Source organism: Epinephelus fuscoguttatus, linkage group LG5 (assembly GCF_011397635.1).
Source record: "Epinephelus fuscoguttatus linkage group LG5, E.fuscoguttatus.final_Chr_v1".
Taxonomy (NCBI): Eukaryota; Metazoa; Chordata; class Actinopteri; order Perciformes; family Serranidae; genus Epinephelus; species Epinephelus fuscoguttatus.
In genome coordinates this window covers 29,230,705-29,331,947 of record NC_064756.1, presented here as the reverse complement: position 1 = coordinate 29,331,947, position 101,243 = coordinate 29,230,705, and the positions used below count along the sequence as shown (strand labels likewise).

At 40.2% G+C, this 101,243-nt stretch overlaps 3 protein-coding genes across 11 annotated transcripts; 2 read left to right on the top strand and 1 right to left on the bottom strand.

Moving 5' to 3' along the window:
- Positions 1-2,174: 2,174 nt before the first annotated feature.
- tada2a (transcriptional adaptor 2A) lies at positions 2,175-17,968 on the top strand. Its single transcript, XM_049575716.1, has 15 exons — positions 2,175-2,294; positions 2,781-2,887; positions 2,973-3,032; positions 3,143-3,234; positions 5,592-5,749; positions 6,256-6,344; positions 6,527-6,599; positions 6,706-6,769; positions 8,851-8,894; positions 12,451-12,561; positions 14,099-14,170; positions 14,691-14,823; positions 15,264-15,307; positions 16,644-16,723; positions 17,337-17,968. The coding sequence occupies exons 1-15, from the start codon at positions 2,270-2,272 to the stop codon at positions 17,520-17,522; spliced, it is 1,338 nt and encodes a 445-aa protein (XP_049431673.1). The 5' UTR covers positions 2,175-2,269; the 3' UTR covers positions 17,523-17,968.
- Positions 17,969-21,395: 3,427 nt separating this feature from the next.
- dusp14 (dual specificity phosphatase 14) lies at positions 21,396-40,923 on the top strand. Of its 2 annotated transcripts, none has more exons than XM_049575732.1 (2): positions 21,396-21,473; positions 38,003-40,923. In XM_049575732.1, the coding sequence occupies exon 2, from the start codon at positions 38,102-38,104 to the stop codon at positions 38,732-38,734; it is 633 nt and encodes a 210-aa protein (XP_049431689.1). In that variant the 5' UTR covers positions 21,396-21,473; positions 38,003-38,101; the 3' UTR covers positions 38,735-40,923. The 2 variants fall into 2 exon arrangements, with proteins under 2 accessions (XP_049431689.1, XP_049431688.1); XM_049575731.1 differs by lacking the exon at positions 21,396-21,473 and adding an exon at positions 32,368-32,611.
- A 10,336-nt stretch (positions 40,924-51,259) lies between these two features.
- synrg (synergin, gamma) lies at positions 51,260-100,857 on the bottom strand. 8 transcript variants are annotated; one of them, XM_049575693.1, is made up of 23 exons: positions 100,800-100,857; positions 93,773-93,813; positions 92,566-92,699; positions 92,115-92,242; positions 89,295-89,400; positions 89,078-89,189; positions 86,057-86,491; positions 83,946-84,224; positions 82,587-82,667; positions 82,275-82,471; positions 79,134-79,379; positions 78,910-79,049; positions 76,160-76,284; positions 74,082-74,144; positions 71,454-72,419; positions 64,985-65,536; positions 63,236-63,399; positions 63,018-63,071; positions 62,234-62,330; positions 61,738-61,886; positions 60,772-60,882; positions 60,613-60,651; positions 51,260-52,368 (listed from the first exon to the last, which is right to left on the bottom strand). In XM_049575693.1, the coding sequence occupies exons 1-23, from the start codon at positions 100,832-100,834 to the stop codon at positions 52,237-52,239; spliced, it is 4,386 nt and encodes a 1,461-aa protein (XP_049431650.1). In that variant the 5' UTR covers positions 100,835-100,857; the 3' UTR covers positions 51,260-52,236. The 8 variants fall into 8 exon arrangements, with proteins under 8 accessions (XP_049431650.1, XP_049431651.1, XP_049431652.1 ...); XM_049575694.1 differs by having other exon boundaries at positions 82,587-82,664; positions 100,800-100,856; XM_049575695.1 differs by lacking the exon at positions 60,613-60,651 and having other exon boundaries at positions 100,800-100,856.
- Between the last annotated feature and the right edge of the window lie 386 nt (positions 100,858-101,243).

Genomic DNA, 101,243 nt, shown 5'->3' with positions numbered 1-101,243 from the left:
AAGCCCAGAGGGTCAGGAGACGGGACGCAGGGTACGCTGCATCTGAACGCACTTGTCACTGTGGATCGTCCTCACAGAGATGGCTCAGGGTAAAAAGAGGAAAGGAGAACACTCAGATTTAACCCAGTGTGCAGTTTAGTAGCCACACTATGACCCCTTTATGGACTCTTACTAAGTTTGCTAAAATTATGGGTGTATTACACAGTTTTGGCATCAGTTATAAAGAAATATGACTGTCAGAGAGATATAATTCCCCCCTATATGTCACAAGTTGCACTTTTACGTGATGGGCCTAGTTTAACTTTACTCTGTCATGTGATATGGATTACAGCTCACTGCTGGATGTCACATCTGTACTGAATCAAAGGGTCATTTCACCCAAATTACGCAAGTAAAAGCACACTTTGCTGCTTATTTTTTGGTGGGTTTGAGGCAGAAAGCGTTGCAGTTTTATGTCTCTAGGTTTTCAGATATTTGTATTGCCAGGTCCCCTAGTGTGCAGTCACCAGGACTGTCCTTGAGTAGCAGAGTTGTATTTAATTCAGGGGCCAAAGCTGGACACAGGCACTGGAAAATATCAGGAGTCATAGATATTTATTGCATCAGAGTGAGCTGCACTCCTGAAAGTCATTCTGTACTGGGTGTGTTTAAGGAGGAAAAAAACAATCTGACTATTATCCAACCTAATACATACTGGCCTGGAGAAGGCTCAGGTGGTAGTGTGTGCTCAGAGAAAGACAAAGAGAGACTTGCAAGGCGTTCATTGTTTTGTCAACAGACATGGTACAATAGCAACACCTTGTGGTAGAATGCAGAATGACAGCCTTCACCTAATTTATTGAAGTATGATGGAAATAATAAAGGTCACACAATTCAATGTCTTTTTGTCTTTATGTCTTTTGTCTTAAGTTATTGCAACATTTTTTTCTAAATTTAGCAAAGCACCGAACAGAAGAATTTGATGAAGCACACATCAGCTTCATACCGGGACCGAGGTGATGTCAACAACTGTTCTACTGTTCTGTTCTTGATAGCCTGCAAAATCAAGTCTTGGCTGGACAGGAGATGCAGCAGCAGGAGACTATGGTGCAGCTTTGATTTTGTTTATAAAGCCTGTGCAGTTACTAATAACTCTTTGTGGTTTGGGAGTTACTTCAAATTAACACAAGAAATAGGCTGAAAGTGCAGATTCAGTGAGTGAGATTTATAACACAGGGAGTTAATATACGGACTGTGTTCAGGATTTTACTGATGGATAGAAAGAGGCATTATCAGATTACTAGAGCTGAAATATACAGACTTTAAATGTCTTAGCTGTGTGTAGCAGCTGTTGAGTTGTTCATCATTTTGATGCTTTTAAAATGGATTGAACAGACCAAACAATGTTCTAGTCTGTAGTGACTCAGTCTCAGCTCTTTTCAGTATTAAGTCACATGCATCCAGTAATGAGGTAGGACATTTTTATTCACCCTGCATTAATGTTTACATTACACTTTGTTTATTTTGCAATTACTGTACACATGTTCAATGTACTATTTTGTATTATTCCTAATTTCTGCACAAACTGATTTTATGTCCTGGTCAGTGGTTCCCAACCTAGGGGTCCTGACTCCCACTGCAAGTCACCAACGCATCATGGGGCAAGACAACAAAACAAAACAAACAAATGAACAAACAAAAACAGATACAGTAGGCCTATATCTCAGCATGTCATTAATTTCTGTGAAGAAAAATAAACCAAAGTTTAGATTATCATTTAGAATAAGATTTTAAGATTTTAACTTTAAAAGAAATCTTGTATCAACCTTGTTCGAGGGAGTCTGAGAAATAAACATTTTATAGCCAAGCACTGCTTCTCTTCTTATTGTGTTTATTGTGACAATAGAAAAACTTGAGAACTTGATTTACTTCTCGAAACAATGGCAACAAACAATAAAGAGTGCCAGCACAGCATTTGGGGGAATCAGGAGATAAAGGGAAATATTGCATTCCTTTTATTTTTATCATTTTTATCATTATCATCTTCATCATCATTGTTACTATTATTATTATTATTATTTAGAGAATATACTGTGAGGAGCAAACAGAAAATATGAGTTAATAAAGACCAGAATAAGAAGAGGACGCATGAATCTGAGCGGCACTCTCCATCTCCTCCAGCAGATGGCAGTAATGTAACACAAAGTGATGCCTGCTGCTCTTAAACCTCACAGAAGAAGAGGAAGAAGACATTCATTCTGGTTTTAGTTTTGTTAATAAAATTACAATAATGGACCGCCTGGCATCTTTTGGAAGTAAGTATCAGTAGTGTTATTGATACGTAACCGCTGGAGCGTTACATTAAACATGTCGCTCCTTTCTCAAGTAATCTGTGGTTAGCCGCATTAACTACACTGCAGCTAGCATTGCTATGCTAGCGTTAGCATGTAGCTATAGTTACATTTCTGCGTATTTGTCAGCCTTTGAAATATTATCTTGTTGCTGAATATCGTGTAGTTTCTTGTTGGATAACACCCAGATACGTTACGCGATAAAACCTAGATAAAACAAAGTTGAACATAATGTTAGTTGGCTTTTAGAGTAGCGTTAGCATAGCTAGCATTGGGGCTAGCGGTGGTTTGTTTACAGCCCAGCATGCAGCATTTTAACTGCAGGTTGCTTTGAAAGACCACTGTGTCAATAGCTTATCTAGTATGTAAACGACATCTAATGTTACCCTAATAATGTGTCTTGTCATTTGGATGAAGCTAACCATGAGTTTACTAACATGTCCATTTCAGATGATCCTTTTGATAAACCACCATGCAGAGGATGCTCATCTTATCTCACTGAGCCTTACATCAAGTGTGCAGAATGTGGACCATCACCTTTCTTACTCTGCCTCCAGGTGAGCACGTGACAGGTTTTCTACACAAAACAGATATATGAGCTCTTGATTATAGTCAGGTTAAAAGGAAATGTTTTTATTTCAGTGTTTCACCCGAGGATTTGAATACAAGAAGCACGAGAGTGATCACAAATATGAAATTATGGTAAGTAAAATATAAACTTGTCTCACACACACATACACCCAACACACACACACACACACACACACACACACACACACACCATTCATCACCACTCTTTACTGTTAATACAGACATCAGACTTCCCTGTGCTGGAGCCTGGGTGGACGGCACAGGAAGAGATGGCCCTGTTGGAGGCAGTCATGGACTGTGGCTTTGGAAACTGGTGAGTGTGAGCTTGTAAGCCAGTCTGTTGGTCAGATGGTTGTAAAAACTAAAATTATTGCCATCAAAGTGTTGATGGTGCCCCAATGATGGCCTGCTGGGGTTAAAATATATTTTCACTCAGCAATCCACTTGTTTGTTTGTCCCTTCTTCACTTTTTTCCACCAATTCTTCATGTAATTACTCTCCAATTTGCAGACACACTGTGGACATCTTTTGCATTGTTTTGAATGCAGACAGAATTTTTGAAGACTGATGTGCATATTACCGTTTTTCACAGTTGCATAAACTCAATAACTGAGCCTATGAATGAAACATGCCAAACTGTAACACTGTCTACAAAAAGGAAAGACACATTTACCAAAACTTTAAACACTATTTACCTGTTTCCAAACATGTTTCAATATTCAAAACTATTTCTGCAAAACCTTACACAAAAGCAGACAAAGAAGTTATTCACTGGACTGTGTATTCATTCAGTAAACACATGCTCTCAGTATAGTTAACTGAAGTTAGCACAACTTAAACACAAATACCAGACCTTTCTCCAGGTGCAGAACTGCACAGGTTTATAAAGAGGACTTCGAGGCATGTCCCAAGACAGTCCACAGGACACAATGATATGCAGAATGTAAACAGATATGCAATGCAGAATTTGCAAGACAACAGAAAGGAAAAGGAAGACAACAACAATAAAGACAAGCTGACAACTTTGTGCCTGGCTAGTTCATCATGCACTCATAGATAGAAGGATATTAGAGAAGCTGGACAGCCAGTGCAACCTAACCTAAACTGTTACACGGTTGCATCCATTGTCCATTCTTTCAGAAGGGAAAACAGGTCATTTGCTTCGTTGTTACTTTGATGCATGTAATGCTGTAGCACATGTAGACTGAATCTCTTCTCTCAATGTAGTTTTTACAACGATGATGGATGATGAAAAGGCAGAAATGTTTGGCTTCTGAGCAGGAGACTGCTCTGGTGAATATATGGATTACAGTAACAGTGATACAGTCCATTTGAGGGGAATTCAAACATGAATAGTTGAAGACCAGATAGTCTTGCAATGAATTGAAAGCATCAGTATTTCCACTGATGGTGGTAGCCTGTGGTAATGTGTCTGTGGAGTCTATCCAGAGTTGGATAAGGCACACAAGGGTATTATCCCACACTGTCTGGCAAGAGCAAAGATAATGTGTGATGTTTATGAGACATAATGGCCTGAGCCACACCTGTGGAGAGATGATGAGAATGCTGATGCTGAGTAATCTGTACGTTAGCTGCATTTGGAATTAAAGCGTCTGGAGTTCTGGTATTTTACTGTGCATGAGCTCTTCCTCACATGTTCTGTCAGTGTGACAATGCAAAGATCAGCAGCATACAGTGCTATTCCCTCTATCCACTGTAAGTGGTATACAGTATATCACAGTACTGTTTTGAATTTCTCTCACTGGGCTGTTCTTGAAAGGTTTATCTGGTTAGTCAGTGCAGTGATATTACAGAGTTCTCTGAAAACCTTCTGAACATTTTAGAAGTGTGATTAGTGTTTTTAATTGATCCCCACAGTGTGTAACAAACAGTCATGTAATTTGTGTTTTTGATAGGGTGTGTGTGCTGTGTGAGGCCAAAGATTGATTAAGATGTAAGGTTATTCTGTTAGGAGTGGACAGTTTTGTTCTGATGTTGAAGTTTTAAGTTTGTAAGTATGAGTGTGCAGTTATGGGAGTGTGTTTTGGGTTTTGAAATGAAGCCTTATTTCAAGCAATATGTCTTTGCAATGGAGAAAAAAAGTATTTGTTACAAGTATTGTTGATAAGAAACATAATTGAAATATTTAATCATATCAAAACAACTACTTGTATGACATTACGTGACTTGATGAACGGCTGCTGTTTGCTGACACAAGATGTTTAATTTTTACCCTATAGCCCTTAATGTGGGTTTTTAAAAACCTAGTTATTGTGCTGCTCCTGGCTGAAAATTAATTACTGATTATGTTTTGGGAAATGAAGATATTGGAAATTAATAAATTTGTTAAAACTGGCCCAACTGGTTGAAGTTTATCACGATTTATGATTAAGTCTGTGCTTTTTTTTTTTATCATGAAATTGGTCTTTGAACAAAAGCCATTTAAGTGCTGTGAGTCAGCAGAGCGAAACATGCTTTTCATTAAAACAAGGATTTAGTGGCTTAATTTCTTGTAATCTTGAGTTAAAGGCCTTTCCAATTACTAATTTGAGGACTGAAGCATGTTAATTTAAACTGTGCTGTACTACTTGATAGTATAAACTTGGCAAACTTTCTTTGAGGTGTCATTGTACACTAAGAATTTTTATTTGTACAATTTTTCTCCCGCAGGCAGGATGTGGCATATCAGATGCGCACTAAAACCAAAGAGGAATGCGAGAGCCACTATATGAAGAATTTCATCAATAACCCGCTCTTCTCCTCCACCTTGCTCAGCCTCCGCAAAACAAAAGACTCTCGCTTTGCAGAGGGCGCCATTCCTTTCAAACGTCAGTATCCACATTATCTGCCTTCTTCATTTTGTTTTTACTAATGTGACACGAAGAATAAGACACAACGGAATCAGTGAAGTTATTCCGTACTCACATCTCCACTCATGTTCAGCAAGAGACATTTGATATTAGTTGGTTTAGTTATGTGTTGCCACCTCCCATCTATGGGCCTGTCTGCTTAAATATTAAACAGTATTCATATAAAGTTTTGCCACTGACCAGTTGGACAGAAGCAGCTGGTGCGTCAGGAACTTTTCGCAGTTTCCAGAGAGCTTTAGGTCTCCATCTGTCGCAGCGTTTGAGACCTTGACAAACATTTCGCTGTCATGCTCACGCAGCAGTTGGCAAACTTGAGGCAGAGCAAGGATTTTTTTTACATTTCTGATATTTCTTAATGACTGCTGAAAGACCTTTGCAGGTGGCTCGTTTTTTGTTTTTAAGCACAACACAAAGAATATGCTCAACTTTCAGTGTGCATATACTGTATCTCTCTGATATTACAGCCAGCGATGATCCTCCTCGGCCCACATTTGACTCGGTTCTGTCTCGAGATATGGCTGGATACATGCCTGCCAGAGCAGACTTCATGGAGGTGAGGAGATACATGTGTCCTGCAGTTTATCATCTGTGTGCCAATATAGCCTGTCAACATAAATAAACAAACGAAATGTCCGCAAACTACGTGTCTAATTAATAAATGTTACTGAAGCAGTGAGTCATGAGGTCATGTGAATAAAATCAAACTTGAATCAAACTTTTTTGCTGTCCTGCTAGGAGTTCGACAACTATGCAGAATGGGATTTGAAGGACATCGACTTTGTGGATGATGATTCAGACATTCTTCGTGGTGAGTAGAATTGTAATAGACTTTTTTTTTAATTGTTTTTCATTGATAAAATGGAACATAGCAGTGTGAACTTCAACATTTACTTATGTGTATTGTTCTATTTCAGCACTCAAGCTTTCAGTTGTCGATATATATCATTCAAGACTAAAGGAGAGACAACGGAGGAAAAAGTAGGTCCTTCTTTCCCCATTAAATGAGTAATAAAAGGTGTTGATGTATTTGGCATCATGTAATGACCCCTGTCTGTCAGTAGATGGCACTATAAGCTTCTGTAGTGACCTTTTAGAGCCTTATTTCCCTCAGATACTTGTTATGCTCTCAGGCTGAATAAATGCATTTCATACTAAATTAAAAATAACAAGGCAAACAATTTTAAAACCTCTCTCTGTATCTTCCTAAATATTAATGAATTCAAATTCGAATGCTAATATATTTCTAATTTCTAATCAAAACTGCATTATTATTTTGTTATAAGCACTCTAAAGACACAAGTCCTAGGAGACTAGGGTTGTTTCAGAGTCAGCAGAGTGATTATAATTGCATATTCAAGCCTTTTTTCAGGCTCTCATTACAGACCACAGGGAGTCATTCAGGTGCCACTTACAAGCTGCGGGAACCTCTATTCAAGCTTCGAATATTTTTGGAAATGTGGAAAATGTGTCTGTCTCCTGGTGAACGTTCTTCATATCACACTGTGACATTGCATTGTGACCTGGTTTCAGGTCATCATCCTCACTATAGGAGAGTTTGGAAAATGTTTTAAAGCCTATAGAATATGTATGTTGGAGAATTTTTGCATTTAGATTTCACACAAAAAATGTCTGGCTATAAGACATTTCAAGTTTAAAGGCATACTGTGCAGGATTTTCTAAAATCTCATACAAAAGTAATTTCTCTCAGTCATCACTTATGACCTACTAGAAGTGTGTGGCAGTGTATTTATCTGCAAAGACTCTGCCCTCTGCCTGTATTTTCTTTCTTTCTTTCTTTCTTTCTTTCTTCTTATTTAACTTATTTACTCGGACACTCCTGGGCAAGACGTGCAGGTGAGGTCAGGACTTAATAGAAAGGTAGCGACAAGGTGCTAGGTTGTAAGCAGCATGCATCCAAGAGGAAGCTATGAAAATCACGGACACAGCCCAAAAAAAACACAAATATAGGGAGGTGAAACGCCAAGTAGACAAAGCTCTTTCCAAAATGAGAGTATATGTGGGGCTTAAGCTTTCACTGGCAATACATTTACAAGCGGTAACAGACAATTCCTGCATAGTGTATCTTTAAAGTTCAGATCATCAAAACAAAAATAGTCCGAAAACTTCTAGATCATCAGCTAAATGTCCATCCCATATATGTCAATGATGGTAGACTAAATAATAGAACCCCTGTGAGTAAAACGCATTCCAAATCAACATCTCTCTCAAAAACTGAACATTATAGCCTTCATTAGGAGAGGATCATACTGAGGGACAGTTGTATTAGATTGCAATAGTTTTGGCTAAGTGTACCTACTACAGTTTACTTAGTTAGCATAGTTTTGGACTGTTGGTCAAACAAAAAAAGCAGTTTGAAGAGGAGACATGAAAATAATGGGTAGTTGCTACGCTATTTGCCTCGTTTATTTTCTAGAAAATAAATTGTTGTCATGTGGTACTCCTCCTAGAGAATCTCCTCCACCTTCAGACTGTGAGCTGTCATACGTAGACATCCACATCTAGTCAGTGCTGTAATAAATCCATCACTAAATCAACTTAATGAGTTTGTGTTCTCCGAGCATGTTGGAATGGCATTTCAGGCTGGGTAGGCATGTGTCACTGTTTCCTAGTCCCCTCCTCTTTCTGTAATCCACAGTGTATCTCTTATACCTTGTAGCTTGTCTGTGAGGCTTCCAAACTATTTACACAGGCCAAGACCCTGAACGCTGACCCTGAACTTAGAGTGCACTTTGAAAAGAAGCCCACTACAAAACCTTTGAAGCAATTTGACTTTGGTTCCAAACCCAGTAATTGCACAATATTTACCAAGCTGCAGGGTACATGACATACATACATATATATATATATATATATATATATATATATATATATGTGTATATATGTATGTATATGTATATGTTGGGTTTTAAATGCCATGATGATGTTATAGACTGTAGCAGCTGAGATAATTGCATATGGGTTAATGCCAGGTTTCATTTTGCAGAGACATGGCAATCAGAATATTAATTTGCATATTAATAAATCTTCACTTCTTCCAGGGTAATCCGAGACCACGGACTGATCAACCTGCGCAAATTCCAGAGTGAGTCCCCTCATGAAACTTACACGGGCTCGGCTGCGACAGCATTCATAGCAAATCAGGGAGGCATCTGATATCTAGCAGCCAAATCAATGCTGAGCGTTTCTATGGGCGCATGCAAACAACTCCGATGTAATAACCACCGTTAACCTCTGTGGCCCCTCGGGTAGCTGAAGTGTGGCAACTGACGGGGCTCGTATTTACGATCAAGGCTGGGAATAGTCTGTGTGCCGGAGTGTGCCATAGCATAATTGCTTCGCTGTGAATAGATCCTGGTGTGATGAGCACTGCTGCCATAATGACTGAAATGCTCGGGGGCTTCGTTTATTGATCCACCTGTCACAGGTTGGATTTCAACGAGCTCTGTAATGTAATTCGTTGCATCTCTTGGGTTTTTGCGTTAGAGGTCAGACAAACGGCAATGGGGCTATCTTTAAAAAAAAAAAAAACACACACACTACGTCCGACCACCCAGCCCATCGTTATATGTCCACGTGTTGTGTGAAATTGGCTGTGGTTTGGGAGTTGAAGAGTTCTCCCCTCATGTTTTATTTATGTATCCTCCAGCCTCCAGTTAGCCCTCCTACCTTTTTCCCTCCATTCTCTTATCTCCCCAGTCTTTCAAGACAAAAGGGAACTCAGTAACTGTAGAGCTGCAGACTGGTTGTCATGGAGACTGTCAAAGACTGTTTCTGCAGTGTGTGTGTGTGTGTGTGTGTGTGTGTGTGTATGTATGTATGTTCATGTGTGTGTCACACGCAATAATGGAGGCAGTATCTCAGCCTGCGAGGCTCACAGTATCATGTCTCGGTGAGTGCTGGAGGCAGATTGACCAGCATTGTTGTTTTAGGGCAGCAGTCTGTCTGAAGTCCTGTAAGGGCTTGTTACATTAAACAAATCCGGCCTGTGTTGTTTTGTTTGCAGCCAGTGTTTGTGTGCAACCACACAAACGTCCAGTGTTGATGTCTCCTTAGAGACGACATTGTTCTGTGCGTCCACAGTTTTGTTTAAGAGCATGATTTCATGTGTTTGGCCTGACACGGCAGCTGCTCATTAGCGCTCACATGCAGGAGCCTGATGAAGGAACTTGACCGACACACACAACCGCTCCTCTCGCACCCACACGACAGCTTTCCTCCCTGGCTTTGACACTTGTCTGTTACTCAGCAACACGGGCGCTGCTTTGAGATGAACACAACAAGCTCTTCAGAGTGTGTATGCTTGTAGAGTGAGTTAAGTGGTGGTGAATACGAGTCTGCGGAGTGAATCTCGGGAGGGGGGGTGTTGCTTTTTGATGCAGAAATGTTGCTCTATCTGATGTTTTATCACATTTTCCATGTGCTTTTCAAACAGGCTCTGAATTAGTAAAAGATGCAAAAAACAAAACTAAATTTAGAACACTTGGCTCTGATTAACACTTACTAAAATGTCTGCAATTTGCAGCGAAACTAGAATCTCTGGGCTCTTTTTGGATGTTGTATAACTTGTAAAATACCAATAATTAGAAGCCAGGGTAAACCATTACCATTCAGTACCAGTGTTCAGTAATTGTTAGACAGAGATCTGATTTTTAGGATTATTTACCAAGTACAGTAAACCAGGGCTATTCAGTTACAAATTCAATCAGGCCAGATTTTAAAACCAGGATATGTAGATGAGTCAGACATTTTCAGCAGCCTGTTCAAAGCCTTTTTTAGCTTTTGGTAATGACTCATTTTAAACAAATGCAAATAAATGTAAAAAAAAAAAAAAAAAATAGCAATGTTTATTATTTCACTTTTGAAATAAATGTATGTTTTTGGTCACATATCTGACCCTGGTACACCGCAAAGCGCAGAAACAGAAAAAAAAGAGCTATCAGTGCAAGTTGCATTGACAGTGATCAACAGCGCACTATCTCTACCAGTATCTCCTTACCTCTCTGTCCTACACACACACACACACACACACACACACACACACATGCACACACACCTCACCTCATGACCATAGACTGTAAAAATATTGGACATAGCTACCGTTACATCAACTATTGGTTTGCGGACTCCTGTTTTGAAGCCTTGTGTTTGGCATTTCAGCCGTCGCCATCTTGGTTCTTTGGAACCAGACATGCAAATATTTGGGTGAGAGGTTGGAGCTGTTGAGGAGCGAAGGGCGGATCTGACTGAGAGGTCGAGGACACTATTAGGGGACAGCCTGTAACTGGAAGAGGCTCGCTGTTAATTAAGAGTAACCTTGAGCCTTGATTAAATGTAACATTAGTATTATATGAAAATTCACCCCACGTGCAGTTGTCATGAAGGGGGAAATTAGCTATAGTAACCAAAACCTTTTTACATCAGGCTGTAAAGTTGGGGGTCTATGAGGACTGACTGGCCTCTGGAGCCAGCCTCATGTGGCTGTTCAAAGAACTACAGTTTTGGCACTTCTGTGTTGGCTTCAGTTTTCATTCGCAGAGGTTGCTGCTTGCTCATGATGTTTTCCACTGAGGTCAAAGAAAAGTGTTTAGGAAAAGACATATGATGAATTTTTTTGATGATCTGACTGCAGCCAAGAATGTTTTGAAAAACATTTAAGTGTGGCTGGACCGCATCACATGATAAAATGTTGATTTGTTTAAGCTATGATTGGCAGTGTTGCTCTACTGATCTGTAGCATGCTGCCCAATCGGTACTGCTCGTGTGTAACTCAATATTGACAAGACGGAGGCAAGATGGCTCACTTGTTTTCTACTTCAGATACTATATATAGAGTACATGTATAGTCACATCGATATATCAGATTTATGTAGGCTCAGCCACCCTGAGGTTGCTTCTGGGCCCGATGTGACCCACAGGCTCCCAATTAAATAGGCCTGACGTGTTTACAGAAAAAAAGGAATTATGAGAAAATAAGAATCTTTAGCCTAGAAATTAAGTGTGTAATAGAAAAAAATGTATGTGTTTGTTCTGTATGTTCTTAATATATATAGATAAACAGGATCTGGGCCTGGTTGGTTGCTTAGCATCAGCATGTTAGCATGTTGACATTTGGCTCAAAGCACAGCTTGGCTTAAGTACAGCCTTTCAGAGACGCTAGCAAACAATCTTGTGTTAAACACTGCAAAAACAATATACACAACTGAGTTTATAGAGGGAGTAAGGTTCTATTTAATTTGTCAAATGTACAGTCAGTGCATAGTGTGCCAAGATACCAGGAGTAAAATAAAACGTACAGGTCTATACATTACGTTCTGGAACTCCCAGACTGCAGCCTCAGGAGATCGTAAAGTAGTGCACAGAATGACTGTGAAAACAGATACTAGAAATATTTACATGAATATAAATCCAGTGTTGATTCAGAGCTGCTGGTGAAGTAGACAGTGCACTTTGTGGGAAATCAGGTAAACAGACAGAAACTAAATTACTGCCCTTCTTCCTCAAATGCAATAAAAATCACATCAACTATTGATGTGTAAAAGTATCTAAGGGGGTGGATTTTTCTTTCATATTTCTGTGTTATATTTGTTTGTATCTGCTGCCCACTCACTTCTCTCCTCTCCTCTCTCTCTCTCTGTCAGTGCTGGAGCGATGCTACCCAAAGGAGGTGCAGGAGCTTTATGACGTCATGAGACGATTTGCCAGAGTGGTTGGACCGATTGAACATGACAAATTCATCGAAAGTCATGCACGTTAGTATCTGGCTGAGTACACATGGATAGGCTCTGAGAGTCAGTCACACAAACACGGAGAATTAATTTAACCAGTTCCTGCCAGAGTGCCTGGACATAACTGGATGACTGTGGTTTCAGACAAAGTTATTTTTTATTTATTCTTTTAGGAGATTGTGTGTTTACGAATGGTTGTGTACAAATGGGGCAGCTATCTGAAATTCATTTTTATAAAAGATATTCTCTCATTTTGAGTTTTGATGATTTTGAGAAGCACAGCTCTGTGTTATTACTTTACTCATTTCTTTGGGTTTTTTCCTAAAAGTAAAGGTTCCCCATTCTGGGAAATTCACTCATTTGTATTCTGGTGGAGTTAGATGAGAAGATTGAAACCACTCTTATGCTGCTTTCAAATATTTGCTGACACCTTCAGAAATGACAGAGGCCATGGAAGTTCACTTTTTTATGGATGGTAAATTGATATATTGTAATTTCAGTCATATAGAGTTTTTCCTCCGTGTTCTATATGTCTGAGGAAAATGTTTATTTACCAACAGCCTCATCTTTTTCTTCTGTTATCATGTCTTTGCATTTCTTGCATTAACCTCCTGAGACCCGCACTTTTGTTTGGCATGCATTTTTAATTTCTCCTTGCTATTTGGGATCAATAGGACTCGATAAGTATAATAAACTAAGCATTGTCAACAAAAATTAAGTCCCAATGACCTTAAACAAGATGATATTAAAGTCCCAATGTCTTCAAATGAGTACTTCCTAATTAACAGTGTATTGCCATATCAAACCACTAACATTATTAATCATAAATAAACAAGTTTCAGCTATAAAATGTAATCAGGTTTTAGACCTTGTCCACTTTTGTGTCGGGATCTGTTGCAGACTAACTCCAGAGATGGCTGTCATCTTGTTTTTACATGGATTAGTGTGTCGTGGTCTTACTACCACTTGATGGCACAAAAAAGTGTCCAAGAATGAGGACAACAGGCCTAAGTTAAGTAGAATGAAGTATCAAGTCAAGTAAACTCAAAATGTGATGTCCTCATTTGAGGACATGAGGCCTCAGGAGGTTAAAACAGCTTGCTAAATTGTTAGCCTCAGTGGATTCTAGACCCTGACAGCAGCCTCCATGTTGCTGTTGCCAATCAGTGCTGTTCTTATGACATTACCACATGAACGGCAAGTAAGTACGGCAAGCTCATGAGTTCCTTTTGAAGACAGCATTTTATCCTGAGAGTGGTTTCAATCATCTCATCTAACTCTCCAACAGGAAGCAGATAGTCATGTTTCCCATAATGTCAATATATTCCTTTAAATTTACCTATATCGGTCAACAACATACACACTGTGTAAACCAACGTACACACGTATAAACAGACATCGATGGCTTGAAATTTGCATCTTCTTTTGAGACTAAGGGGTGCCAAATGCTTATTCATTGTGTTGAGACTGGTGAGACTGCTGTGGCAGTGAGAGACAGAGTTCAGGTTGACATCTTTGTAACCATTTGTTGAGATTTGCCTTCATCTCCTTGTCTTTGCAGTGGAGTTTGAGCTGAGGAGAGAGATCCGCAGGCTGCAGGAGTACAGAAAAGCAGGGATCAAGTCTTTCTGCAGTGAGTCTGGTTTGACCTTTTCACTCCTCTGTTTAACACAACTCCATTTTAAAAGTTGCATGCCTAAGCAGGGAGGATGTATTTATATTCAGATTTGAGCTGAAGTCTTTATTCTGCGTTTGGCTTTAGACCGGTTTAATTATTGTTATGTGCAGCAGCACATTGTATCAGGTCTTTGGATCATTTTTGGGAATTATAATGTTTGGCTAATTTGTTGATGCATGGCACTCAGAGGTACTGAATATTTTCTTTAGTTGCTGTATCAGCTACTGTTGGAATGATATCAGGGAGCTGCTGCCAGAATAATTAAAAGACTTGAATATTCCCTTTTACATAATGAATTATTTCAGTAAATTAAGCCTTATTAATTCATTCAAAACAAAGTTGTCTCACCTGGACGCTGCCCATCATCACTTTCAGAATATTAGTCACGACTCTGAACCCATGTGACACAACATACTTTTAAAAAAATCCTTTTCCATGATGTCTCCGCTGACCTCTCTGTGTAACCACCTCTCAGGTGCCAAGGTGTACGAGCGGGTGAAGCGGATGCGGGAGGAGGAGCGGAGGAAGCGGACCATGTTGTGTGACGTGCTGCAGTACATCCAGGATGGCAGAGCCTGCCAGCAGTGGCTCAGCAAACAGGCTGCAATGTGAGACCTCCTGCTTGTTATCCGGGGTGTAATAGAAGGGCTGGTGGAGTCGTGCTCCCTTGAGACACTGACCTCCCTCACTGCACTCAGCACCAGCCGTGCTGAGACCAACAGAGCAGACGTTTATGTTACTGTGCATCCCACTTCAACTCCAGTCTCCTTGGTATTTTTAGTCTTTTTAATGTGCCGCTGCTCTTGGTTTTTTTTTTTTTTTAATTTTTTTTTTTTTTTTTCATCCAAGGCAATTTCTCTGGGTGGTATCCAAGCTCCTCTAATTATTCCACCTTTTAAAAAATCTTGAATGCAGTGATTCATCTTTTTTGGATGACGATCCTAGAGTGAGAATAGTGAACAAAGCCCAGAAATGCTGTGTGTAAGTGGGACGTGTGTGTATATAAATAAGCTTGTAGAGTCGCTAACACTTTTCTTTCTGATTACAGAGATGCTGGCATCACTCCAGCTGTCACAACAATCACGGTGTCAGGTACGAGGCTTCTCTCCACCTTTCCCTCTGTACTCGCTCCTCTCTGTAGTTCTGGCATGGCCCCAGGCACAGTCACATTAATGCAGATGCTCCTCCATAAATACACTCGAAAAATAGGCCCCTACATGCATATTTATCTTGCTGTTTTTCCCTTTCAAATTAGTTGCCGTTCTTTAACCTCCAGAGCACAAATGGGACGCACACTCCCACACGGCTATATTTACACAGTTTGCACACCGTAAATATTTGTTCCCCTGTCTCCTCCAAGCAAAGGAATTAACTGCATGTTGTCAGCCTGCTTGTTACAAAGTGGGTGAGAAAACGCCATTTGTCCCCGTTTTCACCATAACGGCTGTATTGCTCACTAATTTAGCAATGATTGTTAATTGTTTGTTTTAGTCACAGTTCCACCATTGATCTGTAACATGCAGTCACACACTATCCCGCGTTTCTTTCTGTTTTGATTCATGTTTGGTTGCAGGTATGTTTAGGTTTTGTTTGTTTGGACGTCAGTGTGTGGCTGTGTGCACATGATTTTAAGCCAGTATACGTTGCATGACTCTGAGTTGAGTTTGTTCAGTTGTTCCGAGTTAACAGTAGCCGTGGCCGGAGGCATTATGTTTTAAGGTTGTCCGTCTGCATGTCTGTCCCATTCTCATGAACACGATACCTCAAGAACACCTTGAGGGAATTTCTTCAAATTTGACACAAACGTCCACTTTGAGTCAAGGATGTTTAGAGTTTGATGGTCAGAGGTCAAAGGTCAAGGTCACTGTGACCTCACAAAACATGTTTACAGCCATAAAACAAGAAATTGTTGCGCTGATTTTGACGACATTTCACACAAATGTCTAAATGGATAAAATGTCTAAGTGATGACATTTTATATCCAAAAGGTCAAAGGTCAGCTTCACTGTGACATCATAATATTTTTCATTAAACACTTTTCTGGCTATTATTCAGCATCATAACTCAGGAACAGAAGGGGAGGCATTTGTTTAGACATTGAATTGGTGACACTCGTCTTGCGTGTCAACCTGGAAACTGCTGATTGTTTAGATCATCTGTTTTGCTGGGGGGAAGATGTGTGTGAAGCAGCCATGTTTTCACAGACATAAAGTAAAGTAACTGCAACTTGACCGGTTCGTGGAGGCATACTATCACAAGGCATGTTATGATTAAAACATGTTTTGTTATACCATCTGCATCTGCCTCCTACCACCTTCCTTCACCCTTTGGTCAGGCTTCCCTTTACTGCTGTTTTCTTATTTGTAGTGCAGACAGACGCTGGGGTGCTGGACATGTGTTTAACTGTTGTTTCATTTCTTCTCCACAGCAACAGGTAGGCGAAGCGCCCCTCCTCTCAACCTGACTGGGCTGCCAGGGACGGAGAAACTTAACGAGCGGGAGAAAGAGGTGAAGAAGCTCTCTTTTATCTGTCCCCCCCCAAAAAAACCTCAGTATGCTTCAAATGAAATAAGTTGTGTTGAGCTGTTGCAAAAGCAGAACACTTTATACCCTCTATACTTTAAGGGAGGATCATGCAAATAGTAGGCGGAGACAGGTCGACAGTTTATTATGTATTGCACAGGTTTTATTAAGGTCACAGTCAGTTAAGGACAGAAAACTCTCGCCTCTTAAAAGCAGGTGTAAAAATAGAGCAGCTGAGATTGTGTCAGGTATCCAACATGACTAGCAGTCTGCAGCCTTGCTATGGTGCTTTGAGCTAAATGCTAACATCGCTATGCTGACATGCTCACAGTCACAAAGTTAACATGCTGATATGTAGCAGGTATGATTTTTACCATGCTCACCATCTAAGTTTAGCATGTTAGCCTTTCTAATTAGCAGGTATGACCAAAGTATGGGACATATTAAGATTTTGATCCGATAATGGCACCGAATTAAAAAGTCAGAGGATCACAGTTGGTAGGTTTCTTTCTCTGGGGACTATGAATATCAATAAAAAAATTCCATTAATGTTTTTAAATGTTTCTTACTAACCCTTGTATTTCTTTTGTGCTTGCAGTTATGCCAGGTGGTGCGGCTGGTGCCAGGAGCCTACCTGGAATACAAGCAGGCCTTGCTGAATGAGTGCAGACGGCAGGGCGGGCTGCGGCTGGCACAGGCCCGTGCGCTGATCAAGATCGACGTCAACAAGACGCGCAAAATCTATGATTTCCTCATCAAGGAGGGCTACATCACTAAGGCCTAGGAGCATTTGATTTGACCACAGAAGAGATTGACTTGTGGTCAGTGGTTCTTTTTTTCCCCCTTATCTTGTAACATCGTAAGCCTGTGTTTCGTAATAGGTTCAGTTTGTTGCTGCTCCTTTGAAATTTTGTAACATTTGGACGGTCTGTTTGTGTTATTGAGTTTGACATGTATTAAAATGGTTTGTTTAATTCTCTGTCAGAAGAACAGGTGCTCAAACTGAAATGAGGATGTATTTATTTCTCCTGTTATAAAATGTTTATGAAAAAAATTTTTTATGTGTATGTTGATATTTTATCTTGATCTGAATTAGCCCTACTGTTATGAAAATGTTTGGTAACCCTTTATCTTACAGGTCCTGTAGTTTAGTTGTAGTTAATTGATATGTATTGTAAATTCCTAAGACATTTTTAAGGGGGAAAACACACTGTAATTTTGCACTAATTATAAGACAAACAGAGACTGTGTTGTCATTCATCAATTCCAGTCAAATAGTAGTCTAACTGGAGAGTCTGTTAGTCAGTGCTAAACTGAACAAGCAAAAATCTGAAATATGTCTTCAGGCATACAATCCAATATATATGGAGAATAAAGATTCAAATTATAAATTAAAGGTGAAGTATGTAAGATTTAGGGGGATTTAGTGAAGACTAGCAGTGAACTGCAGATAGAGTTCCTTCAGTGTTTATTGTTCAGGATGTTTTTACTGTTAACTGAATCACCTGCAGACGTGGCTTCCTCTCACAAACAAACAGACCAGAAGATTAAAACTGGTAGAGCAGTTTCATGTTATAAATCAATGTAACTCCTACGCTGTTTAGCATGTTGGTGCAGGTGACTCATCCACCACCTGCTAATGTGTGCTCACTTCTTTTGTCACGTAACTTAAGATCCAGATGTTGAGGAGATTTTCAACAAACAGACCCAGTGTGACTCAGTTACTGCTTGTTGCAGAGGGGCCTCTAACTATGGGGCGGAGGTGAAAGCTCTAATGGCCCTGTCTAGAGCCAATGTTTGGTTTGTCCATTCTGAGCTACTGTAGAAACATGGCAGTTCAATGTGGCAATCACTGTAGACGAACTTAACAAATCATGCTTACTTACTTTAGTTTAAATTGAGCAGTTCTTTCAAGACAATTTCTATTGGAATCACAAATTGGTCTTAAACTTTACTAATTACATTTTAATAACCAAAGCGCCCTTCTCTGTATTTTCCCCATAATTGGTGACAAAACAAATCGTTCTTTTAAGAAACTTCCAAGGAAATGATTAGGAAATTACAGACATGCAAAATTGTGTGTTATCAAATGTTAGACGGCAGACTTGGTTTACAAAACCGCACACATTATCTCAACAATGCTGATATGAACAAGCATGACACCAGACAAACAGCTTCAATATATTGATCATCTGTTGCTCTTTCAGCAGCTTTAAAATACACTAACAAGATGTATAAAGTAAATGATCATGGATTCCCATTTATGAATGAGCACTACATGTTTGCAGATGATAGATCTGGAGGTCTGAGTGTAGATTCATGAGATTCAGTGTTGAGCTGATTGTTTTGTCAGCATTTTTGAATGATGCTCCACAGTGACACAGACAGTTAGTAGCATCAGTGAATCGATCCTTTCTGTCTCCATCTGTGGACGTGTTTGCCCGGTGTGACGTGGGAGAACTGTGATGAATCTAACACCTGCAGGAGGCCACCAGCCTCCGACAGGCTTATCTGAGCAGAGAGCAGCCGCCACATCAACCTCAGCTAACGGCCTGATTATAACAGCAGATTCAACCTTTGATGATAAGGGCGAGACGACCGTGGAGGAGCGTCTGGGCTGAAATACTGAAATGCAGGGATTGGATCTGGATTTAAGAGAATGTGAAGGAGAAGAAATTCTGATTTTTTTTTTTTTTTTCTCACACACCTCCATGTGTCTTATCAAATCAAGGCTGCACAACAAACGAGAAGCAGCAGAGTTAAATTACTCCTTTCACTTCTGCTCATTTCACAGGATACAGTTTTCCTCGTGTCACACTTGACATCTTTACCCGAGAATCAGCTCCAGCCAGCCTAAACAACCCAGCCTTTGATCTATCCTCTCCTCCTTTTTACGTGCTGTTTAAAGCTTCAGCTCTTACGGCTGCAAATAGTGGCAGTTGGCGTTCAGTCTGCGGTGAAAGCAGATGAACAAATGTGACCTGAATTTTTCTGGATTCAGAAGTGAGGCACTACAATCAGAACAAACAGACTGAGAAGTCGTACATATCACTGACGATGAAGCCACAGGACCACTGAATATATAATAATATAGAATACAAAAGCTGAATCTTGCGTTATTATGTGCTGCAGCCCATTCATATTAGAGTGGGGGTTTCTGGCACTTAACTGCAAAGTGCATGGAAAAGAGAACAGTTTTAAAGGGTCAAACTCCAGCAGTACTTCAGCTATTAAGTACAACTTCATGATGAGACCATTTTGATTTCTGGTTATGGCCTTCATATTCACAAAAAACATTAGATTTTTTTTTTTTCAAAGGAATTCAACCTTATAAATACTGCACAGACACAGCAGTCATTCAATAGTGACGTCATAGTATCAACAGTGTTTGTTTACAGTCACTTCTGGGTAGAAATCCCCTGCATCATGTACATAAAATCAAACATCTCTGAGCAAATGCCCGCCCCAAAAAGGGTCACCTAAAAAGATCAACATCAGTTTAAGTGTGCGCTATACTTAGAATATTTTTAACACTTTATGTTGCCGTTTGTCAGCCTTTTCTGACAGGGAGTTAAAGCTGTTATCTCAAAGCCGCCAGACTTCATTGACAAAAACAATTGGCAGAACATTGAAGTTGCTGGTCTAACGCTGCTTCGATTGGTTAGCCTGTAAAATATTCTAAATACAGCGTACACTTTTGTGATATTGATGTTTTAGGTTGCTAAACTATGGTTTGCTGCAACCCCCATCTACAGTGGAACATTGCTTGGCTTCAGTGTCACTGTGGATTGAGCACACATGTGGCTATAGATCAGGTTTTTTTACATAGTCATTTTGCATTTAACCAATCACATCCCTCATTTAATCAGAGGTGATTAATTCAATTTGATTAATCAGAGGTGATTTAGCCCAGCGTTGGTCTGCAATGCAATTGCTCATAATACTTTGAGTGTTGCTGGAGTTTTAACTCTTGCAGCCAACTGATTAAAGCCTCAAAATCCCTCTAACTGATCTAAATCTCTTTATTGTAGGATTTGAAATTAGGATAATTGCTTTTTACCCAGATCCAGCCCCTTATTGTGCTGAGTAATTTATTTATTTTTAAGTTCAGGTTGCATATGTGTCAATAAATACTGCATTATATGTTTGTACAAGCTCTTGTTTGAGATTTTTTTTCTGTGCAGAATTTAGCTTCTTCAGCTCTGGAGGCCACGTTGAGCTGAGTGCTATATTGTTCTCGACAGCTTTATTTCTTTTTTCAAGGACGCGTGTGTCTCAGTCTGTGACTTGCTTTGTGCCTCGGCTGACTCAAGAAGAGGGATGTGAATGAAGACGACGCTCGCAGATGACAGGAGGTGTTTTCGAGACATTCATCAAGTGCAGTGAAATAAAATATGATGGAGTCATGAGTTAATTAGCCTTTTTTTTTTTTTTATTTTACGCTGCACTGATCACATGTTTATTCACCGTGCACAATGCATCTAATATTGGCAGTCAAGCAGAGCAGACTCCTCACCTGTGTTACCCGGCACATGTTGTGGCATGGCCCTCTCTCCATCACTGTAGAGTCTGTGCTGTAGTGGCAGGGGCAGCAGATGGAGCAGATGTTAGTGTCAATGCTCTGCATGTGTGCAGAGATGCAACATTTTTCAGCCCTCCCACACACTCTTCTTCTCAGATGGCGTCTTCTCTATTTGCCTCCTGCTCTTGGCTGGTCTCAGAGTCCCCTGCAAAGGTAAATTGATGCTGACTTCCTTTAAGAGGAAACTCGTGTATCAGTGTTGATCTTACAAACATCAACATCAGCATCAGCAATGGAGAGAAAGGCTCCAACACACAACAAACCTGTATCCTTGGCATGATATAAAATTTCTAACACATTTAACAGGAAAGCCAGATAATCAGGATCATGTGAATTAACAACAATCTGCATCAGGATTAATTATTTTACATTATTTAATTATTTGATTATCAGGAGTCTATTTTCAATTCATCATTTTAAACAAGACAAAGCTTTTCAGACGGGGGTTAGAACATGCTTGTTTGGTTTTGTCCTATGGTCTTGTGGTTTGAATCAATACAGTTTATGGGTGATTGAAGAACAGGAAGCCCTCCTGTCTTAAAGGTCCAGTGTGTAGGACTTAGGGATGAAATATATTTTCTTTAGTGTGTAATCATCGGACAATAAGAACTGTTGTGTTTTCGTCACCTTAGAGTGAGTCCTCTATATCTACATAGGGAGCAGGTCTTTGTCCGCGGAGTCTGCCATGTTGCTCCACCATGTTTTTACAGTAGCCTAGAACAGACGAACTAAACACTGACTCTAGACATGGCCATTCGCAGTTCCACTTTGGTCACCATAGTGAGCAGCCCCTCCGTATCGAACCTAACAGCATCTGAAAATAACAGATTTTTTATGTGAAACTCCTTCAGTTCAATGTTTTTTTCCCAGTTTAAATCTGCTTGTTTTGGAGAGGAGGAGACATCTGTGGATAATTTCGCAGATTACACAATAGACCTTTAAATACTCTTCTGCTAATGGCTGAAAAATCATTTTTGATGTGAAGGCAAAAGAAAGTTTGACTTTTATGGCTTTTCATTTGTTGCAAATAGGCAGGGGGAGCTTAATTATTTTAAGAATAAATCAATAAGCTCGAGTCTTTGTTCATTATTTGTTTTGTTACTGTTTGTTTTTTAGTAGTAGTATTTTTCATGTGTGTCCTCTTTGTTCTTATGTTCTTGGGTGTGCAGACTGAAGTTAAAGAAGTGTTGTCTATCGTCTTTGTTATAATTTTTCTATCTATATTTAATTAAAAAAAACACATTTCACAACAAAGATAATCAGGATCACAAGTTAATCAGGATTAATTATTTTGCATCAGTTTATTAGTTGTTGTTTTTATCCCACAGAACACAGTGAGGAAGGATAGCAAACAAGATCCAGAGGAAATGATGTGATCTCCATTAAGATATGTTAATTTGCTGTCAGTTATATCTCTATCAAATGATTTGCATGGTTACAGTATTAAAATAGACATTTTCTGTCATAGTCAGGGAGCTGTGTTGTTTTTATTAGAGCAGGGAAAATAGGCTGCCGTGCATGTTTTTGTGAAATTAAAAAGAAAACACAACATCTCCTGAGAAAAATTGATCCATCGGTTTCAGAGCTTCTCCTCTGCTGGTGTCTTATTGATTTTTAACTTTGCTGCTATTCAGGGCAAATGGAAAAAGATGTCTCCCACATCTTTGCTCTGTGTAACCCTCTTTTCAAAGGACAGGCTCTATACAAGTCAGCAGCCCTGCTTTAGCCATTATTGTTAGGTAGTGATTAACACAGAGGTGAACCCATCAACACAAGAGGTTACCTTGGCAACCAGGTTTGTGGCATGCTGAAGTCCAGGAGAAGGAGCGGCGGTGGAGAAGGAGGGAGGCAGGGGGCAGACATTCGCCCTGTTGCTCATGCTCATTTGCTGGGCAGAGGAGTCGTGACTAACCAGAGGCTCCCCTCGCCTCCCCCCCAACCCATCTGCGTACGTGCTCTCTCTCACTGACTCACTATCACGGGAGAAAGGGAGCAAATAAATGTGAGCCCATCAGCACTCAATAAGACATTATATTGGGGAAAGATGTCGCCTCTGTGTTATTTCTTCTTCTTCATGGATAGATGGTAACATGATGTGTGTGTGTGTGTGTGTGGGGGGGGGGGGGGGGGGGGGGCTCCTCAGGTCTCGTTCCTTCTGCACAGCAGCAAAATGTGTTTGTTTGATGTCAGAGCAGCACTGATCAGAGCGACAGGGAGGCACCACGCTGCGCTCAGCCACCTCGCTCCTCTCACATGTTGCCACAGCAAACATTTAGATCCCATGTCTATTTACCGCCGCCACAGCTGGAGCCGTGGGGGCACCTGTGGGATCAGCAGAGACTTTATTTAGATCCCCATCCTGCCTTGCCCCCCCTTCTCCCTCCTCCCTCCTGCACGCCTGCTCTAGCATCTCCATCACTGCTGACCACAAAATGCTTTCTCCTCATCTTACCACCCCTCAGCCCGTCAGTCACACACATCAGCGCAGACTGAAATAAACATCTCTAGTGTTACAAGCCAGCTGGAGATTTACACTGTATCTTTGGTTTACTTTCTCAAGGATAATCATTCATCAACTTCTTAGCAGACGACACTCTAATAATGTGCTGAGGCTTGGACTCTCTGCTTGTGCCAATATTTCCAGAAAACACTTGTGTTTTTCTCTTCAACACTCTCCTTGAATAATTTCTTTTAGCAGCATGAATGGGTGCTCATAATTTACTGTATGTGGATTGACAGATCTCTGCTGCCTCTCAGAAAGTAGCCCTAACTGAACAGCACAGGTTATTGAGTGTCTGTACGTTTGAAAGATGTGCAAAGGATTTTTACGGTTAAATCACCGTGGCACCCTCTGTGCTGTCGAGCCCATCAGTTATCTTGTGTTACAGGCGGTCAGGGTTAATCAATGTCACTAACCGCTTCATTCAGAGCAGACAGCTCCTTCAGAACGTCGCTGGAGGTGCTTGTTATTACGGTGATGGTGTCATTGTAAATTTTCAGCTTCCATGGCAGCCATATTAAATAGGAGCGTCTTCCCAGAATGCCTCTGACTCATCTGACATTTCAGTCTGAACCCCAGTCTTTGTCTCTCCAGCCTGCAGCTCTGTCTTTCTCCCCATTATCTCTCTATCCATCTTTCTCTTGCATTTCACTGTTCAAATTCAAGGTTACCACTTTTTTTCCCCTTTTTACGTCCTGCTCATTTTGTCCACAGACGTTTCATGTCGCCATTTCTTCGTCTCTTTAAACATTCATCAGGTGAATTTCAATCAACATGAGCTCTTATCTCTGATGCATGGCATTTCAAGTTATAAATGAAAAGGGTTAAAAATCAGTGTCAACGTCTCTCTCCTTTTTTCCCCTCATAGTGCAGAAATGGTCACCCTTGCACCAGTTTGCACCGCCTGGTACTGCTGCTGCTGTTTGTTTCCAGTTGATTGAATTTGCAATGTAATTAGGAGTGACTCTGAGGCAGGGGCCATGGGTTTATGGATAGCGTAATATCTCCCCCAGGAGCCCTTTGAAATAGGATTGACTTTGGAAGGCATGTCTAATTATGGTTTTGTACACGGATATACTCACGACGGGCTGCACAGAGAGCTATGCTGCAGTCTTGAAGGTCTCAGAGTTGCGGCCATGTAGATGGTCATACCGTTCACAAGTCTCAGACTCGGCGAGGATATCAAGCTGTTTCCTCCGGGGCAGGGCATAATGAGATTTGAAATAGCAGACCTAAAGAACAGACACTATATTTGTTTTCCATTTCCGCCTGTAGCCCACCATGCCAGGGCAACATTTAAATTGGTAATGTGTGCATTTGTGTCTGTGTTAAACAATTAGATTACTACTGAAATGGAAACATATTGCCTGAGCCACTATGGAGTGTGAGCCTACATTGTTTATTGCATCTCTGACTCTCAGTTTGCTCTCTGGGATTTATAAGTTCAGGACCTGCAACATGATCACACAGGTCTCTGCAAGCATTCAAATAAACAGCTATATGTGACAGCGCTGTGTCGGGTCACTTCTAAGGTACAGCTGTCTGTGCACTAGAAGGTGACAGGCTCAAGAAAACACCTTTAGGTCTAAGTAGCAAATATAACACATGAATGTCAGTGCGAGGTTTGGGGTTTTAACACTAAAAAGCAAAGCCAGGATGTTGAACTGATGCACGCTGCAGCCTGTGGTGCCCCATGAGAAGCATCTAGACTTATTTTACACACCAGAGATCATGTTTCCATTTACGGTAGATCTGCATCACAAAATAGAGCTTTTTGAACTTGATTCTGTCTGTATTGATTGATCTATCACGGTTAATTTATCTCTCAAAAAATACATGCAGAGTGCATTTTTTTCAAGAAAAGAATCTGATAAGCAGGGCTGTATCATTTAAGGAGGACTTCACCCCCAAAATGACAATTTTTAGTTAGTTCAGTATTTTTAACCCTAATAGCACAAACTAACAGGGACTATACGTTGTTCTGTTAGCCCTGTTAGTCTAAAAAATGTCCTATTAGACCAGAAGCTCATCTCTCCTACAGTCGATTAACCCAAAAACAAATGGCCATTACCCAGAAGTCCTGTTTTTTTTTTTTTTTTTAAATTTACACTCCCTGCAGTTTGACCTTCCAAACGCCAAAAAAAAAAAAAAAAAAAAAAAAAAAGAGAAAAGTTTGCATTGTACGTTGCTGTAAACCATGGATACATTATATTTGTACATTATTTTGTAGCAGATACATTGAAACTTTATGTTTATCATCAACACTATGGGGAATGTGTGGTTAGGTTCAGGTACAAAAAAACTTGGGTTATGGTTGAAATCACGTTTCCGCTCAAAACACCCACGTTATGTAACACATACAGTAAGTTGCTGACAACTCTGGGATGGGTCAGTTAACACTTGGGATCAGGGGCTCAAACACAGCTGAGAAATGCTGCCAACTGTCTGTAAAGACACCCGGCATAGGTGGCTTAAACGCTGCTGCGAAACTAAAACTAACTGCAGAGAGTGTTTTTTCAAAAAACGGGACTTCAGACCGATTTTTTTTTTTTTTTTTTTTTTTTTTAGGAGTGCGGGCTGTTGAAGAAATGGACTTTTGGTCCAGTGGAATATTTTTTGGACTAATGGGGCTTTGGAATTTTTGGAACAATGGCATGGCACCAAACTAACTACTGATTGAGATCATAGTTAACCAGAAGCTCCCGTATTCATCGAGGTACAATCACTGTTTTTGTCAATTGCTTTAAAGAGAGCATACATAAGTTTCTTTTTGTTTTTCTTTTTTTATTTTAAGTTCAGTTCCCCATCAGAAAGGGCTGTCTGTTTGGAAAGTACTGGGCATATGATTGGAGATGAATGAGACTTGGATTATACTGCAAGAGATTTGCTGTTGTTCAATATGGACCCCTACAACTTTAATTCATCAAGAATTTTCTCAGATTTGGATTTTTCATTTACCAAAGGCATACAGGAAAAACTGAGTTTTCTTTATAAATTCAGCATAATACAAGGTGAGTAATTGATAAATGATCAGTTGGGGGTGAAGTATTCCTTTAAGGCCATCAAGTTCATTGTCTCAGAAATATTTCTGGGACATTGGGGATCTCTTGAAATGACATTGCATATTTTGATTTTTTTTAAGGCTGGTTTGGCTGTCCTCTAAATTGTTTTAGGTTAGAAAAAATGAAAGGGATTTGGCATCCTCCAACAGAATTACAGACCTATCATTGTAAAGAAGGCTTTGAAACATTACAGTAGACCATAATGTTAAATATAACTGTGAATGAATAAATGTGAATTTTTGTGTTTTTCTAAATGACTCTATTTTGTTTTTTTGTTTTTTTTTACAGAGTTTGGTAGCGAGTCAAAAGTTATTTAGATGGGTAGGTTTTGGAAAAAACAATTTGGACTTGTGATCATGATGTTTCTAAAATAATGGCTACAGCCCTGCTGACGTGCTGACTTTTAGAGTTTACACTCCACTAACTTCTGAGAAAAAACATCAGGAACATTTTGAGGAAAACAAATGGTCTTTTGTTTAGAAAGAGCCAAAATTGCGAAAGCCATCAAAATTGCATTTCAGTCAGGCTTTGATGATTCTTCTCTGAGACAAGAGGTTTGTTTGTTCTGTAGTTGCATCTCACCAATAGTTTTCAGCATTGTGCTCTGGGAGGTGCTTGATCCCCCCCACTGCCTCTGTATGAGGAGTAATTGGTGCCAGTGAGAGAAAGGAGGAGCAGAGTGGCCTACAGATTTTCTGTGAAAAGAAAACTGACATCTCAAATATGCTTTCATTCATTTTTTTTCTCCTCTTTCTTGCTTTCTTTTTTGCCTTTTTGAGTTTGTGAGCTGTGTTCCAAAGTTATGGTCATATTGATGTCCTTTAGCACATCTGGAATATTTTTTTATCTTGTAGAAAACAAAGTACAATCAGTTCTCATATTCTTGTATAAAAGCATACTGTATGCATTAGTTTATAGTCCATGCTGAATAGAATCTGTAAATCATATGGAATTGGGACACAGCCTGCTGCCTTGTGTTTCAGCAGCACTGGAACAAATTGTGCTTTACTGAGATGAGATTTCATCATCACCATGCAATACGTCACACTAAAGAGGTGTTCAGGTATGATCACATCTGCCCTCCATTCAATGAAATTGCCCCACACATAGCGCCCAAATAGGTGAAAACGGTGTATGAGAGTGATGCTGCAGTTTGTGGTCTGGCAGGGGTGATTATATTCAATGTATTAAGAATAATGTGTCCGAATCCCTGGCTCACATAATGCTGTAAACATGTTGCAGCCCTGTTTCAATGCTTCCCAGTTGTGGAAGAAGTATATCTCTCGTTAAAGTAAAAGTAATATTGCATGTCGAAAATATTCTTTTACATAACAAATTCTACATGTAAGATTTCACTTAAAGTGCACAAGTATAAACAGCAAAATGCATGTAAAGAATCAAAGTAAAAATACTTAATGGACAGCATTGTCCATATGTTATTGTATCATTACTGATGCTTTAAAGGTCCAATGTGTGGGATGCAGGGGGATATATTGGCAGAAATGGATGAAAGTATAATGAGTATGTTTTCTTTAGTGTATAATCACTTGAAACTAAGATTCGTCGTGTTTTCATGGTGTTGAAAAAACACTGATTTTTAATGTGACACTGCTTTATGCTGTGTTTTTACCAGTTTAAATCACCACATCTGTTTCTTTTGGACAGGAAGAGACCTTAGTGGACAATTTGTCTCCTGGTAAAAACCTCCTGAGCATCTGGATCTTAAAGGGAAATTTCGGTTTATTTCAACCTGTATCCTGTCGTCATAAATTTGTTTCAAGTGACTAGTGACATAAAATTACTGTAATAGTTAGCATGTTAGCCGTTAGCCTAGATACAGCCGGGGCGCATAGTAGCGTCAGACCTGTTAAAACGTAATTGAACGGGCATACTTCAAGTGCAAAGTTAGTCCACTAAACAAGCTTTTTTTCCACAAAGACCGCCTCATATCGTTAGGATAAATGTCACAGAACATATAGAAAATGACATGTAAACGTGTTGTCTTACCTTACCGGTGTGGTGCCATATTTGTTTACATTTAGCTCTGCTTTCCAGAGTGTGGCCGAAATATATCTTGCGAGAACAATCAGCAACAGCTGGAAGGCAGAACCAGACAGTAGCCTGAAAGGTTCATTCATTTATTTTGTGAAAGATTTATAGAATAATGGCTGACTTTTTGCCAGACTTCGACTTTGTGGAGGAGGAATTTGATTTTGCAGAGTTTTATGGCTGCCCTTATTTATTTGAGCCAGAATACACTGACGAAGAGCTTTGTGAAATTGAAGAACGGAGGAGGAGAGAGAGAGAGGTGCAACAGGTAGAGGACGACAGAGGAGGAATGGCTGCTGCAAGGCTGCGTAGCTCTGGAGAATGGTGGTGTAACGTTACCTGTGAATGCTGTGCCCCAGTGACCACAGAAAAGGAATGCCTCTGTTGCAAGGAATGGGACCGGTTGCAGCCTTATTTTCAAGGTCTGGATGTGACCGAGGACGAGACACCTCCACCTGGAGTAGTATCCAGCTGGGCTTTATCTAGAGCTTGCCAGATATATTTCGGCCACGCTTTGGAAAGCAGAGCTAGATGGTGAAAAACATGGCAGCACACCAGTAAGGTAAGACAACACGTTTACATGTCGTTTTCTATATGTTCTCTGACATTTATCCTAACGATATGAGGCGGTCTTTGTGGAAAAAAAGCTCGTTCACTTACGTTTTAACAGGTCTGATGCTTTTTATGTGTTTATTTTTATGTCACTAGTCACTTGAAACAAATTTAGGACAATAGGAGACAGGTTGAAATGAACCGAAATTTCCCTTTAAGTTATCAGATAAAAGAGGTGACACATATTAGCAGGTGCTAGGCTCGTGGCCTGTCTACGACGAACTGTAACATGAAATTGCTTTATTCAGTGTTTGTACCAGTTTAAATCATCTGGGGTCTAATATATAAACATTGTGTACATACAAAACGAGGTGTAAAGAAAGTGTACGCCACTTCCCCCGCAACAGTTGTGATCCATAAAAACAGACTTGATGGGAAAAACTTTGACCAATGCTTATGAACATTTTGGAGACAGGAAAGTGGCGACGCAGATGATGAGGTGGATGCCTGATTGTAGAAACAGTCAAATATTTTTTGGCACATGCCATTTTTGGCTTTTGTCCTTGCATACATTTTTAGTATGGATCTTACGCATTGTTTTATAAATAAGAAACAGGTCTTCCTGTTTTGGAGAGAAGAGACCCTAATTCAGCTCCAGTAAAACCAATAAACACTGAAGGAATACAACCTGGGAGTTCACGCTTGGCACATGGGAGAAGTTTCAACTGGTTGCAATCTGCAATTCTCACCACTAGATGTCACTAAACCCTACATACTGCTTTCTTTAACTTTTAAGCAGCATTTTATTGCTGGAGCAAATTTGAACTGCAGTACTCAGGCTAGTGATAGTTTAATCTATAGCAGAGTCTAATATTTTATCAAGTGACCATATGTTTGTAAAATGTTAATCTTTGAAGTAGTTACTCCAGCTGTTAGATAAATGAAGTGGGGTAAAAAGTAGATACAATATTTCCGTTTGAAATGAAGCATTAAGTAGCATAAAATTAAAATACTCAAGTAAAGTAAAGTATAGGCTATCAAAGTTGTACTGAAGCTACTTGAGTAAATTCCACTGCTTGCGTGCGACCTCATGTGCTTTATAGGCACAGATGGAAAGTAACTAATTACATGTACTCACGTTACTGTAATTGAGTAGTTTTTTTGTGTAATTTGAAATTTTTTCAGCAGTTTTTGAAATCTGTAATTTTACTTTTACTTAAGTAAATTTTGACTTAAGTATTGTACTTCACTACATTGGAGAACACACAAAAAAAAGTAAATGGAAACCAAAGGGGTGAATCTTGGAAATCTCGCCTGGAATTGACCCGGAACAAGCGGCCGGTGCCGGCGAGTTACTGGAGAGAGAGATGGAGGAGGGTGGAGAAAGAACGAAGAAACGAAAGAAAACCCCGTTTGTACAGTGCCGTTTATAATTGTCCAAAAAAATGTGGCCTGAGCCACGCTCACCTGTGTGTGTGTGTGTGTGTGTGTGTGTGTGTGCGTGTGTGTGTGTGTGTGTGTGCGTGCGCATGTACCTTTGTGTGTGGGCACGCATCGGGACCAAACTCTGCTGTGTGCGATACAGAGAGCAGAGGAGGATTGTAAAGGTGCGACCATGTAGAAACAGAAATGACATGCTGTCATGTAAACAATATAAGTCATCACGTTAAAACGTGAAACGTTTCACCATATAACACTATAGTATATTGTTATGTTATTATATGAAGCGTCTGTCGCTCAAATAATATAACTTTAGTTTATGAAGAGATAAGACAGAGCCCTCTCCTCTTATATGCTTTACTCACAAGTGTGTGAATTGACCTGGATACGAAGCGTCCATAGCGCCAAATAATATAACGATAGTTTCTAATGAGCTAAGACAAAAAAAGAAAAAGAAATCAGCAGCGGCGGTCATATTTCAGCGGCGGAGCACCACCACTACTAGTTGCATATAGGGGAAATACTGTTGCTCAATGGATTTGTTCTGTTTTGGAATACACAGTATTCTTCCAGAGTAGTGTTAGTGTGTTACTATTGAGAATTTCGCTTCGACAAGCTCTCTCTTTTTTGACCATACACCTGTTTGCATCCCTGAGAATAATGCCCTACAACATTGCTCAAAAAGTTGCTGTGTATCATCAGTCTAACAGTTGTGTTGGTGAGTCAAAATGAATGAGGGCTGTGTAATATTAGACAAAACTGACAATGCGACGATTTTGTATACTGCCATATGTATTGCAATATATAGTGTATTGCAATAACTTGAATAGCTTTATTTGGAAAGAAGTCATCATTTGGGATTTGGAAAGGATGTATTTGTGTGAAATATACATTTTACAATCAAACTGTCATGGAAATTGAGAACTTCACAACCTAAAGTATTAACCAGCAAAATAAGTATGGCATATTGCCTTTGACTAATATTATATTGATATGATGAACTTATACTGCGAGTCTCACAATGTGACTATTGCACAATAACACATTGCGCTGGTGATGCTCTCATGATATTGTGCAGCCCTAAATTGAATTGAATTCTATGGTTCATCATAGAAAAATAACCAGTTTTTGGACTGGATTTATGACCTCTGGACCATTTTTGCACTGCATAGATGTGACCCCCATCAAGTTGTTGGAAGTAACTAAGTAACTTCTACTTTACATACATTTTAAACAAACTACTTTTTACTTTTACTTGAGTAGAATTTCATCAAATTAAAGGTACTTTTACTTGAGTAGAATTTTTCAGTACTTTTCCCACCTCTGTTTATAGGCTTATACAGACTGGTAACATCCTCCTCCTCCTCCTCCTCCTCCACCTCATCCTCCGCTCCTGTGTGGCACTTATCGCTCCTCATACACAGCAGGCTGCCCTGTGCACGCCGTTCCAGTCAGCGTAGAAGCAGGCGGATGCACTGATGGCTCGTATTTCTCTTGACTTTCACATTATGTTGTTGTGTGTCGCGGTTGGTCTCCCTCCACCTGGCCCCTCGCCATCCCTCTGGACGTCTGTGAGAGCGGACTGACTGAAGGTAAATGTCCGGAGTGAGAGAGTAGCCCGCCGGATTGCTGCAGGCGATGAAGGCGCTTTGAAAAACCTCCATCGCTGCCCGACTGAGAGTCGACTGGTAAGTTGAGTTTTGCATCTGATGGAGGCAGTTTATCGGCGTCATTATGAGCCAGAATAAGATGGTTTCAACTTAAATTCAATAAAGCATAAATATATTTCAAAAAGAGGCATTTATTTTGAGGTTTGATCATGATCAATTTTCTGATGTAAGAGGGGTGAAATTGTAGAAACGAGCGCACCTGCCTCACTTCTCTTTAAAGAAGACACGTCGTTTTATTTTGTGGTGTTGTTCAAACTAGGCAACATATAATATATTAAAGTGCTTTTATATGCAACACTCATAGCCTTATGATCTATTTGTGACACCTGAACTTGTGAACGCACGCGCACAAGGACGAGCGGCGCGTGCGCAGAGGAGCAGTCCTCATTCACGGCTCGGATCATAAATTATTAAACTCGTGGAGTCATTCACTTAAAGCTCCACATTTTCACACACGGCTGTGTCACCCTCTGTTTGCATGAAGGAACAGACTGAAATATTTTAAGTTTCAAGAATTACAACAGCTTGTATTTTCCTGAATGATTTATAAGACTAAGAAGGTGTAGTAATGGCTGTACCATCACATGATACTTATTTATAAAAGGCAATATTTGATAATAGGACAGCAACTAACATTATTTTTATGACTGAATTATCTTCCTGTTAGCCTATGTTCTCAATTGAAAGTCCATTTGAATGTCTTTAGGCCCATGTGTCATCTTCAAATTGCTTCTCTTATCCAACCAAGATTTGAAAAGTTTAAAATATTCAGTTTCATATCAGAAATGTCAAACAAAAGGACCAAATTTAACATTTAAGATTCACATCTTTTGGCTTTTTTGCTTGAATAGTGACCGAAACGATCAATCACTTTCCAGAATAATTGCAGATTAATTATCAAACTGAAATTGGTTTCAGCTCCATTTGATATTCACTGCTGCTAGCACCAATAATAGGTAATGATAAGTCTGTCTCATTAAAGTGAGAGCAGCGTGTCATTGTCTAAAAGTAGAGCCACTCCATTTATGTCTCATCTGTCTGCTGCAACAATACTTGTTCCTATAATTGAATTCTACGATGTGCAATAGGCTTCTTTATGCAATATTTATGAAAAACTGCATTTGTATGTGCACTGTCAGCCACAATCTGTTTAGCAGTGAATTTGTACACTCAACATTTCTGACGACAGACTCATTGGCCTCGTTTCTCAGGCTCATGTTTGTGTCTGAGGTGTAACATTGTGGACGGAGTGAGCGGCACCCAGCTGCTGCTGTTTGCAGGAAGGTGCCAAAGCCGATCCCCGTCCTGGAGAAGAATGTGTCCCTAAACTCATGTTGACTCTCGTTTGAACCCTTCGCAGTCGACTTTGTTTTGCAGCAGCATCGTTTGGGGGATGTGAAGTTGCACCCAGTTGTGTCTGGGTGAATTTGAGGAGCTGTGTCATTGCTGCTCATTTTCTCCTGATTGGTATCCAGACTGTTGGCAGCAGAGTCACTTTCAGAGATCACTTAGACTGAATAAGTGGATTGACTTTAATTGAGAGACACTGCTCAGAGCTGTGTGTCCGCTTGTGCACCTTTTCCAGCTATTCTACTGGTTTCATTCATCTTATTCTGTGGTGTGAGGGAGCGACAGTCAGTAATCTCGTGCCAAGTTCAGCTCAGATCCCGTTTTCGTAGAGGTTTCCATCATGAGGGTGAGGGTGAGGTTTGCCACTCTAGTTTTCCTGCAGGTGGGTCACGTTTCCAATTTGTGTTAGCGGAGGTGGAACCGGACCCCTGAGGAATCTCCCCCCACAGAGCGTGCGAGGGAGATGTGTGAGAGAAGATTAGTGGGGTGGGACCACCTGTTGACAGATCCACCCTGCATGATTGAGAGGGGGTTGCTTTTTGGAATATGAAGAGGATGAAATGAGGGGTTGATTTGTGAAAAGGTGCTCTGATCTCAGTTGTCCCGTGAATGCCACTGACCTTCCTCAGTGTTTTCTTTTTTCTTTTTTTAATGAGAATTAATCCTCACTGTAAATTTGATTGACAGTGAGCTGCAGCATCCCCACTATCTCCAACATTAGAGTAGATTTTTCTCTCTGCATAATTCTCCCTCCTCCGCTCTCTGCAGCCTCACTCCTGCCCTGCCCGGGGTATAAATAACCATGTAGATGGAGCAAATCTCAGCAAAGACCAGCGCTGTGGTACATCAGCACTTTGGAGAGGGTCGGGGATTATTTGGTTCTCTTATCTTCTTCATCTCTCAATTGGCCGTCTTACACTGTGGTCAGTAGGTTGCCGCAGCAACAGAGTTCGTACTTCAGCTGATGGTATACATGCTATCTGTCCTCATGAAATAATGCAGTGACTGTGCCTCCCACTGAAACAGAAAGTGTCTTGCAAGAAGGACATCTGTTCATGGTTCACTTTTTCAGTTTAAGCAAGATGTCCCCGTTATTGTAGATGGGTACCAGACTCTGAATCACTGCCCACGTCCCAGATTCAGATCAGTCTGTTCTCATTGATTTCTCTGAGTTGCAAAAACAGCCGAGCTGATCAGACTTGTGTAGAGGAGCTACACTCAGCTGTATAGGCTGTTGTACGTCGACTTACAGATATATCAACTTCTAGATAGACTGATTTTTCGATCCAACATTACATTAAACCTGCATCTATACTTTGGCCACTAGGGAGAGCACAACATGATGTAAATCCACTGTTGTGAGCACCGTTTATTTTGTCTCTTCTCCAAGAACAAGACACAAGAGTGATATGACTGAACCAAGACAGAAGAGCTGTGGGCCATAGACCCAAAACAAGGAGCTGAAAGTAGGGTAGGGCAATGTGGAGAAAATCAAATATCACAACATTTTTCACCAGATAGCTTGACATTGACATTGTGATGATATTGTAGTGCTTTCACAAAATATTTACACAGTCATAAATAATCATCAGTAAGGAGGATAATAAATAAATAGGTAATAGAACAGCTAGAACATTCTGTTAAGCTATTAAATCTGCCTCACTTTACTGTAATGTAGCCTTTAAAACCAGCAAAAGACAACACTTACGATAGTATGATATACAAAATCTAAGATGATATCTTGTCTCATATCAGGATACTGATATAATATAGACGTCCTGCCCAGCTCTAGCCAAAAGATGCTAAAATTTGAGGCTCTGTGTGTTTATCACTACAAGCTTCACTTTCACATCACACACAATTTTTGTTTGTAGTGCAGCTCCAGGAAACCTAATCTCTATAAACAGATATAAAAAAAATTGGTACTGAAACTGTTCGGGTTTCCGTTTGTAGTCCAAGTAGTACTGAACAGTTAGGTTTAAGTGACAGGTGTACGGGCTTTTTGAAGAGCAAAATAGATGGAAAGCATCAGCCAAAATGCAATCTCGGAATCCATCAGCTATCGTCTGACGATGATTTAGCATTTTATTACTTTTCGTTTTTTAAAATCTGCATTCATATGCAAATATCTGTTTGTTTATAGAGATTAGCCAGAAGAGGAAGTTTCGGCTCAGATACCTGCTAGCTACTGCTGAAATATTGGCCCTCACCCCCAGAGGCTCTGCTGTTGTCAGACTGATTGCCGATGGGTTCCAATATGGCTAGAAAACACTACTGCATCCATGTCTGTGAACAAAGATATAACATTTACTATGGATTGATTAGAGCAAGATAAACTCTTTTACCAAGCATGGAAATGTCTAATATAAACACAGTGTTAAACTTAGTAATGAAGTGAAACAGAAAATGAAGTTCAGTTTGATTTTTAGGCAACGGTTGCCTCAACAGTTGAGACAAAAGCGTGCGCAGGTTTTGCTGTGCTCTAATAACAACTAGTAGTGCTAACTAATGGAGGACTTTGACTCTGACTGACCACCTGCTGATGTGGTTTGTTTGTAGCACTCATTTCCTTGGCCATTTGTTGTCTCATCACCAGTGGCGACGGTGTGTAGAGAGGTGGATCAAGGCAACCATTTCAGAAGCAGTCCATGGTGATCAGAGCAAGCCAGAAAAACTCTGCCTGAATGAGGAAGGACAAGGGCGAGGGTGTTGTTATAGCCTCTGATCCTTTTTTTTCTTTTGGAAAGAGAAGCAGACCATGCTGAGGTGGCAAAGCTGAGATCGATAGGTGTAGAGGGTGCTGAGGAAGGTGACTATGAGGCAAGGAAGCTTCTGGAGATGAAGATTAACATGAAATAACAGTATTTCTGTGTTCTGGATCCCTGCTTTTCTGTTTTCATGCAAACTTTAGGCAATAAACATGAAACTAAGGTTAAATTCATGTCTTTTTGCTGTTTTTTTTGCTTCTGATTCAATTAAGAAGACTTAGAAGAATCCCGATCTGTCTCTGCAGACTCTTTGCAGGTAACGGTAGGTGGTTGTTGTTGGTTTTTTTGCAGGTTGAGTTCCAGTTTAAAGCAGTTGACCCGTGTGTCTTGTTAACCAGACTGTAGCAGAAAATGAAAGAAAAAGACCTGCCGGCCAGACTGGTGCACAAGGTGTGGATGACGCACGACAAGTGCAACAGCGTGTGAAGTAGCGCCCGCAGCTGTGGGCTCTCTGCTGATAGCTTAAGTATTAAAACAGGAGGCTGTTTCCCTCATATACAGTGTCGCTAGAAATTTCATGTTGAGGCGACTATAATATCTTTTCGTGGTGCATCTTCATGATACTTTACAGCTTGTGAACATAAAGTGAAAGAATATTTTGTTTATCCAGTTTTGGAAAAAGAAAATGGAATTAGCTTATAAAATTTTAGAAATATTTCATGCTTAAGTTAAGTATTTATCAGCATACGTTGGTGCAATCATAACGTATATGATTACTTTCCACCTTTGATGCCTTCTAAAATGGCATTAAAAACAGCGATTGCCAGAGAGACGAAAGATGTAATCTGTATGTGCAGGCTGTGGATGGATGAACATGAGATGAGGTGAGTGCACGCCTCCAGGGGCTCTGTGCTCACATGGCAGAGGGAGGCACGTTTCAGAGTGCAGCATCAAGGCCATTGGACCTGAATGTAGAGAGACATACAGCAGAAATAGACGGGCCTCTCAAGCTGGGATAGAAACACTTTTCATCGGTCCATGGATCCATGAAAACCCTTTGATGTAATTATAAAGTGAAGACTCTGGATCAGTGGGTCACAGCAGCAAGTTTTTGAATTAGTCATCTATTGTGTCTGTCTGTTTTTTAAAGACAGACTGCAGAATAACATTTACTGGAAGCCACCGTCTTCCAAAACAAAAAAAGACGGATTTTAGCACTTTTGTTTTGGAGTCTTTGCAAACAGTGGTGACGCTACTCGTCCTTTTGTTTGTCAGCCTGAGCGCTCGGTCTACAGTGAAGTGGAAAAATGTTTAATTTAGATTGAAAGTGAAATCTGTTTGTGTGTTACAGGAGCTGTCTGGCTGGCTGCACTACTATGACTCTGAGCTCCTGAAGATTTGCTTTAAAAAACAAAATTGCCGTCCTTCCTGAAGCCCACTTAATTCCTCGATGGGTTCCCGCAGCCAAGGGTTCTTCCACCATCACCACAACCATCATCGTAGCTCCATGGTGCCCACTGTTGTGCCCAGGCTGCTGCCTGAGAATGGCAGCCTGCTAGGGGGCATCGCGCAAATCACCCCCAACCTCTTCCTCAGCAGAGGGAATGTGGCATCCAACCGCAGCCTGCTGCTGTCCAAAGGCATCACCTGTGTGGTCAATGCCACTATCGAGCTCCCCAACTTCAACTGGCCACACATGGAGTATGTAAAGGTCCCTCTGGCCGATATGCCCCACTCCCCCATCTCCTTGTACTTCGACAGTGTGGCTGATAAGATCCACAGCGTGGGACGAAAGCGAGGGGCTGTGCTGGTGCACTGTGCAGCAGGTGTGAGCCGCTCAGCCTCTCTCTGCCTGGCATACCTCATGAAGTATCATCGTGTGTCTCTGGCTGAGGCCCACGCCTGGGTAAAAGCCCGCCGGCCTGTCATCAGGCCCAACGGTGGTTTCTGGCGCCAGCTCATCGAGTACGAGAGAAAGCTGTTTGGTAGAAACTCTGTTAAGATGGTTCAGACTCCATACGGGGTCATACCTGATGTTTATGAGAGGGACCGCAGGAGCCTGGCTCCGTACTGGGGCCTGTAAAATTCGCAGTGAGGAGATTGAGGAGGAAGTGAGGATGAGCCCTTTTGCCCCCCTGGACTGCAGCTTCATGCGTGTTCAGGACCGGCGAAGTGAGACGCGTGTGAGTGTACATCTGTGTGAGGCTTATTTTATGACTACTGGTGTGTTTGGACAGAGGGAGCCTTAACCAAACACTGGTTGTTGATGCTGTTCGTCCAACCAGTGGCCTCCATTTAGTCTTTGAGCGGGAGCAAGGCGACTTCAAGCCCAGAATCCTTTTGGACCAAAGGATCGATTGGGACCACGATGATGTCAGACACCAAAACAAGATGAAGTGATCAGAGCGTGGATGTCGGTGCCATCTATCTCCCAGTCTGTCTTTCCAGTTCCAGTGGAAGATGGTGAAGATGTTGGCTGTGCTCGAGACTCTGGAGCTCTGACAGCGATGTGACTGAAGTCCTTTCCTGACGTGATGATGTCATGTGGTGGTATTGTGCCAGTTTTGCAGTAATCTTTGGTGTGAAGGGCAGCAGCATGCTCTCAATTTATGGTAGCATTTAAGATAAGTGTACAGAAAAAAAAAATATATATATATAGGCAAATTATTTTATTGGGATGTGCTGGTAGTGAGGAGAAAAAATGGCACACTTTAACTGAACATTTAAAGATGTTATTATATCTACCTTTTTTAAGGTGAAAATCTAGAAGATGCAAGCTAAAAGTCAAGGTTTAGGGAAAGCTCCTGTGTACCACAGGGTTGTTTGTTCCATCCTGTGACCACACTATGTTATTGTAGTGCTATTTGATGCTGTATTTGAAGAAGAAAAAAAAAGCTGCAGCTTCAAGGGAACTGGTAGCTCTATGATAGATGCTTGAAAGAGTATTTTCTATCCCACTGTTTTGCCTTGTGTCCATAGGTTGGAGGGAGATCAGAGCAGTACAAAAAAGACATTTTATTTCTTTATGTAAACCAACTTAAAAGAGCGATATCACACTGGCTGAAGATTCTTCTGATGTCATCTGCTGGTTGAAATTTTAGCTTGCTGCACTTGCTGTCCACACTCCACAAGTGATGTTGAGTAGAGTTGGGTTGATTTCCGGTTTATCCGGTCTGGTGTACGAACTTAAACCGGTTTGATTTTATGCAAAGTGGCTGAACCGCCATGTGACATTATGACATGCTATGGCAAATTAAAAAGTAGCCTACATCATCAACCTTTGCTGATGGCATCATGGCACTAAGTCCAACTTGTATTGCATTGGTAATAAGCAATGTGACAACGGGATCAACATAATATGTTTTTAAATGGACTAAAGGAGCCACTACAGTAGTGTCTGACAGGCCGTGAACAATTTACTGCAGAACCTAGCACTGGCAATCAAATTTCAGCAGAGGTGGGAGAGGGGGGTGCATGTTGTGTTTGTTTTCTAGAAACGTCATGTGTTTTTGGGGTGATACGATGAGACATAGCAGAGTCTTTCAAGAAAACTGCATCAGTATGGCAACATTTCGGATTTGAAGCAAGCAAAAGAGGTGTGTAACTGGCTGCGAGCCATGTGGTGCGCCTTTTTGAGCTGAAATTGTGTTGTACACCCTGTTTCTATTTATTCCTGTAGCACACATTGAAAACTCAGCGTAGAAGGAGAATGACTGATTGATGAAGTTGAAATGAGGAATTATCTATATGATACCTCCACATTTCTCTACATAAACTAAAATAATTTGGCAACTGGCTGGAGTGAGATCGCCAGGGAGCTGAAAGTTTCTGGTAAGGTATATATTATAACGAAGTGCATATTTAATAGATTTAGTGTGGACAGAGAGCTCCAGTGTTACACAATACAACATGATAGTCAGAAGTATGTTAGCTGTTAGTGAACGGTGTCATTATGTTCCATTCCAGAGCGGCTTTTGAGTGCAGTGCGACACCTAGTGGTAAAATTCAGTATACCAGTCTGGTCCAGTGTTTGGCTTAATATCAAACCGGTTTAAAAAACTTTACACCGGCCCAACGCTGCTGTTCAGCTCTTAAGTCGTAGGGGTGAGATTAAAAAAAGATATCACAGTAAATACACACAACCATCAAGTTTGCCACCAATATTACCTTATAAAAGTAGTTTGTTTATGCAGCAAAATGCATCATGTCTATCCTTAATGTCAACACGTATTAACACGTATTATGGTATTTTTTTTTTTTTTTTTTTTTTTTCTTTTTGCATTTTATTTTACTGAAAAAAAAATGTGCTTTTTGCTGGTGTCTAAACCAAACAAGCACCAAACATTCACTTACATCTGGAATATGATTTGAAGGCCCAGGAATCTGCCACCAATGTGCTTCATTTACAATGATATATTATTACACATTTATCTTTATCTTTATCAAAAAATCGCAGTTCCAGCAATTTGGATATTACACTTGGCCCTGTTGCGATTTCAATTATATTTTAATTTATTGTGCAGCACTACCACTAGAGATCAAAACCTCCCCGGGTTACTTGATACTTGATTATATACATGATTCTTTAAAACATTAGAAAATGGTGAAAAATGGCCATCAAACAAAAACTGGCAGCATCTGACATTCATCAAAACACCTGCACCCATTGTTTTCAATGTAAACCTGTACACCGCAATGACGTGTGTCCAAAAGATATCAAGAGAAAATGCAGCAAATTCTCACATTTTAGAAGATTAACCTGAGATAAATGATAATTAAATCTGTGAACAATTATCATTTCATTTTCTTTCTATCAGCTAATCTGAACTAATTGTTTCAGCAATAGATGTACCAGATAACTCATGTTACAGACTGTGATACCATCATTACCGTGAGCAGTGAATGTATCGTGTCAGTTTTATATTGTGACTCTCACCCCTACACTATACTGTAGAATAACATCACTGTTGGGTATGGGTCGTGTAACAGGCTGCACACAGCAGTGATGTTGGATGTGGTGTCGAGTGCAACACAGTTGACATATTCAACCCACAGAGATCAGTGCAACAATGTTTTTTCAACAATGCCATAATAAATTAAGTGTGATATTACAATAATATTAATAAAAAAGAATAAAAGTTCAGGGGTTAATGATTGTTAGCAGGAAAAGATGTTCTGTAATCTGACTTCTAATTATTTCATGCCCCAAGACAGTCATATTAAAATAATAAGAAAAAGAGCTCATGTTGGTTTGTGTTTAAATGTGTTTGAATTTAATAGAAGAAAAACATCTCTTCCACGCAACATTTCAGGCTTTCACTGGAATAAGAATGCCTTTTTTTCTGACCACGACGACATCTATGAGATGTCTCCGCATGAACAGGCTGCAGCGTTTCCTCCTCCAAACGCCTCTTGATGTTCACTCTGCACGGCCATTTTCCCCGAGAGACGTCTTCAGATGTCAAAGAAACGCTCTGTCATTCATTTTCATTTTGCTGTGGCTACAGAGCAGCAGGCAGATTATTGATGAGCACCATTTGTCTTGTGCCCACACTTTCTGAGGGACCTCCGGAGTGGTCTCTACAACGAATGCCATTACCCAGAGACATTTCTGATGACAGGCCGACCACCTTTGGAGATGCACAAGTGATGGGCCCAAATTACACACTGCACATGCTATTTTCTCACAACCAAAAAAAAATCATCTTTTCCTCCTGCCATCTCCCCCATCTTCACGGTGTTAACGTGAGCACATACACAGGGTGTCCGGGGCATAGTCAAGCGCCAAAAGTAAACACATCCCTCACAAGCAGCGGGATATTACCATCTATCATTAAAGCAGTAAGCAGAGCCATTTGCATCACCCTGAGCTTCAGAGGCAGACCAGGCTCCAGCGGTGCAGGCCATGCAGAACGAACAACACTGATGAAGTTTGGGGAGATGACATTCAAGACTGCAGCAGCTCAACAGGATACATCCGACACTGGTGAGCTGCAATAAACTGCTGTGTTTTACTATTATCTTCATTATGTATTCATTCGTTTTATTGGTAATTTATGTTTAATGAATTAATAGTGAAAATAGGTCTGTCACGCTTTCCTCAAGCTCAAGGTCACATGTTTTGTCCAAGCCCCTGGGAACAGCGGCAGACTTTGAAGCCAATTTTACATAGTGGCCAAATGTGGAATTACAACTTCCTGGTTCATCAAGTGATTCTATAGGGCCCAAAAAGAATTTTTCCCATAGACCTACATTGTGAAAGAGACTTCTGTAGATCAGTGAGTTAATATTTTTGATTGTCACAACCCCTGCAAAATGACTCATTGGATGGATGGTTGATCCATTTGGTCTGATATCATGTTGAAAGTGTTGACGAGCCAAACAATAAAATTGTTCTAATCACCATTTAAGTTAGCAGTGGGCTGAGCCATTAGTTAGCTGCTCAACCACCACAAGTCTCTAGTGTGCTTGGTCTCTGGGCCCCACAATGTGGAAGATCCAGACAGTTTCATACTGCAGAAAAGAGCTATTTTTGCTTCATGCACCACTGAGCAACTTTAATTGAAATAAACGAGGCCCCGTCTCCAACGCTATATCCAGTTCTCTTTATATCTCCATGGCTTCAAATCAAAAGATATTCACTTTGCAATGACATAAAGCAAAAAAGCATTTACTCTAGGAGACCCACGGGACAGCAATCTTGGCCAACATGACAGTCTTTAAGAGGCTCATTTATGGGCTAGCGCGAAAGTAGTCTTATCACAGGCAACTAGACAACCTAATAGTGTCTTGGCTGAAACGTTACACATAAACACACCGCGAAAACTACAATCAATGGTCAATTAGCACAGACATTCTGTGCCTTCTTGAGAGGAAATAATTCTCCATACTAGTCGGCAGAAATAGTCTGTATTCATCATTCAAAAAAGGGAAACCGTAAGACCAACAGGACGAATTTAAGACGCTAGTTTGTCAGTTAGCACATTAAAAACACAACCTGATGTTGAAAGAATGAGTTTGTTTACATTTGATGCCCTCTTGACTTGAATTGCTTCCGTTTCTTTTCTCATGCACTGAGCTAAACAGCCAGTCAGGATGATATAATTCACTGCTGGGCATTACCGTCCCCGACGCCAATTCAACATGCTGAATCAGCTGAAAAAAAAAGCTGATAAGGGCTGACAAAAGCCGACTAGCGCCAACAGTGGAGGACACCTCAAAATATCTGAAGAAAATGGGTTCTGTGCTTACCAACGAGTCTCCTCTTTACAAACATGCCCACTTTATGCTAATCACACGCAGTTTTTGGACATAAAAACATGCTGTTTTTTACATGCAGCATATGAGTTATTTTTGCCTATTCTAAAAATGGTGAACTGGACATGACTGAGACTGTCGTAGATTCAATGACCCAACTGTATTCATATGTGATGATGTTGGTCCCCATAGTAGCAATTTCATTATAGTGAGACCATTTTTTGAATAGGTCATAAATGAACTTTTGTGAGCAGGATAATCACAGCCTCATGAATCTTTACAAACACAAACTAGCATTAGAGGTAAAGGCTCATTTATACTCCCTTTATGTACAAAAATGGATTTGTTAATTTCAGATGTTATAACCATCACTTCCATACCTCCATGCATCCATTATATTGGCATAGAAACAGCCAACAGATGGTACTAGAGGCTAAGTCAAAAGTTTCTGACAACAACAAACATAGTGATGGTGGAGGGAGTCTCAACGATGTTGCCTTACTCTTAACAAAGGCAGCGTTTTAGATGGCAGTGGTCTGTGAAGCCACTAAATACAGTGTGCCACGTGGACGGAGATATATTTTCATTATATTACCGATTTATTCTGCCATTTTAAAAATGTTTTGTCGTCTCCTTGGGTCAGGTCTCGTTTGATCTATGCTACACTGCCCCCACAATTTCCGATGGTACTGCTCCATTTTGTCTGTATCCATATGCTTTCAGAAAACGTGCACAAATACGGATGACGAGAACACAAAGTACAAATAGAAGGCTCTGTTTGTGTCCATATCTTAACCTTGAGCATAAATGAGTCTTATGAGGAAAAATATGTATTTTTGAATTAGGGGTGAACTGTACCTTTAAGATCTACATTTGCACACTAATTACATATGGTAGCTTTTCAAGGATGATTCACATTTAAAACAAAAAAAGAAAGAAAGAAATATCTTAATATTTGACTGCTTTTAAATACAAAATATTCAAGATAAATTGTGCAAAAAATCAACTCAACCACAAGATGAATAAATAAAATGTAACATTTCTGTAATTATTTCAGCATTTGTCCAGTGTTGCATCTATGTCTGTGCAGGTTTTATTTCAACCACACAAAACAAATAATATGAACATCTGCCGTAGCTGCAATGGATTACTCACTTGTGGCTTCATTGAGCTTCAAATTATACGGCCTTTAATAATTCACTATAATCAGCATGAGCTACAGCGCTACTCCCGTATCAATAAGTGTAAATCCTGAATTTCCATTTTAACAAGGCCATACGCACAAGGCCAGTTATTAATATAAACATGCTGCTTTCAGTGCTGCTTCAATTTCAGGCTCACCGCCCTCGTTATAGTTATAATAATTTGACAACCTGATTTAGCCACACAGCAACATATGCTGTTGGATGTGATTCAAAGTATGTATTTTATAGTCGCAAACACAAAGGGATCAGCCACATGGAGAATGCTGATTATTTGGCTGCCAGCAGCACTTGGAAACCTTAATAAACCTCCCAGAGGACAATTTTTAAATGTTGTCAGTGCTTCATGTAAAAACCATGAAAATGTAGAATTGAAGCAGCGATATAAAGAATCCATAACTGAAAATAAAACATGAGAGTAAGAGAGTAAAAAAGCCTCGCAGCCAGACAAAGGATCATCTAAGGCTCAGTAAGAGACTCTGGCTGATACAGTTTGGTCTGTATTGAAACAAGTCATTCTTCCTCAGTGAGCAGCTGAATGAGTGTGTCGTCTCAGTGGTGTAACACTGACTCATCCAGCCGTCGCCTTTAAAGCCTTAACTGTCTGAACTGATTGATAGAACGGACACTGAGGCAAAAGACTTTGAGCCACGGAGCTGTATTCAATTTGTACTGAACATCTCAACAGTAAAAAATGACTAATATTTGTGTTCAGGTCCATTAATGGTGAAATTGAGCCATCATAAATCTACTCAAGTTCGCCTTTGTTCTTTCTTTTAACTAATCGCTTCTATGAAAGGGAGAACTAGTGTCAAAGGAAAATTTTCTCTTTGTCAGCTAAGCTCCTGAAAGACAGACGCCAACAGTTGATCCTACAGGTTAAAGCCTGATGTATCTTATTCCTCAGTGTCACAGACCTTCACTGTCATCCAAAACTATTAAAACTAGTCCATACCCTTTGAGTGCACAGTTGCCCATGTACAGTTTCACATGGCGTGTGTTTGGGATACAGGTCATAGGAAATTGCAGATTAAATAGTTAATTGAACCCATTAAGAAGAGCAATGTATTCAGACAGAGTTTCTGTGAATTTGATAGTATGATTGCTTTATTGAAAGTACAGTAGATTGACCACGTCAGTGAGTAGAAAAACGTGGGACAGACAGAATGACTGACTGACAGTTTCCGTGATTATGTACAGCATACCATACCATGACTTAGTCAGACCAAAAATTAGAAAAAAAACCCATCAACATTCGGCCACAGGGGGAGCCACAGCGATCAGTCGCATTTTAGTCATTTTTAAGCATTTTTCTGTTGTTATAGAGCCACCCAGTTGCCAATTAGAGTTAAATTTCTCCAGTCACCTTGAGGCGTCCTGTTCTACATATCTACCAAGTTTAGTAAAAATCGAAATGGCGGCTAGGCCTAGATAAGAAATTAGCTCTCTAGCGCCCCCATTTTGTTTGATGGGGTCAATAATGGAGGGGTCCCCTCAGATTATGTGTGGTCATATGCCTACAAGGTTGTGTGGTGATCAGTGAAACCCTTGAGATGTTATACACCTTTATGTGATGAGCCACGCCCTCCGCAATATTCATTGCCTTATAGAAGCTCAGTTTTTGTAAGTTCAAACTTCCTATGAAGAGATCCATTTTAAGTGCTTTTCAAAAAATTCAAAATGGCGGAAAATTTATATAACTGGAAGTTATGGGTTCTTGATGCAAATTTGTTCCTCATGAGGAGAGGCAAGTTTCCTGTCTCTCCGATATACGGGTCATGAGATATGCCCATTCAAAGTTTGCAATTTCAGTTGGTTGCTATAGCGCCCCCCTTTGGCCAACTGATGTAATATTGCTTTATTCGCATCCTCCCATGACCCTCTGCCACTGTGCCAAATTTCACATGGATTGACCAATCAGTGAGGAGAAAAACGTGGAATAGGCACACACACAGACAGAGTTTTCGTCATTATATAGTAAGATGCATCAGTGTGCACTGGATGACATGATCCTTCATCACAAAGAACGTAGGCACTGTAGTTTGTTTTAGGTCAATCCACAGACACCATCCTGCTCCTTGAAACACGAGAGCACCAAATGTGTATTAATCCGCCACTGAAAATAGTCCCTCACAAATGCAATAAAAAAAATCAGTATCACTTTAAGTGCACGTTATATTTGGAATATTTTCTCTGTTTTACCTCACACACTAATCAATCAAGGCAGCGGCAGACCAGCAACTCTCATGTTCTGCTAAGTAAAATTACTATTTTTATCAATGGAGTCTGGTGGTTTTGAGATAATGGCTTCAGCTCCCTGTCAAAAGGACTGTCTGACAGCAAGGTAAAGTAAGAAAATTTAATTAAATTTAAATTTAATTTAATTTATTTAATCTTTTCTCCTTTCGTGAGATAAATGCTGTAATGGTCCCTGACAAATAAATTAAATAAAATGGAAAAAAGATTTTTGTCTCATGTGGGAACAAGTGGTTTGGCTGAGCGCCACTGATGATGTAGGGAAGTCAAAAAGCATTTAGAAAAAGACCAACACATTGTTAGTTTTGGTCTTTTTGTAGTTGTTGATAATGATAAATATATTGAATACACAAACTTCAGTCCTCCGAATTACTATAAAGTTGAATCAACACCTGTCAAAACAGTTTCAACTCTAAGTTAACATTACCTTCTTGACAATAGGATTGATTTTAGGACTGTTTTATAAGACCGCTTTCTTGCAGCTGGGTGGAACTAAGAAACAACTGTCAGCGTTTTTGTCAGCTGATAAATAACAAGAAATTGCTGAAAAGAAATATCGTATGTTTGAGGTTATTTAGAAACTGTACCTACATAGGTTGTCCACGCGAGAGCACTGACTGATTTATTTATTCAACTGTTAAATGTCTCGCTCAGTAAATGTCTCAGTTACCGTTATCTTAGGGCTGCAACTAACGATTATTTTAAATTAGCTTTATCAATTAATCTGTCAATTATGTTTTTCAAATAATCAATTTGCCATCCAGATCCAAATAATATTATTATGAACAGAGCTAATTCTCACAGTTGAGAGACTGGAACCAGTGAATGTTTATCATTTTATATTGATTGTGCAAATTAATTTGATTGAATAGCCAGTTATTTGACAGATTGTTCTTGATGAATTATGTGTTTGTTTAACATAAAAAACAACAGCTCAGTTGTTTTAAACTCTCAAATATTATAATCATTATCGATCTCCACAATCCAGAATTAGTTAGGATCATGATCAGAAGATACTATTAATATAATAATTACTATTTTCAGGCTCTTCCTCGACTCTCACCACTATTTAATCCCGTTAACTCTTGACCCAGAGAAGCCTTTGCTTTTTTTTTTTAAACAGCTTTTTTAATTTGTGGATGAATGGAAATGTTATCGGACGAACGTAAAGCAGGAAGCAACTCTATTCAAAGGGTGAAGGCAATCTTAATGTGCAGAAGCAGCTGTTTTTAATCAATAATGTGATTGACTATGGCCACGAAATACCAAAGAGCAGCAGTCAATACAGCACAGTATCACTTCAATCTCGCTCCTCTCCCAGAGTGATAATTTCAGCATCGCAGACAATAGGCGTGAAGATGACAGGCACAGACGGTCTGCATTTGGAATTACACAGCCTTATTCAGTAATTGATTTCAGCGTTTGTAATTTTCTGTAATCCCGGTGTTCACCGTGAGAGGAGAGGAATTCATTTTCTGCAGGAAATGAATTAGGGAACGGCGAGAGATAAAATGGATGTTGGAGAGCACACCTGAACACAAGTGTGAGAAGGATAATGAGACTGGTTTCACAGAGCCCCCAGACATCTCATTTGATTGGCTGAGCTCAACCGCCAGCGATGGCCCCGCAGGCTTGTCGAAGTAGAATTTATTCCATTTTGTCACAAAGTGATGGAGATGAGGCCTCTCTGGCCGGAGAGAAAGTACATTATGGAGTGAAATGACGGAGGGAAAATGTGGAGCAACATTCATGCATTTGGAGGAGGAAGCTTCTCGGGACAGCAGGCAACATGAGATCAAAAGCCACATGATTTAAATTACTCATTTCAAGGCTTAATACACGCACATAGAAATTCAGGATAAATAAAGAGAACCAACACTGCTTGTCCTTAAATCACAAGTAGAACACTACTTCTGGGAAATACACTAACATGCTTTCTTAGAGTTTGATTAGAAGATCAACATCACTCTCACATCTGTTTGCTACATGTGACGCTACCGCCAGAAGCTGGTTATCTTAGCTTAGCATAAAGACTGGAAATAGGGGGGAAACACCTAGCCTGGCTCTGTCGTAAGGAAACAAACTCAACTACTAGCATCTTGTGTGTTTAATCCATAAAAATGGATACAGAGTTGGAGGCGAGGCCCTTTTCACTCCTATGACATTTCCTCTTTAGCACTCACAGCCCCAAAACATCAACTGCTGCGTATAAAATTATCCTGTTAATGATCTCTTGAGTTTATATTGAGTTGGGAGGCAATTAATAAAGTCTGTTTCAGCATTAGTAATCTCTCTGACATTTTAATAGGCCTAATGATGATTAAGATATCACAGTAATGATAGCTTACAGCATGGTGTCTCAAAGTGCGGCCCATGGGCCAATGGTGGCCCTCAGAAACACTAAATGTGACATGAAACACATGCATTATATTTGAATCAGTCACAGTCCATGTCAGATTTCACTTTCGGTAGCTTTCATTTAAAGGGATACTTTGCGAATTTTCAACCAGCTCTGTAACATAACTTGACTCCATCTTACCAGCACCTGGTTCTCCCTGCTCATAACTCAGCTCAAATACACTAAACGCATCATCCGGTGTATTTTCGCTGGTTCTAGGGCTGTTGCACAAACCACATATTGTACTTCTACATGCCCGTATGCCCACCTCCATACACACTAAGAGAGTAGAAACGGATCTTGAATCACTCCACTGCTCTCTCAAACGTGGACCAGAGTCACATCAAACTGTAAAACCTAGGCAGTGCTGATCAAATATAAACCAGGATTCTGTTACTGTATTGCCTATTTCTCAAAGATTAAGCCATGCAAGTCTAAGTTCACAATGAAACTGCAAAAAGCTCATTAAAAAGGTAAAAAAAAAAAAAAAATCATAGTCAAAAGTCATAAACATAAAAACATCATAGTATAGTATGACAGAAAAAATAATTTAAAAAAAGTCATAGTACAGTATAAAATAAAAAGTATTAAAAATGCCAAAGTATAGCATGACATAATAAAGATATAAAAAAGTCAAAGTATAGATATAAAAGTCATTATTTCATAGATAGTAGGCCAGAATTTTTTTTTGGTATAGTATGAATAAAAAAGTCATAAAAACTCGTAGTTCAGTATTACAATTAAAAGTCATAGTATGACATAAAATTTTAATAGTTAATGGCATAAAAGTAATAACAAATTTACAGTATAGTATGCCAAGAGAAAGTAATAAAAATGCCATACTGTAGTATGACATTGAAATCTCGTGTTATGACATGAAAAAGTAATAAAGGTCATAATATAGTATGCAATTAATGTAATAAAAAGGTTTCAAACTGGACAACATAAACATTCTAAATGGGTCCCTTTGTATTTCCTGTTTAAATGTATGTTAATGCAGAAACTGACAGGAAGTAAACAGGGACCAAAGTTGTTGCCCTAGCAACAGAACAGCAATGAAATGGTCCATACTATGACATATAGTGCAACATAAAAAAATCATAGTATAGTATGGCATAAAAATGTCATAGTATAGTATGATATAAAAAAGTAACAACAAAGTCATAGTATAGTATGTCCTAAAATAAAAGTCATAATTTCATAGTATAGTATGCCATTAAAATGTCATAGCATGGTATGACATAAAAAATAACAATAAAGTCATAGTACAGATTGTATATAGATTAAAAGAAAGTTATGACAGAGAAATAAAACATTTTGGAGTATAGTATGCCAAAAGTCATTGTTATAGTATCATTTGACATACATGTTTTAGTATGACATAAAAAGTCAAAATGTTAGTGTATTATGATTCAAAAAAGTCATCATACAGTATGACATAAAAAAAAGACTTTAAAAAAAATCAGACCAATACAGTAATCTGTGACACTCTGAATAAACTGTATGCATATTTATTTACAACACATTCACATTACGCTGACGTTAGTCATCATTACAATGCTACAGCATGACATTGTAATATACAAAAAGTGCTGCTGCAATTTTAGTTCAGAATTAGTTAACCTCTTCCAGATGTTTAGCTGCAGTTGCACACAACACCAAGACACAAAAACAAAACCGTTAACATGGTCCCTTCAAGTCCCCAAATCACATCTTTCCCCCCTTATAAAATACAGAATTTAAATATCCCCAGAGATGCTGAAATATCAAGTGCAAAACACAAAACCCCAATCAACAAAATTCAGAAAAAGGTAAAATTCCTGCCTTCCCTTGAATGTTGAAGATTACTTTTAAAAACCAAACCAGCCACAGAGTTTCATCAAAAAGACCCAACCAACAAATGTAATTCAAGTACAACAATAGGCTTATGATTCAATAGCTCTGGCTCAGTAGGAACAAAGAGAGTCATGAATAAAAATCCTCTCAAACAGAAGCAGAGCAACAAGCGACATTAAAAACTCAGGATGTTTACAGTCTTCCTCTTCCAGTGTTTTTAATGGTATTGCACACCTAATAATTTAAGTACAAGTCATGATTATTTAGTAATATTGACTTTTTTCTGCAGCAGAAACCATCTCTTAAAAGCATAGTAATTCATTTAAATATGACCTATACTGCTGACCTGTGTGTAGATAATTTACGGGAAGAAACAAAAGGGTAAGGATAACAGCGTAGACGGTAAATATTCATAGAAAAGCTTTAAATTTTAACAAACTACTAGATCTGACAGACAGCTGAGTCGTGACAAGAGGGAGAACAAAAACAAAAAAATACAGAGGGATCCAGTGACTTTAAACGTCCTTCTCTCAGTCCAAGGTGAGAGCCCGTGCAGTGCAAGGCTCGTTGTTGCTCCACCTATCTGATGTTGATTAGCCTGTGTGCCCCGTTACTATGGCAGCAGCAGCCCAGAGCTCAGAGCAGGTCAGGCAGTATGAGGCCGGGGGGTTTGGGCTCCACACAGTTGATCCAGAAATTGGCACAGCTGGCGTGGTACTGGTGGCCCCCGTACAACAGCTTGAAGTTGTCCGTCTCCGAGTTGAAGGCCTGTCAGAGTAAAAGGGTGAGATATTACACACCTGAATCACAGAGACAATAAACCCATCTGTGCCTACAGGAGGGAGAGGGATAGATATGGACAGGGACAAGGAGACTTGCTTTGATTCTAGTGTGATGATACTTGTTCTCGCTACTGCTACCTGAAAGAACCACTATTAACACACTATTTATCAGCCACATATCCGCCTGTTCTGTGTGCACCATCCTACGGTTTCAAGTCTGAATACTAAAAATGGCCACTGATGCTCATTAATGGCATGATTTAAATCTTTTTTTTTTTAGAGCAGTGCTGGAGTGCACAGTTCAGCTTTCATGTACGTGACCCTGCTGTACATTTCAGCCAAGTTACGCATGAGAAAATCAGCCTCTGGCAAGAGAGGGATTTCAATACACATGGGTTTGCAAGCACGCAATACCTGCTAGGCAAGACTCAACTTTCCCATTTGTTTAAAAAGGCCTACACAGAACTGTGCGTGAGTAGTTATGCAAAGAGTGCTCAAAAAATCCACTGCTTATAAATATTACAAAACTGAAATTAGGTACAAAGAGTTTAAATAAATCTACAGAATACTGACAATGTTTTCTGAAGAATGTGGTCATGTTGGAATTCAAACCACAAGGATACGACATCCTGTGACTTGTGGAAATAAGAAATCTCTTTGGTATTTCTTTTGCTGTGGTGAAATAAATAAGTGTACACGACATGACAATGAGAGAGCGACAAAGAGAACTAAGGTACAGCAAAGGTACAGTGTAAGACATCTCTGTATATAAAACGTGTTTCTAATATCTAATCCAAAACACTTAAATTTGGCCCACACCCCAAGATAGCCTGAAATGACAGATCACGTCTTTTGAAACAAAGGGTATCTTGATGCATGTTGCTTTATCACTTCATCCTCTTTGATGACACAAATGAAGATGGACAAGCATGAAGACATGAAGACAATCTCATATAAGCACTGCCTTGAGGCCATACTGTATGTCTCATCAGATGATGATGCATTTGCAGTTTTTATGGTAAACGGGGAAAAATTAATGTGGGAAAATTGTTGCAGCTGAATGTCTCACAAAAAAGTACCAAGACTGGCCAAGAGCACTTTGCGGGCACATTAGAGAGAAGAAAAAATTGGCCAGGTGACATCACCAAACCAGACTCCAAGAGAAAGTTCCACGTCAGCTGCAGCCATCTTAGTGTGCAAGGGTGCACAATCCAAAAATTATATCATCACATACTTTATGTAAAGTGTCAGGGCTCCACAGGTTGTCAGTCATCATCTGAAACATATTAGATCATATTAGATGAATGGTTGTGATTGGCCTGACGAGGATCTGCTGGAAATCTGTTTGAGCAGGAGGGGGGACCAGGAACATCTGCCAGACCAAACAAAACGTGAACTCACAGAATCATCTGGTTCCCTCGCAACAGGTGGCACGAAAACAGCCCAAAATATCACAGCAATGGTGGGTTGTAAGGTGGGTGATGTAGATGGTGTTGTCAAAAATATTGATATACCAATACATATCGTTGATGTTTACTACAGTTATTCTGCTGTTCTCCGCTACTAGCCAAGACAAAAAAAAATGTTGTCGTCATGTTATAGCCTTGTTAATTTTATCTTTAATAAAAAAAAAAAAAAAAAAGATTGTATCCCCTTGACAGCAATTTCTCTACATGGTATCTAATGTGTTAGATTGTGTGTTTTTACAGATATTAAACAACTTAATCTGAACCTTCCCATGTACCAGTTGAGGCCAAGATGACAGTGACGGTGATTTTGATTTCATCTGCCAGATCTGACAGTTGGCAACGCTGTCTTTATGCCTCAAAGTTGACCCAGGATGTTACATCTAAAAAGACAAAGTTAAGAGTCTTAATATCTGGTCTACTTTTTAAGAAAAACAGGCTAAGAAGTTGTGCTAGGGAGTTCAAACCACATGTTGATCTTCTTTTCTTTCATTACACTTTGCATGACTTGATGCTTCATCTGTCACTGTCTGTGCTCTGTACCAACAGATATGGTTCAATTAATCAATTAAGTGAGAGACAAAAGGACAACAGTCTCCACAGTGGCAAACCAAACCTGTTGCTTTGTAACACAGTTTGCTTTTGTGCCTGGTTTTGTCAAAACTTATTTAAACTTTAACGATCTGAACACACTGTGGCTGTACAGAATATGAATATGTGGCAAACTGATCCCCACTTGAGTGCTCTGTGTGTGTGTGTGTGTGTGTGTGTGTGTGTGTGTGTGTGTGTGTGTATGCAATCAGGAGATGCTAATGTGTGTGATGTGCTGCTTAAGAGTTTGCATCCCTGGTGAAATACTGGAAGCTGAAGCCGGGAGAGAGGAATGAGTCATGTGCAGTGAATCATAGCCTCCCACACAGAAGGAGAGTGGAGCTGCATGCAGAAAGCAACAACTGCATACAAAACACACCACCACGGCACACCATTACGTCGAATACATCTCCACCTGCCTGAATGCAGTCTGCGACACAGATGCTCCTGCTGGATGAAGGGCTTTCTCACGCAAACTGAATGACACATTTCCACTCTTTGCTTGTTCTTTTTTTTTTCCCCTCCCTCTCATATTTCTCAAGCAGAGCGATTTCCTTTTGGAGCTCTTTTTTGCCTTGGCCTACTTGTCTCCACAAACCTGCACTTAAGACTGCCAAAACTGGAAAATGTTGGAGGTAGAGGATGCTAAATTAAAGGGTGGTCATACAAAGACACACTGTGATGCCTCCACCTTTCACTGCAGAGCCTTTCCCTCCCCTTACACACTCCGACTCCTTCTTAGACATCACCTGTATGAAATGTGGTTCAATTTAGTCTATTATAACGAGACAGATGCTATGTATTTTTGAGCCTTTTATACAGGCAGCCACTCTACTCTAAAACACGAATGAGAGTATTCATGCTTTCAAGCTGGAGCCGCTCCAATACAACTATGACTCTACTAATTCAGCTGACCTTTGTAGCTGCATGTAAAGGTTAGGGGTTCAGACTTAGCCAGGTTAGATAATATCAAAATCTACTATCTGGCTTTCTATACCTCTACTCTGTGAGAGTCAGAAATAAATGAGGCATAATTACCCTTAACCTCCTGTCACTGCCTTTAGTCAGTGCCTGTAAACACAAGAGGAGTGAGCATGTTCATGCAAAGCCCAGAGCAAAGAAAACTGTGCACAGAATGAGGAGCAAGCAAACATTCAGATCAGCAGTTTCAACCTGTTCCCAGATTATCTGTGAGTGAATACATGAAAAAGCATCCAAGTTATTATCACTGAGGGCTCCTGCACATTTTTCCATCTCACAATTCCAGAGATTTGGCCTTAATTGATCAGGAACATTGATTTAAGGTGTCAGTCAGCACAGAGTATGTTTATAGCAGCAGATCATTACAGTCTATCACAAGAAATCTGACTGGCTACATGTTGAAAATATGGTAATCAAAAACCAAATTGGAGCATATTAACATGTATTTGTTTTGGGTTTTTTTTAAGTTTTAATAGATGTTGAGATGTTTTTTCTTCTTACTACCTACTCTAACAATAAAATTAGACTTTTGTAAAAAAATGCAGGGCGGCACGGTGGTGTGGTGGTTAGCACTCTCGCCTCACAGCAAGAGGGTTGCCGGTTCGATCCCGGGCGTGGGAGCCCTTCTGTGTGGAGTTTGCATGTTCTCCCCGTGTCAGCGTGGGTTCTCTCCGGGCACTCCGGCTTCCTCCCACAGTCCAAAGACATGCAGATTGGGGACTAGGTTAATTGGTGACTCTAAATTGTCCGTAGGTGTGAATGTGAGCGTGAATGGTTGTTTGTCTCTATGTGTCAGCCCTGCGATAGTCTGGCGACCTGTCCAGGGTGTACCCTGCCTCTCGCCCGATGTAGCTGGGATAGGCTCCAGCCCCCCCCGCGACCCTCAAGAGGATGAAGCGGTTAGAAGATGAATGAATGAATGAATGAAAAAATGCAATGTAAAAGCCTCAGATCTGTGAAATCATTTTTACTTTCATAAATTTATGATAAATCCTAATGTTTTGGAACCCCTAAAGACCAAGCGATCTGCACACAGGAGCCAATGGTGAGCTGCCACCCTGCAAAAGCTCTTGCTAGCTTGGTAGCTTTTAGCACGTTGACGGGAGCCGAGTTATCCACAGAGCTCTCTTCCTCTCCAAAACAAACTGGTGATTTCAAGCGGGAAAAGCACTGAATAATGTAGTCTCATGTTATTTTTTTCCTCCCATTACTGCTTGTCGCAAAGGGGCTGCTTACTAAGCGGCCGACGCGAAAACATGAATGGCCCTGTCTAGAGCCAATGTTTCATTTGTACATTCTGGGCTACTGTAGAAACATGGTGGTGCAACATGGCAATCTCTGTGGATGAGGACCTCGTCCCTATGTTGATATAGACAGCTCATTCTAAGGTAAGAAAAATACCACAATTCTTCTTTTCAGGAGATTATACACTAATGAAAACATACTATATTAAATTCAATTTCTGCCAATATATCCTCTAAATCCTCCACACTGGACCTAAAATCATACATTTCTTCTGATTACGGTGGTACAAATTATAGAGTTTGGTGATTTGAATCACAAGCTAGCAAATCATTCCTGCTGAGTTTAATTAGCTAATCCAGCTCTACACAACACGGTCACATCCAGACTGTGGAGGTCAAACAGAAGTCGTGCGTTTGTTATTTTTTATCCCAAAGCCTGTGTCATAACCATTTTCAGACTGAATAACTTCTTGATTCCCACAGACTACCTTCATCTGTTGGAGGGAGCAATTGCTGCTGACTGCGATTAACCCAAACAACTCTGCTGTCACCGTCAGTGTAAATGCAGTAAAGGCGGCAGCACTTGAGACCAAAACATATCAGCAGCTGGATCCTTCTGTTGCAAAGGAATATTCTCACTGGAAAACATAGCCGAAAATCTACAAAGAATTGTGTTGTGTTCTTTGTTCTTTACTTTTCAAGTTTTCCAGACAGATTTTTTTTTTTTACTAATTCACAATCTTTTCAGGTCTGGTTTTACCCAAGCAGTTATTTTTTTAACAGTGTGAGAACTCTGGTAACCTGAGGCACAATACAGTGAGCTGTTATAAGAGATGGGCCACCGAAAATACAGATTTCAAAACTAAAATTTTGAGGAGATGGGGACATTTGGGGAAAATACTGACAAAGCACTGCTGTCATGCTTCCTCAAGGAAAAGCTTCACAGAATAATCAATCCAAACCCTCCAGGCACTTCAGAAACCTGCATTAATATAAATAGCCAGAAATGCTAAATTATTCAACTTAAAATCCTTTCCAGTGCTTCTCCCTGTAATTGCTCAAATTAGCATTTATCATTTAGCAGAAGCGCTGGAGCATCATTAGCTGAAAAGTATCACTTATGATAAAACATAACTGCTGCTGCCTTTGAGTGACAACTGAGATGAAGCTGCTGCCCATCTCTGCCTCCTGTCCTGAAAAACAGATGACACGACTGCAGCATCTCAGAATGATCAGTCCAATAGCAACAAGGTGAAACTGAGACTCTTACTGTTGTAAGATTAAAATTCACAACACAAATTAAGCACGAGCCATGAAGCTCATCTGCTGTAAAGAATTTTTCACATTTCCTTGAACAACAGCATCAACATCTCCTTCCTTCAGTACCTTCGGTTGAAAAACAAATCAGCACCTCTTCAGTAAAGGACAATGCAACAATCAGTGCCGTCTGCTGTAGCCAAAGCTGTTCTTTCACTTCATTATCCTCTGAGGGGATGCTATTCTCCACTTGGCTTTTATTTGTTCCTACCAGTGTGGCTCTGCCAAAAATGCAATTAAAAGATGGGTTATTAATCTCATGCTTGTGGCACAGAGACAAAATAAAACTGCATTAATTTCAGCCTGCCTCTGTGCACACAAGAGTGAGAGGTGAGAGAGTGTGTTTGTGTGTGCAGGTTGATTGTCAGCTGTACTCCCTACTTATGACTAAGCCACATCTGCTCGCATCCTAGATGCCTCTCAGTCAGCCGTATCTTGCCTAGACCATCCATCTGTTTCTGGCGGAGCAGCAGAGGGAACGCGAGAAACAATCAGTGGCACCATCCTGCCCTCTAAACCGCAGGGTCCGAGAATACCATTAATGGCCCACGTCGATGAAAAGCACAGCCACCGTAGGCAAGGAGGTAGACATACAGCAATTCTACACATAGCGCCCCAGTTGTAGTTAATAACTGAACACTTTTCAAAAACACCAGTGGTTGTTAGCTGAAAGTGGTGAGGTGAGTAGTTACCTCGAGATAGAGGTGACAGAATAGAAAATGAAACCCTTCCAAGACAAAGTGATGACCTTTGTGACCTTGAAGAACCAATCCCAGAGTGCAAGAAACCCACCCTGAGGTGCCAAAGTGACCAGTCTCCTCTCTCACTTATTACAAGAGTGCACATAATTATCTTGAGGCTTTTTTTGGGGTCATTATCAGTATAAAAGCTAGGACTGTTAAACCTCTCCTCCAAATCATAGCCTAGCAACTGTAACTAGGCGTCTCGAGCCTGTCAAGCATTGAATTTCTTCATGTGTTTAAGTTGTAAGCACGGAGCTCTAATAAGACAAATAACCAGCATTAAAAGAGTTTGGATGGTGGTATCTTTTTAAGCCTTCCCAAAATCTAAAACACAAGAAGAAAAAGCATTAAAAAATTTAACATTGGGTTTGACTCCCCTAAGGTAAGCTGCAATCATTAGCATGTCTGGCTAAATACAGTAAAGTTAGTAAATAACAGTAAATTCTGAAGCCAAGGAATTTATAATTAACTAAGGACATTATCTTTTGAATTCATCGGTAACATTAAAACAACTAGCACTTCCTCTGTGTAGTATTTTTACACTGTGTGGAACCTGGTCTCTATCAGAGTTTTAGCTTATGTTAGTCCTTTAAGCTATTAATTAAATTGAATAACAAGTCCTCCAACACACACGAGCACATGGGTCGCCTGTTCACACCTCTGAATATGACTGCTAGGAGCATTTCCTATATCAGGACCCCTACCTGTGGATGACAGAATAGCTCATATACGACTGTTAAATAGCAGTTTAAACGTGTGGTTAACGCTGTACCAACATAACATGGTTAGATTTAGGAAAACAGATCGAAGTACGTTTGTTGCTAAGGTAACGTAATGTGACGCTTCTCATGGGACACACATCATTTGACATATGTCGACGTACTACTTCTTTACTTTGTGAAAATAAATTTGGTTTAACATATGATGTGAATGTCAGTCTCCTGGATGAAGATGCTGTGTTTATGTCACGCCCCCCCTCTAACACCTTAAGCTCACTTTGCCGCTCTTTACACTATGTCGCCTAACTTCCTCCTTTGCTCCTGTCATAATTACCATAGCCACTTAAGGTTGCCGCCTAAGGACAAATCGTTAATACAGGCTGTATTGTCTGCTTAAACAATCTATGTGGTCGTATTCTGGAGGAGGACAGTCTTAGATTTAGGGGAGTTTAAATTCCAGCAAACGTCAACTGAGATAGCTCAACATTTGACAAACACACTACTTAGTCTTCACCCTAAAAATCTTTCCTCTTAAAGTTAAATACAGAGTCTGAAAGTACAAACAAGTTAAGCTACGCAGACACACGATTTCTTTATTTCCAGGTTTTCTACATTTCTTTTCTCATACATTACTTTTCTCTTTGCCGGGGACATTCAGATTTAGCTACAGTATTTTAGCATGGTGTTAAGGTATATAGCTATGACACCAGTGAGTTGAAAAAACAAACAAACAAACAAAGAAAAAAAACAGTAGCGAGCTATAGTGGATCCACCAACGACATCTTTGTCCATCTTTGTCTACCGAGAAGCTATTTTTGTTTACACCTGTGTGTGAAATCAAGGAGTCAATACAAATGTATGTGTCATGTGAGAAACAGAAAGCTTGACAGGCATAGTAACAGTAACTAAGAGGGGCGGGGCTTAACAACCAGTCCATTGTTCTACCTGTTAAAGTTTCTAAATGAGTCTTTGGTGATTCTCTTTGTTACAGTGTGTGTCTATGCAGGTAACTGTTGTTTGGCTGCAAGAGGAGCAGAGAAGTGGAGAGAAGTGAATCCTGTCACTTTGGCCCCCCTGCAGGGCTCGTCGGTAAGAGGAGAATAGGCCCCCTGAGGCCCCCAGTGGGAAAGAGCGAAATGAGATTTGGTTGACAGTTGAATGTCTCATACTCGTTTAAAAAGACGTCCAATAGTGCTTTCTTCTTTGTTCTGCAAAACGTTTCAAAGTCAAAAAAATGTCAGTCGTTATCTGCTGCGTATGAACATTTATGTAAAAATGTATGCACTAACAGTTTTTCTGTGTGTGTGTGTGTGTGTGCGTGCACAAACCTTGCTGCGAGCATCAACGTTGAGCAGACACACCCCGCAAGCCAACTCCTTGGCATTCTTGATGCCGTGCCTCAGAATACAGGAGGAGAAATCGAGGGAGCTTTCATCAGGCTAGACACACACACACACACACACACACACACACACACACACACACACACACACACACACACACAAATTTTACTTCCTGCTGCAGGGCAAAATGTAGTCATTTCTATTCTTATAATAACAGCACTGAGAACAAATCTGCTTACAGTAAACATCTCCAAGGATCATCAACTTTTCATGAAGACCCTGCTTGACTTCAGCTATGTGCAGTAAGAACAAACACGACCAGCATAACTATCTTTCTTCTTTTAAGAAAAAATAAGCTACCTGCATGCTTCAATTAAACATTGGTTCCATTTTGTTTCTCTCTCTCCTTGAGATACTGTGTGTTTTATCTTCTGCAGTGTGAAAAACAATATTCCGTCTCTGCTGGCTCTGTGGTTGAAGACTGTCCTCTCTGCTTCTGCTTTACAGACGGCAGCAGACAGCTGGATAAATAAATCTATAAACTCCTTGTCATCCCCTTTGATCTGAACACCGGCCTACCACCGCAACCAAATCAATGAATCATTGATTTTAAGCTAATGGACCGACAATATTGGATTCGCTAACATTTCATTATGTTATCGGCAGCCTTTTAATTGTAAACTGACCCACAGTGCTCTTTTATCATGTGGATTATCTGCATGTGAAGAGTTTGAGCATGTCTGGGCGATAATAGCTGCTGCATACTCTCTATGTGTTTCCGTGTTTGGGTGCTATCCTCAAAAACTGCTCTGTGCTCTGGCATATCTATATATATATATTAATATATCTATATCTATCTATCTATCTATCTATCTATCTATCTATATCTATATCTATATATATCTATATATATATAGATATATATAGATATATATTTATGGGGCATCTTACAGCGAGCTTGGCCAGCGACATGAAGCCCATGAGGTTGTTCCACACCCGGCTGATGTCCTTCAGCAGCTGCTGCAGCTTTTCGGAGCACACGGCTGTCGCCTTGATGCCCAGCTCCACACGCCTGGTGACGCGATACACTTCCACCACGCCTGTCAGAGAAAATACACACGCACACAAATCACAAAAACATGTTTTGTTGCTCTTTTTGTTCTATCTTCAGGCAGTCACACTGTGTTCAGTCCCTGGCTGTGACATGCTTGCCACTCGCAGCTCATTAAAAACAGAGAAACACAATAAGGGAGTGGGACCTTGTCTGACCAGGCGGAGATAAGCCATCACACCAGAGCTCGTTTTAATCTTGTCCGCTCTGTCCTTCAGAGGGTGCAAGGCCACACAGGGTTTCCTTAACAGCCTCTTGTTCACACTGTACAGCTAGTCCTGCCTTGCTTATGGTGGTGTGTGTGTGTGAGTGTGTGTGTGCTTTGTGATTCCTCACCCAGCAGGTACTCCATGCCCTGAGCGGACTGGATGACCTCAGTGCAGACAGAGGAGCTGCTGATGCCATTGAGGATGTTGTTGGCTTTGGTGATGACCTTAATGTGGGAAGACAGAAGCCAATGTTATGACACAGCATAAAATGTATACACATACCTTCCACCAAAAATTAGCATGGGTAGACAGGTTTTTTAAATGTGAGAATACCTGTTAAAGAAAACAGGGCAGAGTCATTTGTCCCGGTGGTAAATGTCAATTGTAAGCTTTCCAATTAAATGCAGAGGCTAGGTGTTAGTAGGTGTTAGTGGGTTTTTGTCCAGTGGGAGAGTGGCTGCGTATGCGTTTTGGCCACAAAACCTCAACTGAAGTCTTCACCATTTTTTGACCACAAAGTCTGTGTTTGTCTTTTATAAAACTCCTGTATACTGTCTCAATTATTCCTGGAATATTTACTCATTTACGAAGTTTCAAAATGAGATGAGTGTGTTTTTCAAGTTCATACTGTTTCCCTCTGATACATCTGTCATGTACCCAGGTGTGCAGACTTTTTCGAGTTTTGAAGGACACTTTAAAATTGTTTTAAATCCAAATTATAAAGGTGTGCTAGCATGGGGAAAAAAAATGATTGTCCCACAACGTACGTGATAAGAAAAACACCTTCAGGTTGAAAAACATTTCAGTGCCTTTTGGTTATCTTAATTATTCTACTACATTTGTATTGTCACTCTCACAATTAAGTCTCTCCATGGGACAAGGTCAGACACAGGACGCAAACAAATACAAACCTCCAGAGCGCTTTCCAGACACCTTTGCCACTCATATGCGTAACGCTCGCTCTCCTACAACAACACAGCACAAAATTATCTCAAATGGACACAAAGGCAAGAGAACAGAAGGAAATATCTGCATTCTGTAGCCTTTCACAGTCCTAAGTATTGTGCTGAAATCTGGTGGCTGATAACAGCGCTAACATGTGGTGCGGTTAACGCTGGGCCCTCCTCACCTCCACCTCCCCAGTCAGGTCCTTGTACTTGTCCCTGATGACAGGCAGGGCGGGTTTCTCGCTCAGGGTGTTGGATCTGTCTCTGAAGGGCTGCTCTGGAGCCGGAGACGGGGGTGAACGCCCAATCTCCTTGTCGCCCAAACTATGACTGCGTTTGTGGGAGCCTAAGGAAAAAACAGGAAAGAAGAGGGAGATGAATTATGTTAACGAGAATCAGCAACATATATAAACTTCTTTTTGTTTTTCCATATCAATTCAGCAACCCATGGCAATGACTCATTTTAAGATATGCACCTGTTTGTTTGCAATCATTATACTTCCATTCTGTTGCAGCTAATTCCTCCTGGACAAGGACAGCATGAGTAAATACTTAATTTACGACAAACAATAATTACGTACAAAACAGAGGCACAAATATGCAGGTATGAATTATTCATAGGGACTCACAGACGGACAAATCCTGGCAGGGTACCACAACAAACATAGGCTATTCCAGTGGGGCTGGCAGTTAGTGTGTGCGTGTGTGTGGTTTGTCCAGACACAGGTAATCTACCCCCCACCCCACTGCTCCACCACCCACAGAGACATGCGTCATCCTCCCCACAACCCAGAAACCCCACCATGATCAGATTACTGTTCCACTGGGCAAAGAGGAGAAAGTAAAGCCCTTTTTCTCACACAAATTAAATCCAGCAAAGGGAGATAAATCTGTGGGGCAAATGGGCTTTTATCACAGCGCAGGAAAGGCTGATAAATTATTCGTGGAACATGACACCCGCAAACAGCAGTTAAAAAACGAACAGCCTTTCAGTGGATACGGTTAATTTGAGCTCATGGATTTGTTGGCCTCTGCTAATCCATCTCACAAGTCACTGCCATTAGAGCAGAGCTGTCATCTCAACACTGCCATCTAATGTCTGACAGCTTTATTACAGGTCTGATGGGCCCAGCATGTGGGGGTGGGGTGGGAGAAGACGGTTGAGAAGTGCTGTTGCGCCATTTTAGGGCCAAGGGCTCAGAGTTGGCCAAGAGGGTCAAAGTCTAAATGTAAAATATGTGACGTTTTGGTCAAAATATTTATTTTTTCACCACAGTTTAGTGCTGAAATTTATTATTGAATTAAGTGATTAATTAATCGACATTAAATTAATTAATAAATCATTTGTCAAGCAACAATGCAAAGATTCACTCTTCATTCAAGCTTCTCAGATGTGAGAGGGCTGCAAGTAAAGGTCTGTGGTGTAGGATTTAGTGGCATCCAACAGTAAGGTTGCAGACTGCAACCAACTGAAACTTCCCCTGTATGTAAAGCTTGTAGGAGAACTATGGTGGCTGATGGGACACAATTTGCCCTATCTAGAGCCAGTGCTTGGTTTGTCTGCTATAGGCTATTATATAAACAACATGGTGAACTCCATGGGAGAGAACTCGCTCTGCATGTAGATACACGGCTCATTCTAAGGTAATGAAAACACAATTATTAGTTTCAGGCAATTATAAACTAATTAAAACACAGTTATGGATATTATATTCCATTTCTGCAAGTATATCACCATAAATCCCACACAATGGACCTTCACAGACTTTTATGCTGCTCATCATTTTCTTGACTAATTGGTTGTTTGGATTATATAAAACATCAGGAAACAGCAAAAACTGTCAATCAAATGGTCCCAGACTCCATGGTGACAATAAATGAATGATGAAACACATTGTTAATGTAGGTTCAACATGATAATTGTGACTCACCTTGAACAGACAAGTCAAAGGTCGCCAGTTCGTTCTTGATCATCTCCTCACTGGACTTGACTTTGGTCTGAGCGCTGGCTTTGAGGAAGTCAGACTTGCCAAACTTTGGCTTGTCCCCCTGGAAGGCACCAAACTCATCAGACACCTCACTCTGGTTTCCCTCAGAGCCAGCCTCAGCGGTGGCGGCGGGCGAGTCGGACTTTTCAGAAACAGTACTTGCAAAGTCCCCAAAGTCGTCCTCATCATCGACACCTCCCTGCTCACTGGAGCCAAAATCAGCAAAGGCTTCAAACTTGTCATCTGTGGATGAGCCATCCTCAGCGGGGAAGGAGGTGGTGATCTTTGCTACGGAGCTGCTTGTGATGTTCTCTGTGCTGCCAAAGGTCAGCTCCTTCCTCTGTGCTGGCACTAAAGATGGAAGGGAAGTTCCTTCAAAGCCCTGCGGCTTTCTGACCTCACCGGGCAGACATTCCTCCCGGTCTGACCAGTCATAGTTGGCCAGGGTGCTGAGGGCCGACGTCCCAAAGGGGTCAAATTTCATGTCGTCTCCCTCTGTAATGACAACACAGACATACCGGTGGTTCCTAGATATAGCACAGATGCTGTCATGATAGGTGGTAGATTAATGAGCCTGGCTGAAAGACTGAGATTTTGGTTGGAGTGTCCCTATGTCACTTACCTACGGTTCAAGTGGTATCTCTTTTCCTCTAATGAGCATTAGGTTGTGAGAAAAACTCAGGCATTTCAATGATCCTTAAAGATTCACTTCACCTAAAACATATTTCCTCACTTACCCCTAGCGGTGTAGAGTAGATAGTGCACTTCAAAAAAATTCTTTCTAAAAACAATGTCCCAGGTTACCTTGGATAATCCAAGCACACTGTGGACAGTTTTCACTGGACTAATTTTCAACCAAAGAATAGTCCCTATGAAAACAGTCTGTGGAGTAACCTGAAAATTATCTTTGAAATGTTATTTTTCAACACCGTAAGCACCACAAATAAAAGTCTCCATTGTACACTTGGTACAGGTAAGTGAGTAATATACTGTTTTGTTATTTAGAACCAACCCTCCACCTTTGCTGGCTTCCTGTGTATCATCATCTGTGCTAACCTGCATATTCAGTAGAGACAAAAATGAGATGTATTGCAAAAGGATAGCAGAGTCCTGCACAGGTCTGATTTTTAAGACCCATTCCTGAACCAGAACTGCAACGTGCAATACTGCACCTGCCCTGCCACCTGCACATGACCAATAAGTTATGCAACCCGCTGACCTGACCCACTGACATAGGATCAAAATGCAAATCCTCCAATGACCATGAGCTGTTAAAATAATTTAGTTAGGCAGTGATCTCTTTGGGACATTTTATAAATGTCAAACTAAGATATAAAATTTTAAAATGGTAAAAAGGTAATACTGGAATAAAATTTAAATGAATATTTTTTACTTAATCTCATTATATTGAGCAGTACATCTCCACACTTAATGTGCCTGTTAGTGACGCACTTCTTTGAAGTGGTTCTTATTTTCTAGCTGGCAAAGAAGGCAGAGGTGACAAACAAACTCAGCAGTATGAGGACTAAAACTTTAGAACATTAATTATTCTTCTTAATTAATTTTAATATATTTATCATCCAACACCTGCAATGTTACCAGCATGTTCTTTTTTCACCCAAAACTGAACACAAGAGAGAGATTAAGACAAACTACAACCGGTGAATCACTTTCTTTGCGGGTCACCTGCCGGGTACTCACAGGTACCAACACCAATGCAGGACTAGTCTTTATATTAAAGGTGTGAAAACAAATCCAGTAGCACATGGGCAATCATATACATCGTAATTCAGCCAATTTGTGATGCTGACTTCTTTATTATTATACTGGTGCCTGACTAATTATTGTTGTCACAGTAATACATCCTCTCACCCACATTTTTGAGAGTTCTGTTTATTCTCTCGCAAATGGTAAACAAGTTGTTTTGATGTCTGAGCTGAATCATGTTTATGAGAAGAAAATTACTGTCGTCATTCTACTGAAACACAATGAACGCTAACACTGATGTTCTGTAGTGGATGAGTCCCTCTACTCTGGCTAACAGATGCTGTTCTCATTGATGACAAACAGCTTCCCTAACAATAGCCAGAGATGATCTCTTTCTATTACATGCAACCTGAAGAATCTTGTCTCAAGGCTCGCACAACATCAATAAAAGATCTTTCCTGTCACTACGTCTGCTCTGTTTTGTACATGTGTTGTTATCAGTTTCTTTATGACAGATACTAACTGACAAAGCTTGCACACATTTGTCAGCACTTAAGTATTCATGTCAATTTCCCTCGCACACACACTCACAAACACACAAATCGACCTTGATGAACCCTTCCTATTTTGCATGACAGCACCCTCAGATACAAAGAGCAATTTGTGAAATTGACAAGGACCTAGTGTTGTAAGCTTTGTGTTGTTAGATCACTTTACGGCTTCTCAAGAAAGGAAAGGAGAAAATAAGACGGTACGCATTTCAGCAATACCAACAGTAATATTTATTACGACAACATGAGTAGAGAGAAAGAGAGAAAGGTCACAAAGTACTGTGAAAGAGGTCTATCATTACAAGAGGTTTGTCAAACTAACACTTGTAAAATTAGATTTCAGTCATTTAGAATACAAGGGCATGCAGAGTCAGGAGAAAAAGGAAGAAAACAAACAGCGAGAAGGTAAAACAAAGATAATCCGAGGATATAGAAGCAGGAACCAGAATGAGAAGGCACATTCACAGACTAAAATCAGTAATTCTGGGGAGATGACAAACTCTGTTTTACTATAAGGATGTAAAGCAACAGGTGTTTTGAAGAAGATATGAGTACAGAACACTTGAAAAGCCAGGTTGAAAAGATAATTCAAAGAACAAGCTCAAGGCAGGAAGCATTAACCCTTTGAGGACCTGAGGGGAACAAATGGTACAGCATCCCAAAAATCAATGGTTGTGTGGAAAGGCTGTGTACAAACTGCACTTTAGAAGCAGTGAGGACTTAAAAGTCTGCCATCTTTATACATTTACAATTATGGAGTAAGATTTTAGTCCTGGTGTTTATTCTTTTATCTTAATAAGAGGAGGTGATCACAATATCTGCATTAATCTGTAAGTTAAAACATGAAGTGATCTTGTTCAAGCACTCAAAGGGTTACAGAAAACAAAGAGGGCCATCCTTACACCTGACATCCCAGAGAGGACCTTATTTACATCCAATCACAGATGCAGAAACAGGTTTAAAGAGACAGTATCCTTTTTCTCTTGCTACAGTGATTGTTTGTCAAAGCAGGCTAATGTGCACAAACTCTTATGATCCCCTAAATAATAGCACATCATTATTACTCAAGACAACAATGTTTAGTTTGGAATGTTAACCTAAAATATTGTAATCTTACTAAATACTGTAGGCTACATTTAATTTACATAGCTGGCAAATCACAACAAGATTGAGGAGTCTTTCATAATAAGAGCTCATATTCCTGTAATAAAAATACACTATTAAATCTGTATGTATACACTTTTTTTCCTCTGATAAAAACAACTTGCAATACTGTTATGCATAAAATGCTATCTTGTATGATGTTCTTGTCAATTTCACAAATTGAAAAGGCAGGCACACTGCAGCAAAAAGCAAGGCAGGAAGGGTAATACTAACGTCATTATGTTCTCAGAGAGCCAGACCGCAGAGCTGCACATGATAATTCATGCTGCAATATCACAGATAACGGTGAAAAAATAAATAAAAATAAAATCAGGTTCCTAAAAAGGAACCTTACAAAAGAAATACTGTCTCTTTAAGATTGCGTACATGTCCAGAAACACAGTGCAAAGCATGGTGAGGTGCTCAAACTGCTCGGCCTGCTACACTCTAACAACAGGTTAGTCCCAGAGCTCTGCGAGAACGAGAACATCGGATAAATAAGGGTGACACGGAAATGTGGAGCAGTTGTTACAGTGGAGTAAAAGCTCCTTAGGAATGTATCGATGTTAAACTGGGCACTGTTATCAGCAGTAGCCTAACTGTTTTGCTGCAGCTCCATGGACTGTTTGTTTGAACGCATTATCTTACTCCGTCAGTACAGAGAGGGGCCCGATTTCTTTTGACCACTGTAATGAAAATGAAATAAGGCAATGGGGATGTTTACATTTATGATTTCTTCTGATCAGGTAGAGAAATTGTCAATTCCTTGGATGAAATGATATGACATACATGTTGTTTGATTAACTGATGTGTCAAAATACTTCAAAGAACAGTACGTAAGATTTAGGGGGATTTAGTGGCATCTAGAGGTGAGGAATGCAGCTTGCAACCAGCTGAAACTTCTCCTGGTTACAATTCTTTCCGTGTTCATTGTTCAGGAAATTTTTACAGGGAGCAGAGTTACCTGCAGAGGTCTCCTCCTCCTGAAAACAAAACACTGAATAAAGCAGTTTTACGTTACAGATCAACAATTCTCCAATGCTGTTCAGTATGTCAGAGAAGGCCAACTAGCCCAGCACCTGCTAATGTGTGCTCATCTTTCTCTCTGATATCTTAAGATCGAGACATTCAGGTGGTTTTTAACAGGAGCAGAATTATCTGCAGAGGTCTCTTCATCTAAAACTGGAAAAAAAACACTGAATAAACAAGTTTTATGTAAAAAAAACAATTCAGTGTTTTTCCAATGCTCTTATTGTGGAGGGGCTGCTAACTACAGTGACTGACATGAAAACACTAATGACTGTATTAAGAGCCAGTATTTGGTTTGTCTGTTACGGGCTACTGTGAAAACATGGTGGTGAAACATGCCAGTCTCTATAGACGAGGACCAGCACCATGCCTTGATATAAGCGACTCATTCTAAGGCAATGAAAACATGATTTTCAGGTGATTATATACTAAAGAAAACCTACTTATTATATTCCATTTCTGCCAATATATCCCCTTAAATCCTACACACTGGGCCTTGAAAGCTTGGAAACAACTGCTGTCCATGCAGACAATTGAATGCACAAAACAAAGTGTTACTGTTGTCAGGTGAAGACTTTGTCAACTTGTACAACTTTCTCAACCCCTTGAAATCCTTCATTAAGGTTTAGAAACACTAAAAATCACAAATGCTTTGAGTTGCAAGGCTTTCACCTGACAACAATTACCAGCTGTCTCGGGTTACATTAAGAATTGATCTTGAATATTTTCTGTCAAACATGAGCAATGACATGGACGGTGATATGCTCGATGAATAAATGATGAGCACTGAAGAGTGGAGGAGAGGGAGCGTTGTCTGACATGAATATCACCTGATTATTACCAAAACTGGGTCCATCTTTTCTTTTAATAAATGACCCAACAACAAGTTTTATGTAAACTTTAACTCCAATTACATGGACGTGAGGTAGGGGAGGAAAAGGTGACACGCTATTGTTATCTCATAATTAGAGGGCCATTTGATCCAAATAATACTTCACGGTAAGCCTCAAATACTGCAGAGTAATACAATAGCTGACAGACAGAAAGATGCAAAAAACACGCACTCACACTCAAACACTCTGGCCTAAAAATTGTATTGCATCCAGCTACGATGCACCTGATTTCTCGGCTGCTTTGTGACACAACTGCTGCTTTATTTCAGAATCTCTCATTTCCTATTTACGGAAACAATTAATTTTCAGCTAATCAAAGTTATATTATGCACTCAGCACAAACCAAATGTCAACTGTTAAAAAGGTGAATGATGGCTTACAGATAATGCCTTTGGTAAGCCGCAGCCTATTGTGCGAAACCTGTGATTAGAATAAACAAGAAGATCATCGGCGAAACACCCTCCTGTACTCGCCTGTATTCAATTCAACCTCTCTGTTTGCGTTGCACGACACGTCAACAACACAAACACACGCAGCGTATGGCCTGTGGAGACAAAAGGTACACTGAAGGGAGGTGTCTGCCGCTGCAGCGTGGACACAACAAACAGGGAGCTTATCCGAGTCACACAGATAGCAGCCAGGGACCTTGTCTATGAACTATGACTGCCAGCACATCAAAACCAGGCACTCGCCATATGTAAATAAATAGAGAGACATGGGCCAGGATCTTTCTGTCATTACAATTACAATATATGAATGGAGTGAGTGAGGACTATGGAAATAAAAAGAGAAGAGGGAAGGAACTAAGGATTTAAATAAATACATAAATATATAAATAAGATGAGATGAATGATGAAATGTAGTATGAAAGATATGATGCATCTAGTCTGATATGTTTATCATGTAGTGTTACATCTGTCTTCAATATTTGAGCATATTCATTCAATTATGACCTCATGACTTGCCCTTTGACCTCCGGTTAGGTGCTCATGAGTGGGCACTGAGGAGGAGAGGCCACTGTTGGCCTTGGAAATAATACTATGTGTGACTGGATGGGGCCTCACCAGAGCAATCGCACTAGTTCCTCACCTGTGGCGGGGGGCTGGTGGGCCGAGAGACCTGGCAAATCCAGAGAGCTGTCCGACATCACGTGTTTCAGGTCTCCGCCCATGTCTGAGAGCTTCATGTCCAGCTGCACTGAGAGTGCGTCCTCGGAGTCGTCCTTTCCTACGCTGCTCCCCCCGATGGACGGGAGGTCGAGGGACTTTACAGAGGCAGAGTCCTCTTTGGCCTGTTTGAAAGCGGCCACCTTGTCCACCAGAGTCTTTTCCGAAGCCCCGAGAGCTGTGCAGAACTTCGAGGACTGAAAGTCAGCAAAGTCATCTGTATCACTTTTGAGAGATGAGAAGGAGCCACCGCCACTCTCCTTAGTATCGTCATAGGCCAAGCCTCCCTCCAGGGACAGCTGTTTGAATACATCATACTTGTCTGAGCTCTGCTGTTGCCGCTGCTGAGTGGAGGTCTCCCCTTGGACCCCCACGCTGCTACTCTCGCCTTTAGGCTCCCCACCAGAACTGCCAAACGCCATGAAGTCTGCAAAGTCATCCTGAGGCGCTGCCACAGCTCCTCCTGCCGCTGAAGCTTGAGCAGCATCAGAGGATGAGCCAAAGAGGGCAAAGTCTCCAAAATCATCTGCACTTCCCCCTGGAGGTTTGGCTCCACCTGGTAGGAGCACTAGAGAGGGGGGCACAGACACTGAAGGGAATGTGCTAGCTTTTGTCTCAGTAGGGACAGGGACGGAGGGAGCTATAGAAGAGAAAAGGTCCAGGTCGGCCATGTTGAGAGGATTTTTGGGCTGAGAAAGAGACACTGCTGGCTGTTGCTGCTGCTGTGGTAGCTGTTGTAGAGACTGAGAGGTTGGGAAAGTAGAAGGGAAGGCGGGTTGAAAGATCTTGGCCTGGTCTGAAGGGTCTAATGGAGAGACGCTGTCGGCGGTTTTAAAGTCTGTGAAGCCATCGTCAGCGCTGACAGACTTGAAATCTGCAAATCCTTCCCCTGCAAATCAAAGAGAGAACAATTTAAGATCATTAAAAAATATTTATCATGGCTGAGAGACATAATGGGAAACTGACAGCTGCACCAGCTATGCTTCCGTCATTTTACAATCCTACAAGAAAGGAAACGGGTAAATTAGTTATGGCTCTGTCGCTTTGTGACTGTTAATGGTAAACTTCCAGCCTTCTGATGAACAGTGGGCTGCAGAGTGTCAAATCAACAGCACACATCACTGCACAGAAAAAACTCATCATCAAAAGATACTAAAGATACTTCTGCACTACCATGCAATGAACTGTTCACACTGAACAGAACGTGATAAAGCAATTCTGCAAAAAAAAAAATGTCCATCTTAACAAGTTATTTTGTCTCCTCATGTCTGAAAATCCCTCAACTTTTCAAGTAAAAATTTATCCCAGTGAGGTAGTAAGGGTCAACTTGCTGCCAATGCTATTACAGCATTTTTTTGTTTGTTTTAATTTTTAGTGTCAAGAATATTTTAAAATTAAACAGAATAAGGGAGACACAATGGTCTACAATAGTCATTTTTTTAGGAATGGCAAAAGAAGAAAAAATGGTTTGGAGAAGACAGATTTGACTGAATGCTGGATAAATACAAAAACATTCATTACTTTAATATTAGTTTTTATACTGCACAGTTAAGTTTATGTTCAAAAGAATGAGTCAGAATATGTGATAAGTTGTACTTCAGCAGAAAGAAGAAGAGCCAGTGTTCAGTAACAAAATAAGATTTTCTAGTTTGCTCCTGTTGAATAAGAAAATATCATTCTTCTTTGATGAAATGAAATAATTTAAGTAGTTATACAGTTAGTATAAAGTGGGCTGTTTTGCTTTTTTGTTGACAAAATGTTTTGAATTCAATAAAAGCTGAAATTACCAGTTAAGATGGTTGTTTTTTTGCAATGAGAAAAACTCCATTTAAGCTACAAAAGAAAAGAGCAGCAGAAACATTATTTTTGGAACAGAATCTTTTTGTCTCAAATCTTTTGAAACAAGCCGCTGGTATAAACCACAAAGAAAAAAGTCAGAATGCATTCTTGTGTTTCAACGGTTGTTAATCCACTGCGGTGTAATATATGCATGGTCTGAAACAGAGAATCTGTTCACACTGCTGGTGTACGGTGGAAAAGAGATAACTAATGGGCTCATTAAGGAGATGGAGCCTGACAATGCCAAGGAAAGGTCACCGCAAAGCATGACTTACTGGAGTTGTAAGAGCTGTCCCCATCGGAAACTGTTCTAATGAAACAGGGACGGGAAACACACCGATATCAACACTGCAGGCTTGCAAAACAAGATATATTGTAAAGAAATGGCATTAACATATTGCATTGTAGTGATCTGACAGCTTTACAGGATCAGAATCACCACAATCAGAATCCCCTTCATTGGCCAATAATGTGTACACATATAAGGAGGTACACCAAAGTTCTAATACAATGTTAAATTAGAGGGAACCTCACACTAGGGACCATCTCAGAGCCCAATAGGTCCTCTCTGTATTTTGCAAAAAGGCCAAAGGGATTTGTCTCAGAATTACCCTAAAATTCCTTTAAAAAAACAAGAGCTTTGACAATATGTGTGTTTTTTAGAGACAGAGAGAGACTCGGATGTGTGAGACAGAGTACGTCAGTTTCTTACCGACTGGTTTCTTGTCAGCAGGTTGCTCAAGTTGTCTGAACACACTGTATTTGTCTCCAATATCTGGATCAGAACAAATAAAGAAGAATGGGTAAAGTATGAACAGAAAATACAACACAGGTAAGCAGTTGTTGCCTTAATGCAGTTTACTATGATAAACGATGGTTGCTATGGTTCTCTATTTTTGTCCAAGGACCACTGACTTTATAACAATTTCACTTGAAAACATTTCCATAACACTAAAGGTGCCCTCATTTCAGTAGCTTTGAAAATAATTTCCTCTGCATTACAATTTAAGCACATAAAGTTTCATCAGGGGACGTTTAGAAATCAGTGTTATTTTAGAAGTAAGAACCAAAATTACCACCCTGCAGTGGTATGCCTCCATGCACCAGTCAAGTTTCTCTCAGAAGTTACATCTATATTTGTGACAGTCACAGCACAACACAGATCTATGCAATCAGCACAGTTTCAAGGTGGACACCCAAGAATAGTGTCACCAATTCAGTCCTGAGATATGACACCGAGTGAAGGCCAGGAAAGTGTTTTATGCAGAATATTACTGCGTTACAGTAAAGTTGACCTTTGACTTTTTGGATATAAAATGTCATCACTTCATCATTATATCCTATTAGACATTTGTTTGAAGTTTTGTCAAAAATAGCACAGGAATTCTTGAGTTATGGCCAAAAACATGTTTTGTGAGGTTATGTTGACCTTGACTTTTGACCCTGGACCACCAACCAGGTTATTCTTCAGTCCAAGTGGACGTTTGTGTCAAATTTGAAGACATTCCTTCAAGGTGTTCTGGAGATTACACGCTCAGAAGACAGAGACAGATTCAAGGGCATAGTAATCTCTCAAAACAGATTCTGCAATTTACATTGTAGAATCTGTCGGCAGCCCTGTGTGAAAGACGACTAGAGAGGGGGGTAGGGCGGGGCTTTGAGTTTGAACAATGCTGCGCTTTAGCCAATCACAATGGAGGGGGCGTGGCAAAGACGTGCAGGTGTCCCCAGGAATTGTGTACCTACAGAAACGGCAAGCTTCACGTCCATAGCGACCGCTCCACCCAAAACACCGTCTCGTCAATGTGGAAAAAAAATATTTTTTCCAGCGGATGTCTTAGTTACAACATAATTGAGCTAACTGGAGTAGTTTCATGTCTTATCCGACAACGGGAGGCTTTTAACAGATGACGTCCTGATGTTAGCTTTGCTAACTGTCCCTGTCAGCTGCAGCCACTGCTGCTTTCTAGATATCGTGATTAATTGTGAATAAATACCACACATAGCAACACAAAACTGCTTTGCTAGCTCAATCATGTTGTAACTAAGATATCCGCTGGAAAAAATATTTTATTCACAGACCGTTTATTGAGTTATTACCCTATTTTTATACAGTCTATGGTTATTACAGACACCGCTAACGGCTAACGTTAACAGCTAACCGTTAGCCCAGCTAATCTACAATAACCATGTTAATTACAAAACATGCACACAGAAATAGTAACGTTTGTTCAATCATTGTGTTTATAGACTTAACAAACATCAGATTAGTCTACACGGTGATATAGTGACGTGAAAAATGTGATATATAGCTAAACTCTGCTGGTTTTCTATCTATCTATAAGTATTTGTAAACAACACAGCGATTCCCTAGGGGCACCGCCGGAAGTGAAGGGTGTGAGCGATCGCCGAGGCCCCTGCACTTCCGTTAGTCGAAAAACTCCGGGCTGTGCCTCCAAAGGTAAAGGAAGATGGACGGACAGACGGACAACCAGAGCTGCCGGCTACAGCTATCGCCACCACAAAGGTATAGAAATGCTAGATGAAGGTGGACGGTAAAGGATAATAAGTGGTTGGACTATACCTCAACTGTGTCATGGTGAAACATGTAGAAACCCATATGAGAGATGAGACATTAATTGTGTTGCTAAGTTGGTTTAAACAGCTGAAGATCAGATTTTTTCCCTCCCTAACCTACACTTTAACTTTCCCAAGTTTACGTGGCTGGAGCATTCCATGGGGAGCACACGATGTTCCTAACACACTCCCTATGAGAGGTAAAGAAGGTACCTGTGGCAGGGGGTGTAGGCTCTGCAGGCTGATCCACAGACAGCTGCTTGAAGACAGCGTACTTATCAGAGGACGTGACGGAGACGGACGAGGAACCAGACACTGGAGTCAGCATGGCAGGCGCACTGCAGGGACACAATAGCTACAGTCAGACATCAGGAAGAGTGAGGTTCAATGGAAGAGTTTAATCCCCATAAGCTGATTGAGCATTTGCCCTGGGCTCAAAAAGTTTGGTGAGTGTTTGTTAAAGGCTTCTCATTCAGCATTGTACTATTATAGTGACAGGGATGCTGATGGAGGCTGAGGACACTTATAGGGCTGCAAAAAACAATTATTTTCATTGTTGGTTAATCTATTGATTATTTTCTCGATTAATCAATTAGTTGTTTTTTTTTTTTCTATTAAATGTCAAACAATAGCGAAAAATGTCAATGAGTGTTTCCCAAAGCGTAGGATGACATCCTCAGATGTCTTTTTTGGGGATGCCTGGTAGCTCATGCAGTAGAGCACCATGTATAAAGGCTATGTCTTTGCAGCAGCGGCCACATGTGCGATTCCAACCTGCGGCCCTTTGCTGCATGTCATCCCCTCTCTCTCTGTCCCCCTTTCACACTAAAGCTGTCTTGTCTAATGAAGGCAAAAAGCCTAAAAAAGTAAGAATTCAATGTTTTGTCTTGCCCATAAACCAAAAATATTCAATTTACTGTCATAGAAGGAGTAATGTAGGAGTAATAACACCCAAAAATAATCACATTTAAGAGGCTGGAATAAGATTTTTATTTTTTTCTTCCTAAAAACTTACTCAAATCAATTAAACGATTACCTAATTAGTTGGCAATTAATATAATAGCTGACACCCAATGGATGGTTGCAGCTCTACTTTTATGTATTTGTTTTAGTCAAGCAAACCCAAGAAAAAAAAATCAAAATCACAATTAAAAGAACTGCCACAAATACGGGTCACATCATTATTTGTCTAGCTTCACATACTGTAAATGTCTGTTAGTTTTCACGGATGTCTTGTTCGGTCTGCAGTCTGTTAATGTTTGTTATTAACATCTGGGCCTCTCTGAAGTTATGGTGCCAAATGACATTCAGCCCAATAAAGCCCAGCTCTGCTGTGGTGCTTGCAATTTTGCTTTTGTTTTTCAAATTCAAACTCCTTCTCATGAAGTTTTTTACTGATCTTGTACCTTGCCTTAAATCAAAGTAACATAATAAGATACAGTTTGACATTTTGGTAAATCTGCCTATATGCTTTCTTGTCCTGAGTTAGAAGAGATAATTGATACCACCCAACCACAGACGGTTAGTTTGGATGGCAAAAGGCTGGAAACAGGAAGAAAGTATTAAAAACAAATCCACCCACCAGCACCTCTAAAGATCACTAATTACCATGTTATATCTTGTTTGTTTAATCTGTACAAAAATGCCATTTTACTGGGCAGTTATGTTACCAGGGAAACACTGGAGACTCCAGGAAGTTACTGGTCCCAGCCAAAACAACAACAAATTATTATTTTTACACTTTGGTTTTTTATATGAGTTGATCAAACAGGTTATACACTGGTTGGTGAGCTTTAGAAGTGTATGTAGGCCGATTTTGTTACTTCTGGACATAGCCAGGCTAGCTGTTTCCAGTATGTGTGCTAAGGTAACTGGCTGGTGCTGGCAGCTTCATTTTTGCTGTACAGATATGAGAGAGGTATCTAACTCACCACCAGAAAACAAATAAGTATATTCCCAGAAATGTCGAACTACCCCTTCAAGTGAATGTTCTTTCTGTATAAATGTATCACAAACTAATGAATTAGTATGATACCATTTGTGTTATGTTCTGATGCCACTGTGAGATACAAATAAACAAAGTGAACATGTACAAAAATCTTACTTTCCATGGTAAAAGTAGCTGATCTGACAACACAGAATCGAATATTAAGTGAAATCATTAAACCACTTTTCAGTGAATATTGGTTTCCTTAAAGCCGTTATCTGCAACACATCTGACAGTAAGTTATGCCTGCCAGTTCAAGCTGGCACACCAACATGAGCTTTTCAACTTCACATTTAATTAGACAGCGATCTCAGACTGTGGGGAATTCTTCTTACATTGCTGAAACAGTCAGGAGTGTATGTTTTCAGGGGAGAAATAGGCAGAATTTAAAACACCTTTGCCACTTAGATGTGAGATACTTTAGTTCTGCTTTCTCTTTGTCTTTCAACAGATAATTGCCTTTCAGCTTCCTCTCCACGAAAGAACGATCCCTCTATATGGGCTTGCGAAGTAATATAAAGAAATGAGCTTATCTACTGTCCACTGAAATGAATTCATTAAGAGATGACCCGAACTCATTGCTATTCTAGGGAAGTTATTACCAGATATTAAGACAGTGTATCTGTATGGTTTCCCAGATAGACGATGCAAGACACAAATATTATGTAGAATAGCTCAGCTATAAATAACCAAAGAGGGCTGAATATTAGACCCTCACCACTACAACATTTACATCTGTTCTTCAGAAAAACAGTTAGTGTGCCAAAAGAGACAGAAATAATGAGGAGAACTGAAGATGTATACCTCCTGCAATGTAAACTCAGCACTATGGTCATATCAGATAGTTAGAATCACCAACTTCAACTTTTAGCTTTGGAAGGCATTGCTAATTATGTAAGCTAGAATCAAAACTGCATTTTGCATGAAGAATAATGAATTGTTGCAGCATACTCTCCACTGCACTCACAGCTGTTACCTGTTTTGGTGCTGTGGTGCGATGGTTGTTGGGAAACTTCCACCTGACTCCCCCTGGAACTCAGTGAAGGCCTGGTCTCCTGCTCCTGCCTTCGGAGCCTCCTGGAAGTCCTGGAAGTCATCGTCATCAGCTTTGGTCCCCTGAGCAAACAACATGTTAGTGAGTGAGATGTGAATTATGAACAACTAAAGAATAATGCAGAACTAAAGGCACAGCTTTGTTACTTGTGCAGGAGGGAAACTGGCGATGAAGTTAGCGTTTGTGGGTGCTTGAGCCGGTGCTGCAGGTGTCATGGCCATTACTGGTGGTGCTGGTGTGGGCATGGCCATGGAAACCGGGGGCTTGGTCATCATGGGCTGCTGGTGCTGGGGCATGACAGGGGCCATGGCCATAGCCAGGGCCGGCAGGTTGGGCACTGGTGGGGATGGGAACTGACTGAGGATTTCCACATTCATTGCTGGGAGGCCACTCTGAAACACAGGAAACAGGTGCAAAGGATGTAAGAAGTGATGTTTTCTTAGTGTTAACAAATCCAATGAAAGAACTAAAACCAAAAAGTGTATGCAATGAGCTAAACTGTTGTACACAAACTATTAAAAATACATTTATATATGTATTTTTTTTTTTTACAATGCTTAAACCATAACCTTGATCTGTTGGCAACATGTCTAGCTTAGAAACTGCACATAACCTTATTGAATACATATCCCTCCAAACTATTGTAGAAATCCTCACTAAACAAATGGACATTCTGACCAACAAAAATGAGCACATTAAAGAATCCCTTCTGGACATTCAAACCCAGAGTATGCACTGTGATCTGATCTTCTCAGACATACCTGAAAACAACACTTTTGATGTCCCAGAGGCTCTACTACAAACCGTCATGCTCTCTCAGCTCAAAATTCACTCAGATACTAAATTATCTTCCATCACATTCACAACGCAGAAAAGCTTCAATTAAATTGCTGGCCACAGAGAGCTCATCAAAAGCAAAGGAACTTAAGGTAATAAAATTGGAAGATAATTGTATTCAAACCTGCACACACATCCCTGCATTTTCTTTCTTCCTGCTGCCTCCCGGTTTCACAAACTCAGACTTCCACACACTACGTTCCAGCCCCACATACCTCAAAGAGTAACTAAGTTATGTTTCTTTTTTTTTTTTTTTTTTTTTTTTTTGCCTTTTATCATTTTTCTTTTTTGTGAAACCAACCTTTCATGGGATGAACGTAGCATTCATTCACAGGAAAAGAGCAATAAAAGTCACAGAATCAGATTGACGATGGACATGAGCCTTTACAATTCGCTAAATAACTCCAACTCTTAAAATCTTCACAATATAACCTGGTATCTATAAATAAACAAAGAGGTGGATCCATTCTGATTCATAAACAAATACATTCTCCTCTAATACCTCAATAATGGACCCATTGGGAAAATAAATCATAATACATACACTTGATGCAGAGAGAGCATTTGATTGAGTAAACTAGATCTTTCTTATCAATGTTCTACAACAATTTGACTTTGACTTGGAGAGTTGTTTATTTCCTGGATAAAAACACTTATCAAAACACTCATGGCAACTGTCGCCACTAACAGGATTATATCACAATGATTCAAACTTTATTTTGTGCCATTTTCATTTAACTCATTGCTTGTACCATCAGACAAAAATATGAAATACAATAAATTCACTCTGGAAACTTAGAGCACAAAATTAATTCATATGCAGATGATATCTTACTTTACCTTTAAGATCCACAAAAATCCCCACAGGAAGTTAATCAATCTCATAAGTAACTTCTCATAACTCGGATTACACCATAAACTGGACCTCATCAGTCAAACTTCCTATCTGTGACATTTCATGGAATCCTACAACCACACAGGCCAAGAGGCACACTACTAGTAGTTCATCTATGACAAAATCAAATATTTGGACATTAACACCTCTGCCAAGCTGTAAAGTTATCTCAGCTCAATTATTTTTGAACCCACTATTAGTAAAAAGCAGTAGCAGTTTTAAATGGTTTCAAACCACCTATTTCAGAAAAATTCGTTGATCTCAGTTAAAGACCTGACCCAGAGTTACTGAGAGGGGCAATTTCCTCCAGTACCTACAATTAAAATCAGTTATTAGTGCGCATGCTTCTTCAAAAATAAAATCAAAATAATGAATAATCCACTACAGCCATCCTGACTTGTAGATGAGACCTTGAAATGTTCTACAAACACCAAAATGCTTTCTAACTTAAATAAATTAATAACCTATACAGATAGCATATACCTGCCAAGTGCTCACTGGAAAATAGTCTCCCCTCTGTAAGACAGCCCTCTTGACAAAGGTCTGCATTTATACATTCAAAAATAAAAGAGCACAAATCTACAACTAATCTAGTATAAGATTCGCTGTAGAATACCCACCACTCAAGACAAAATGCACAAAATGGGCCTCTCCAACACAGATAAATGTTTGCATTGCACCATGGGCACCACAGACAACTACCTTCACTCTTTATGACTCTGAAAATTTCCTCAAACTTGTTGCAGCAGTCCCCTCTCTCCCTTATTGTGCATAAAAGGTGATTGACCTGAAGTTGAACTTACACCAAAACACACACTAGTTGCCCTAGCTATTGCCAAGACCATACAGAAATCCAAAAACGCAAGAATCAATCATTGGTCAAATTTTGTCATGAAGCACACAGAAATGGAAAAACTAACTTTTTGAGAAAGCAAACATCACTTTTTTTATAAACCTTAAGACTTTCAAGTTTACCGATTCCATCCTTACACCTGCTCAGAAATACACATAATTTGTCAAAATTATAAATATCAACATCAAATATCAATACAATCATGTATTCCCTGAAACAAGATAAAAAAGACAATGTTTGCGTATAAATCATTCAATACAGTCAAGTTCCTTTCGAACAGATGTCACTGGCAGACTCAAACCTTTTCCTCTCACAAGAGAATGCACCTTGTTTGTGTTTTAAAGCTCTTGAAGATTTACATCACCAAAGGTGTCTTATTATTCCTTGCATGGAAGCGGTGGCATGCAGTGTTTCGTGAGCTGCCTACAGATTTGCATCCTCCCAGGGGTGGTGGTGACAGGCCCAGGCTAAGGATGATAAGAAGCCTCCTGCCAAACTCGGCTGATGGGGACTCAGCCATATATTTGGCTTACAATGCTTCACAAGCCCTGGGCTGATTCACAGTGTTGCCTCTTTCTCCCCATTTCTAGCTAAGCCTGTCTAATTTCAGTGTGGAGTTTATGGCGAGGATCTGCGAAAGCCACGGGGGATGATTAGTAAAGACGTTCTAAGGGGATAATTTGTCGTGACTCCTGTGTTTACCTGCGCCACACCAATTAGTGCAAGTACAGTGTAGAGCTCCTCCTTGGTCAGCATGCCAGGTGTTGTGCGGTTGGCTGACGCCCAGATTTGCCCCAGTGCTTCCCTTGGAAGACCCGATGACATTAGTATTGGGTAGAGCTTGGCTGTGTCTATCCCTGCCGGAGTCATGGTGAATTCAAGAACCTTCTTGAACATTTCTAAAGAAAGAAAAATTGACAGGAAACAAGTTTTATTTCTTTTTCTAAAACAGTGTAATGTCAATTATGAATATCTGATTCATTACACTGGACATATTCATGTGTAAATGTTTACCTGGGACGAGGCTGTCATTGTAAATCCACGCTGGCAGCATGGGCTGGATGTGCTCTTGTTGTGGGTACACGCCAACACCTGCTGTCACAAGCAGACACACACACACACACACACAAACACACAAACACAGACACACAGTTAGTTGTTATAGCAAAAGCCTTGCCCAGCCATACGATTTGCCAAGCCTCTTGGCAGCTGAGCCCTGCTTGTATCGAACTCAACAAAATCATACACCTGATGTCTGGAAGGCTCGGTGCAGATGTAATGCTCTCCTGCACTGAATCACAAGTGTCCTGTCACGTCAGACATCTATAAATCAGTCTGTGAGCTGTTTCTAGCTTCAGGGAGGGGAAGGGAGGAGACTGCCTTGTAAGAAAAAATAACTAAAAATCTAATTTAACTGCTGACATTGACCTAAATAAAAATGTTTTTTTCCTGCAAATAGATTAACAAACATTTTCTTAAAAAAGCTATGGCTCGTTTCCAGTACCTAACAAGGCATCCTTTTGAGTCTGCAAGGCATCTGTTTACTCAGGCAGCCACGTTGCAAATAATACTCCCATCAGTCTTGGGCAGTTAAATGAATCTTATTACAAATCTCCCTGGTCTCCATGATGAGCCTCTATATTTCCCTCGATGACAAAGAGGACATGGACACAGACAAACAAATAACAGCACAAAGGAGTAGCCAAGTGGCATGCACAATCAGCCTTGGATTATGTTTGAGCCCCAGTGGCACCTGCCAATCCATGCGCATCCCTGTTAAACCAAAGCAGTCAGCATGCGCCAGAGGTCGTTCTCTGAGAGGGTGTTACACAGCGAGGGAGCAGGCGGCAGCTTATTGAGTCAACAGGTATCACCTCAGGACCTCAGCAGTCGATTTCCACAATGTGTGCAGAGAAAACCAACACAAGAAGGCCTCTCTAATGAGATTTGGCCTGAAGTGGCAGACGTATAAAGAGGGCAGACATAAGAGCAGAGACTTAGCTTAGGAGAAGATGTAAAGACACTGGGGAGGATACCTCAAAGAAACCACCACTCCATAATAATCTTAGAGGTGAACAAAATGTCAGCAGGGTTTCATTTAACACCACACCTAGGCTACAGTAGTATGATGACATGTCAAGAATCTGGTATAAACCAAAGACCCAAAGAGACAGAAATATTAAGATGCTGCAAAAGGTAAAGAATTATTGTCAGGGTAAGAAAGTGTGAAAATATTTCCCCAGGACAGAAAGAAAACCACTGCCTTGATTGTGTGCAGCAAAGCAAGAGAGAGAGAAGAAGAAGAAGAAGAAGAAGAAGAAGAAGAAGAAGAAGAAGAAGCTATGAAGTCTAATAAACAGGCACTTCTCTCACCACTGTCACTACTGGTTTGAGGAGTTGACTCAGCAGCTGATGGGGGGACGCTGGGCGCTGAAACAGGGACCTCAGGTCGCTTTTCTGTGACGAAGACAGAACTCAAGTCCTCAGGGGCAACAGCCCAGTTTCTCGCTCTAGTGCTGGAGTGATACTGGGCTGAAACTTTAGTTCTAGGAGCAATTTCAGCCAAACTCTGCTTGGATTTAAAGCTAACCTGAGCCATCTTATCAGCAGTGAGATCGCATGAGGAGAATAGCTTCTCTTCCAGGGACGGGCCTAGAGGGGTGAATGAGGAACAGATTTCTTGATAAAGCACACTGGCTATACACAGCAGTTTAAGTTTCTCATTTCTCTGAAGCCAAATTGACAGTTAGACTTGTTGCTATAGGGGGAATTAGGGGGATATTTACTCAGCATTGTGGCTAATTTTTCGGTGCTTCACAGTAAAATTTAGTTGGTTCTTATTTACCAAAGAACCACCCCAAGTTAATGGGAGAAAAGTGGCACCAATGAAAAATTTGGACATTCGGCTCAGAGGCACAAAATATGGAAGCTGCTGTACCTTATCTATCACTGTGCCAAAGGAAATTGTAGCTGAAATTCAATGTTTGGGAAGACAGGTGCAAAATTCAAATAAAGGCAAAGCAGCCAGTAATACTTATTAAGTGGGCTCTGAAATTATTCTTTTATCTGTTTACAGAATTAATCATCAAAGCAGTTTGAAGGTTTTACCAAAAATCTCCCATAATTATATTTTGCAACCCATTCATTCTGTGATCTTGCTGTTGAGCCGAAAACATCAACAACAGGCTATTTAACTAAAACAGCCTTCCTCTTGTGGTTTGAATACATGCCTCCAGTTTTTAAATTGTCTTCTTTTTAACCACTATTACAAGTTTACCAGGAGACAAAAACTTCCCTGGCTTCAGATCTTATTTAGTGTTACTTTATGAAAATCAGATGAACTGTGGCTAGGCTCATTAACATTGTAATATTAGTAAATACTCCACTAAATGGAAGAAATGCGGTGTAATTGTGCGCCCTGATGAAATTTGCGTAGGCTTAGTGAATATCCCCCTTTGTGTGTTTATACTTTTATGCTATGTATCAAGAGTTAATATACAAAAACAGATAAAAGTTGTTCTTAATCAGAATAAACCACCAACAGTTTGTTTGATATTCTTTGGCTTGGACACACAAAAAACATGATAAAGTAAAATAATTAAAAAACAAAGATATCTGTTTTTGCAAATGAACCATTCAATATACACTCTTCTACTATATATGAGAACCTGTTACATTCCTGCCTGCACATATAAATCCTCTATTTCCACCATGCAGATTTTTAAAGACCAGTTAACCATGTCTAAGTAGTTATGCAACCAGCAATTGATTCTACACGATCCAAACCAGAAAAATTATCTCATTTCCCACATTAAGCTGTAAAATATATTCCTAAAGTCTCTCTTCTCTTTTATCAGAGGCAAGCAATCCTGAGGCCATCTAATCTGCTTATTCCAGATGCTAAACAACTAGGTCAGAAATGTCTCAGAGGATTGGGGATGACACTCAACGGAGGGCTAGCTGTTGCATTTCTCTGGACAGAAGGTGATCTGTCTGTCCTTCCATCCATAGTATAGAGACTGAGGGCTATGACAAAGCAGCTGATCATGCGAGAGATCATACGGCAAATGACACATGAGCATGACAGTAATCTATCAAACCACAAACAGATTCAGTTTCAGTGATAGATTCAGCTACTACATGGTTAAAGCCTACTGAGAAATGTTGTCACTTTCTTATGATAACGCAAAGCAAAGCCAGTTTTGCATTGCTTCTGCATCCAGCCTTGCCTATTTTGTAGTGTCTGGTGGCTTTAAAGGTTTAGGTAATGAGGCCAGGCCATCTGCTGTGCTGGCTGCATGCTCTAACATTGTACAGCAGGCCAAAACCAAACCAAAATCCACACATGCCAACAAAAATATTCAGCATCAGCAATAAAGGCAACACTACAAGTTAAAAAAAATCCTCTGGATTCATTCAAGTGTAAATGACTGAGTATAAACTATGAGGATGATGGAGGAGTCAACAAAGCAAAGGAGAGTTACCTTGAAATGTAGATTGGGAGCTGGTGTTGACAGCAGAGTGTTGGGTGACAGTGGGAATGGACACAGAGGCAGGGAGGGACTGAGGGAGGGAGGAGGCAGAGGAGGAGGAGAGACCTGCCTTCAGGGAAGGGGATGAAGGTTGGACTTGGGCCTGAGAGGAGAGGTGGAAGTTGGAGGGAGGGAAAGCATTTAGAGGGCCCTGAACAAAGTCGCTAAAGTCGTCATCATCCTGTGAGAAACCTGTCTTGGGGGCAGAGGACGAAGGCTGGACAGGGGCCTGAGAGGAGAGGCCGAAGGTTGAGGAAACGGAGGAGGGCAGAGGGAGGAAGGCGGGGGCCTCTACAGGCCCCTGAAAGTCACTAAACTCGTCATTGTCCTCGGACAAAGCTGGGGGGAGGGAGTGAGTGGTGACAGACGGGTGTGGTGGCGATGAGTCTGCAAAAATGAAGAAATAATGATGATGGCACAACACATGACACGCACTACAATGGAGAATGAATTATGGGCTGCACATTGCAAGGGTGAGATAAAGACTATTTTGTGCGAGACCAGAAATTGAAGAACTGCAAGTTTCATCAAAAATTTTGACATACAGCATTTAATTGATATTTTTAGATAAATCAAATGCTATTTAACTGGAATACAGATGATCAGTTTTTAAAACTGTACCATTTGCTTATTTGTATAAACGTCAACACCAGAATAATGACTCTACAGCAGACCCAGCCTTAGGGCTGAGACCCCTCCAGTGGATCACAAGATAAGTCTGAGAGGTCTTGAGACGATTAATTAGATGAAAAGAAAAAAACATTGTTCTGTAACATGAATGTATATTCTCTTTTCTGAGATTTGCTTTCTGTGAAATACTGGACATTTTCAGCTTGTCTAGTTACGAATAGTGATAATAATGACATTTAAACATCTGAAAAAACAATTTAACAGTTTAAGGTAAAGATACATTTTTGGTCAAACTACTCACAGCTCATAAATGTATGAAACCTGTGACGAGGAGCCACTGGCAAACACTGCCTCATTCTAAGGTTTCACAATGCAAAAGGTTTGGGAACCTCTGCTGTAAAGCATTACTTCAGGCTGCGTTTGTTAAATGCAGAACTACAATTTTCTGAAATGCACAGAAATAAGTTGAGTGAGGGAAATCCACAGTTATAAGACCTTGTAAAAACTTCGGAACGTGAACACTGACAGTGTTTCCCCAATAATTTTACAAGCCTGGTGGGCTGCAAGGCCAACGCGAACCCCTGCCATGCCAAAAAATATTTTTTATGACAAAAAAATATTTTTTGATGTAAAAATATTTTTAATGCCAAATTTAGGTTTTTTATGCCAAAAATATTTATTTTTAATGCAAAAAAGCAATGCCAAATTAATAGTTTTTTAATGCCAAAAACATTTTCAATGCCAAAAATATTTTTAATGTAAAAAAAAAAAAAATTTAATACCACATTTAGTTTTTTTGACTGCCTAAAAATATATTTGTAATGCCAAAAACATTTTTTATATAAAAATATTAATGCCAAATTTAGTTTTTTATGCCAAAAAATTTTTTTTTAATGCCAAAATATTTTTAATGTAAAAAATGAGAAGCCAAATTTAGTTTTTTTGAATGCCAAAAAATATTTTTTTTTTAATGTAAAAAAAATGTAATGCCAAATTTAGGGGTTTTTTTTTTGACTGCCTAAAAATATATATTTTTAATGCCAAAAAAGTTTTTAATATTAAAAAAAAAAAGCAAAAAAAAAAAAAAAAAGATTTTCCCTATATTTATTCTGTAGCACAGCACCCTGCACCATGACCTACTGCAGCCACACTGCCAAGAGTCCATGGACAAGGCAAGTGTATTTGGGCGTTTGGGGTTAACGTGTGTAATAACAGGAGGAAAGTTGAGTGCTTGTTATCTAAACTGCTAAAGTCAATTTAAAAGGTTACGTGAAGATAACGTTTTTGTTTTGTGACACGGGATTAATCGTGAACAACAAGCTAATATGATGACAGATTAAGTGTTTTGTGTTTTTAGATTTGTGGGACCAGAGAATATTTGGTTAAAACAGATTGCTGATGCTGTTTTGCCCTCATTGTTCTCCAAGTTAATGAAAACTCAACTCCTGCATTAACTACGGGTGTTTCACACCATTTTCACAAGACGGAAAAAACAGGAGTAACAGCGAACCAGCTTTAAAAGTGATGTATTTTCTTTTGAAAGATACACTAGAGAAGCACAATTTTACTAAAAAACAATGTAAAGAATTATATTACTAGTAATTCCTCTCAATTATCACTTATGATCCACTAAAGGTGTGTAGCGGTATATTGACCAGGTGCCAGACTGTAAGCAGCAGGCATCCGAGAGACACAGCCATTTAAAAAAAACAACAACAAAAAACACATATGTAGTAATGTAAAACACCAAAAAATAATGAATCTGGGATTGGCTTTTACTTTTAACACATTTACAAACCATAGCTGATAGTCCTGCATAGCCTATATTTAAATAAGTGCTGTAATGTGCTCTAATTCATGCCAGTTTAACAGGTGGTTCAAGTGGATTTCGAAAAGTAACTTATAAATATTCGGAAAGGTAGGCTAACTGTTAAATATTCACCCCCAAACCCCACCCCTATCAGCCCAGCCGCCAGCCCAAAGCAATCAACCTAGGGGAAACACTGACTAAGGTTCATAAACAGATGCTGTATTGAACACATAAAAATTAAAACACTACTAAACACTGATACTGACAAGCTTACAGGTGACGTGAGAGACAGGAAAATAATGTAATAAAAGAAATGTGATTATGAATCTGTGTTGCATATTAAAAGCTCAGACAGAAAATCCTAATTTTGGCTCGTCTGGCTGCCAGCTGGGCAGTCATCATGCTGACCTTCCTCTAATCCAGTTATTATTGTCAGACAGAGGCGTTTCAACAGAGAGCAGATCTGCTGATGGAGAGGAACAACAGCAACAAAATCTCAGGGATTACAACTAAAAGCACTGAGGTGACAGTACCTGGCTTCTTGGTCTGTGAGGATGGAGTCGGGTGCATCTTCGCGTCTCTGCTGAAGCCATCCAGGTTGCCTTTGATTGCCTCCAAGGCATCATCGCGGCTCTTCTCTCCTGTCTGAGTACAGAACAATAGAGGATCAAGAGCTCAGAGGGTTACAGAGACGAGCAGTGGACGTGCCATAAAAATAGCAAAATAAACAGGATGTGGAGAGACATTCACCTTGGGTTTGACACTGCTCAGCAGCCTCAGCTTCTGTTTCTGCTCCTCAAATTGTCTTCTTTTCCTGTCCTCCTCCAGCATCTTCTGCTGCTGCTCCAGACGTTTTCTAAAGGGCAAGACAAGTACAGACATTAAAGCCAAGAAAATAATATTCCTGAATAGGATTGAAAAAGGGCAAACCATTTGAAGAGGAAGGGGTTTTGACTCAGTAAAATACAGTGCAAAAAACAAAATAAATAAATAAAAAAATAAAAATAAATAAATTTAAAATATATATATATATATATATATATATATATATATATAGGGCTGAACGATATATTGTTATTGTATCTATACCAGCACATGTCGCTATGTCGATTCAATTAAATTTAATGTTACAATTGTAGCATGGGTTAATGTCTGGAGCCTGAGTTATTAGCAGCTCGGTCCCAGCAATGGGTCAGGCATTATGGTTGTGTTAGGTGAGTAGCCCGGCAGCCCAGCTAACATTTGCAATTAGCATTGTAAAATGTAGCCCGGCGGGCAGCCTGGCAGGCTGTGTTTAGCTATTCCCCTGCCTACTTCAATTTGTTTATTTGTTTATTTATTAGGATACCCATTAGCCATCACTCCATTGTGGGAGTAATGGCTATTCTTCCTGGGGTCCTCACACAGGACACAATTATATACATAGTAAAAACATACAGAATTACAATAACAATCTAGAATCATATATGATAGTTGCAAGGAAAAAACTACAATATTAAATTCAATAATTTACCATAATGTGGACTACTAATTGCAATTGGAAGAAATACTTCAATGATGATGGTACCTGTAATAAATGTAATATATTTGCTGAGATGGAGGCGAGGCTCAGTGACTAGAAGAGATGGTAGAAGCACTCCATAGCTGTAAGTTACTCCAGTAGCTGTAGTAGCTCTAGTGCTAACTCCGGGAGCTAACGCTAACGTTCCTACTCTTCTGCGTGAGCCGGAGTCGTGAGCCCGTGAGTCCGCCAGGCTCCGGGTCTCACGGAGAAGAGTAGGAACGTTAGCGTGGCAGCCGACTAGTGCTAACGCTATCAGGAAAGCAGGGAAATAGCTAAACACAGCAGAGACTGAGAGTGAGTGAAAGACATCGCTAACTGCTAAACTAAGCCAAACTAAGTTGGCTGTTTAGGTTTTATTTCCTCACCCTTGTGGCGAGTGAATCTGCCTGTAGTGAAACCAGGGCTAACCGGTGCTTCCTCCTCAGGCTCTACTTCACTCAGCTGCCAGCACAGCCAGTTAGCCTCCGCTAGCTTCCCAGCTAGCCCCGGCTCTCCGTTTGGATCCAACCGGAGCACCGAGCCCTGGTTTGTTATTCATATGTGGGAAGAAGCAGCGTTTATATCGGGCAGCTGAGTGAAGCTGAGTGAAGTGGAGCCTGTGGAAGAAACACCAGGACCATCTGGATGTAATAGTCCGTGGAGAGGCTGCGGTGCTCGGCTGCACAGACGAGGCTAGTGGGGTGGGGGGTGGGGGGGTGCAGAGCAGAGGTAGAGGGGGGTGTGGCTCATGACACACTTTGTTTTGGTCTACAGGCTGTGCACAACAGCACACCTAGTGGTGAAACGATTTCGCTTTTTGCCCCTTTAAGTAGTTGACAGTAGAGAGCTGACAGGAAATGAGAGGAGAGAGAGGATGATGTGCAACTAAGAGCCAGATTTGTTCTGGGAACACTGCTATTACTTAGTCAGCATCTTAGGCCGAGGCACACCCAACAGATATCAAAGAACTAGCGGCGACAAAGGCCAACTGTTGTATGGCCTGTTGTGCTTGAACATACTGCTAAGACTACTGCCAACAGCCAACAAGCACGTTTGTTCTGCACCTGTGTGAGAGAAAATAACTCTCCATACCAGCAGAGGGCAGTACATTCCACATTCAAAAAGCGAAACCAGAAGATGATTCAAGATGCCAGTTATCAGATTAGCACATAAACAACACATTCCAATGCTATAAGAACATAGGATATTTACTGTACCAATTCAACGTGCTAATTAGGCTGACAATAGTTGACAAGGCCCGACAAGTGCCAATGGTGCAGGAAACAGCACAAATACTATGGGGACAGATGCTCACAAATGGCCTGACATTGACCTTCAGCCAACAGTCAGCTTGGTGTGTGAGGGCCTGACCATCAGGACGCCCCTATATTGTAGACTTTTAAAACAAAGATATGGTGTTATACATAAATGCAATTATTGGGACTATAAGAATAGAAACTGCTCAGAAAGGAAGCCTATCTTTAGAAAAAGAAAAAGGGGAACTATTATAATAACCTTTGAAGTGGAAAAAAGACCATTAAAAGAGGGACCATAAAGTTCTCCTATCAGTGGTAACCCAAGAGCAGCAGCGCTGGAGCTTAAAGTGATTCAATGTCTTAGTAAAGTTTTAGTTTTTGGAAACAAGTTAACAAGATTTAGAGTCTACAGTCATGCAAGCTGCTCCGTGAGGCTGTACTTGTGCACAGCAGAGCTTTGAGCTAAATCTCAACATCAGCATGCTGCAGATGTTCACACAGTGACAGTTCTAACGTGCTGATGTTCAGCGTTTACCATGTTCACCATCTTAGTTTAGATCAGGATACAGTTGAACTACAAAATGATGATAGTTAGGCCTGACGGGTGTGGGAACAAAACAGTATTCCCAGCCTCCATCACAATTCATCTTTTTAAAATCTAGTGTGGCGTTGATCAGCTGGATATATTGCAGGCATGCAGATGTGAGCATTCATACTTACACACAAACTAACACAAACATGAACCGTGACATTAGTGTAAAGATGCCTTACTGGTGCTCCTCGGCCATTTGTTTCTGCATGTCCGCAGTGTACTGGGGTCCAGCAGGTCTCATGCCCATAAACTGTGGCTGACCCAAGAACTGCATCCCAGGGGTCTGCATCCCAATAGCCATCCCACCCTGTTAGACAAAAAATAACATACACACAACAGCTCAGAGGTCTCATTAGCATTCCCGCTGTCACACTCGTTTCACTTGATATTAAATGCTCACACTGAGGGAAAGCCATGCAGTTGGGAATGACGTTAATGGACTTAAGTCTTATTAAAAATCACCAGGCTGCAATAAATTCCTTTTAATGTGCGTTTAAAACAAGCAATTGGGTTTAAGAGGAGCTCTAAATCTAGACCTCTGTGTGAATTAAATCAGGTAAATCAACACAGCAGTGCTTGTGTGTTATGCATTCATGAATAGAAGCTCCAAAATAGTTACACGAAGCTCACCTGCATAGGCATGGCTCCTGGGGGCATTTGTCCCCCAAAGTTCATCCCCATCATGCCCTGCATGTTCGGCTGCATAACCGGAACCATTGGGAAGCCCTGCTGTTGCTGCTGCTGTTGCTGCATGGGTACCATGCCTGCAGAAACATATGCAAACATTGTTACGATCCACTGCAGACAAGGCAAAGAATAGTAAGCAAGACAGTATGCCTAATTTAAAGTACACTGATGAACCTATACAAGTCTGGACATTGAATAAAAAAAGTCTCCAGAGTCTGGACATGATTCAGTATTGCAAATCAATTTCCTGGACAGCTGGAAAAAGACATGGGCTCAGCAACAACCAAATCTGTTTTTCTGGTAACTACTGTGACAGCTTGGAGCAAAACAAGAGGAGTGAGGGAAAAAAATGGAAAAGTGTCTGTTTGTTTTCACAGATGCTGTGTGAGCTGACAGCCAGAGCTGAGCAGCCAGCTCCTACTGGAGCCTCCAGATGATTCACCATGTTACAGCTCAACCGGGCTGAATAAGTGGCTTGTTTAGGTGGCTGCACACAATCTACTTTGTCTAAAATGACATTGCTAATGGGAGCATGTAATGACCCCTTAGAGACGCTTGTCCCCCAGCGGAGTGTGAATGGTTTATCAGGAGCGTTACTGCAAAGTCAACAGCGTAAATACGGCGAGCATGCACAGGTGAATGATAGTACATCTGAGCCCCACAGTGCACTGGGCAAAGGTATGGGCTCCAATGTGACGAATCCTTGCTACTTACTTTTGCTAATGGTTTATGGTAATCTTAAACAGCAATGAGAATAAAAGAAGAAAAAATATGGCTGGATTTTTATAGACATCTATTTTTAATCTCCAATGAGTTAACCCAGTACTGTGCCATTTGTGACACCCGACGACTCAACATGTTCTGCATTTGATTGTAATCTGTGAAAGTGCAAGTTGTTATCTGAATCTAAACTTCTAGCAGTCACATCCTCATTTTATTTGAGCACTGGATTGAGCTATGTCCCACATAGCAGGTTAAAAACGGTTCACGCTCGGACTCTCTGGACACCACAACAAAAACACATATTCTGAAACAATGTGCCAGACAATCAACAGGTCACCTTTAAAATGTTTAATTCTGTCACTGAACAAATACAGAGAAAAAATGCTTTCCATTTATTCATTTATTTGATCAAATATAGTTCACTCACCTTGTGGCGGGCCCAGGCCCCCTCCAACAGGATAAATAAAACTAGAGGAAGAAAAAAAACATAAAAGCAGGTTGTGAGTTCAAACTGAGGCCAAAGTAAAGACACAGAGATAATACTGCTTGAAACAGCACCATGTCGCCTGCAGCCTTAAGCAATGCAAAGTATAAAAGTCATCACTCTTTCATTAACTGTGCCTTTCCACACCCACTGCGTGAGTGGCATGCTATCAGTTTAACCAGCCTTCATTAAGTGAGAACCATGACTGCATTAAGCTATTACGTATATATATTTTAAACTGTATTTGGCTTAATACAGTGATTGCATAGGCAAAGAGTCTTGTCAAGATTGTTTTCATAGACTTCAGCAGTGCCTTCAACACAATCCAACCCCACCTGATGGGGGTAAATCCAAGATTAGTTTTGTGGATTTATGACTTTTTGACTAACTGCAGTCAACAAGTCAAATTCAATTCATGTGCTTTTAATGATGTGTCATCATTAAAAGCCATAAACATGGGGGCACCACAAGGGTGCGTTCTGTCCCCTATTCTATACACCTTATACACCAACAACTGCCAAGCAACCCTCTCAGACCACACTTATTTTAAATATGCTGATGATACAGCATTAGTGGGTTTTTTAAAGTCTAACACTGCATCCCTATGAGATGCAGGGTTTTATTAAATGGTGTACAGATAATTTCCTTGTGGTTAATGCGAAGAAAACAAAAGAGATGGTCAGAGATTTTAATAAAAAGGGAATTATAGTTCCACCCTCAAATATCAATGGTGAAATGGTAGAGCGGGTCTCAACATACACATATTTGGGTGTTGAAATTGACAACAAACTGACATTCAATGAACGTGCACACAATAAGACCAAAAAGTTGCAGAAGAGGATGTTTTTTTTTAAGAAAACTCAATCATTTTAGAATAGATAGCTGTATTCTTCAGATGTTTTACAAAGCTCTCTTGCAGAGTGTCTTAACCTTTGGCCTTATTTGTGCCTTTGGAAACATGTATATTCAGGATCAGAAGAAACTGCAACGAACAGTCAAAACAGCCAGTAGGATCATTGGACTTGATCAGGTATCTGGAGCGCAACTGTACAACGACCTCAGTCTAAAAAAGACAAAACAAATTCTAAATGACTTAACCCCCCCTCTTCATCTGAAGTTTTTAAGAAGTAACAGGTCAAGTGGCAGTATCCTGCAGAGGAAAATTAGGACCACAAGGTATAGCAAGTCTTTTGTGCCTACAGCAATTAGACTGCACAACAATAGATTTAAAAATTCCTAAGCACTTTAAACTATGAGCATATATATGAGCATCCAACTATTTTATCTATTCATGCATGCTTGTCATGTTTCCTCAATGTTAGGGATACACCGAATATTCGGTAACCGAATATATTCGGCCGAATATTGCAAAAAAACACACATTCGGTATTCGGTGGAATAAGTTAAAAGCAAGGCCAGATAATAGCGGCGTCTTTTGATAACGCAATCAATCAGCATGCGTGACAGGCGAAGTAGAATGTCGGCAGTGTGGCGATCTGCCCGTCACGGCATTCGCATTTGCAACTAAAAATAGTTTTGAGCAAGCAAAATAGGCTTAAATCATTCAACACGCTGTGCGAGCAACCTACAGATTTCAACCACCAGCAGAAACGAAAGGCGAATCCCACCGATTGTGGGTTGAACAGGGGTCACAGACACAGACAGTAATGTATTCCTGTCAAATACGGCGGCCATCGGCTTACTGGCGAGGGAGGAGTCGGCTCCAATAATATCCTCTTCTTTGCGTGTAGACTGCCCAGAAGTACCTGAACAGCCGAGCCAGCCGAACACAGGTACGTGACGTGTCAGAGGAGAAACGAGCCGTTCACGGCCCACAAACCTCACCGCACTTTAGGGACTGTTCTTTACTTATGAAGGGACTGTTCTTTACTTGTCAGGGGAGGAGGGTGGCTGGTTGATTTTTATTTTATTTATTTATTTTATTTTGATCCCCCCTATGTTAATCACCTATTGATGCTGTTTTTGAAGTATGAATAAGTCAATAAGTAATTTATTCCATTGAAATATCATTGATGTATTATAGAAAAGTGATTTATCTTTTTATAAATGACAAAATGCACATCTGCCTCATTTTTGCTGTGGTATCGTGATACTACTCAGAACCATGATATATTTTCATTGGTATTGTACAGTGGGATACAATTTTGGTACCGTGACAACACTAATCTGGAGGGGGTTCATCTGCAAAAACTAATGAAAAACTAAACAATGATATTCCGTATTCGGTACTCAGTATTCGGCCAAGCGTTCAATATTATTTGGCTTTGGCTTCGGCTTTTCATTTCGGTGCATCCCTACTCAATGTTCTTACTGTTCTGTCTGTCTTGTCCCTGTTTTTCTTTTTTAATGTTTTGTATTTATTGTTTTTAATGCTATACAGTAGGCTGTAGAACAATGCAATGTGTAATGGTGACCACATGACTTTCCCACTTGTGGGATAATAAAGTTTACCTTGACCTTTGCCTTGATTGTGTAGGCTCAAAAACAGTGCAATTACCTCATCAAATAATTTCATTTAATTAGCTTTGGTTTCAATGTGTGTTTAAGTGTTAATGCCTGGCTGTACTTTGTTGTTGACAAAGAAATGAAGCAGAAATACATGAACTTGAAATGACACAGCTAGACCGCACCTGAATGCAGGGAGCGTCTTATTCCAAAGACCATATGACTGCTTTCACTGCAAGCACTAGCCTACATCTGACTAGTAAAAGAGAAAAAAAGTTCCTATAAAAGTTTGCTGTTGTCAGTCACTGATCAGCCTCGCAATGTGCCTTTGTTCTGCAAACTCGTCTCCATTTATTCACAAAGACCAGAGTCAAGGTGAATTTTCAGACACGTTCTATTATTCTTTAAAGTTTTAGCATCAATGCCCAAAAGGCAGCAGAATTGGTGCAGTTTAGTTTCCACAGGCGACTTGGACTCTGTCACTGGGTCTGTGCTGAGGCCTTGAGAAGAAATAATCAGAGGAAGTCTCTACAAGTCAGCCAAGTCTCTCCTCACCAGAGCCAACCCACACAGGCCTTCAGCTATTTGTCAAATAACTTATTACAACCCAGTTCTTCAGGCTGGAACTGATGATGCAGAGACAAACAGAGGAAAGAGCCAGACGGGCCCCAACTGACTCTAAGCTGAATTTGAGCATCACTAATCCAATGGGTGAGTGACATTATCATACTGATAACTTTAGTACCGACACAACTGTGCTACAAAAGGGAGGCAGGGAACTCATTGGGAGACAGTTCAAGCATTTGCCAAAGCAATTACCAGCTCCCTGCGGCGAATAAAGAATAATTTAGACTTGAGTTTGACTTTTACATGCAAAATTAACTTTTGGAAGCTTTGTTAACTCATCATTACAAAGAAAATGTTATTTTTTGACAGTGCAAGTATTGGAACTGTACACCAGGGCTGCAACTAACCATTGCCTTCATTATCAATTAACCCTTTTGATCATTTTTTAATTGATCGATTAATTTTTTTGTTTATAAACTGTCACAAAAATTTAAAAATTGCCACTACCTTTTACTAAATTCCGATGTATTGTACATCTTGTCATCACTCAGACTGTCTCGCCAATTCAAAAACCCAGATATATTTTAATTTATAAAGATATAAAACTGAGAGAAGCAGCAAATACACATATTTGAGGGTGTTAGCTTTGGTGATGATGCTTGACTTGGAGGGTTTCAGACTCTCACATCTGCTCTCTCTTTAAGACTTGCAGCTTAAAAAAAGCTTTTATAGGAACACTATAGCGCTGCTGCCCACCATCCTGCAGCAAATATCAGGTCATGGCTGGGCAGATTAACATAGAGGAAGATAAGCAGTGATAGCTGCTGCGAACGCAGGGCAGGCCAGTGCCTTGTAAAAGGCCTGTAATCATCATCAGAGCTGGGAGACAGAAAGCAGGGTCAGGAGTTGAAGTCAATGTGACCATCACTGAGGAAGCTAAAAGGGCAACCCCACCCCTTTCTATTTAAATAATAATTATTATTCCTATATGAGAGATTTGTTTGAACATGGTTTGATTAACGAGAATGAGCAACCATCCAGGAAACAGGAGTCTTTAAAGTTGCACATATAGGCCACCCCTCAGATCTCTTATATTAAATAAAACTATCTGTACTGTTTTCCGGTCATCGGAGGGCTAACAAACATGGCTCTTGTACTCTCTTATTATTTAGGATAAAATGATGTTCAAATCAAAAGGGATGAAGTCAGGGACTTCTGATGGACTGCCCCTAAAACTAAAATTATTCATCTTATTCTGAAGTTGCTTTTATACTGGAATATACAGTGGATATTATGTGCTCTCCTTCAAGGGGAAATACAGACTGAGATGAAACACTGAACCCATTACTTCTTCTTGAAAGAATAGCTCAGAAAGCTGAATAATCAATATACCAAATAAAAAAATACCAAACATTTTTAGGTTCTAGCCACGCTAGATTTGCTACTTCTCTCTGTTTAATATCATTGTAAACTCAATGCAGGATTCCTACACATTGGCAATTTCAAAATTCCATACTTTTTTTTTCTCAGAGAATATGCAACATCTGAGTAAATATATCAGTGTATCATATTTCACATCATATTTAATTATTCTTAATAGGCGATTGTAGCCAAGTACCATAATGGCATGCAAATAAAAACTCAGGTAAGTTCAATGTCTGGACTGAGGCAAAAAGGTTGGGACTCATGTATCCATCAGTTCCCCAAAACTGATGATTAGACAGAAATCTTAGAAAACGTATTTCTAATTACAATGTGGAAATGCCGATAGCTGCAAAACATACAGCACAATAATACACTGTTAACAAGGACAACAGAGCATCATCTGACAAAAGGTCAAATGTCTGACAATCACATGGCCTGTTGAAGACAGAGACATCTGCAAGGAGCTATTATCACCTGACACAAAATATACCATGCATCTTTGTCACCATCTCCATGGAAGACATACTGCTACTGCATATTTAACTTCACAAGTTAGCAACATTATCATTGATGAATTTCCTCCAAACACCAACACAGGTTGCTTCAGCTGTCAGGCAGGTTTTGTACGCTGTGCTACTGCTCCACCTCCTGGCTTTGCACTCTGCCAGTCCTGACACATTTAAGTTATTATTGCTGTATAATTATCACGTCTGGCAGCCAAAAACACTGCACTGGCACCATCCAAAACTTTATGTCTTTTTTCATATCCATAATATTTGGCATGGAAACAGACTTGAACATACTGCAGATGCTAACAGATGTACCAGGCTTGAAGTATGTATACTTAATGGAAGTTCAGAGCCTTATTAGCATCATGAAAAAGTGGTAGGCCTAATAGTTAGAAGTGACCAATATAGATAAATTCCTTTGTATATTAGGATGTATATGTAATACTATGGGGACTTTTTTGGGAAAAATCAGTTGGAAAACTGTTTATGGACAACATAACCAGCAGGGAAGGTCTGTTTTCTGTTTAGTTTTTTCTTGTTTTTGCTCATTTTTTAAAGGCAAATAAAATAATACAAATCAAACTACTTCATCCCATAGCCTGGGCCTCGTTAAAAAATCCTGTAAAAATGCATTATTACCAAAAACCAGTCCTGCGCATTCATTTGAAACGTTGCCCACAATGACTTATACGTTAACACACAATGACAGGACAATTACGTTATATTAACAGTGCATTTAAATTTCAGACACTGGACAATTTTATATTTTCTCACATCCACCAGTGCCTAAAGGTGAGGCTATATTAACAGCAGTGAAAAAGAAGTACTGGCACATTTGTGTATGAATGAATTATTAAGTCAAGTTTTTCCTGCTCTACTAATTTTTCTCATAAGTTTGCATCAAGTGCACATTACACCAGTAAACAATACTGACCATGGCACCACACATTACAGCACAAGTCAATTACTATCAACCAGACATCTACAGAATGAAAAGCATATGAAAGTGAACTACTATTACCTCCAGGTTTTCAAATTACACCTGCTTCTCCCTACTGCCCACTCTCATGTACAGTCTTGAGGGCTTTGGTTTCACCTGTCGTATCAGTATCACCTGGCTGGTCGAGATGTTTGTAGCCAGAGCGTATTTATTATTCAAACCAGTCGAGCTCAGCTTATGAAAGAATCATGAGGCTGGTCTTTTCATTACGTCTGCAGACCATCATGACACTGCTCTAATAAGACACCTGTACACCTCATGCACATTTACAACCATATACTGGTTAGATGTGTGGTATAAGCATGAGTGACAGGGTTGACTGTGTGATTCAGTAAAGAATGACTCATTAAACATGATGCTAAGCAGTCTGACTACTGATGAGAGGTTACAGCTGGTGTGTTAGATGAGACAATCTTAACTGATTTATCAGCTTTTTGCATTATCTTCACTGCCTATCTGCTTCACTTTCTTAAATACTCAACAGTGTATCAATATGATACCAAAGTTCCCCCACAGGAGATAATGACACAGTCAGAAACTTGATAAGGCCAGATATTGACACCATCAGCCGTCCACAGGCCTGTCTGCACAGGTGCTAGCTATATTCCTGACAATGCTGCAACAGTGTAATGCATATTTATTTTCGATAAATATCATATTCTAGCACTGGATACCGTCAGCTGAAGGAACAATAACGTTTACACAAGACTTGACACGTGAAATCTGTTAATATACTAACACTGTGGCATTGTTTTGGACCCCTCTGAAGATGGACAGACAGCAGTATCAGCTAGCTAACGTTAGCTCCCCCCGGTAGACTAACGTTAGCTGTGACACCTGACAACCATCACATCACCCTGCCCCCGACAACAAAACCAGCCTGTACTCGCCGTCTTTGAGGCCTTCCTGTGTGGTTAATGTGTTGCTAAGCGACAGACAAGGTTCATATTTCACAAATGTTTTACATTTTAGCGACTGAGTGGATTTTAAAAGGCTAAAATACCTGCTGCCTCCCCCAGATCCTGGCCGCAGCGCCATCTTGATAACAGCAGTCACTAGTAGGAAGATGACGTCAGCAGTGACGGCGTCTATATGGGATAGTGAGTCCCCGAGTTAAGTCTGTCAGGAACAGCTACTTCTACAATCAGGCTGTTCTTCCAAACAGTCTTCTTTTGGATCGCTTGTTATAATTGCAAACAATGTAGCCCTCCATTCATGTAGAAAAATATTAGCATCAAAATACACCTATAGCACCACAAATGAAATGACTCAGTGTGCAAAATGGCCAATCTCAGAATAATGTATACTACTGAATTTTAACCAGTGATGTTGTAGCTGGTAAAGGAGGGGATCATCTTAATTACTTAATTAAAATACGTATTATAATTCTGCCAGAAAGCCCTGGAAGGGAATTTCTCCCATGTGCATACTCACCTGGACTACCTGA

What these genes read in the sequence shown, in the direction of transcription:
- tada2a (XM_049575716.1), top strand. Translation starts at nt 2,270, where the DNA reads ATGGACCGCCTGGCATCTTTTGGAA. An exon ending in CTCAGCAAACAGGCTGCAAT is followed by an intron (nt 14,824 to 15,263) that starts GTGAGACCTCCT and finishes TTCTGATTACAG; the next exon opens with AGATGCTGGCATCACTCCAG. An exon ending in CACAACAATCACGGTGTCAG is followed by an intron (nt 15,308 to 16,643) that starts GTACGAGGCTTC and finishes TCTTCTCCACAG; the next exon opens with CAACAGGTAGGCGAAGCGCC.
- dusp14 (XM_049575732.1), top strand. Translation starts at nt 38,102, where the DNA reads ATGGGTTCCCGCAGCCAAGGGTTCTTCCACCATCACCACAACCATCAT.
- synrg (XM_049575693.1), bottom strand. Translation starts at nt 100,834, where the DNA reads ATGGCGCTGCGGCCAGGATCTGGGGGAGGCAGCAG. An exon ending in TGAGCAGTGTCAAACCCAAG is followed by an intron (nt 89,190 to 89,294) that starts GTGAATGTCTCT and finishes TTCTGTACTCAG; the next exon opens with ACAGGAGAGAAGAGCCGCGA. An exon ending in TGCTGACAAGAAACCAGTCG is followed by an intron (nt 72,420 to 74,081) that starts GTAAGAAACTGA and finishes TTTGATTTGCAG; the next exon opens with GGGAAGGATTTGCAGATTTC.